Source organism: Thunnus albacares, chromosome 2 (assembly GCF_914725855.1).
Source record: "Thunnus albacares chromosome 2, fThuAlb1.1, whole genome shotgun sequence".
Lineage (NCBI taxonomy): Eukaryota > Metazoa > Chordata > Actinopteri > Scombriformes > Scombridae > Thunnus > Thunnus albacares.
In genome coordinates this window covers 18,449,502-18,593,680 of record NC_058107.1, presented here as the reverse complement: position 1 = coordinate 18,593,680, position 144,179 = coordinate 18,449,502, and the positions used below count along the sequence as shown (strand labels likewise).

Genomic DNA, 144,179 nt, shown 5'->3' with positions numbered 1-144,179 from the left:
ACCACGTTCCTACTCCCTCAGGCTCAGAAGACAGCCTGAGACTGCACTTTAGTGCCCGACGGCAGAGAACAGCTTTAAAAGGAAAGTCTCAGGTCTCTCCATCAGTTGTTCTGTTCTAGGCCAGGCAACAAGAGCTACAATAAAATCGCTTCAGTGACCAAAAATTACACACCTGATGTCAGCAAGCAGCATGATATATCCAACAGTCAGCTGCCTACATCTCCCAGAGTCCCACAGAGAACTCCTTGCAGCTTCACATTTGTCCTCTTTTGTGTTTCTGATTGATACTGCAGGTAGAGAGTGTTAACTATCTTCAGTTGGGACAGGTGTTGATGATGTCTCTAATTAGCTGCAGGAGATTAACAATGCAGATAAATTGGCTCTGTGTACTCCTCTGTGTCACGTTCATTTTATGGAAATAAGGGTGATTTGGTCAATCATTCTCCCACGTGTCCTGGATGTTTTAAATAGGTCCCACTATTAACTCTGTTAGTACTGAAAACTTTAAAGCCAGATAGATGATCAGGAACTAGGATAAACAGAACTTTTACTTTTATTATGAGGTATCAGTGTTTCCTTAGTAAGATCACTTCTCAGCCACCCAATTCCACAATTTCAATATAAAAGACTAATGACGAAAGTTGCATCAATAAGACACCATCAAGAAACTAAACCCAAACCTCTTTGGATAAGTGTAGATGTGAACTGATGATGACAGTGAGCTCTTAGCTAAAAAGTCATACACCATCTCTAATAGAGGATGAGAGGGGTTGAGTTAGTGTGTGAAGCCTGGCAGGGTGGAAATAGCTGACATGTGAAACCTATGAAGAAAGAGGCTTAGCTGAGACTCAGAAGAAGAACAGAGTACCAAAGAGAAAACCAGAGGGGGATGGGGGAGTAAGGAACACATGCGCACATACACACATACAAAACACAAGTGCTACTCCAGGCTGCCTTCGTGAGGTTTTACCTATAGAAGTTAGCAACTGCGCAGAGTGCCTCATAATTAGTCTTTCAACAGGCTGGACTTTGTTAATCTTAATCTGTCTCTTATCTCTGGTTCCAGACGAGGGGAATTAGTGGCCTTCACCCCACCACTTGGCTTCTCTTCGTGCCTCGGCCATTTCTCCTCATTACAGCATTACAGGACCATGTGGCCCGGCGCGATACCGCAGCAGGCCACTGCTAGCTCGTTAGCCCCATTCTCATTTTTCCTGATGAATGATATGTGACCTCTGTGGCATCGGCGACTCAGTGACATTGATTTTGCAACTCGAAAGGTTCTTTAATCATGTTAGAATTGTAACAGAGTGCTCATTGTACTCCTCAAGTGCACATGAGCTTGAATGTATTCTGGCATTAACATGGGGAAATAAATGCTGCATGCAAGGACTTTCTTACATACTAACAGTGAAACACACAAAGGGGGTGTTCACTTTCTTATTCTTTATCACACTCCTCAACACCAAGGTGCGCAATTGAAATTCCTCAGCCTTGTTTTCCCATAATCATCCCCTGGGTTTACCTTGGCACGGTTTAAAGAAATATGATCATTTCTAACTTATCATTTGCATCTGGCACCTTCCCCAACCATCCAGATAAAGCAAATTAATACATTGTATACTTCTACGGCCATAGGCTACACAGCCTGTTATATTTATCTTCCACTGAGAACCGTTTCCTGCCTGCCATGACTCACATGTTGACACTAGCCTATAGCATTTTGGTCAAATCAGATAGTTACATAGCAGCTCATAGTCATTCCATTCACAACACAGTAATCCCAGAACAGGGTATGCCAAAAACAAGAGATAAATAAGTAATGAAGAAGTGAGTGGAGAGGAAAAACAACAGCAAGAATGGAAGACAATATGAGAACAGTGAGTGAAAAAAGATGAAAGCGCTTGTGCATCTTATCTATGAAAGGTTTTATCCCCCTGTCTCTTTTCAATTAAAGATATAGCCCTGGTCTTGTCTCAGGAGGATGACACTTTCAGCATGGCCCTGCACCATCTGATTGCTATTTCACTAATGTTATTTTTATGCAAATGCATCTTTCCCTCATCCTCTTTTTTGTGTCCTAATGAAACGTCTGCTATGCTCGCAGCATTGCCCTCTCTGGCTACATGTGGGACAATCATCAGATACACGTCTCAACACTTCTGAGCATTGTCTTCCCATCCATGATACTGTAGGGGAGACGAGCTGGATGCGTTCAGGGTAAAGCGGTTGTGATGATACATGGAAAAGAGGTGATGCAGTTTTCCCATCTGAAGGCTCATAAATATTTAACATGTAAACATCATAACAAGGGAATTATAGAAAAATCCTACAAGTAGCAATATCTTGCCATCATAAAATGCCCTGGCTGTACTGATTCACTGACTCAGTTGAAAGGTTTACTGCATTTTAAGTTAATGAAGCCAAATGACTTGATCATGAAGGCGTACTTATTTTTTATATATAAAAACCAGAGAACAAACCATATCTGTACTATAACTGTTTATTAAACTGATGCATTGACACAAAAGACATGCAAAGCTAAAAGACAAGATAATTTTTATAAATATGAATTTACTTACGGTGAATCAGTATAATTCATTAGTTATATGATTGACAGTGAGTCCACAGAAAATAATATCAGTATTAACAAGTATCATCTTGTCTCTATACTCTCTCTCTCACACAGTTCTATACAGTCTTGTAAATTACCCAATTTGGCATTTTTAAGCAACAAAAGAGACTCACCCCTCTTAGTGTCAGTGTTAAAAAACAGGAGAGAATGAAAAACAGCAATGAACCACTTTACATCTGATACATCGGCCAAAGAGTCCATTTTGTGCTGGCACAGTTATTGCAAATGACATAATAGAGGTTGGAACTGAAAGGGACTTTTAAAATCCTTTATTACAAAATTGTATAGCTACATTAGGCAACACATGTATTGCCTAATGAAAATATTACATTATTTTGAACATCTTCCTTTCACACAGAGATGACACCTCAAGACAGGAATCACCACATTCACATCCTTCCTGGAAAAGAGAAGGAACACTTGTGGAAACAGCACATATTTCAATTAACACGCTGCTGTTTATATTTTTGATGAGCAACTGTGATACAAAGCCAATGAAGGTTGTAAGTTTAAAATTCAGACTTGTTAGCTGAAACAGGAAAGTTTTGCCAGACACAGTGTGATCGTGTGAAGTCGCATGAGGTGCGAAAGTGAAAGAATTTTGAAGTTTGAGATCATATCAAAAAAAGGAGATAATGAGGGATAACAGAGAGCTGACAATGAGGTCATTGTCACATATGGAAAGAATATTTATTGGATGACAAATAAGTATCCTGTTTTCAAACTTGTTTTTCATCTCCACAGTGATTTATACTAACATGACATGTTAACATTGCACCCAACATTGTTGTCTTTTATAGGACAGAGGGGCTGCAAAGATAGCATGGAGCACTGTAAGCATCCTAAAGGTTATTTTACTGTCCTCGTTGTAAAAAAAAAAAAAAAAAAAGGGAAAAAAAGGAGAGAATCCAAATGGCTCAGTAATTAAAATGTCATTAATTTGTGGTGTCTTATCAGACCTCACAGACAGCTCTTAATGAAGGCCTGCGAGGAAGATAGAGCTCGTGAGTTCCCGGACAGCACCACATGCTGCTACCACTCTCACATCAGCTATCTCAATAATGGGATATATGGGGCTGCAACAGACTGCATGGCATTTTGACAATTAGTCAATTACATTTCATCTGTGTAATACTGGGATTGGTTTGCAGCAATGGTCGCCTTGTGCAAATATCTCATTAAAAAAGTAAATTAGGTTTCATGATCACTAGCTTTGATGTTTCATAAGCTTTTCCCTTCACATCACAGACTCATGTTCACACATGAACACAGGTGTGAGGACAGTCATGTACGTATGCACATGCACATACATCTCCTATCAGATGCATATTAAGTGGGCTGGTACAGCATGCTAATACTATTCAATCAGACATTGTCATTTGGACAACATAAATATGACCGCAGCAGATTTGTTCAAACTGTTATTTTCTCTGAATAATTTTATACATGGTCATTTATAATGAAAATCCACTTCTACAGTATTTCTATTTTCTCAGGTTTCCATTCCACAAACTGGAAAAATCATTATGTGACTGAATAAAATGCAACACAGAGGAAAAAAGTGAGGAAAGAGCTATTCTACAGTATCCAAGCTGAACAGTGAATTCTCTAAAGTACCACTGCAACCGCTGTGTTGTTTCATGCTGCTATTATCCATTTAAACCCCAGATGATGACATGTTCTCATTTTCTACTTTCTGCCCTCAGTGACATGAAGATACCTGTGCACCTTTGTTGGCATGTAGCCTATAATATTGCTAATGCAGAGGACAAACAAAACAATAGTGTACTTTACAAAAACACTAACAGTCACTTAGCTGCCTGCATGTGTTTCTGTCAACCTGGAAAGAGAGAGAGATGAATACAAGCAGAGAAGACGATAGACACACATGCAATAAAGACATTTTTACATGAATAAATAAACTAACATGAATGTCTTGGATTCATTTCAAGACTAGAAAACTAAAATCAACATGCATGCAAGACACTGCAGTCAAGTTTCAGAATTTAAATATTTCATTTAGAAAATTTCGTACGTCACATTGAGTTGGTGAAATTAATTTCTTGCTTGGAAGTGTAAGCACATCTAGATATATGTAGACAATTTATTGTTCTCCCAAATGAAATATACCAGCCCCGCATCTTTAAGAATTATGTTCATATAGGACAACTCAGCAGGTCACGATTTCATTTCAGGCCAAATGGAATTACATTTTACATTTTGCCTTTTGTCATTTTGCAGACACTTTTATGTGTTAGAGGACAGTGACTCAGAAAGACCCATGGTACAAATTCTCAAGTGGCTGACCAGGTACAAGTGCAGTGAGAAAGAGCGCCAGACAGAATTATTATTATTATTATTATTTTTAATACATATATGGTGAGAAACAACTGTAAGTAGACAAATGCATAAGAAATACCATAAGCAACAAGAAAGAAGGACAACAATCAACACTAACACCAACACCAAGGGAGTTAGCAGACCATATGGAGTTGTGTAGCTCATTCCACCATAGTGGAACCACAAATGAAAAGAGTCTGGATTGTGATTTCATACTAGGCAGTGATAGTATTACCAGACGTTGTTCATTTGCAGACTCGAGTGGACAGGGAGGGGATATACGGCCTGGTGAGTGACTCAGTGTGGGAGGATGCCATTCCACTGGTCGCTTTAAAGGCAAGCATCAAAGCTTTGAACTTGATGAGAGCCACCACCTGGAACCAGTGGAGATGAACAGAGGTGAGACATGAACTTGTTTAGGTTGGTTGAACACCAGACATACCACTGCATTGTGAATGCTCTGCAGAAGTTTAATAGTGCATGCTGGTAGTCCAGCCAGGAGCCAGTTGCAGTAGTCCAGTTGTGAGATGACCAGCGCTCGGACTAGGAGTTGCGCTGCATGCTCAAACAAGTATGGCTGAATCCTCCTGATGTGATACAAAGTGAAGCTGCATGACCTTTATAGCAGAGCAAAAAGTTGGATTGTGGACGTCGGGATAGCACATTCAACTTTCATGCAGGAGACTTGAGTTTGTGTCCCATCACAATCCAACAGTTTATGTTTGCTTGTTTAACTGTAACCAGAATCACTCCCCAACCAAGTACCTAAGAGTTTTAGTTGTGTAAGCATAGTTTTTTCACCATAAACACAATAACTTTTACCATACTACAGTTACTGTGCCAAAATTTTGCAGAAAGAATTTTGAAAAAAATGGTATTTGATGTTTAAAAAAGTTTAACATCAAAGTTGTTTGCAGATTATTTGAATGTAAAATGTTCTTCATTGATGGCCTAACTGCCCAAAGATACATATCTTGGTTACTGCTAAGCAGAACTGGCTGAATATGCCATGTTACACATGGGGCTTATGATGTAGATCAGACAGGCTGATAAATGACTGGATGAAGCCAAGGCAATTCACTGGCAGCATCATTCCTGGTGATGTTTGAACCCAAAGACAGCCAAAAGAGGTCATGGTAGGTGGCCTGACCTGGGCAGATGAGAACACAAGCGAGGACAGCTGCCGGGTACAAATGCCGCCATTTGGAGAGCAATAGTGGATTTTAACCGTCCGTGTCATTAGGCTGGGTTGTGGCAGGAGCTCTCAGACTGGAGTCACTGTTCAGGCAGCTCCCATGCACTGTTTTCAAGCTTGAAGACAATGCAGACTGGCTTGTTCCACCCCAACAGACTGCTTTATTAAAACACTATCTATTCTAGTTTCTATGTGGAGGAAGAAGACAAATGTTGTGCTGGTCCTGTCAGTGTTGTTTTTTTTCCTTTTTCTTGTGCTTTTTCTTGTACTTTATTTTAAACACACAAGCACAATCACATGCACAAACATGGACAGACGTGGTCTCCATTAGGAACCCACATGCAAACAGATGCCACCATGCTTATATTACACACAAGGGTGGGTTATTATAGCCAGCAGCCCAGTTATTGATGTGCTCATCTGCATGTTTATGACACACTGTGATATAACTGGTTTAACAAAACCCCCTTGATTCCAAAATGATTACATAATAGGCTTGTATTGCATCACAACTTATCACTGATAATAATAATTATAATACATTAATTATACAGCACCTTTCAAGAGCAAACGTCTCAAAGTACTTCACAATAAAAACAAACAAAAGCAATTAAAAAAACAAATAAGAGGCATAGCAACAAACATTAAATGCAGATATCCAGCTAAAAAGACAAGGCAAAAACATAACTGAACAAAACTAATTAAAGAAAAGCAAGTCTAAACCAATGGATCTTGAGCTGCTTTTTAAAGTTGTCCACAGTGTCCACAGATCTTAAGTCCAATGAGAGAGAGTTCCAAAGTTTAGGAGCTACATCCTCAAAAGCACAGTCTCCTTTTGTCTTGAGCCTGGAGTGAGGGAAAACCAACAAACCCTGATCCGAGGACCTCAGATTCCTACTGGTATTATATGGCTGCAGTAACTCTTTATTGTGGGCAGGTGCCTGACCATGCAAGGCTCTGAATGTGATTACAAGGATCTTGAACTGGATTCTGAATTTGATGGGAAGCCAGTGTAAAGACATCAGGACTGGTGTTTTATGAATAATGATGATTTTTGGGGACTTGGTCAGGAGCTTGGCAGCAGCATTTTGGACCACTTGAAAGCGGATCAGGGATGTCTTACTTAGACTAGTGGAAAGGGAATTGCAATAATCAAGATAGGAGGAAATGAACACATGTATAATCATCTCCATCTCAGCTATAGACACAATGGACCTGAGTTTAGCAAGGTTTCTCAACTGGTAGAAAGAGGAGCAAACCAAACAATTTACATGTTGGTCAAGACTCAAAGCCTGGCTCATAAAAATGCCCAGATTACAGAGGGGTAGATTTAACAGAAGAAGAAAAAGAGCCAGAACTTTCCGTCACCTTTTGGACAATGTCATCAGGGGCAGAAATGAGAATTTCTGTTTTATCACTATTTAGAAGTAGAAAATTATCTGACATACAATCTTTTATAGAGTTGAGGCAGTTCAGCGGACAGTTTTGAAACATAATAATACAATGCAAACAACAACGAGCCTAGGACAGAACCTTGGGGAACACTACAAAACAAAGATTCAATTGATGACGCATAACTTTGAACTGCAACTGAGAAGGTCCTATCTGACAGGTACAAGGAGAACCAATCCAAAGCTGATCCAGAGATACCCACCCACTACCTGAGCCTGTCAATCAATATACAGTGGTCCACGGTATCAAAAGCAGCACTAAGATCCGACAGTACCGATACAGAACATTGTCCTGCATCAGCCTGTATTAACAGATTATTTGAGACTCTGAGGAGAGCTGTTTCTGTTGAATGCAACCGACAGAAACCAGACTGAAACTTGTCAAAAATGTTGTGCTTATCTAAGACAGCTGTAAGCTGCTTACCAACCACTTTTTCTAAGACCTTAGTTATGAAAGGTAACTTAGAAATAGGCCTGTAGTCCTGGGCCAAAGAAGTGTCCAGATTTGGTTTTTTTGTATTTTTTGAGAAGAAGTGGTTCAACAGCAGCTTGTTTGAAATAAGCTGGGACATGACCAGATGTCAAGAGTTATTGATTATAGAGAGCACACATGGACCAATTGAATCAATAATGTTTTTAACAAAGAAGTGGGTACAATGTCAAGGGGACTAGATTAGGTTTTTTGTAGTCTTAACCAGATTTGTGAGCTATTGTAGTGAGATTGGAGAAAAACTCCAGGATTGTTAGCGGGGAAGGGCAAGGTGTTCGGGGGATAAAAAGAGGGAATGATGTTTGCTCGTATGTCATTTATCTTATCAACAGAGAAGGAGAGAAAGTTGTTGCACTGATTGACTGGAGAAATTGGAACAGCAGGTGATGTTGGAGAGACAATGTTACTGATGGTGTCAAACAGGATTTTGGGAATATGTCAACTATTTGATATAATGTTAGAAACATATATAGCTCTGTCCTTAACCATGTTATTAAAATCCATTAAAAGTTCTTTTAAATACTGATAGTGAACTTGTAGACGGGTGGATTACTGGATACTGTCGTTCATCCAAGGGAAGGTATTAATCAGTGGAGCCAATCTAGTCTAAAAGACAGTGCTCATTAAAAGATTGTACTTGAGAATCGACATCACTATTGGACATAATAACAGGGCTGTTATAAAAGGCAGCAGAAAACTTTGCCGCAGAAAGATGGTTCAGGTGTGAAAGTTAATTTCAAAATTTTATTTAAATAAAACCCCAAACAGAATCAACATTTAAACCAAGGGTAAAAACAAGGCCAAGAGTCTGCCCTCTGAGGTGTGTAGGGCCTGTTACATGTTGAATGAGATTAAAAGACTCTATTAATATATATATTAATAAAACTAGAAGCAAATTTATCAGAAGCATCATCAATATGAATGTTAAAATCACCAAGAAGCACAAATCTATATAGCATAAGAACAGTCAATAAAGAAATCACAAAATTCATTTAAGAAGGAGCTATTTGGGCTGGGTGGACGGTAAATTAAAATACCATAAAAGAGATTAGTACATCCAATTTTAATCATTTGTAATACAAAAAAAGAGAAAGACCCAGTGTTCACCAACCGACAAGAAAAACGGCTTCTGAACGTGGCAGCGAGTCCTCCACCACGGTCTGAAATTCGAGGCAAGCTAATAAAAGTGTAATCCTTCGGGCACAGCTCAATGAGGGGGATATGTTCCATATTCCTCTATCAGGTTTCAGTCACAAACAAATGACTGATGATTTAAAAAGTCTACCCTGATTGATGAGACATACCGGAATATCGCTGTTAACAGACAGACAGAGTACTCACTGTGAGATGTGAGAGACTGAGTCTCTCACATCTCACAGTTTGTATGATGTACATTATTATCACATCTTCTGGGCTGCTTGACTGCTACTTCCTCTTATTCTGGTATCACACCTGTTGGAATGCAATATTTTCTTTTTCCCAAATAACCCTTCAAATCAGAGTGCTGCTCCGCTCACTCCATCAGAGCACTGCACAGGCTGTGTGAATGTTCATTTCGTAGTTGATTTAACTGTCATATCACATCTGCATCAGCAGCAGTGGTACTGAATCCTGTGTTGAAACCCCTCATTAGTGTTTCGTTGCACTCTGATTGCTGATTGACCAGATTGAGATTGCTGGCATCAAAGCTATTTCCTCTTCCCAGTCACATCCTGCCCTATATTCCCTTCCTTATCCTCTCCTGTCTCTCAAGCTTTAAGGGTTCTTTAGCTTTGGCTCAGGTCAGACCAGGTTGCTCTTTATTCAGGTCTGCTTTCTCTGTCCCCAAAATTGTATCTTTTATTGTGAAGTTTAAATAACAGATAGAGATAAATTTAAACCCTGAAACAGCCAAAAGGCCAAACTCTTCTTAAAATGTATTTATGATCGCAATGGGGTACTACAGCATGTAATATTTACACAGAGATTCAGCAAAAGTTAAACACAATACAGTGAAAAGAAGTATAGAAGATTAACCTTGTATTATACCTCCCACAACTCACAAAATATCAGCGATTATAACATATCGCTTTCTCTGAGGCTTGTGGCCTCTGACAATGTCTAAAATGAAAACAGACTTTTCTGATGTTATCAGAATCATATTTGCCACTCCTGTGAATATTACAACTTACCTGCTGTTTACAACCATTAACCAGCAATCAGCTTTACTTTCCCTCACAGGATGAGGATAATATTTCCTGCTTGCATATTGTAGCTCCATTTAGTTTCTCTGGACTCAATTTCAGTGCTGAATATAATTCATGCAATGAAACATGTATCACTGCAGAGATGAGATCACTGGTTATTCCTTTTCATTTCCTCTTCATGTCTTTTTCCTCCTTCCTGATGTGGATTTCAAGTCGCAATTTTTCACTCTTGATAAAACTACTGAGTCGCTTCCTGTGTTTTGGCATTAAGTTTTAATGACATGCAGCATTCATTGGCAGAGATGAGAGGGCGGTTGGTTTGAAAGGCTCTCTGAAGTGTAACGCTGCACCCAAATGGCTCATTGGGCTTTCATGCCAATTTGGTATGATCTCTGCCATCTCAAAATGTAAATAAAACAGCTTATGCAAATGGGAAGGATTTTATATTTCTGCAAGGATTTAAATGTTTGTTTACTCATATGACTCCCAGAGAGGATATGTGTTTTTATATGAAGCTGTTGGGAAAACATATGAATATGCAAATAGTGCTGGCTTATTTTTCCATATGATGACAGGTTTTGATTATCTTTTTGGACATAATATGTGTATAAGAAACATGAGGTAAAATGCTGTATAATTCAGCAAAAGAAACATATAAAATGCTTTTTTTGTCATTTAAAGATATAATGCAGTCACGATTGCAAATGAATCATTAAATGTAGGCCAGCACAACATCACAAGTGCAAGAAAATATTAATTAAACAGATCAGTTTGACTTCAAGGGCACTGTGTTCAAAAATTAACTTCAGAAGTTATCCAGAAGTTGTGAAGCCAATTATTACAGTTCAACTTAATTTTAGTTTAGTTTTCTCACAGAGAATCTCCCGTCTTTAGAGGTCAACATTTTAACGACATGTATATTAATAGAAAACTAAAACATATCCTGTCATCACTATGTTGTAAATTAATTAATTCAATTATTTTTTTATTTTAAATTCTCTTAATATCTAGCCAATCCAATTGCTTTAAAATATAACAGAAGACAAATACTGAAAACACATAAATGTCTTGCTGAATGAGGTCGTGTAAATTCACTGCAGGTGTACAACTCTTTGTTATCAGTAAAGCAGCCACTGCATCCATCACAGTGACCCGTGGATTCAATCTCTGTCTAGTTAAAATGTCCTTGAGGTTCTGATCATGAATGAGATAGTATGTTTACCCTCTAGATAACAACGTCACCCTTCAGATATCCTACCAAAGGGCATGCATTCAGTTCTGACGTTAGAGGACAGGCTCAACATGGCACATTTACAAGAAAGAGCTTCCTCAGTCAAATTTCAGTGCTCGCCTCCAGCAGTTTGTGCGACTGCCCAGCTATTCTAACGCTCAGTACACTGGCTCTAATCATTACACGCCCCAAATCGTCCCATTAAAACATTTTAATTACATCTGGCTACACTGGCAAAGTGGAGCAATATGTGGAATTAAACAATAATGTCAGTGGACACAAAAGCAAGTTTTGCTGGGTGGCAACAACTGATAGTCAACAGTAGTTTTTTTACAAATGGGGAAACAATAGTACAAAGCATTATCTCACTGGACATTTGCACTTATTTGTACAAAACAAATGACTATGATTCATATTTGTACAAAAATGGAATCCTGTGGACTCAACCAGGTCACTTTTCCACAATAAACCCATAAATTAACTTGACCATACCCTATTGTCACAAAAAACATGCCATACAATTCACCCTAAAATCAAAAGAAATATACCACTTGTATTAACGGGCCAGTTGAATAAAGTTTGTATAGAATCAGCTCCATCATAACTGTACATTGTATAATTGGTCTTATAATGATGGTATCTTACGGTTTCCGTACTTTTTAAAAAAATTATTACCTCATTACTGTGACTGATGTACTCAGACTTATGTACTGTGACTTTTAACCTAAATAATGTGTTTGGCATACTACACCTAATGTTGTTGATTTTGTTGTCTTACTAAGTCCTGAAAATGGTTTAAAAATAAACGAGATCAGTTCCAAATCTAAATGATACAAGGCCAAGGAATTGTTACAGTATGTATGCAGTGAAAATGCTTCAGGCTAAAGCACAGATACAAATATCCAGACCACACTATTACTACCATTAGGGATTTTGTTTGTATTATTTGATTCTAATTGGGTCCACAGAGGGTCTACAGAAGCATGCATATTTATACTACCAGTCAAAGAAGTAATTTAAACATGTTGGCTAGGTTTCACAAGCCCACAGGATCAGCAAAAGATAAGAGCTGTCATAATTTATTCCAAAACTAGTCACTAACACCATTCAAAAATCATTGATGGCAAAGCAATGGATCAGTGCGTGTGTGGCCTTGACAGTATTTTTCTCTTTAGAGTGACGAAAAGATGGAGAGGTGTGAGAAATGAATTAATTAGATTTTTCAGATATCACATCAAATCATTTCTCAATATCATGCCCTCAATGTTCCCTCTAATGAAATGTATTTTTATAAAAGCAGAACCAGTGGCCATGGAGAAAAAGAATAATACAGCGCAAAATCTCATACACTGTACCATTTCAATTAAATTAATTTGTTTTTTAATTGTTCTGGTGTATGTTTGCACAACTAAATCTTGTTGTTCTATACTTTTGTCCAGAGAAGCACCAATAAAGAGATTTGACTGTAAAAAGTGAAAGATATGTTGGCAAAGCAGTGTGAAATGCTAAACCTAAAGAAGTGCACTTTGCTAGAACCTCCAAGGACGATTTGCCCTGACTCTGAAGTTTTCCATATGTTCACAAAGCTTTCAGCCTACAGTACTGAGTAGTTTAGACCATATTTGTGCTCAGGTTTTGTGCAAGTGGTTAAAGAGATGACTCGCAGCCCCTGGACTCTCACATTCCTCTTGACATGGACTGCAGGTTCACCGGAGCCAAGCTCATGTATCTTTCATAGATTCTGCTGCAAAGTTCTTGTCACCTTCATCAGACAGTCACATCACTGAGGGACAAGGACCACATCTCCAGACATCTCTCATCTATCTCATTCTGTCATGAAAGAGAAACTGCTTCTCCCTCTTCCTTTTCTTCTTCTCTGTTTTTCTCCCCCGTCATGTCCCTCACAAACCTTTGATTGTCCCATTGGTTTCTGACCTTTAAAATCTCTTTTCCAATTTGTGGTAATTGTAATGCAATTAGCACCACAAAGGTTTGCCTAAATATAGAGTGTTAAACTCTACAAAGTAAAGTGAAGTGAACGTACTCAGAGGTATATGAAACTACCATAGTAGCAAAAGCTCAGGACATTGCAGTTTTTAAAGCCAATGCAATGCAATATTAAATTTTCCTTATCTTTGAAAGTCCTATTAAGAGAAAATGTAGGAGAATATGGAAGCTGCTGTTCAAGTTTAAACAGTTAAAAAGCAATTTCAGTCTCTTATTCAATTCTCTCATCTGCTTCCTTTCATTATATTCCTTTCCAATCACTGGGATCCTCTACTGTATTGTGTAATACATTTTCTCATTAACCTTCCACATTCTGTTGCCGCATAACAAGAGAGTCATAAGGCTCAGCATTTAAATACATACAGAAGAATCAAATATAACATTTAAATCATGGCAAAGCTAAGATTTATTAATAATAACTTCAACTGCCACTATATCCAAATCCAGAAACAGACACACCCTTCTTTGACTGCTGTGATGATGTAATTTCATCATGTGTCCATATCAATGTAAGTGGGTATTCATTCAAAATTTTAACTCCTGATATTAGCACTACTGCTGCTAATGCTAATACTTATAGCAGTATTACCACCACCACCACCACCACACCTACTACTAAAACTAATACGAAATAAAACAAGCTGATATGGCATTGGCTAACTTGTTAGCAAACAGTTGCTTATTTATGCATCCAGCTGACATGGAGGAACATTAGCATTCATTTGGAGTCGTGTTTCTGGCCACCTGATGAAGAGGGTCCAGTACCCACTCTTTTTTTAGCTCTGGTTTTGTCCCCATCAACACTTGAGGGAAATATCTGGCTTGGCTTAGTGGCTAAAAGCTCCACTATGTTCACCAGCTTGCCTGTTGCAACTGACAAAAATGTTGTTGAGAGCAGTGAGAGTTAACCAAGAGAGTAAATGCGTGGACCATGAAACCAAAACAATGAACTGAAAGACATTAAAACACTCTGAGGAGAATTACAGTCAGGTGAATTCTCCATAGGTTCATTACTTTGAATGACCCTTTTGATAATTCACTTGTTAACCATCCATTGTGATCTTCATTAGAACAGCTTTAACTTGAATCAGACAAGTCACTAATAATGTACTTGTTTGCTATGTACATGAAGTAATGTGAAAATATCAAGAATCTAGTTAAAAGCATGTGTTTTACTCAGACTGTGTTTTAATATAATTAGGTATGATTTGTTAAACTGTAGTTAAATAATGATAACCAATGCTAAACAGCTTGACTAATCAGTCCTTGCCCTTTCAGAATGCATTTCTTGGGAGCAGATACACATGCTGTCACACTGTGAAATAATGACTTATGTCCTTGTGATGTTTACTTTGACAGGACTAAGTTTTGTTCATGTTATCTGTTCTCATAGAAACTGGAGTTCTTCTGCCGCAGAATACATATGAAATAAGGCATTCAAGATGACCTCAATAATAAATGATGAGAGTTAGCTTTATGCTTTCTGAAGCTTTTTTAGTGGTAATTTCTGTCCCACTTGAATGTTCAACAGGTACAATAACTGAATCCAAAATAACATTTGCATCATTTTCATTAGAGAGGTGAACAGTGCACACAAGAATGGCCCAGTTCTGCCAAAAGCTCCCCAAAGACTAGACAAAGCAAGATAACAAGAGAGTTATGATGAGTGATGCTAAATATAGCTCAAACATTGGTTGGGGCTGTAATGTTCTAGATATAAAATGCTCACACTGAGGCATGATCGAATTTATAATCACTGTGTTTTTTCATATGGGGTGAAAACGTCAAAGCCATCTAAGATCTTTACTGAATGGACATTGTGGTTAGATTTGTCCCACAGAGAGGAAATCATTACTTTGCCATCTATAACAAGAGTGCTCATTTTGACTGGCAGAAAAGACACATCAAATCAAACAAATTAGATTGTCCTCTGTCTTCACGAAAGAGCACAGCAGTGGTTGTTTCTGCGAATAATAAATCATTAAAAAAGAGACAGAAACTGGAAAAAATGGATGGAAACGTGTGTAAAGCATCTGACTTCAGCACCAGTGTCAGTGTTGGTCTCTTTACCATGAAGACTGTTTTTAACCAAATTGATTCAGTTGGTTACATACCTCACGTCATAATTTATGAGGGTATCTCTCTTGAATTATCCCCCTTTATAAATGGTTTACAGGTAACTAATTGCTTTATTAATGGTTAACACATCACCTCTAATGCTCTATAAATCAGCAGTAAGATATTCACAAGAACAAGTTTTGAGTTGACAACTTAATTGTGAAAAATCCCTTGGCCTGGTTTACCATGACGCTTGCTTCATTTAATTAGTCAGGAAGCTCCCTATAGTGGACCATTTGACCACATACCCACTGGAAAAGGCCTGCAGAGCATGTGGACCAAAATCCAGAACTGATAATTAATAAGTTGCAGGATGATGTGACAACTCACCAGTTGCCTGAAAAACTGCCTCCCTTTCCATAAATGGATGTTGAATTTACAAAAATGTATCAAGCATCAGACATGAGCAATTAATTCAGCAAAAGAAGCTGTTGGTGAGACTTGCCTTATACATTAGCTCCACTGTATACCGTCCTGTCACTTTAATTTCATAATAGTGCATATCCCATTCCTCTAACCCTGGAGTCAGAGTGATACATGTACTTTAGTGCTGGAAATAATTTTATGTGTAACATTTGCTCTCTGTGTGAGGCGGGAATCTGCCAATTGTTTTTCTGCAGTTGAACTTTTTAAGACAGCTACCTTGACCATGTGAGCTGTACTGTATGTGAGACCGTATGGCACAAAATCCACCCCCCCTCCCCAGTACCGTATATTCATGTCAACAAACCACCAGACTAATCTATAATCAGCATAATGTTATCCATCATGCTTAAAGTATTGCAACATGTACTGTCACGGCTGACACAACAATTACAGGATTTTGTAATAACCCTTTCTTTTGCGGTTATGCATCATGCAGTACTAGTGTATGTGCAGTGAGTATTTACTTTGTAAATATACTGTATGACAAAAAGGAGGAAAGGGAAAAACTCCATCCAGCACATCAAACAAAAGATATATAACATAGGATATTTTTCATACTTGTAGACTAAAATGATTTAACACTTCATTTTATTGTACATTTATGTATTTACAATTATGAGCACAACAAAAGGATGAACAAAAATCAGTTGTTTCTCTTTACCAAAAAGACAAAACAAAATCACAGAATTCATAAAGACAGATAGTGGCAACTATGTCTTATCTAGTTGTTGAGATCATCTAATGTGTTTTTTATATTCATAAAACTAAACAGTGCTAAAATGTCACGCCTCATCACTAAATTTACAGTTAAGGTATGTGTTGCTTTCATGGTGTGCCAATTAACAAGGATTCATCTTCCCTCTGTTTAATTTAAAATGTGAATATTTTTCAAAAGAATTTCTACATTTGAGCTTTTTTTCTCTACTGTAGGAGGCAGCTCCTGCTACACTTCTCTTTTTTTGTCGGTCTCCTGTGCCAATCCTGTTACGGCCCTGTCAGTCAGTTACACATGGGAACAGCAGGAGAGCATTTAATGTGATCCAAGCCCTGTCATTTCTGCTCACTTGATAATGTAACGTTTTACAGCACAAGGGTGGACACGCTCCTGATGGGAACAAGACCTCTAATCTCTACACGTTTCCACAAATAGCTTTGCACATAGGCTACTATAGACTTACAGTCAGGGAGACTCCAGATTACATTCTTCTCTCTGTTAACATTTTATTCCTCTTACTTATTCGTTCACTCTGGCCTTTTAAAATAACCTTTCTGAACCATTATATGCTACTCTTAATATCTGTAGTCTGAGGAAATGTGAGGGCTCTTGGGTTATGCAGCATCACACTTGAAACTTTAAAAGATTCAGAGGGGAAAAAAAAAATTGAAATGGATTCTGGCAAGACCTTGTACATATTTTATGTTATTAAGTTTGATGATGCCACTGTTCACCATTTTAACACAGTTTCATTTTATGGAGTTTGGTGCAAGTCAAATTAGAACCACTACACTTTTAATAATGCTTATAATTTATTTCATTGATCTCCCTGGTCAGCAGAATCATGATTATGTATTCATCTGTGCTGAATTAGCACAAAAAACAGTTATTGAAACTGATAACCTCACTTAGGCTGAAAAGCATTTTCACACGCTTGCACATACTGTGTCTTAGTAACTTGTGAAGTTTTAAAGAAATAACTTACATTAATTAGTAAAAAAAAAAAAAATCATTTCTTAGAGGGCCTTTTGTAAATGACCGTGTCATAGCCTCATTTCACCTCAGGTTTACACAGTGCAGCGACGCTCTAATCTGGTGACTCATTGATTCAGTTTGGAAAGGTAAATTTAATCAGTGGATCACCAGAATAAATATGGCTTGCCTTTTGATTGTGGTAATAGAATTGGGCTCCTTGCATGAGAAAATACAGAAGAAGTGAAGTTGAACAGGGAATATAAAGGTCAAGGAAAATAGAAAAGTCTGAACACAAATGTCGAAGTAAAGATGGCAAACAATGTAATGCTGCTCTATTACACAGATCACTTCTCAAATGAAAACAGAAGCTTCTTGAATCCAGATAAATATGTAGATTAAATGTACTCATGAAATTTTGTTTTTATAATTGACAACATTGCAGTCGGTGGTAATGATGGCACCTTGCTTGTGAAATGCTGTCATAAAAAGTCCTAAACTTATTTCATCAGATAACATGAGTAGATCACGTTCATTCAAAAGTCCTTTGCTAGACAGGAAATCTATGCGGAAATGCTTTGTGTTCTGTATTGATTTGACGCTGGTAAAATACCACATAGGAGACATTCATTTAAAGTGGGAACAATCCTTCTCAAAGACCACCATAAAGTGGTCACGCTCTCTTTGAATGTAATCTTTACTGATCAAGCTTTAATGGAAAGGACAACCAGACTAAACTGATTGTTTTCTAATCAACTTTTAATTGCCAAGTAGTTTCACTCACCTGAGTTACGAGGCAATTACCTCTCCCTGCAGACACTTTGATAACAGAATCATTACTGGACATTTCAGGTGCCACTGCTGTGTCGGTCCTGCGACTCACACTTTGATCCCCTGCCACAACTGGGAAAACTCCCCTGAGAGACACAGAAACTGGCAATGGCAGGACAAAGAAAATCGATGAAAGCAACTTAATGTGGTAAAATCATGTTGACACTGAGCCAAGCTTGATGGAGTAGAAGGCCAAGCAGGACAAAGGCAGCAGACTACTTTACAAAGAGGGTTTGAATTGGAATTAAAATACAAAGCTACTGTATTTGTATGTAGAATAGTTATAGAATATATTATTTAAATTATGCTTATACTAAATTTGGTTATGTTTAGCTGAGTCAGCAATGACAAGCCCAGAACATGTAATGTTTATCTGTTGCAACATGTTAAATACTGTAGTGTTGTTTGGACATAGTGAACAATATAACTTGTGGTCACTGTCATCATCTGATGCTTCCTCAGATGGCATATAAACTCCAAGGGATCAAACTACCATAACCAGTATTCAATTTTCATGCATTTATTTATGATTTGATTGCTGTTGCATTACCACTCAATACTGACACTTAAAACAGTCCTGGTTACAACTGATAACAGTAGCTAGAGTAGGCTAACAGAACAGGAAGAGGACAGTGATCCAATATTTTTTATTTTGCCTTAATTCTGACTATTTTACACACAGAATTGCTTCCAATTTCACTTGTAATTTAAAGGAATAGTTTGACATTCTGGCAAAGTCTGTGCAGTAAATATGAAGCTACCGCCAGCTACAGGTTTGCTTATAGTGACCAGTTACTTCTTAGAGTTTCTACTGGTTGCCTGGCAACTGGTCCCAGCCAGTGCATAGTCCCCTGCAAAACCACAAATTTTCAATTTTACACTGTGGTTGCTGTATTTCATAAACAACTGAGATAAATGACGTGTTCACAGATTTTGTTACCTTTAGACAGAGCCAGGCTAGCTGTTTTACTCCTGTATAGGCTAGACATTGTATGCATTTTGCTGTCCATTGTTGTGTGTGTATGTATATATTTTTTAAAATTTTTATATATTTTTATACTTCTTTTTCCACCTACTTTCCTTCACATAATAGCTGTTTATGCCCACTTATCTCTCCTTGTACTTGTTTAGCTGAATGTATGTATGTGTCTCTTTCTGTACATTGAATATGAGTACATTGAGAGCTGCTGGAAATCGAGGTCAAATTCCTGGCAAATAAAGCTGATTCTGATTCTGGTTTCTATGCTGAGCTAAGCTAATCACCTGCTGGCTCCAGCTACATTTTGAGACAGATCTTAGTGGTATCAATCTTTTCATCTAACGCTCGGCAAGAAAGCGCATAAGCATATTTCCCAAAATGTTGATCTATTCCTTTAATGACTCATCTTTAGCTAATCTATAAAGATGATCAGCAAGTCAGAGAGGCCTGTTATTTTTTGAATGGTATAAGTATAGCAGGCAAAGAACTTGTCATAGCAACTATTGTAATTGCAACTTCATAACAAAAGTAGACAAATAAAGGTAAAAGAAAAACAGTGATGTTAAACAAGACAAGATAAAAACAAAGGTGAATATTGATAATTTCTTTCATTTGATGTTACCTTCTGCAACACATTCTATGAATGCCTGATACCTCAGCTTCAGGCTACAGTAGGTGGACTTCTCATCTCATCAAGATGAGATGAGTGAGGCTAGTAAAACAAACTTATCAAAAGGGATAGACAAAATATAATGAACTGTATAAAGATTAATCATTTGAAGGGATTAAGAGAATAAGTGATCAGACATTTAAAGAAAACACACCAACCACATCCTTTTCACAGATATGTTTTTATTTGTCAAACTGAAAGAGCTTTTGTTTGAAGCATCATCTTTTTTAACTGTACACAGTTTCTCGCTCTCCTCTGCCGGCTTGAACCTAACCAGCATTATAATAGGTACTTTTTCTAGATAGTGATTGACACTCAGACTGAGCAGGTAAAATGTGAACAGCTGACGCAGAAATACAAAGACAGGATGAGTTCCCACTTTGCTCCCCTTTTTAACCCGTGAGATGAAGTTTTACAATGCACAAGACAATCGACGGTGAGTACAAAGTAAAGGCTATTAGATCCTTATGATATGCAAGAACATAATGTGCCTGTGGACATCTCTGTTTTACTGTACAGTTCAAACTCACATCATGCAAACTTCTTCAAAGCTTTGTATCAGTGCTCACAGGCAGCTAACTACAAAGATCGCTCAGAGCAGATGCCGGCCAAGATGAAGGTATTTGGCAATAAACAATTGAAGTCAGAATGGAAAATGTCATCTGTGAGGAATAATTAGTTTATGCTTATCCTGTGTTTATGAACCTAAGGAATGACAGTCACTGATTCACACCAATAACAATTTTCACATATTGGTAATCTACAGCAAAGTCTTTCAGTGGAACTTACATTAAAGTACAGATTTGGAGTTTGGCAACATAACACAAGTAAACTTTCCAAGATCATCCTATGTTTAGACACATCAGGGCCATTATAGTATATTGAATTATATCATATTGTAGTTTGCCAAATCAGAATACATTTGGCTATTCAGTTCCAGTTATCCAGATAACAATCAAAGCTGTTTTGTTTTCAGACTTCATACAGTTACTTGTCAACTACAACAACATCCATGTTAAAGGTAGGACAGCTTAAAATGCCCTGGCATACAGCAATATAAAGTAAGCTCCAAAACATTTGGGTGGTGACAAATTTCTTGGTATTTTTTTTTTTTCTTTTCTGTGCTTTCTGTCATTTTGGGTGTAAAATTAAGTCCATAAAGTTTTGATTCCGAAGAACTTTTATTCATGAAATATAAAGTGAATAAAATAACAGTGGCACTCTTGTATTTTCTATCTATTCAGGGAACTAAAATTACTTGGAAAGGTTGAAGCATTAAATTACCTTTTTTTCCCTCTTTCAGGCTGTGCTGCAATCTCAGAAAAAATTTATTGTATTTCTACAATATGGAATGATTGGTTAGTTAAGTGACTGAAAGCTAACAAGTCTTGAGTCACACAGGGAGCAAAAAAGTAGACACGGCTCCCTTCAGCTCTCATTTTAGCATGAGAGCTTTGGGAAAATTAGTCAAGAGTGAAAACCACAAGAGTAATCCAAGCCTATTTTCAACCCATGTAGAACCGGCTGCAAGGTTTGATGCTGCTGCAATACCTAAGTTACTTGTTTACTTCCATTTATTCAACCAACCAAGCATTCATTTACTGCAGGATGCAGCCAACAGCAGAACCCATACAGTGAAAATTGCATAAACAAAGTGTTCTGACGTATACAGTATATTTATCCCTTGTAACATTAATGTGTCTAAATACTTTGAGCACCCTGAAACCACTTGAACATGCAGAGAGCTGCTGTCATGTCATGAGAAAACACCAACAAGTTACATTTTAAACGTTTCATTGCTATAATTTTTCATCCAGTATAATAATAAAGATCTCTCCCCCTGAAATAAAGACACTGTCCATGTTTAATTTGGAGCGCTGTACTATTACTGTGGTTCATCATCATCATTGCAGATTTGAGATAACATATATTAATATATAATTTATCTTGGACATTTACTCTCTTTTGAAAATAAAGAAATTAATTAGCGGTTATCATGTCATATCAAAGGGATTACAGAAAATAGAAAACTGCTTTTAATATTCAAATTATGCATGAATGTCAATGAATTAAATAATTGCTCTGACTCATTTGACATTTCTTTTAAATAATCATACACAGAAATCTTAAATAGGTGGCCAAAAATTATACATTTGTGGGTTGTTATCAATGAAATCTATCCTGAGCTTTTTAATTGATTCACCTTAGATCTCCAAGACAACACAAGGACATTAAACACAGATTTAATGAATCTGACAGCTGAGACAGATAAATCTAAATAAATACAAAAAAGGAACAAGCACAAACAATAATCCAAATATCTTAGAAAAAGTATACTGATAATCAAATAGACACAAAAATAAGAAAAAAAAAGGAAACTCCTTATGAGAGCATTAAGACATTTCAACTAGAGACAGCCTATATAAGCCTCAGTGTCTGAGCTACAGCATCACTTTTAACTGCAGCGTTTGTTTATTGTCTCACATATCAGTCATCTTCAGTAAGCTTTTGCAGTGTGTTGTAATGTTTCAGAACTATTTAAAAATGCACATAAAAATAGGTCCCTAAATCAAAGCCATTGCTCTCAGGGCAGCAGGTTTTAAATGATTTGTCATAATATACATTTATAATTCACGCACCATGCAATTTCTTAGTCTTTTACATATAATACAAGAGCATTAATAGTGTTTTGATTGATGTAGTAATGCCAGTGTCCATCAGGGTAAAAGCATGGCTTGAGGAAGTGTAGTTATCAAAGTAAAAATATATTTGATAATGTGATAACGTCTGATCTCTACATGGTATTTTAGACAGTTTAGTTATGGAATGAAGTTGGTTAATCATGTCCAATGAAGCACGGCAGACAGAATTCACATCTTTGTTAAAAAGTGACACTGTACAATAGCTTCCATGGCAACAAGTTAAAACCACAGTGACACCCCCCTTTCCAACCCCCTCCCACCCCCCCATTCCCCCCAACCCCATCTTTCCCATATATATTACAGAAGTTCATTCCAAACAGGATGGTAAATCTTGAGGAGAATAAAAAGACACGTATCACGCTTTAAAGAGGAAAAGAAAAGACAAAAGTGGAACAGGGGCAGGTTTAAATCATTGTACAAAAGAACAAACAGCAACCCACCAAAACCGAACACTTATTCTTGAAAAATCCATTGGAAATCAATTTCTTTTTACAGGTTGCACAGTTTATTTTTGAAATACTGGGTGAGATACTCCAGTATGCCAAGGAACGGGGGGGATGGCAGAAAGATGGAGGAAAGGGCTTCACTCTTCCTCTGTGCATCCAAGTATTTCTGCACGCAAAGTGATCCTGCCATACCATGACCAGGGAAGGATCCGGATGAGCCGAGCGTAGATGGGTGGATCTATCACGTTCTTTCTGTGTGTGTCGTTGTCAAAGTTCCCTTGGAAGACCTACAGAAACAGAACCAGAGAACATTATTATTCTTTATGATTAGGATTCTGCACAATAAAAACAGAAACTCTAGTCAAGATTTTGTCTGATTGATGGTGGTTTCTCTTCAGAAGCAAAGCACCAAATAAAAATTTTAAAAAAGTCTGTAAACTGAGTTTTATTGCTGCAGCACTATTAAATGGATTTTTTAGACTTAAATATGGAATCAAATAAAAGATCTCCAGACACCCCCACATGCTTTTGGAGTCAACGTTTTGCGGAAAAATATATTCAGTGAAAAATCACATGACCGAAGTCTCACGGCTCTCTCTATTAAAAACCTCACGGAGAACATTGTCTCACTTTTCCAGCCTGTTACATCGAAGGCCTCATGCCTGAGCAGGTACCGAATGAAGTGCAGCCAATCAGGATGTCAATTCAAACACTGCCAATACCATTCTCTCAACTCAAACCTATTCTTGTTACTTTCCTTTTATATTCCACACATGCAAGCACATCAACAGTTTCCCCCAGGGAAAATTGTGCATTGCTAGAGCAGCACAGCAGGAAATCCCACCTTCACAATTAGTGACATCTTCTGTTGCTTCTTACCGAGTGGCTTTATTAACTGGCAACTGCTTGTTGCTCTTGTTTTCCTTCAACTATGTTGAACATTTTTTGGTTTTTCACCTTGGCAATAAAGTGAAGGCTTTGGTGGCTGCCAGAAATGTTGCTATAAAATCTCTCTAGTATTGGCTCGTCATGTAGCCACTGGGATGTCCTACTGAAAACACAGTTTGTTTTACCTCAAGCTAAACATTATTCTTGTCAAGAGACACGTTTCATTGTGTTTGCACCCCTTTTGTACTAATTCAACTGAAGCTACAATATATTTAAAGTCTTTAAACAACAGTGCAAGGGTTAACTGACTACCACATAAAAACAAACAGAATTGTCATACTGGGATGTGAGCTCTACTGTTGATTATTACAAGCTTTGTGTTTGTGTGTGGTTAATAGACAGTAGAATGAAGTATATTAAGAAGAAATGTATCTACAGGGAATGCTCCATTGAAGGATATGATCATTTCAATTAAGCAGACATGATTGTGCCTGCGTAATTGGGATGTAATGGGATTCACTGTTGTGCGGAATGGAAAATCAGTGGGTCAAATCCAAACAGGTGCTGGAGACGGGGGCTGACCTTTTCTAGAGTAAACCTCCAACTGATTCTCTTTCAATTAATCATAGGCACTAGTTTGGATTTAGACAATCAAGACATGATCATAAAGGTTTCATTGTAACAAGTGCTGAAACAATGGCCATGCACCAAAACCACATAAAAGATCTTGTAGCAAAATAGTTGAGAATGTGCTTGATTGGACAAAACATTCACACAGTTATATACAGTATATATACGGTTTATATCCTATAATAGAAAGGGAGAAGAGCTTTTAAGATTTGAGTTTTAGTGCTTGATGAAGGGGAGAGAAATTTAGTCTTGCCATATTTTGAGCATACAGTGGGAGGTGTTTGATGCTTAGAAGAGATTTCAGGTTGAGTGCCTCTTCTAGGATATACTGCCAACTGGAAGAAATCATTCACATAAATAACCTAGTGGTAATTATAAACAGGATGATAGGGATTGACAATAGGAATTGGTCAGACAAATTGTGTTTAGTGTGTCAACACAATTGATTACACACAATACAAAAGATCACATAACATTTATAGGCACACTGATTTCTGAATGAAACATGTAATAAAATTGAATATATTTCAAACCTGTCCAGAGACAACAAGAATATCCCATAAATACCCTGTTTTTCAGACTGCTGAATCCTACTTTGAAATGGAACCAAGAACCAAAGTATAAGGCCTTCAGGATAATGTAAACAATTATTAACATAAGATAAATCAGTTTTCACAAATAATATTATGGCTTTTGTATTTAAAGAGTAAAGAGTCAGCTTGATGTTGCTGAAAATCTAAAATAACATGACTGGAACCTAATGCCACCTTCATTATTCTAAAACTAAATTGTTATAAAATGAATCTCAATAAAACACATAATACGTCTCAATAAGGATTTAGTATTGCTCAGAGTATACATGTAAGCTGTAATAAAAAACATATGGTTTACAGATGCAATAAAGACTCTCATGGGCCATTTGGCTATCCAGTGGCAGCTGGATATATAAGATGTAATTGTCCCTGATCAATATGCGAAGATGTGACAAGTTATCAAACCTCTACCTCCTCTTCCTAGTATGTGTGTGTTTGTTTCCATTAATATGACGTATAATTCTTTATTCAGTATGTTTGGTCCTGTTGTTCTCTGTCATTTTCAGTGTTTTTGTGACTTACTCTCACAGCGGGCTGAAGCTGAAATAATGTGACAGGTGCACTCTTTCATCACTTTCCTTATTTCACATGTCTAATACAAACGAGTGCAGGCCACCTTTTTATACTACATTCTTTTTCATCATTTTCCTCCTGCAGTGAAACCCATTCTCTCCCCTGTCTTTCTCATCTATATTGTAGCATGGAGCTTAGGCTGGAGTCAGACAAGGTCTCCATCTGCAGACAAGCAAACAACACAACATCACATGGTTCTCTGCCCTCTGTCATTTCAGCCCTTTTATCCCATTTCTCTATATATCCTGTTTTCTTCCAACGAAATTATAATCCCAATTAAAGTTCTTAAGAAACTAACGGTTCATCTCATTAATGTTTTAATGTTGATGAGTACATGAAAATGACTTCCCTGTATAGTGTGAAGAGGTAATTTTAACATGAATGTGTAATGAATAGACCATAATCAACTTTGATGAGTTTCAGTTGAATCTGAAGGTGATAATGTCATTATTACTGTCTGTATTATGAATTGTTGAATCAACAAGACTTAATATTGGTAAAACTTCAGTTTAGATTTTATGGTATCAGCCAGTCTCAGTTTTCTCTAGTTGTGTTGTGTGTTGTCTTATCTACTTACTGTTAAAAAAGACTTATCTCAACCCATTTCTAAATTACGATTTATGCAGAAGGTATAACAACAGTATGGCCTTAAGTAGCAGAGCACTGAAGTAGTGGTAACAGCTGATAACGAAGCAGCATGTGTGTTCGAAGTTTTTTTTTTTTTTTTTTCTAATTGCATGCTGCTTACATTATTTAACAACATAATATACCTTAAATGAAGGGAGTCAGTCAACACAGAACATAAAATTCTACCAGTTTCTGAAACTATTCTGTGTTGACCTCGTCTTTTCACTTGTTATTGTATTTTAGAAATGCAGCATTTGACATTGGGAAGTGAGAAATGTGTCACTTCCTGGAGTGTTGCAACAACTGAATTGTGACAAGAAGGGCACGTGATAGCACAATATAAAAGACAGGCCAGGAAGGCCATAAAAGAAGCAGCTGATTGAAATATGACAAGAATCTCTTCTAGACCGTCTGGGGACCTGCACAGAGTCAGAGGCAATGTCTCTAAAATAAACTGTCTGGAACAGGATATGTGAAAAATCACATTAAAAGGACAAACAATATTAGAAAGAAAAACCAGAAAAAGGATGAGCAATGTGATCAACGTATCCTCAAAAACAACATATTGGCAAACAACTTTATATGTATAAAATAATTCAGGCACATACACGCAGGAGTGAAAATAGTGAAGAATATGTCATTTTGACATGGAGTGGCAGGACCCCCTGTAAATAAATTTTATAGATTTTGAAAAAGCCTTTGACAGCTTAGATAGGGAAGTGCTCTGGAAGCTCTTAGGTCACTATGGCCTATCCTCTAAGATCATCAACCTAATAAAGAACATGTACCAGGATTTCAATGGCCGGGTGATCTGCAAGGGGAAATTGTCAGACACCTTTGCCATCACAACAGGGGTGAGGCAGGGTTGTCTTCTTTCTCCTCTGATTTTCCTCATCGCCATCGACTGGATCATGAGAAGAACAACTGAAAATCAACAGACAGGAATCCAGTGGACCTTGTTTACACAGCTCGAGGACCTTGATTTCGCAGACGACCTTGCACTCGTCTCTGAAAACCATACACACGTAACAGAAGACAGATAGGCTACAGACTAATAGTGACCAGCTTGGACTCAAGATCAATACCAGTAAAACCAAGACCATGAGGGTAAATCCGAAAACACATGATCCAATCAGCAAGGATGGAGGAGCAGACAGGGACATTGAGGCACGTATCAGCAAAGCACAGGTAGCATTCAAGATACTCAGGCCAATCTGGTTGTCCAAACAACTCTGCAACAACACCAAGCTACGGATCTTCACTACCAATGTAAAGACTGTCCTGCTCTATGGCTCTGAAACGTGGAAGACTACCGAGGGCCTCACAAGCAAGATCCAAGTATTTGTTAACAAATGCCTGCACTACATCCTCAAGCTGTGGTGGCCCACCAAAACCACAAATGAGGAGCTGTGGAGGATAACAAACCAGGAAAGCATAGCTACCACCATCAAAAGGAGAAAGTGGAACTGGATAGGGCATACCCTGAGGAAGGACTCAAACAACATCACTAGACAGGCCCTGGATTACAACCCACAGGGGAAGAGGAAAGCTGGTAGGCCGAGAAACACCTGGAGACATTCCACACTCCAAGACCTGAAGAACATCGGAGTAAGCTGGCAAGAAGCAAATGCCCGGGCCCAGAAGAGAGTGAGATGGAGAGCTCTGGTAGACGCCCTATGCCCCTCAATGGGATAAAGAGGATTAAGTCAAGTAAGTCAGATGCAGGACATTGCCTTCAAACTCAGTGAACAGTGTGTAACGTGCTTATGTATTATATGTACATATGTATATTATGTATTTGGCTGCTATAAATGATGGCCTCACTGCACTGGAACTGAATGTTTTATTGAGCAAAGAAAATGAGGAATATATTTCATGTGTGAAAATCCAAATACAACGATACTGAGAAAATAAAATTCAGATACAGCAGTGTATAAATGAGGCAGCTGCTGCAGCTAGAGTCCAACCTGCTGAGCCCAACCTGTGGCCAGCCGGCATGATAGCAGTAGCATTAGGACAATAACGGAGAAGGCACTGCAGTTGATAGTATTTGTGTTAATGAACAACCAGTGGCAACTGAAACTGTTAGTCTATGTTGAATTCTGTTGACAAAATCTGGCAGTACTGTTGATAGTGAAGAAAAGAGAGAAAAACAAAAAACATCCAGCCAAGCAGACTTGTAGCCAATCTGAGTGGCAGCAGCAGCATTGAGATAAATTCTTTGGCTACTTATAAACACACACCCTCTGTGTTTTTATTTCTTCTAGTTTTTAGTTTGTAGTCAAAAATGTGGGAGGTAGCGAAGGCTACATCTCAGTTAATCACCCCCAAGTACAATTATATCATCCAACGGTTGAAGCATAAGAACACATTTCTCTGTGTGTCTTTAGACTGACCCAGCAGCGACAACTCTGCTCCCAACTATTGATTTTGCAAGCTGGTAGAGTGACGGGTACACATTACTAGAGGAGGTGTTGCATGCCTCTGGAGATACAACACTGACCAAACTCCATTATTTAAACCTGCTGCACAGGTCAAGAGAGCGGGTCACTCAGATCTCTTTGCTCCTTGCCCTCATGTTGCCTGAGTCCGCCGTGGTGATACCAGGAAAACACAGCGACATCTTCACTGAAAGGTCAAGAGTGGCCTTCCGGCTAAGAAGTGGCAGTTACACTCACTCAAACTGAAATGCACAATGAACCTTTTCTTCTAAGAGGCTCTCAATATATTATCTAGGTAAGCCTTGAAAACAATATTTTCCAAAGCTGTCGAAAAAAGAAGATATGCTTTTGTTAGTGGCTAATCTTCAGATGATTGTATTCGCAACTATCTAATGTTCTGTTACCCTCTGATCTGGAGGGAATTGAAGGCTCTAATGGCTAATTAACCCTGTGTCACCTGAGAGAAACACTATTACACATAAATCAATTACTTTTGTGCTTGATTGCCCCCATCAACTGACTGTGTAAATATTGACACCCAAGAAAGTGCAGTGGTGCAGGACTAGGCAGAGTAGTGACCCGGGTGTGGAAATTGTATGTAAGTGGGAACGCAGCCGAGCCGATACATTTGATTATTGAATGTATCCTGGTTTAATTATATTTAAACAATAGACTATGTTGTTACTTGTCTCAGTTACAAGTGCGGTACACAGGTATTTGGGATTTGTGTGTGAAAGAAAAGGCAAACAAGGCACTCTATGGATTTTGTAGAGGGATACTGAGGTGTGTGCCACTGTGCCTTGGCTTGACAACATATGTATTCTGACAGAGCCTCCTCTCTCAATCTAGATCTAACTGCCTGCAGCCTCTGCCACACAGGAGCTGGAGGGGAGAGCTGAGAAGAATACTTACAAGTCTCCACCACTGTGCCCGAACCAAACACCCAGACATACCCACACATACACACACACACACACACACACACACACACACACACACACACACACACACACACACACACACACACACACACACACGTACACAGTATATCCCTGCCAAGTGAAGCATTGTGGTGTGGCAGAAGGAGCCTCGGGAGTCCAACAGCCAAATGTGTCCTCTAGCATTAATGGCTGCTTCAGCTGACTGAAGGGGGAAAACACCTTGAAGAATCATACATCTGAACAGCCCCTTGGCTCTGTCTAGGGACAAACTGATTGACATTCTCAGAAGCCTTGCTAAACACGCCTGCCCTCTAATACAGAGCACACACACACTCGGATTGACTTCCTATCCTTGGTTCTGCTCTGAATTATACAGCAATAACAACACAGGGAAGGCTATAGACGATGATAGAAAAAGCTTGCATCTAGTTTAAAGAGATTTTAAAATCCATGGGTAGCTGGACAGCAGTGCTGAGCTCCATTGAGTTGCCTCTGAAAATGAGATTTAAAAATAAACCATAATAATATTAGGTTCCTGAGATATCACTGGAACTCTTTGCTCCTTCCCTTTGCTATCTCTCTGGAAGTCATCCAGTGCTCAGTATTGAGATTGCTTGAGTGAAAATCATGCTGAGCATGCAGTGGCGCGTATCCAAAGATCATCATGGGTGTAAATTACTCAAGGAAGGAATTTGAACTGTAGATATGGGAAAATATTCCTGGGTATTGGCTAAGGATAAGGAGCACAAATTGATATCTGGCTATTGAAGGGTGTTATTTGGCTTAACATGGTACTGTCATATTTCAGCTTTAGAGCTATCACATTGAGCCAAACAAAAGAAAAGACCTTCTTTGTGAAAATCGTATTTTGAAATGGCAGTGGAAGTTACCACAAAACCCTCTACAAACTGGAGTCTGTTTTATGAGAACGCCAGACACCATAACGGATGCTTTTCTGCACACAGAAGAAGGCAGAGACTGCAGTTTAACCATGTAATCCAATATGTTGTCAAATTTAATACAAAATGTTTTAAGTTAATGGCAAAATATCATCAAATGCTTTCAAATTAGTTTATTAGTTTCAAATGTGAGGAAGAATTTTGAATAAATAAATTAATTTGTGCCAATATACTGTATATTGAAGATTTAATCTAGCAAAATCTATATCAATCCAACGTAACTGTTAATCACATGTTTTTCTAAACTTGTATTCACATCTCATACAGTAAGTTACATTTACAATTTTTATCTTTGTCTGCTTGTTTAATCTCTGAGTGGTTGCTCAGCCATGAAAAAGGATTGTACTCAAGCACAAAGACATTCTGTCTGCATCTGGATATCTTACATGTACTTAGATTTGAATTATCTGTGCAAACCTTTCCACTTGTTACTATAAATTATACACAACTAAATATCTTTCAGTCCAGAGGAGCAATTTTCACACATTCAAAGTGTTACATTTGTTTAATGGAATAAAATGATAATTCCAATTTAAAACATTCCTTATGGGACCTTAAAATACTTTTACACTTGATTAGCAGTTATATTCAAGCCGTAAATTAAGACTCTGCAACAGATTATACAGTAAATATTCTATTGTGGCACTGTAAGATACTGTAACATGGACTGATTTCAACAACTCACCACTATTTGCTTATTGTGTAATTTCTATGTAGAAATTTAACTAGATCTTGGCTTCTTGATTTTCCAAAGTCATAGGCATCACCAATATCCAAATAAGCAGATGAAGTAGTGCTTATCTTTCAATAACACAGCAAGAGAGAGAAGTAAACACCACCTCACTTGCCACCAGTATCTGAAAGACAAGGGGCTTCAGCTTCAGCTGTAACCCTGCGCCTGCAGCTCTCCTGATATCAGCAGAGAGGCTGCTGCAGCCCTGCACTGTCTCTGTTGTCGTGGGCGATTGGAATGGACATGTGTACTCCGTTGAAGGGCCGTAAACAAGATTTTCAGCATAGCACTGGCCAAGCCTGGTTGACAGCACAGACTTATCTGATCCCAAACCACAGAGAGGCAATAGGAAAGACCAGGCAAGCTCTGTTTGAGCCACAGATAAGGGGATGCTGAAGGGAAGTGGAAACAGACAGGGTCCAAAATGAACATTTTCACACTTAATACCTGTCTTTTTGACATTTGCTGCTTTCTATTTTTGTCTGCTTGACGATTCTGTTCTTCCTGTGCATTTCTCTGTCAATGTTACTTCTCTCTACCCAGAATGCTCCTTTCCTTTGTGGTGTGATATATAATTCAAAACGTAAGTACTAACAGTGTCCACAAGCATGCATTTATGATTCCACTGTACTTTTCAATATAATTGCTTTGTGTATATGACAATAGTGAGTTTTATCTGGATATGCATTCTTCTTAGTTTGAAAGTTTTGGTGGATATAGTTTGAACCTGTTCAACTTGTGTTTGTTCATAGATGTTAAGGGATGTGAAAGCTGCTTACCTTGTCCTTCCCCTGTTTCTCATCTTGATATACATTCCACCGCTCTCCGTCATTACTGTACGCCAGTTTGTATGAGCCAACAAATTGGACATGGCCAAAGTCTTTAGCTCCCTGAGTGATGATACCCGTGATCTTGGTTGGCACAAGCAAGTCGACCTAAGAGAGGAATGGGCCAAAAGAGAGAAAGGAAGAGAAAGAGAGTTTAATGAAAAATGTCATTGCTCTAAAAAGTTAGCTATTGAAAAACTGTCACAGTTGCTAAATATTCACAATCTAGTCAGCATTTTTTCTCCCCCTTTTGATATCATCAGAGAATTCACTGTATAAAGACACCAGGCACAAGAAGTCAGTTTCAATTATTCACAGAATATTGAACAACAAGGCTAAGTCCGCAACCTCGCCTCAGCAAAACAGAAATCGCATGCAGCAGCAGCAGCTTCTGAGACCCAGACTGCTCCATTTGGGTTAATTTTTAATAGGTTCGTCATTTGTCATTTGTTGCAAACAATTTACAGCGCAAGGGTGAGAAGCAGTAAACATACAAACCTTACCTTTATTGACATTTTATCATTCAATTATGCTTCATTATTTAGAAAAGCACACAGAGAGTAAAACAAAGTTAAGCTGAATCCCCAAATGCATGACAACAATTATATGTTAAATAGGACCACCACATTTACCTGACACACTCTGCTCTGAAGAGAACATAATCTGCAATTATGTCCAATACAGGTCAAGCTTTGTCTAAAAGAGATTATTTTTCCACTGCGTTAATTATGTCAAATGAATAATGTATGTGAATCATACAATTTAAATAGAAGTTAAGATGGAGACTTTCCCTACTAAGATGAGCAATCAAGTGCAGTGAAGAAAAAACTCCTTATGTTGTAATGAGAGATCGGGGGGAGAATTATAAAGCAATAAGTCACTCCTACTGATCTCTTAAGAATAAAGCAGAGGGTGTTGTAGAAATACTTTTTTTCTGTGGCACATTGAACAAAAAGTTTACTGTTGTTTTATGTACAATACACCTTTAATACTCCTAAATATCAAAGGATATGACAAAATAAGGATGTGAAATTTCAATCATTTCACACCTGTGTCACTTTCTTTAAAAGAGCATGCTGTTTAATACTAATATAAAAACACGTAAATGATTGATACGGCATTGTCTGGTGCATTTTCAATCCTTAAAATGCTAATAGCCTTAATGTCAGTGTAAAACTGCCTCACTTATCACTACTGTACATCTACATAACACCAATAAGCAGTCAATAAAGGATGAAAAACAGGGTGTGACTCTGCATTTTGCTGTCAAACGGGAAGATAGTGGCAAAATTTAGAAGCAAAGAGAGAGCAAGAGAGAGAGAGAGAGAGAGAGAGAGAGAGAAACGTACGCATGAAGATTTATTTCCACTGCTGAATATACACAACAATGAGGCAACATACATCACACTGATTGGCCAGGTCATAGTCAAGTTTATTTGTCACATGTAATCATATAAAGTACAATCACAGTGAAAAATAATTCTGCCAGTTCCTTCAATTTGTACATTAAAAAGTATATAATAAAATAGGAATAGTAATAAATATACGAGTATGAAAGGAGAGGGAGGGGGATATCTGGTACCTTCTTCCCGACTGCAGCAGGGAGAAAAGTCTGTCATCCCGGTGGTTGGGATCCTTAATGATTCTCCTAGCCTTATTCTTGCAATGCCTGGTGTAAATATACTGTGTCATACTGCTCTGACAAAACAAAATAGGGCCCTGCGTAGATTAAACAAACAAGCAAACAAGCTGATATAATGCATGAAGTATGGCTCAGTTTCATTCCACCTCCTCGTCTCAACATATTGCCGAACACCACAGCACATCACAGCACATCACGCCACACTTTTATTACCTGCAATATGTTACAAACCCTGAAACAACCATTTTTTTCCTCAGTAGTGATGTGAATGAGCTAACTCACATAGTTTTCATCTCTCATAAGGTTTCAACATTGCTCCCAAGCTCCTCTTTCCTCCCAGTTACTTTAAGATTGAGGATTGCTCCCTCGGTATTAGAGGGGCCTTCTTAAATGCAGACCCCCTGCTGTGTACACGAGCAGGCATAGACCTGGGTCCTGACATACATGTAGACAAAGCCATGCTTAGCGAGTACAAAGCAAACTCTTGGCGTTCTAAAAGGCATCTGAGTGGATAAACTCCCAGTTATCCATTTGTTAGATATTCAGCTAATGAAAGTAGGGCAAAAAACATTGAAGTTTGTGTGCTGCATGACGACAGACATAATGTAACTCTTAATAGTACTGTGGTTATAGGTATGCAATTATGCAGATGCTGCACAGTATGTATGCGTGCTTCATTTGTTGTGAATACACTATAGTATTCATGAAGTTTGTTCCTCAAATGTAAGCAGCCTTTGCTTCCCTTTTTTGTGTAAAGTGGTGCTCATTTCTGTTTCTGAAGGCAGCTGTACAGTGGCAGCAGTGTGGAATATTTCCCTCTGATGTATATGAATGCCTTTAAACAACAGCTCTTTTATACTGACAATAATGTCACAACAACCACCTGGATAAAGGGGGCAGAGAGAAACAATGGTAGGGGCTGCTCGGTTGATTTAGAGAGCCACGACACCTCGCATTGTGAGGCTTTGATTATGCTCCAGCTGCAGAACGTTGAGGTAATCTTGTTCTACCCAAACAGTCGAGTCTGCCACCAAAACAAAGGCACGCTTGAAAGGGGAACCTGTAATTGCTGTCACAGGTAGCGGTCAAAAAATACGACCGCCCCTAGCGACGCCGGCTCTCAACACTTTGATGGCCCAAACTAAATTAGGGAGTGAGATAAGCTTGTTAAAGCAAGGCTGCTCCTCAAACCTCCACCTTTTGTTCCTTCCTCCATCACACTCTCAACCCCATTTCCTCCCCCATGAGCTGTTAACCCAGACAGACTAGGAGTGTGTAAAGTCTTTGTAGCAATCCCTGAATGCTTGTGGCGAGAATCAATTTCAGGATTTTGCTTGCTGTGACTGAGATTAAAAAACAAGATTCATGTACATCTACTCTAATCTTCAAGTTTTCCCAAAAATACAGCTACATATTCATAAGGGGGACAGGGTCAATTACTTATTTGTACTTCTATTTGATGGCAGCATGCAAAGGGGCAACATTTGTGCACTTCTGCCAGACAAACACTCATCTCCCGGGCTCATTAAGACAAGTGTTGGTGTTTAAATCGCATGCCCCTATTTGAAGTGGCTTTTCCATTACAGGATAAAGAGATTAATGCAGTGAGAAGCGGCAATATAAGGAGCCGAATGAGGCCCAGTTTCCTATTTTATGAATACAGCACATGCATACATAGCATCCCACTGACATTCCTCCTCCAGCTGCACTAATTTATATGTATGTGTTGAAGACTTGTTTAATCTTCACAGCCTGTGGGAAATGTGTGTGTGCATGTGTATGAAGCATATTTTCTGTATATTCTTCTAGGTTACAGTGCAGAATTTTGAACTGTGTGCACAAAACTCAGAGATATGAGGAGGACATTGCTATGGCCCATCAACACCACAACAGGGCAGCTATCGTTAAAGCTTAAAACTGTAGCAGGAGCTTGAAAAACACCCTGTTCCACTGCATTTCTCTCCACAGGAAGTCTTTAAAAGCCTATACAGAGGGGCTATTTTTCATAATGTGCTGAAATGCACTACAACATGCAAAAAGCTTTACAATGTAAACAACATGTGATAATGCCATAACACACTCATTATCATGCTAAGTGTGACATTTTAAACAGCAAAAGGTCTGGTAAAGTCTTCTGAGAAGAACCATGTTACAACAGATGACTTGCTAATAAATGCTACACATGAAACTATTTGTATTTGTGAGACCTCAGTAACAAAAAATTCAATTTATAATTCAAAACCAAACTCTCATATTACAGTGCCTATTGTGTTTCACACAACATTGCGGCACATATATTCAACTACAACAACTGTAATGGGACCAGATCTATGTGACTCTGAAGTGACATGATTCAAAAATAGCCATGTTCTGTTCTGTCATTTTTTGTTGTGTATGTTTGTGAGTGAATGTTCATGTACTGTCAATCTTGTGATAGTGAAAAGTGCGAGCTGTTTCACAGGCCCTCTTTGAGAAGTGACCAGACTGATTCTGGGTCCTGTTTGCATGAACCTTTACATGAGATGTCAGATTTGCCTGATGTTTGAACATAATATTATATTACACATGCCAAAGCATCCTATCTTGTACTCCAGCAACCCTTACATCTTCAGAAAAGTCCCTGTAGGAGAACCCAGGAACAAAAGAAAAGTTGAATTCTTTCAGAAACAGGATTTCTTTTAGTCTCACAGTCTGTCTGTGTAGGTGCAGGAACATCACACACACAGACCCAATGACCTCTGACCTAAAGGCATAAGGATGTCAAGGAGACATGAACAGGACCTGTGCCTTCCTCCACCAATTACTTTGTTTTTCTTTTCAGATACTGCATCAACCTGAATGAACCATACTCCCTTCTGCTAGCTCACTATCTTTTAAGTCATAAATTTGAGGAGAAGCCACATTCCTCTGAGTTGCTCCCACTCCTCCTCTCTCTGTTTAAATGCACAATGAATGTCTGAATGGGTAAGAAAATGCTACTAAATGTATAAATATATATGTATCTTGACTTATCAAACATAGAATTCCTTCAATTATTTGAAGGTCAGTTTTCTTCTCACACAAAGAAATTAATTAGTAACCCAAGGCGTTCCCCCTAAAGAGTGCCAAGGGTCCTTTTTTCTTTCAAAACACATCTCCTAGACTATAAAAAAGTTTAGAACTCTTTGTCTGGGGCTCCTCTGCTTTTTGGCTTGGTCCCTGTCTTGCTGACCACTGCTGCGGTGTCTCCTGTGTTTTGTTTTTTTTTCTTGGCCTTGCTAGTCGTGATGGCCAATGTTGCGTTTCAGGTGTTGTCTTTTCATTTTTCCCGAGAGATACAATCTCCAGAAAGGAATTCTCAATTAAGAAGAAAGACTGCACAGATGCCTGCACCACTAGCCAAGCTACGCCGGTTGCTATTTGAATAATCCATTATTTTTGTAATGTCCTATTTTTATTGTGTAGTTACATTTTTAAAATACTTTTCCAAGTATTCTTCTGATTAGTTTAGATCTGCATGCATCCAACTCTGCAGCCTGCCATTGAATGCACAGAGACCAGGACACCTCTCTGCTGAGTGTGTCCACTACATAGCCTCAGCTAGTCTGAGACTAGATTCATCCTCCTGAGAAGCAGTGAACCAAAGCTGTTTCACTGAACCTACTGCAACGGTTCTCCTCTGGCTGTCACTCTGGCGACCCGAGGATAACCCAGTCTGCTTTGTCTTGCTTGGTGCTTTCCGGGAAGTTCGCCCATCAGCACTTGATCACCACGGAAACAGTAGGAGAATCATCTTCCATGCTTCTGTCTCAGAGTTGATGCAAGAGCTACTCAAAAATTAAATTGGTATTGACTGTAGTTAGAATCTTGGTCTTGGTTTCTGACTCATTCTTGATAACATTAATTCATTAAATCATTCATTCTGTCAGCAATAACTTGTTAATTTAATTTACTCATTCATTCATGCATCCATTCATTCATACTAGTTGTCTATATGTATATATATATATATGTGTTTTCCATTCATCCCTATCCCTTGGTAGTTAAATAAATATCTTGAGCCAAGTCGTTGTGCCTATGTATTCCTTTATATCAGAAAATGGGGGTCCCTGTATTGTATTGATGGAGGTCCCTCTATATGTAGAATTCACAACTTTCAGGTATAAGACTGATTGATTTGATTTAATTATTTTTTCATCCTAATTAATGAATCAATTAATTAGTTAACTGATTAATTAATCAAAGAATTAATTAACTGGGTAATTAATCAGTGGAGGTGGTTCCCTGGTGGCACAGTGGTGCAGTGGTTAACACTGTCACCTCACAGCAAGAGAGTTCTGGGTTTGAACCCACCAGCTGGCAGGAGCCCTTCTGAGTTTGCATGTACTCCCCGTGCCTGCATGGGTTCTCTCCAGGTACTATGGCTTCCTACCACAGACCAAAAACATGTGGATTAGGTTAGTAAGGTTAAGGTGAATGTGAGTGTGAATGGTTGTCTTGCTCTATACTATATGTTAGTCCTGTGATTGACTGGTGACCTGTCCAGGGTGTTCCCCGCCCCTCACCCAATATAAGCTGAGATTGGCTCCAGCTCTCACACTCTAGAGGATAAGTGGTAAAGAAAATGGATGGATGGATGGAGGGCAGTGCCCTATTAACTTTACTAGTGTTTATTATTAATTTCCAAGTGTAGTAATACTTGCTACAATTCCCCAATAAACCCTAAAATGACCAAAGAAAACTAGGACTGAGGCTGAAGGAAGACAAAGGGATGGCTGACTGAGTACAGCATATCTCCCCTGAGTGCAAAAAAAAAAAAAAAAAAACTGTGTCATAACACCTTTCTAGATTTAAAAATGTGCTTTTCCACACAAAGGTGAGCTGGCTTAACGGAGCCCTTAATGGAGGGCTGAAAGGTTGTTATGTGACATATATGACTTTTTCTGTGAAAGCACACCCCATCCCAACTTTCATAAAAGCAAAAATGAACAACCATACGGTAAAGATGCAGCAAACTTTAAGTCCTGCTCATTGCAATCACTGGAACTTGCATTCATTTATTTTGTTTGCATGGTTCCATCTGACAGAGGCTTCGCCTTCTACTGAACTCTATCGGTAATACTCTCCTCCAATCACATGCACGCAATCAGCTACTGAAATTTGCATGTAAGTAGCTGGCAAATCAGGACACATCTACCGATTACATGTGTCTCACACACTATAAAAGCAGCTTGTCTTCAGCGATGGCAAAATCAGCTCACTGATCTACCTCTCCGCGGATGGAGTTGCCGCTACAACCTCATTCCTGCCTGTCATGACCCTCATTGCCACCTTGTACAGGACTGCCTTAGACGGGACCAAACAGTTAGCAGCATGATGCAGCCACCGCCATGCGTGCACTGCCGGGCACTCCCTCCTGTTCAACGCCGGCAACAGTGGGACCAATTTACTGCTGTGTGACGTCTCACTCCACTGTGACGAGAGCGAATTGGAGCTTGAGATTGATCTCCACGGTGAAGATGACTTCACCAATTCATCCGGCCCCCTGCCGCTGCCGACGGACGTCTCGGCTGAGACTCTCCAAGTGGCTTCACCAATAGACGATGACAACGACATCTTGTCTGTGTCTGCAACATCGCTGACCTTCAGAAAACTGTCGCTGACTTCAGTTTGCCATGATTTCCCGAAGGTTATGGCCAAGGCGGTGGAGTGTGTTGGGCTCCCTTTTGCGCCCCCCCCCCAAATATTTTGACAAAATATTCCAGCTGTTCGCCTGCTATGGAGAGGGAGTGGCCAGTAAAACCCTATCCAAGAAGTGCCTAGCTAGTTGGCTTTGTGAGTGCATCTCCCAAGCTTACAGGCAGGTGGGTAAGGACCCCCTCACTGTGGTTTGAGTGCATTCCAGATGTGGTGTGGCATTGCCTATGGCCTTGTTCAGTGGGGTGAGTGTTGAGGACATATGCATGGCAACGTCCTGGTCTACGCCTTTTCCATTCATAAGTGTCTATCTCTTGGACATGATTGGCTCCTTTTCAAGGTCTGCGCTTGTAGGTGTGACTCAGGAATTGTGACAAGGGTGGTGTGAGTGTCAGAGGTGGTACACCAGACCCCCCCCCCTGGGAAATTACATGCGTGTAGTCTCCCATGATCCAAGATGACTCAGGGAATGAGGTGAGCAGGGTGTTTGGTGTACGACCTGTGACCCCTGCTAGGTTAGACCATTTTTTCACCCAGCTCAGGTCCATGTTAACTGGACTTGGTTGGGCCCCCAACAGCTCCATTTAAGTGACTGAGATTAGGTAGTAGGAGGGCCATGGCAACTAACCTATAGCTGGTCGGGCTCAGTGAGGCAGTCTGATGACATGTCGTGACAGGGCAAATATTTATCGGGCTCCGCCTACTGTAGCCATGGAGTCCAGAAGAGGGCGGAGCCCGTGTGAAATGGAACAAAGGTTACAATACTGTAACCGTTCTATAAGCACAGGTGAAGCCCTCTACCGATGGACCCTGCCGCTCCTTTGCCATCCACTGAAGTGGTATTGGATAGTGAGCACCAGTGAGACGCTGCTTATATAGTGTGTGAGACACAAGTAATCAGTAAGCGTATCCTAATTGGCTGGCTACATGCAAATTTCAGTGGGTGATTGCATGCATGTGATTGGAGGAGAGTATTACCCATGAAGTCCATTAGAGGGCTCCACCCGTTGCTTATAGAACTAGGGTTACAACATTGTAACCTTCGTTTATTACTGTGGCAAACCTGTACTCCTTCGTGGACAAAGATGCCTTAATGACTTATATAACTGTAAAATCTGGGGAGCTGATTAGAAATAGCTGCAGGTCAGAATGAAAAAAAAACTTTCTAAACAGGTAAAAGCCCGCTCATGGCCAAATCTAAATATTTTAAGAAAGTACATCCACCCCTTTCTCCCTTCAGGCATATGCACCCAAGAAACTGCAAGATGAAAATCCATAAATTACCCCACACTTTCCACTGATAAAGACTCTTCCTTCATAATGTTAAAAAAACAAACAAATATGAAGTTTTACAGCAAACAAAACATAGGTGTATGACTTCACACCATCCAGTCGGCGTCCGTCTGAACCTGCTAGAAGCTCTATCGGAAATAGATTTTTTTAATCCAGTTTTTATCCAGTTTTTAACTACAATTTTACAATTAAATCTGATCGTTTTAAAATTGATTGTTTTTAACTATATCTTTTTACCGGATGAAGGATTTTAGTGATCCGGCGTGGATTTTAAGTTGTTTTTAAGAACTGTTCTCTACTAACATGATGGCTGTATGTGAGTCTTGCCATCTTACCATATCTAAGTTGAAGAACAAAATCTCTCTTCTGGACGCTGAAATTGGCTGAAGAACAAGCTTGTCCTGGAGTTCTCGGCTGTTGCTAGCGCTCAGGCGAAAGAACTTGTTGTCCTGGGCTCCTCTGGCTGCAATGTTTGTGACAGGACCAGCCTGACCCGCTCCCCGACTCTTAAGCCTTGGCACTGGCGGACAACAATGTCACCATCCCATGGTCCTGCTACATCACCACCGCAGGATTTACCCCCTTTGGTCTGTCAGTCCCCTGCACCCAGGCAGATGCCAGCTGCGCATTGGCATCCCAGGCCAGTGATGGGTCACCTTCGCACCTGACACCAGACTGCTCTCAGGCCATCCACTGGGGGAGGGGTGTTGCTCCTCTGCCTGCTCTTCGCTGCCCTGGGCTGCAGACTAGTACAGCACATGCCATGCACGGTTCCAGGTCCAGCTCCGTTGGTGAAGCTCCCCTGGTGCAGTCAGGGAGAGCTCACCTGAAGCCAGCTCTTTCTGCTCTAAAGTCAACTACTTCTGGGTCTTCTTCACTCGTCACTTCAGAGGTTTTTAAGACTAGAAGTGGTTTGGTTTCTTAAATCTAAACATACTTAGTTTACTAAGTCATAACAAATACGATCACTTAAAGGTAAAGTCAGTGATTCTAATCCAATAAACTTTTTGACAAATTCAGCAAATATCTCCTCATGGTCCGCTAGCTATCTGTTCTCTGTGTGTGCTGAAAAAAAATTCTGTGTTCATACACAGCACTGGTTCTGTAAATGGGCATGTAAACACAGTGGCTCAGAGTGAGCCACACAACACTACTCTAGCCAATCAGCAGCAGGGGGCGTTAATGTTTGTGCACAGGACAGGGGGAAGTCATCAGAGCAGCTGTCTGTGTGAGGACATGACAGTCTCCCGTCTTCAGGAGCCATTGAATGGTAAGGGAAGGGGAGCTGGAGAGAGAGAGGCTGTGGTCAATTCACATAGAAAGTGTTTTCTCACGGAATAGATACACTTCCATTTTATTAAATGTATCAATCCACACTGAATCCGAAATAGTCTCACAGAGACCCCCTGCATTTTTTTACGCTCCAAGTCTGTTTCTGTCGCTTTTAGTGAGGCATAATCTGAGCAGGCATATGGGTGTTGAACTTAATAACCATATAAACGAATCAATAAATACAAACACTGTTGATTTCTTCCTATGTAGCCAACATGCAAACTATTTTGGTTCAGTAAATTTCTGCTGTCAGACAGCCCTGGTGAAGGTAGTTTGGTTGGACATGGTCCTCTTGGCTCCCCAGGAGCTGCTGCTGACAGACGGCTGCTTCTGTGGACAGAGACACTGAACGCAGGTCGAGTGAGAAGTGGGGAGGCTGCAGAGAGGCGGAGAGTGTGGATGGACTGTTGTGCTCACATGAGACGATTTCTTTCCACTCATGATAATGTGTGAGAGGAACAGACTCTACAGTTGATGCATTGCTCTGAATTCCGCCATATTTCTCTTCTGGTCATTGCCTTGGCAATGCGTGTCCATGAATTTGAGGGTCAGATATTCTGAAGGAGCATGAAAGGAGGAGTCTATTTGTTTGGGTGTTTAGTTCAAATATCAACAATCTTTCTCCAGAATGACTGACTCTACTTTTAAGTATCCTATTATCTCAAACTCATCCAGATGTCATGATTTTAATAGCTACTTGGTTGAAAAAAGAGATTGATAATCAAATTGTTTCTTATAGTGGTTTTAATATTTTCAGAGCAGACAGAGCTGGTAAAGGATGTGGTGTGGCAATATATATAATTTCCTGTCTCCAGTAGGATGGTAGTTGACGCCTTATGTTATACTGACAGACAAAAATCAACGTGTGATGACAAACTGGAACCATTTGCTTTTGAAATCTTCAGCACATCTAATTTCTGTATATATAACTCATATTTTCAATCTTAGCATTACCTCTGGCATCATTCCTACAGTTTGGAAGACTGTCTATGTTATTCCTTTCTGTAAAGGTGGTGGCAAATCTGAATTAAATAAATTTAAAAATCTTGTGTTGCAAAAATACTTGAGTTGTTTGTTAATGAACAATTTAAATCATTCCACACATTCCATACTAATTCCATTTCAATGTTTTTTGTTCTAGATAACAAAAAACACTGTGCTGCTCTTTTAATTGATTTAACGAAAGCTTTTGAGACAGTTGACCACTCTCTGCTTTTACAATGACTTTCTTCCTTTGGTTTTGACAATGCTAGCTGCCTGTGGTTTCAGAATTATCTTTCTGATAGGTCACAGTGTGTCAAGATAGATAATATTCAGTCCTCTTTTCTCCCCATTACAAAGGGAATTCCTCAAGGTTCTGTCCTTGGACCAGTTTTATTCACTATTTATATAAACAATATTACCTCTTCATCGTACAATTGTAACTTCCATCTGTACGCAGATGACATGGTCCTTTATTCCTGTGCAGATTCTATTCATGCTGCCACTCGAAATCTACAGCTATCATTTAACCTCCCTCAAAAACACCTTCGTAATTTGAAACTGGTCCTAAACTGTGCAAAGACAATATGGATGTTGTTTTCGAATGCAAGAAATATTGACTATGAGTATACTATATACTATAATAGAGAGAGTGCAATACTATAAATATCTCAGCATTTGGGTAGATGATAAAACTTAATTTTAAAGTCCATATTGATTTGTTGTTATCAAAGCTGAGATTGAATTTAGGCTTTCTTTTTAGAAGTAAATCTTGCTTTCATTTATTTATCAGAAAAAGAATTGTTGAAGCAGCTTTCATCCTTTGGACTACGGGGATGTTATTTATGGGTGGGGACCAGTTCCACTCTCAAACCTTTAGATGCAGTATATCACTTTGCATTAAGATTCATCACTGAAGGTAGTTATGGGACACACACACCACCAAAAAACTGGCCTGCATGCTCTGTCATCGAGGAGGGATCAGCATTTGATTTTATTTATTTATAAAGCTATTTTACAAAAGCTCCCCCCGTATCTCTCAGCCCTGCTTTCTTAGAATGTTGGTAGCAATTGTACCGGCTCACAGACATGGCTCACCCTGCAAGTACCAAAAATTCAAGATCTGCTTTCTGCTACTATGCCCCATATACTTGGAATATGCGTCAAACATTGACACTATTGAGTCAATTCTTAATTTTATTGAACGACATTGTAACTGTCATCGCTTTTAATTTTTTGAATTAAATTAAATTAATTAATTTAATTTAATCGTATTGTTCTTATTTATTTATTTGTCTCATTGTCAATTCCTACACTTTTACTTTTTAGCATTGTTAATTTTACCTTGATTTAATTGAGATAGCCATGTATTCTTCTTTTATTGTTATTTGATTTTTGCTATGTCTGCATTTATTGTATGTCTGTACCTCTGCACCACTGAAAATGAGGGTTCTCCAAGGTTTTATGTAAATAAAATGATGATCATGACAGTCAATGATGTGTAAGATTTTTGTGTGTGCCTCGGGTTACAAGTTAATTACATGGACTGATGAGATACCCTGTTTGGAAATGTATTTAATTTCAGGCTTGATGATAACTTGACTAAATATTACAGTCACTTATTGTAAATGTCACCACAGACAAAGGAATGAGAAAATATTAATATTTAAGAAGCTGGGACCAGAATATTTTGGCATTTTTTTCTTAAAATTACTCAAAAAATTAATCAATTATCAAAATGGTTGCAGATTAATATTCTGTTGATTAAATATTCAACTAATCGTTGCAGCTCAATAGTCACTTTACTTTACAATTTTACTAAACACGATGTAAACCTATGGGTTGATATGCACGTAGTAGTAGTTGCCCCTTCTAACCCATATCTATGAGGCCGACAACCACTGATAATTCCCTTTTAATAGAGGGATAATATCTAAAATGGGTGGTTGCCTTGGAGCATTGAGGATAGTAGAGGTAATGTCATAAAGACAAAGTCCTCTCGTGGCAGTATCATACTGACTCAGCCTGGTCAGCATGGCAACAACACATTCTCCTTGTTGAAATGTGACCCGTATACAGGGTTTTTAAAAGTGCTAAATGTGGAATGTGACTCAAAGAGGCATCTCAATATGGAATGAGCTGTCCTGACATGAGGATAGATGTATTCATTACGGAGCAAGATGACTTGTTTTGGCGGTACATTAAGGCAGAGTCAGAATGGTGGCAAGCACACAGATTTGTAAGCCAAACAGTTTTACATGGCATGGACATCACTATGCATTAAACATCCTCTCCCCTCCTTGTTCACTCCATCCCTACTACATTCATTCTCTCCTCATGCCAGCACACTCGCATGAAGCAATGTTGCATGTAATTGAATTTAAATTCTTTGTTATTCTGTCAAGAAATATCCTCAATTTTTCCATCTCTGAATGACACCTATATATAGATGACCCTACAGTAAGCAAAGACCAGAATAATCCTACTCAAAGGATGTTCACAGCTCAGTCAAACATTTTTAGCCACATTAGCAGCTGGGGATGGCAATGTCAGTCAGATAGTTAATTGATCTGCCCCCGGCTTTTGTCCAGACTGATATATCTCAACAACTATTGGGTGAAGTGCCAAAAAATTTTGTACAAACATTTGTGGTGCACAGAGGATGAGTAGTAATGACTTTAGAGATGCCCTGATGTTTCCTCTAGCTTCATCAGCAGGTCAAAATTTTTATATGTCCAGTGAAATAACATCTACTTGATGGGTTGGCATAAGACTTTGTGCAGACATTCATTGTTCACAGCAGATGTATCCAAGTGACTGGTGATCCCCTGACTTTTCCCCTAGCACCACCATTAAGTTCACATTTGTAGTTTTGAGTGAAATGTATAAATAACTATTGGATTGATAACCATTGAATTTGATACACACATTCATGTTCATAATTGTAATGATTTTTTATCTGGCGCCATCTTCAGGTCAAATTTTCCCAATGGGTTATGACCATATATCTGCAATATTACAGACATTCTCATCAGCTTCAGCTATTGTGTTTGTGTTTAGTAAAATCTTGCTGACACACCAAACAAAGATGGCGAGCATGCTAAACATTATACCTGCTTAACATCGGCATGTTAGCATTGTCATTGTGAGCATGTTTGGTTTGATGTTTGTTGCATGTATGTTTGTTTGAGCATGAGTTTTTATTAAGACTACAGATGTACATGATTCCAGATGCAGTTCATCTGTTTAAGTGCCACTAAATAAGATCAGATGCCTGGCTGTTTTGACTCACCTTGCAGCAAAGCACAAAAGAAAGTGTCCTCTGCTGTAGAATTTTGAATATTGGTTGAATAGAAGATGCTTTTGGAACAGAAAGTGTGTACTCATCAAGCAAGATAAAGGCTATATGTGAGAAAAATATTAAATAAAATAGTGCAAAACATTAGTGCAGTCCTTTAGTAAATAAGATAAAACTTAATCTGGCTGTTTAGTGCCCAAACATAGCTGCTAATCCTTAATAAATATTCCCCCTTAGTCTTGTTTATCAAAAAATATTTAACTATCCTGTGGGATTCTCAAAGTTTCTCAAAACTAAAAGTATTGATGAGGTTGCACTGTTATAAATGCTAACATTTTAATAAAGTCTGGACATAAAAGTGACCATCTTTTAACTGCTTGCAAAACCGCACGCCTGGTCAGCTTTTTGTTTTGTAGAACTCTTTTTCTCCATCTATAATTGAACACAAATAACTTCAGTGCTTTAAGATGGGAAGTGTACATTTAGACCATTAAACTAATATTAAATTCCTATTTTCCCCAAAAAACAAAGGCCGCCTTTCATCAAACCCAGTGCATTAAAGCATGAACATTACTACCTGAAATTCTAAGAGGCCACTCAGAGCACACAGCCATAAAAGAGATGGAGCCTCAGTTCAGCTTGTCAAGTTAACTCTAAATGGTTGCAGGAACAGATGAGGGGAATTGGCCATGGCAAAAGGAACAGGAAGGAAATCAACCATGGTGGTCTGGATCATTTAGAGCTATTACAGCAAGGAGAGCAGCATCTGTGGACCCAGAGAGTTTCATACCGTGTCAGTATGAGTGAAGTGAGTGACTCAGATCCATGTGCGTAAAAAATGGCCTTGATGCTAGACTAGTAGAGGACTTGGGGGATTTCACACTCTGTTTAATGTTCACTGTGACTAGACACGTGATGGACACTTTATTCACTGATAAAATCTGAAGTAGTCAGTCTCCCTGCATGATCTTGGTCTGGAATCAAATCTGTAATTTATGTGATAGGAAAAAAAAGCTTTCTGGTGGAATATTAAGCACGTGTAAAATGATTTAATGATTAAAAGTATGGAGTTACCATTCTAACAATGGTGATACAGGTTTTTCCTACAAAATAGGTGAGTTAAAAATAAAATTGTTTTTGACTTTGCCTGCTGCACTTACAGCTCATCATACCTCGCTCCTCTCTCCTCTCCTGCCTCTCACATGGTATATAAAATATTCATAACAAATTCTCACACACACACACACAGCACAATAAACATGGTGTGCTGTACAAGAAATAAAAAAGGCAACTGTGAAATTACAAAATACATAACATTTGTGGACATAAGTGTTCTCTGCAATATGACACTTACCATGAAATGAATCAATGCCCAGTTGCCCAGAGCCTTGGCTTAACTGTGGACTATTCTGAATTAATCATAATACTAGTCTGTAGCATGTAGCAGTGCTGCTTAAGTGCAGTCCATTCTCTCCTGGGTGCATAACATAAAGATGTCTGATTTAAATGTATGGAGGTGAGTGGGGGATACCATGCTTGTCAAGAGATGGCTTAGAGACACACTGAAACCACCAAGATACACATGCAAAACACACTGGACCCAATCTCTGCTGCACTGATTTAAGCTCTGGTACCTTCATTTCTGACAATTCCTGCAGATCGTACGATTACAGCTGGTGCTGCTGCAGACTCATGAATCAATCATCCCAAGATAAAACAGATAAATGCACCCTACACTAGTTAAGAGGGAGTGAGAGGGACAGAGTGAGCAAGAGGGAGATGAGGATCAGGATGTAGTGTTGAAGGATAAGATGGCTTCATTGGATAATGAAAACAAAAGAGTAACATTACAGAGGTTGCAAGCAGAACCTGTACATTTAAGAATATACGTAGTTGAAGGGAGGGAACACTAAAAACCACCCAATTGAATCAGGGAAGCAGATGGATTTACCATCCCTTCCGTAACTTCATTTGGAAGCTAATTGAATCAGCATACTAGCTGCAGGGAAATTGAATAAAATAGAGCAAAGAAAGAGCCATATTGGACAGGATTAAAATGAGGCTCTGACGATAATGCCTTAATGAAATTTGCATCAGACATGTTTTCAAATTAGTGTGGATTCTTTCTAAGATTCTTCTTGAATTCTTGGATAATGTTTTCAAGATGATTGAATTAGCAAAAGCTCCAGGCAACATCTCTGAACCAACATATTGTATTTATGTCTATTCAAATTGGAATACATTTTGTAATATAAAGGAGTCTCTAACTGGGTAGCCAGCAGTTAGAGAACTGATATCAGACGGGTCCCATCTGACATGGCTCTCCATAGAAGTCTGATAATGACCCACAACAATCCCCTTAATATGATCCTCCATATTCAAAAAGTCGCCATGTCTAATGATGCACACACTGTACACAGCAACATGGTGCAAATTTGATCTTGCCTTTCTGCAACTGAGCTGGCACATCTGCCAAAACAAGCGCTGGCTAGGCAATTTGCAGTCATGGTTACATCTGTTATCCTGGCTTCCAAGCTGTGTATCAATGGGCAGTGCCATAGCTCAGATCTTGTCAACAAATTGTGAAACAAACAAAAAAGGAAGAAGATGCAATGCAGTTAATATATTGGACACAGTTGTATATCTTATAATGGATGTAGGAATGCAACTTTGTGTTAAAACAAAAAGTTAACTGTTAACTGTTGTTTGTTGGCTCAGTTGGAAATGTGTATATTCCACAAAACTTGTGTTGAATAATTAATATTCTCATGTTAATTCCTGTGAAGGATGAATCAAGATGAAATTTACATGCACTGACATGTAGATGTAGCAAGACAGATTAGAATGTATGCTCAAGTGTTCATATATATTTCATACTTAACATTTTTTTTGTCCTCGCAGCTGTGGCTAAATGGTTTTGTGATTCTCACTGATTACGACAGAAACCACCTGGAGACAATGTCCTTCTAACATTCTCTTTCTTTAATTAGTTCAGCACCAAAACTTGGTTGCAGGTGCTGTTCCTATTGATTCATTTTTGTGTGCAGAGTAGTGGGACAAATAATGATAAAAAGCTGAGCAGCTGGTACAGTGAAGGATGTATTTAATGTGTTAAGAACTTTGAATAGTCAAATTAGAAGGGACAAGTGCCTTTATCTAGTTTCAGCCAGATCAATATATGACAGAAATAGAAATCCTGGATTTAATAGCTACAGTTTAACAATTGTAAGGACTGTGTTTTCCACTGGGGGCGATCAAGATTGAAGGACACAGAAGACAGCTCACTCTTGAAAGTTTCCTGTAAATTCTTACTGTCTATTTCCTGTGCAAGTAATTTCAACAAAGTTCTAGTCTTGTTCTTGAAATGAAGACATGATCATTGCTATTTCACATGATCAAAATCCCTCTTAAATCCTTTCATGCTACAATGCCTTCACTCTCTCGGAGGCAGCTTTTCTGTTTTTAGAAAGGACACGCTTCATCTTTGCTGCATAAACACTCAAGAAGAGATGAGAGTTTCAATGGGACAAATTAAAGCCATTCTCCACTGTGAATTGATGAAACAAACATCCAGCTAATTCTATTGATTAAAAGAAATAGAGTTTGTTGTCAGCAGTGCTTTATTTGAGGTAGCGATTTGATTAGGAAGCTGTGCTCGGCAAAATTGGTGTAATGATAATACCCGGTTTGATTACAACAAATGCACATTCACAGGCACTGAGCGTGAATCAATCTTGCATTATGTCTACTTATTGTTCCTTCTAGCCTCTAGTCTGCATGGGCCAATGCTCTGAGTGTCAATGTGCACTAATGTTTTAGAGGCCATTAGCAAACAGCTGGGGTATTTTAGTTTGATAGTATATTAATTCATGCACATTCTCAATTACACTTTTAAATAAAACATATTTCAAAATGCTTCCAGGTTGATAAACATATTTAATGCAATTAAAACCACTTAAGAAAAGAATTAAATTTCTTGAAAATGATTCACTGTTTGCTGTTAGTAATTATTTCTATTAGAAATTCACAATTTTTACTCCACAGCTCACATTACTGCCATGTAAGAATGCTTATTTTCAGTCAGAATTATTTAAATTACTACTATTTCTGAATAGAATTAACCACATTGTTGCAAGCTTGTACACTTGGCTACAAAACATTGAACTTATTTTGATTTAACTTATTGTTTAAAATCGTATTAAGTGTAAGCAAAATATAATAACTTTTTGAGAATTTCATTTAATATTTCGCTCTCTCCAAAATCCTTCTCCTGGGTCCTATGGCCCCTGTCTGGCCAACAGAGGGGCTCATAGATGTCCATACATGTCTTGGCTCTCAGTGCCACTGATTAACTTATCAGTGGTCATATGCTGGATTGTTATACATACTCTGTTCTGCTCTGGTAGTTACTTATACTTTCTTACTCAGCATTCACTCAAGTTCCTCAGTTAAGCAGAATTTACCATTCATGAGTTACCATCTGTAATTAATGAGATTAATGAGACAAAAAGGGGTTGTCACTTTCAAGATAAGGAGGGTTTGAGAGGAAGAAGGTGACCCAATGCAGCTGGGCAGTACAAGATTGATCATTCCAGATGAAGTATTGGGTTGCTTCCAGCTAAAGTGCTACCTATACTGTGCCCAGCCTGAACATGACAAGACTACACTCTATCAGCAAGTTGGTGATCTCCACTAGTGCAACCAGTGCCAACCCCCTTGGTGCAGGGAGACTTTAGATCCAAGGAGTGCTTCATTTAGGGATTTTGAACCATGAATTAAGCCTCTCTACTTGACTCATGGAAATCCATGTGGAATCCAATGCCAATGTTTAGGGACTGGCACACTTCTCTCTGGTCCATGAAACCTATACTGGTGGATGCCATTACTACTGTGACCACCATCTCCAGTCCACTAAGGTAGTATCTTCTCTATTTTACATAATCTTGAAAGACCTTGCAAACCTGTCTAGTATTCATCTTGACTATTCCAATCTTAAACAGGCATTAAATAAACATTGAGTGACCACTTTAGCCCATGACAGAGCATAAATGGTAAATGGACTGTACTTGTATAGCATCTTTGTAGTCTTCCAACCACTCAAAACGCTTTTTACACTACGGGTCCCATTCATCTATTCACACACATTCATATGCTGATGGCATGGGCCACCATGCAAAGTCCCAACCTGCCCATCAGAGGGAATCTAATCATTCACACACTGATGGCACAGCAATCAGGAGCAATTTGTTCATTATCTTACTCAAGGACATTTTGACATGCAGACTGGAGGAACCTGGACTCAAACCACCGATCTTCTGATTAGTGGACAACCTGCTCATCCTCCTGAGCTATAGCCGCATATCATTCTGCAAGGCATTATCTCTCCTAGACTGCACTCTTCTACAAGGCCCAAAATGATAATTGTGGAAAAATACTTCTTTGTATCTGCCTGCTGGCACTGCATTGATTATAAACGTACTCTAACACTATAACAACCATGGACCTCTATCCTCTTCTTGAGATCGTGCAGGAAGCCACCATCTTCGCAAAGTTTGTCCTGAGCACACTTGTCATCTCGTATTCATTCATAATGGGAATGAGTGGAAGACAGCCACACAGATGTCATCATACTTTGTGATACCATTTAGGCCCTCTTGCTGTGTTCAAAGCACTCGTCAACAACGTTCTACATGAGAAGCTCAAATACTTTGTCTTTGTGTTTATGGATGTCATTTTCTGCTGGTCTCTTCAGACCATATTCAATGAGTCTGCAAGGTCTTTCGGGGTGGGGAAGTGTTTTTTTGTCTTAGCCAACAAGTGTGAATGTGTCTCGACTACCTCCTTGCTGGGGTTAATCATCTCTGCTGGCCATGCACAAATTTGTTGAGGTAAAAGTTGGGAAACAAATGGCTGAAACCCAATTCTCTCATACAGTTGTAATGTTTTCTAAGGATAGCCAACTTCTTACACAGTTTCATCAAAAACTGAACATTTGTGACAATGCCATTCACTGTTCTTACAACCTATTTACCTGGACTACAATATTGTGTACCCGTGCTCCACCCTAATTGTCACTTAAGTCATCAAGAGTGAGGGTATGATCATTTCCTCAATGATCAGAAATTGCCTCCTTGAGCATGCTTTCACTATCGACTGACACCAGTTAAAAGAAAGTGTGATACTGGCAATCAGCAAATGTATGCAGCTTAACTAGCAGTAGAGTAATACCAGCTGTGACTGTGACTGATAATTTCACTTACGTCTCTCTACTTGTCTTTGTCTTGCTTGTCTTGGTTTATAGTCTCCCACTGTGCTTTCTCCTTGGTCCTGTGTGTTCCAGCAGAGAAACCCATGTGCATGCAATGCTTTACCTGCTAAACTGCCACTATTTACCTCAGCAGCTGCCTATGCAAACCTCTACTCTCACAGATGTAATTTGCGTAATTGTGTGTGCTCTGTTTTGCATATGTTAGCCTACATTTACTCAAGTTCCTGCAGCTGAGTGTTTGTTTTTGGGTCCAACCGTGGGTAAATCTTCAGTAAAACAAGAAAATTATATTTTGTGTCTCAGAAGTTTGAGTCATCTGTAACTATACTGGCTTTCTATCTATAGATGTTGATAACACAAGTAAAGTTGTATGTAAAAATTTGGTGTACTTATCTATGATGACTTACATAACCTCGTCAGTCACATTAATGACTTGTCAGGAAAAGGATGTCATGTTACTGCTCGTACTACATTACTGCATTAGCTGATGTGTGACTGCATGCTGAATTTAACATGAACACCAATGTACCATTAGCACAAGGGCTAATGTAGCTCTTTCAAAGTTTTCACACACAAGTTTGAGCTCACTCTGCATCATCAGAGGCAGAAGTGATTATCAGGTTGCCACAGCCGCACACCACACATATTTATCACTTCAAGGAGACAATTGGGTGTGAAAACCTTTGAGACAGGGGATAACAAATGAACCACCAGAACAGATTTACTTTCATAGCATGTTTTGTCACCTTTGCAAGGTACAAATAAATTTAACAAGTTGCAAAAATGAAGTGCTTCATTCAGCACTATCGATGTCAAGGCCATGTTTACACAAGACATACAATTGTACAGTACATCTTGGAATTAAAAAATAAAGAGATAAAAAAAATGTACACCTTGTCTTTATTTACTGTACAGATGTACATAAAATGCATTGTAAGGATGTAGAATGCAAGAAGGCTTTTTTTATTGTGCTGAATTATATCTCACAGGTGCAGTTGCAGTTTATCATGAACTGAGCTTGTGAGAGACAAAAGAAGAGGGGGCTAAAAATAATGTGAAACACAGACATGAGATGCAGCTACAGTATGTGGCACATGTCCAATAATATTAAGAACGTTTCTTTTTGTTTCACTTGTGAACCATTCTACCGCTAATGCCAGTATATGCTCCCTATACTGTACGTCACCTAAACTGTTATGTTTAAATGCTATGTGACAGAAGAGGAGAATTCCCTGATATGAGAGAAAACAATATTTAAGTGAATATACTATAAAGTGTTAAGCGATGGAGTATATATATCTTCTGTAGTTAGAGTGTGCACAGCTGTAGTTTACGAGGCACTGGAAACTCCACTGTAGCTAACTAAAGGGTTAGATACAGTTATATACAAAGCTAAGAGATGGCACCCAACCAAAGCAAACTAAAGGACCATATCTTATTTCCTGTGTTTACCACAGGGATTTGAAAGCTTACTGTGTAAAAGAGTGGGAAAACATGCTTAACATTTATTCAAGTGAATACAATTTGATCTTTGATCTATGATCTTTTTCAACCTATTTTAAATAATACACTGTCAACCAGCCGACATCTAGCACTGTATTAAAATGATACCTTTATATGTGAAAGAGTTACAAGTATGTCAGTGTTAAGTGGATGAATAAAGTTGAACACATGCATGTTAAGCTGCAAGTAGACTGAGACTGACTATATAACTTGCTCTACTAATATTTTTTATAATTTGCTTATTTATTGCTTATTTCAAGTTTGTCTTTGTAGAAGCATAAATATTGTAAACATTCTTTTAAAATCAATTAGGCATTCATTCTCTACACCAAACATCTCTGCAGTCTCTTAAGTGTGAACAGTCTCTAAATATTCACAGTGCAGCTTAAACTCAGAGCATCAGCTAATAATTTATGTTCTCAAACCGCATTTTTGGACTGAGATTGATGTCAGAATTTCATTACAAACTGGACCACTGTTAAACTTATTCAAACATAAGTTTCATATAATAATTTCAAGTTTTATGTTATATATTAAAATGAAATGGCCTCATGCAAATCATGTACCATCTTTCCAGTTTCTCATGTTAACATTCTGGCCTGCCGATGATGCTATTATGTATACTAAAGCATACCAAAGCAGAGACAGAAGATGTGAATGAGTCCAGGTGTGTTTGAATGGAGTGGAGATACTTATTTCAAGTTTTCTATTCTTCACTTCCTCTTAATGGAGACATCACCTGGAACCTGTCCAGTGCCACCCACAACATGTGATTGTGATTCAGAATCCTGCATTATGAGTCAATCTTTTGAGTGAATCTTTTGGAGTCTGCAGTACAATTAAGATGTGAAATGTCCTGTTCATTGGATGGTATGTGCAGCAGTTATGTTTCCTGTGCTGCGCTGTGTGCTCCATATCAGGACTACACCAGCACAATGAGCAAAGTGATTTCATCAACCATTTTACAGAAAACATGTTAACGTTAATAATAACAACAACAGGGGTTGGAAGAAAGAAACAAGCTGATATTTTCTTTTAGCCCATTTTCTTTACAATTAGGCTGAGAAAAAAAATGAATGCATTGCTTTATCAGGAGGGAAGCAATGTGGCTATAAAATAGCTGGTAAGAATACCACAAATCTGAAGAGACACATTAAGGGTCACCACAAAGAAATTGAGGTAGGTTAATGTTTTGGTGATAACCAAAATGACAAAAAAGTATTGGTTTTGACTGAAATTTTCAATATAATATGATGGCTTAAAAAAGACTAAAATGTCAACAGTTTTCATTGACTAAAACTATACTAAAATAGTTATGGTTTTCTTTGTCTAAGATAATACTAAAATGCCCAGACCTTTAGTCAAGTAAAACTTGACTTAAAAAAACACAAAAAACAACCAAACAAACATACAAAAAACAGGATGTAAATAAATATGATGAAAACTAACAAGGACATTTGACGAGGACCAAGACAAAATAAAAAAAATATCTGACAAAATAAAGACTAGTCTGAGGAATGTTTACCAAAATCCACTCAAAAACTTTCCACAGTCCTGGGACTGTTCTTTTGCAGTGCATGAGTTACATTAACAGGGACACTGAAAAGTAGCTACTGTTTCTCTGGCAACTTTGCTATGTGGTCATGTTAATGCGCATAATCAACTAATCAGCCTATGTCAGCTGGAACACTTGGCAGCTCAGCCTGACAGCTTCAGCTCCTCTCATGAAAACATTTTGAAAGATTCTGGTTCTGTCTCCCTCTGTGTAATTTTATCTCCTGCCAGGCCAGAATAACTTTAGCTTGGATGGTCCCTGAATAGGTCCAGTTCTTGGTGTTTGCTTAAGATTTTATAGCATTTTGCCAGCAAAACATTTCAAATCTGATGGAATGGTCTCAGCTTGTTAAATCCAATCATTACATTCAAATGATTCATCAAATATTTGAGCTATCCATTGCTATGATGGACATAACTCATTGGAGCAATGTGCTAATTAAATCCATAATCTCAAATGATGAAAAATAATTAATTGTCAATGTCTTGTCAAACAGACATGGCTGGTGAGAAGCATGTAATGTGATCAGAGATACAGAACTCTTCAGAAATTACAAAATGACATAATAATAATATATGTATTGAAGCAAACAACTATAACAAAGACAACAACAAATAAGTATTCAGAGCAGGCTATAAGTCAAAATCTGTTTCAGCCGATGACTCCACTGCTTTCTATTTAAGTAGATCTCATGCATCAAGAAATCCAGTTTGATATTCGGTGTCTGTAAAGAGTTTCCTACTGCTTCCACTGCCCAGCAGAGCAGCTGTCTTGATTAATAGGAATACTTAATTTGTCATTAAGGCTGATTAATTCCATTAATCTGTAAGGTTTAAAGTCATTCAGTAATGTCACTGAGAATCAATTGTTTGCCATGGCAACAAGCAAAAAGAAGACACTGATTGTGGAAGTTTAAAAAATGCATATGAGGAGACCACTACAAGATTGGTCAGTTCCAACAGCTGTATCAGTGCAAATGCGAGCAAGCACGATGCAGTATATAAGTCTTAATGTTTACTTTTCAGAAGCTGGATATTGTATATGCCTGTGTGCGCAGAAATGGTCCTTGGCAGTGGAAGCCATTGATTTTCTCACTGCGTCTGCATAGCATCTCCCCTTTTCTGCCGGCACAGCATGTAATATGAGACCACAAGTTTTCCTTTACCCACAGCAATCAATTTTGCTTAGCCGAGCTCCCTGGCCTGGATGGGGCCTGCCTAAGTACCTGTCTCCTACAACGCATAGACATGCATACCCTCAACCTCGGCAAAAAAAAAAAAGCTTTCAGTGTAATAAAAAACATATCTGACTCAAGACCAATCTAATAATGGCCAGACAAGTCAGTGTGACTACTGTGTCACTGCTTGGGAGGTGGTATGCGTGGAGCGAGTGTGGCAGAAAGGCCAAGAAATCAAAGAAATCACTCTGATCTTCAATTCCCTGAGAAGATGATCCACATCACAATTCCTTCTATGCTATCTGTTTTACAGCTTGAAGTAAGATGTGGTTTCTCGCTCTAAAAGCAGTGAGCATTTACTGCCCTTTATCTTAAAAAAACACACCAAAAAATCCAATATATGAGGCCATATATGAGGGCATATTGGGCATGACTGAGCCTGGTTGATATGTATCTTAAACTCCCTGGGCCTCCATCAATCTCATATATTGTTAAGCAGAAAAACTGAGGTGTAAATGTTCACTTAGAGACGTGTCTTGTCCCTTTCAGGAGACATTTTCAGCCATCAGTTACTGTAATGAAAACAAATGGATTGGCTGGTTTCAAAAGAGATAGAAATTCTGGGCCAAAGCCAAAGATAACAGGGCTAAAACTCATCCAACAGGGGCAGTGTGGGTGTTGGATTAGACTTGCATGAAAAAAAAGAATAAAAAAAAAAGAAATGACTACAGATTACTTACTGTTTCTAAGAATAATACTGAGAGCAAGGTAATAGAGGTAGGATTTGGAGATACAATTTCATTCACAACTGACACTGTACACATAAATGAAGTCTTTCCGTATGAAATATAATTGAATCCATTGGCATGCATTACCATTTACACACCATCAATTCCTATGCCAGGAAGGTAAGAGCTAATCCTTTAGCAGAATGAAAGCCAGCTATCTGCTAGAAACCTGCAGTCTGTTATTCATTTCCCTGCTAATATACTGATCTAATCATTACAGCAGTTACAATAGATAACAGATTTAGCTCAGATAATTTCTTACCTGTAGCCACTGTGACTGGTCACTGTGTCCAGCTGTCCAAGCATTGACCTTGCCCTGCTTGTCCAAACGGGCCTTTCCTGGCTCCCAAGTGAACATGTCCATGTTGAGTGTCCTGAAGATGCTGGAAGCTGTTACCTGATAGTCCTGGACATGACCTGACTTCATTCCTAGTGGTTCAGAGCAGCCTGGCAACAACAAAAACAAACAGATTTGTTCTTGTTTTTCTGACTGTACAATCCCAACAAAATAAGTATATTTCTCAGTGTTGTTACCACATACAGTAGCTAACAGAACATAAAACAACTGTGCAGGAGGCATTCTGCAACAGCTTTTCACATCATTTTATGATTAATTTGTGTGTACAGCTGGATGACGAGCTCAGCTCACTCACCTGTTAGCTCACATCCAAGCAGCTCCATGCGTAAGGTACAGTGCCTCCTGCAGACTTGGGGATAAATGCGCACATACTGGGCTTCAATGGGAGGGGTGAAGGAGTTGGCTGATGGAGCGTTGTTATCGACATTTCCTCTGAAAATCTGTTGCAAGGGATGAAATAACAGCAGATGGGGGTGTGGAGGATGGAGAAGCAGATCAGTTTTACCATAATGTGGCAGTCTATCCGGCGCTGTCTCTGGTGTCTACTCCACACTCAACAAATTGCTGTCATTCAAGGTCAATGAGCTAGAATTACAGGGAAAAATAGACAATTTCCCGCACCATTTGAGCCCGTAATTTATAAGCACAGTGGTGTGTTTTAAATTAGTGGTCCAATTGTATTGCTATACCTTCTGGAGTGTTTTATCCAAATGACCTGAGATAGTCTGATGGAGACTCTCTGATTTGAGTGACCAATGTACTGTATGTGTGAGGTACAGAGAGAAGGCAACAGAGAAGGAGAAAACAAGTGAGAGATAGAGCTATGTGTTTTCATGCGATACATGAAATAGACTCTGTCACTGGATGGCAACAGGTCAATGATAAAAATAACAGACAACTTATATTAACTACCTCAAATACACTGACAGGACTTACAGGTTATTTGCTCCATACTGCTCATACAGTTACAACCTCCACCTCCATAAATACAAATGCACACTCAAACATACAAATTTTTTCAAAATTTTGAAACATGCCAAAAAAGAAAAAGAAAAAGAAAAATACAAGACAGACAAGAAAACAAAATTGAGATTACAGAATATTCAAGTCCAGGCTCATTGTTCTACGTAATAAATTTGAGAAGTTTGGAGGTCGGGGTCATTTGGAGCTGGGCCAAATAGAGGACAGCCGCGGTTTGCTGTCAGGCATGATAGAACACCGTGTGGCCTATTTGGTGGCTCTTCATCCCCAAATAGTATAAAAATTCAATCTAGAAGTCATAAAAGTGGAGGGGGGTAAGGGGCAGTAAGATGGGCCCGGTGTGTGCTAGCTAATTAAAAAGCCATCTCATCATGTCCTCCACCCTGCCCTTGACTGAGTGCACAGCCTCTAGTTGCTGTGTGTGCACATGTGTGTGTGTATGTGTGTGTGTGTGTGTGTGCGTGTGTGCATGTGTGTAGCTTTGTCTGTTTATTACAGACTGAGAGGGTAAAGGAAAAAGAATGGAAAAATGACATGGGGCATCTACACTTGTGTTTGTGTGCTGACGCGTGTGTCTCACCATATCCTCATCTTTGCTCTTGACTTTGTATGTCCTCCAGGTCTTCCCGTCATCACTGTAGGCTACTTTGTAAGACTTGACGTACTCTGGGCTGCCAATACGCTTTGCACCCTGGGTAATTAGGCCTGTGACCCTCATTCTCCTCTGCAGGTTAATCTGTGGAAAAAAAAAAAAATCAAGAAATTACAGGCTTCTCAGAGACTATGAATGTGTAGGAGTGAATGGGCAGTATGGGCATGGGAATCAATTCACCCCCTTGTATCTTTTTTGTCAGGCCCATCCATCTTATTCAGAAAGTCTGTGATCAAATGGAACATTTAATCAATCCTCACGCTCCAGATCCAGTCTGTCAACCCTGCGCAGACTGTCAATATAGTGCCAATGTAAAGCGGCTTGGAGAGCCACGAGGCAAAGCGAGAGCTCAGAAAGAGGAAAGTGATGAATGCTTCCATAGATCCTGCTTAGCGCCCACAAAGCAAGATCATTATTATCTAAGCACGGCGGACGTGTTTCACACTACTTTAAGATTCGCTTTGGCATGCTTTTCACTGACAGACAACTTTAATAGAGTATTTATCAATTTCAGCAAACAATGCGCATTTTATACAAATGTTTATCTTACAAATTAGCAGAAATATGTTTGGCAGAGTTACAGATATAGTGATCAGTGGATGGGTTTAGATTTTTAATTTATGTTTTTGTGTTTACATGCCAGCATTCTAAATTACTACAAATCCATAATGCTTATTTTACAACAGAAAAGTTGATCATTTATTTATCTGGTCCTTAAAAATGCAAAGTGCGGGTTTAATTGTACAAGTTTCCTTTCATTTCTTTTCTGTATATCTTAAAAAAAAAAGCGGGCAACATATTGTATGGCCAAAACTTCACCAATGTCCACTACATGATGGCTCCTAAGAGATCCAAAAAATTTCAGCTTCTCTCACTAAGGTCTCGGTGACTGGTCAAAATGGTTTCCATAATCAATTTCACATCTTATATCGTACATCTTGGTGGTAATAAAAAAAATGGTTAAAGGTTAAAGAGCGATACATTTCAATACATTTCGCAGCATTCTTGTTTGATTGACAGCCTCAAGTAGTGGTCGTTGGTGCTTTAGCTCAACACAGGCTGGCACATCTGCCAAAATTTGTACCACCTGCTTCAAATTACTGTCAGGCTGGCAGGGAGCTTCAGAGACCTATGAGTAATGTCTGGAAACAGTCTATGTTTTAAAACTATTATTGCTGGTTGACTATAAAAGTGCCTTGGTCACCCTGTAATTCTGGTGAACTTGTTTAAAAAATGAGAAAAGTCTTACGAGTTATTTGTTATTTTTTGGTAACAGCTGATGACAGCTGATGACAGTTTACTTCACTGTGACAACATGAGGAAGCCTGTGGTGACTAAGTGGTGGCTGTGATGGGTTACTCAAACATACACGCATGTACAGTACTCACACACACACACACACACACACACACACACACACACACACACACACACACACACACACATCCTATTTCTACAGTGAATATTAATATTGACACAAAAAGTAGGGCAGGATAACACAAGGCAATTTCAACATTATAATATTGTAACACACGTGTGATATTCCATGACAAATAAGATAAAGCAAATAAATGGTGATGAGAATTATTCATTAATCCTTCTGGCACAATGTTCACACCAAGCCACTATCTTTTTGGGGAAAAAAAGGCAATTTCCCTAATGTATCTCACCCTCTTACAAAATGTAAAAACACAGCTAACTAGCCTTTCTAGTCTTTCATTAACCTGGAATGGCCAAACCTAAAAAAGAAAGGCAGATTACAATAAAAGAGAATTTGTATTACTCCTATGAAATAGACTAGCTTTGCTCAAGGTAAAATTTATTCTCACGATCTTATTTATAAGATCATGTGGTCTAGACAAAAAAATCAATGACTGATTGATTGCAAACAAACAAGTCTGAATTTCAGTGCATATTTGTGAAGCTGGAAAGGTTTCCTATTTAAAAACATGAACAGTTTTAAAGCTCAGCGAAAAGAAATAGAGGTCTGTCTTCACCGACAATGTGACCGTTTTCAGGATGGTATTCTGGGGGCTTGAGCTCATTTTCCGGTGCAGAAATGTTAGCATTACTATGAAATAAGGCAATTTACAAGTAAAATTTTTAAGTGCAAAAGCTCAAACAGATAGTCTGAGCCCGCTAAGTTGTACTCTCCTTTTCTGTTAATGAAAAAAAGAACTAAAAACTGTGTCTCCTGAGGACTTTACAGATTAGAGTATTGGCTCTTACGGATACAGCACAAGAAAAGAACTGTTTATGTCACCAGCCTTGTCTGCACTGTCAAAAACCAATGGAGTAATGTATAATAATTGTACTGGAGTGTGGATTTTCTTGCTAATTTCCATTTGTAGAGACAAGACTCAATTACACATATTTTTTCTACATACTTAAACCAATGTATCAAGTTAATTATACATAAGGACCCCTCTTAGAGGCTCAGAGCTGCAATGACCCACTCTTTCTCATTCATAGCGTTTCTTCGTTCTTCTCAGTTTTCTCCATGGAGACAGACACTTCTCTGACTAATTAGCAGCCCTGTCACTAAAAGGCCACTGCTGGGGTAATTGGGGTGATCTTTCACATTTTTAATGACGCCTCAGAAACACACCTCTGTCACTTCAGCGATAATAGTGATGCATTTATTTGTTTGAGTAAGGCATCGTTAGGAAACATCCTCCATGTGCAGACCTTTGTCTACAGACTTATATGTGTCAATTATAAGGAAATTGGCTCAGTGTGAGAGACAATTAACCTAAAATGCATAAAATGCACACAGGGACGTGTAAAAGTGACACCCCTGAGAAACACAGCCACAATTTCCATGTACAAAGACATGATATTACCATGATTCAGATGTTTTTCAAAAATCAGCACAAGTATCTATCACTGTGTGTGTTTTGGTGAGGTTCTAGATCCAGATGCAGATTATAAAACATCTAAAGTGTTTCTATCCTTATTAGAAGTATGCATTCTCAAAGTTTGGTTATATAGACTTTGTGCAAGAGCAAGAAGAAAAATTGCAAAACATAAAGTTTAGAATGAACTCTTACCCTTTCACCATTTCCTTTTTCCTGAAACACACAGTATTTTGTATATGAAATGCTCTTGGTGAAATGCATGAGCCTCTGAAGGAAAGAAAAACTTCTACATCAAGTTGTTTCTGTTCTCTTTCTCTATTTGCAACACAAAGGATATACCAATTGTTTGCATGGTTTGATTTAACCTGTTTTCTCCCTGAAAAACATTCACTACTGCGAGAAAATGTTCAGCATGTTACCATCAGCAACATGCTGGAACTGACTATGTCCTGTAGCTGTATTTCACCACTGATCACTGATTTGTTCTGCCCTGGTTTCTACAGTAATCTTACTTTAAGTCATGGTCCTATTGTCAGGGGAGTAGCAAGAGATAGACCAAAATGCAGGACAAAACAGCCAGAACTGAACAATGTCTCTTTAATAAAGAACCAGGCATGCAGGCACAGCAAAACGGAACAAAACAAAACCAGATGGAACAGAGGAGAGCGAAACTGAACAATACAGAACAAGGATCCAACAAGACTGAACTGAAACACAGCACTTAAATACTAACAGAACTAACGAGGAGATGAGGTGCAGTGGGAAGATGGGTGGAGAAATTCAAGTGAGGGGAATGAGTAGGTGAACCAGGAGAACAGAAAATACCACTGACAACCTTAGGGTCTTTAAAAAACTCAAACATACATTGCTGTTGACATAATCATGAAACAGTAAGTTTGTCAAGTGGATTGGCCTGCATGTAACAACAAAAATAGGACTGACAGATAACTGTTGTTCTGAGTTTCAGTTCATTTTTGAGTTTCTACAAGGGTCAGTGCGTAGCAAGCAACAGTCCTCAGTCACATTTCCTTAAGAAAACAAGTGTGAAAGCAAACTTCAACTTCAAGAGCCTACTGCCACTCCAGTCTTGTCTTCAAACATGTCTTTGACTTGCAATTGGTCTTTTGAAACAACAGGGGCCCAGTTATATTATGAGCAAAGACGCTGGCTATATACGTTAACATGCACAGGGAATTCTGGTCTTAACAATGATTTTGTTATTTAGATTGTTTGAATTTAGATTTAGAGCCCAGTATCACAACACAGGTTCATGCAAGAAATTAATTTTAATTATGAATCATTAGTAAAAATGTCATGTGTCATCTCAAATGCTTATTGTTCTTGTCATGCTGCTGCAAGAGATTCAGTAATAATTACATCAGAACCTGAAAGCCTTCTGCTTAACAATTAAAGGCACAGTGTGTAGAATTTAGTTGCATCTAGCAGAACAGATTCGGCAGAAATTGAATAAAATATTCATAAGTAGGTTTTAATTAGCGTATAATCCCATGAAAATAATAATCATTGTGTTTTCATTACCTTAGAATGAGTCCTTTATATCTACAGAGGGAGCAGATCCTCTTCCACAGAGCCCGCCATGTTGCATCGCCATGTTTCTATAGTAGCCCAGAATGGACAAACACAACCCTGGCTCTAGAGTGGGCCTTTCGCGTTTTTCGCAAGTTTCGCAGGCACTGTAGGTTCTCCCACATGCTTGGAAGGGGAGGAGGAGGGGGAGGGGTATTCAGTTGGTTGCAATCTGCAACCTCACCACTAGATGCCACTAAATCCTACACACTAGTCCTTTACAGTAGAAGAGCAAGAAATGACTACATAAATGTTCTCTGGAGCTCTTTAATCCTTATTTAAACAAGCGTGAACACATTAATTTACAATGAGAGCCTAGTCACTGGCCAGTAGTCATTTCTATTGATGTTCACTATTAATATCAACGAGCAAGAAATGTGGCATCAACAAAATGAGCCTCAAGAGAGCTTTGAGGACAAATGACACACACACACACACACATACACACACACACACACACACACACGAAGGTCAAGCACATCTAAAGTGAAAAGATCCCACGTGTTGATTACATATTAATAATAATAATAATAATAATAATAATAATAATAATAATAATAATAATAACACTATTTATATAGCACTTTTCAAAACACAGTAACAAAGTGCTTTACAATAAAAACAGAACACATTTAAAATTCAAAAACAAACTAAAAGCCATAAAAACTAAGCACATTATGAAAAACACAAATAGAGTAAAATGAACTAAAATGCCATAAAATATAATAAACAAGTGGGTTTTTTAACAGTGAAAAGACGAGACAGAGTTGGCAGCCCTGATCTCCTCAGGCAAGTTGTTCCAAAGTCGAGGAGTCCTGTCTGCAAAGGCTCTATCACCTTTATGTATCAATCTGGACTTTGGAACAACAAGAAGTGACACATCTGATGATCTCAGGGAGCAGGAAGGGACAGAGGGCAATAAGAATCTGATAGACAGCCTGGGGCAAGGCCTCTCAGGGCTTTGTAAGTAATCAATAAAATCTTAAAATCTATTCTAAAAGCAACAGGTAGCCAGTGTAGGGAAGCCAGGATCGGTGAAATGTGATCATGTTTCCTACACCGAGTTAAAATCCTGGCAGCAGAGTTTTGGATGAGCTGGAGGCTGGAGAGGGATTTTTTGCTGATGCCAGAAAAAAGGGAATTATAGTAGTCCAATGACTGGTTATAAAAGCGTGAATGACAGTTTCCAGATTTTTGGCAGAAAGAAATGGTCTAATCCTTGAAATTTTTCTGTGATAATAAAAACAGGATTGAATCATTGAATTAATATATTTATCTAGGGTGAGGTTTTGATCAAAAATGACACCAAGATTTCTGCAAAGAGTTATTGAATGAGACAGTGAACCAAGACTGTTCGAAATTTGGTTGTTTACACTACCTTAACCTATGATTAATATCTCTGTCTGAAATTTTGCAACATCCATGTGTGGATGTCATGCAGACAGTTTAGCAGGTTGGCATTGTTTTGATAGTTGTTTTCAGGGTAACAGTTTAGACAGATCTGAGTATTGTGTGCATAAAAATGGAAACTGATATTATGTCTGCGTATGAGGTAGCCTAGAGGGACCATGTAAATGGATAAAAGGATTGGACCCAGCACCAAGCCTTGGGGCACCCCGCAGGGAAAACACAACGTAGCTGACTTAGAATTAGCGATACCAATTCAGAAATGTCTGTCTTTTAGGTAGGACCTGAACCATTTCAGAGCAGCACCACTGATAGCAATCCAGTTTTCAAGACAATCCAAGAGAAAATCATGGCCAATGGTATTGAATGCTGTGCTTCGGTTCAGAAGAACAAGAATGGATTTATGGCCAGTATCAGCTGACAGCAATAAGTCATTAATGACTTTGAGAAGAACAGTTTCACTACTATGGTTTTTTCTAAAACCGGATTGGATTTCCTCACAAATATTATTTTCATTAATAAAAGCAAGCAGTTGATCTGTTACAATCTTTTCTAAAACCAAAATTCAGGAACAGGACCTGTCAACAGAGAGCAGTTTAAAAAATGCAGAATAGAGGGGGAAACTGTAGTAAAAATGTCCTTTAAAAATTATATAGGAAGAATGTCTAAAGGACAAGTTGAGGGTTTCATTTTCTTTACCATTATCAGTCAGTGAAAGATGGAGAGATTGGATTGAAAGAGCAGTGGGAAATTGCACAGGGCTTCTCAACTGTAATTGGAGTATCGGGGAGAAATGCAACTTCTAATAATTGAGACCTTCTGGGTAGAGAGGGAAAGGAATTTGTTGCATTTCTCAGGGGTGGCATCTAGTATCTTGCCCGGGGGAGGATCAATGACACTGCTCACAATGCTGAACAATATTCTTGGGTTGGACTGATTGTTTTCAATTAGAGTAGCATAGTAAGCAGATGTAGAATTTTTAACCTCTGCATCAAAAGAAGAGACCTAAGATGTTCCAGGTGAACTGTGAGTTTAGATGATTTCCACAAACGCTCCACCTTGGGGCATTTTAGTGTCAGCTCCCAAATATTTTCATTTATCTAGGGCATCAAGAGGCGACTAGATTTTCTGTTCTTGAAAGGAGCGACTGCATTTAAGATGTACACTGAGATCAAAACTGTTGAGGGACTTGCAGGAGTATTGTAACAGTTACACTGTCCTGTGTCCTTGAAACAAAGAACCCTGTGGCACTGTTGTCACACATTATCATACACACATTTGAAATAACCTTACCTCTCTCTTTGAACTGTCGTGCTATCACACACACATGCAGACAGACAGCACAACTTCAAATTACAACAGCCTTTTGTGTTTTTCTTCCTTTTAGCTGATTTATACAATGTTACATGCTGTCCATCTACAATATGTTCCAAAAACATATTGTCTACATGCCTCTTCACTTCTTCCACTTCCACTTCTTTTTAAAGAGAGGCCACCCAGCCAATATTTCTCCAAGTTCTAAGTGTAAAAATAATCCTGACAGTGTCACAACCTCACAGTAATAGCCAGTGAAATGCAAGCATGTTATGATTGTATTTGGCCATAGGGATCAGCATGCTCCTCAGATGGTTAAGACACAACAGCTTAAAGGATGTGAAATGGTATGAACAAAAATTTAAGATGTAAACACCACATAGATGTTGTGGCAGGACCAGAAATAGGCAGCCTGTCACTGATTTGTAACAGTTCTGCCTGGAAAGAGATGGCCACCACAGTACTGTTAAGGCTTTTCATCCGCCTGCATTTTAATCAATACAGGTGTTCACGCAGGCTGCATGACAGCTCACGTTTCACTCATGCTATACGCGTCTAACCACGGCCTGAAGCATATTTTCATGCTTCTGTTGCATGTAACTACATTGATTGTGTGTTGGGCTCTGAGTCCTGCCAAAACACGGCTGACCTACACTTAATACTGTGCCAGAACACATCCTGTGTAGACACTGACATAGGACTGAAGCTGCTGCTGCTCTGCTAACGTGCTGCTTTCACTATGCAGCTTGTGTAAGAGACTGATGAATTACTTACAGCTGACATGGTCATAAGTCTCACTGCTAAAGGTGCTCAATTAGGTTTAGACCTAATTGAGCATATTTTTCATCTAAGAATAGGTTTAGGTAGAAAATATGATAACATTCAGTCTAAAAATGCAGAAAACACATTTTGTTCTGTGGCGCTTTATTTAATTATTGCATATTGCAGTCATGCTGGGATTCTAAAATAAACTGTGATGAAAAAGCATTTCTCAGGGTCATACTGTATCTGAACTACATAACAGACTGTAGAGTTGAATTTTTTATTATCTCATGTTATTCTGGAATGAAAAGGGAAAATCTCCCAAGACAGACACTGAATTACATTCTAGGCAGGTTTTATTTATACAGTACCAATCAAAAGTTTGGACACACTTTCTCATTCAAGGCAATGGCAAGCGGTGTCCAAACTTTTGACTGGTACTGTATGTATCAGCACACGCAAGCCAATGTGATGAAGATCTGCATCTGAAAATGATGTCATTAACTGTTTAACTCCCATTAAACTTGGTATAGATCCTCTCAGCCTTCACAAGTGATTTGGATTGTTTCATTCCTCCAACACAGCTGGCTGGAGCTATATTTTTGCTGATATTGGTCAGACCTGCGGTATATTTCCCTGGAGTGTTCAAATGCAATTTTATGTGTGAGCCCATCATGGCGAGGCTGTGAAAAAAATTATATTATTGCGCAACATAGATGTGTGTACAGTGGCACGCTCACGCGTGCACAATTCACAAACACACAAACCGACATAAACACAAACAAACACATATACAGTGAATGCATGCCTGTCTGTGACTCTGTGATCTATTATTCAAAGTATGTTGCTATATGTTTGATTCATTTGTTGTGGTTCAGGGGGAAAAAACGCTAAAACTGGCTGACATTCAAAGATGCATACTGCACCAGAGAAAACCTTACATATAGCCAGACAAATCTGATCTCTTTGCTGATAGGGCTGTCATCTGTGAGTACAGTATAACCCGCTTCACACGCCAGACATGCAAACACAGTCCCACCGCATCACTCTACACTACAAAAACATACCACAGACTCCTTAGCATAATCCCAAAACACTGACATGACTGTGCACCTCTGTACTCACATCCCAATTATCCAGGCCCTCCGCAGAAACACACAATGCCTAAAGCATCCCGCGCAACATCCCACGTGGCATCATTAAAGTCAAACAAACCGCCTGAATGTTTTATGTCCCGTTCTCCTCACCCTCTGCATGTGCCAGGCTCCTTTTCCCACTCACTCATGTTGACTGTTGCTTTGACTCTGTCTCTCTCACTTTCGCTCGCCTTTTTACAAATCAATTTTTTTTTCATTTTTGCCCTGTCTTACTATTCTCTTGTTGTTAGGTACAGTTTCTGTTTCTCCATCACGCTGTCACGGTGTGGCATGTTTTTTCTATTATATTTTGTTCACGGTTCAGTGTCTGTGTATCATTTATCTGATAACAGCCCACTTCAAAGGTTGCTGTCAACATTTCTGTCATAAAAGAAGGGACTCAAGAGTAAGAGAAATGTAAAAAAAAAAAAAAAGAAAGCCGAGAAACCATTATTTTTTATAATATTTGATGTTCTGATAATTCCATGTTTAACGAAATAGTTAAATAATTAATTTGTATGACACCATCTGTATATCTGTCTATTACATATGAGGAAAAATGTACAGTATATATCATAGCTATACATCATCTGACATTTGTTGGCAATGTATGACTATTTGCTCAATGTAAATCCAGAAAATGATTTCGACACATAGTACCAGTCACCTTCTCATTCCCTTGATTGAGAAAGCGTGTCCAAACCTTTGACTGGTACTGTAGGTCTGGGGTTCATAAATTGCAGGTGAGTGAGATGCAGAAGACTCAACAGAATCACTTTAATCATTGCCAAATGCAATGAGACCTCACTGCATATACGTTCTTTGGTTTACAATGATGTAACTCTCAACATGTGGGATGACTATTCAGGATTGAAACAGTCTCAAAAGAATAAAATTAATGGGATCAGGGCAGGATGGGACTGGCAAACAGATGCTCGGGATGTGACGTGCAGAAATAATTCAGGACCACCAGGCAATCTATTCTATCAATTCGCCTATGGTTCTTTGACAATAAGCACGGACTAATGACACAGCATGAAGGTTAACTTTTACAAAGCTGGAGTAAAAGGAGGGTTGCATTTATCAACGCTTTTCTCTTGTAAGCATCTAGTTTCTTTTCATTTCATTTAGATGACAGCCTTCGAAACACTCTGGGGTATTTATAAGGACAAAAAGAGAAGCTGAATTCATTCTTTTTTACAGATAAGAGGAAAATTACTGCTAATGTTACTGTTGAATGCTGTGTAAAATTCAATCAAATCAAATCTCTCTTGACAGCACAGTGATTTGTAGATCACATTTCATTTGAGGCATGACAAAGAGAAAGCATCAATGCATGAAATAATCACATTCATCATAGTTGATTTTGCTAGGGAACCTCTAACGCCAAACTGAAATTATGACACAAAATACAGCTCAAGTGTCAATGCAGTTACAATATAAGCATGTCACAATTAACCTAAAGTAACTAAAGTCAAAATTAGGGATGGCACAGCTGAGTAACTGTTAGCAAATCATTGTGAGAAGCAAAAACTACTGGCTGAAAATAGTTATGCCCTTTTACATTGTTCCTCACACTTGACTACACCTGCATCTGTTCTACCCCCAGCTCACATTTTTAATTGCTCTTTATTACCAGTGAGTGAGCCATCAATTTTACAGTACCTGTAATTAACTCTGAAGTTTATACTGTTGCATTTTCACAGTCAACAATTTATACTAACCATAAACTACAACTCAGTCATAGTCTACAGTAGAGAACATACTGTTATATAGACCAAACCAAACAATTTAAAGCCACAAAAACAAGAGAAAAAGGTCTGTCTGTAATTAAGATTGTCCCTGGCCTGGCTTTGTGTGTTGCCTGTCCTGTGACCGCACTTTACCTGTATCCACGGCCATCTGTCATTTTCGGCAGCGGTCCAGGCATTGACCAGACCCTTCTTGTTGAGGCGTGCAAAGTATGGGTACCACTTCTGCAAGCCGAACAGAGCACGGTGGGTGGAAGAGGCTGTTATCTGTTGGTTGGAGATTATGCCGCCCTCCATGCCCAATGGTCCAGAGCATTCTGAGTGAAGAGAGGGAGAAAAAGACAAATGAGCCTTCATGTATTTCCAGCACTCAAAAATATGTGCAACTCAGTCTTCGGAATGCATATAGATTTTCAAAAATACCACATGTCAATGCTTTTGTCCTCCATATCTTGAAACATAGTGTTGTTATGTTTATCTCAGTCCCAGATATAAAAACCTCAGTTTCTTCTATTTGTACTGTATTAGATCAGACATGGTCAATAAAACTGCAACTTCTTCAGTCTCTGCTGTTGTATCCTGTTACAACCTCCTATGGAGACCTTCTGTTTTAGATCATTATAGATTTGTTCACCCTGACTCCTGTTTTTATCACTATCAATGTTACTTCGATTCATCGCAAGATATTTTCTAATGTTTCCATTACGGCAAAATCCTTTTGAGTCACAGCAGTCGGTGAGAGGACTCTTGCGTGCCTTCATGCTGCCCACACCTAATGGATTAACAAGTTGCTCCTTCATCTCTTCCATCTGTAACAGAGCCCTCAGGCTTGCTTCCAAGGAGCTGAAGCCACTTCTAGACAGCATCGTCCTCAAGTCAACAAGCTTTGTAGCATCTTTAAATATCCCATAGGCTGCAACATTAAAGTGGAGAAGCATGACAGAAATATCTTTTCAGGCCAAAGTACTGTCCTTTCTTCTTTAAGCAGCTTGCATCCCTCTCTTAATCCTAATTGCAATGTCCAGGCACATCAAAAGCATTTTAATAGACATACCTGTGGTGAAAGGGATTCTGGCAATGTTTATCCTGTAGAGAATTTATTGTGCTGGAAAACAAGCATGTCTCTGTATTTCCATGTTTAAAAAAGGCTTATTGGAAAATCAAATAATAATAATAGAAAACACATGAGAAATAAAACAATGCAGAAACAGATGGAAAGTGGGAATGTATAATACAGAATGTTAATCGCAGTACATACCACAATATGCAGTTTTATTATAGGTCTATACGTAGGTCTAAAAACATAAAATTGAAAGTTGGCCCTCCTCTCCAGAGGTGATTTTTATAATTGCTCATTTATACATAAAACATCTGGTTTTCTATCAAAACCTCTCAGATTTTGTGAGATTCCATCAGCTCAGGACAGATTCAATTAGGATGTGATATGCATGCAAATTGTATAGTTTGTGTCTACAATTATAAGATAACTCAGTCTGTGGAAAGGCATTATAATTGAGGAAAACAACCTAAATAGTTCAACTGAAGTTGAATTGTTGATCCAAACACTGTGGCATATCGCCATCACACATGAATCGGATGGGACTGCAGGTCTACAGAATCCTTCAGCCTGAATAAATTGTATTAAAGAGTTGTGAAACTGAACTGAAATAGTCTCTCCAATGGATATTATTCAAACCTAAAGTTGTAATGTGCAACGTATTCACTTAAAAATACTTAAAAAAAACAAAACAGCTGAGAAGTGACAGAAAGTTGGTTTGAATACTGTTAATCAGTCTGGAGGCAAATATCCCTGCATCATTACGTTTCTACAAGCCCACATTGTCTCCTAAACATAAACGGCATCACAGCTGTATTGAAGATGTGCCGCAATAGTTGTGACAGATGCTCACGTTTTAATTAGTCTTTAAGCCAAGCGTATAGTTGACATAAATGGAAGGAATTATAGCCTAGCATTTTTTTTTGTTTTAAAACATCTTTCCTAATGAGCATGATTTGCAGTTATATAAATGCTGCATAGCTCTGCAGCTACCATCTTCTAGATTATAGCATCTTTTTCACTGAACGCAGAAAAGTGGCTTGACAGAATTTCAGTTATTTATGATCTGACCAAAAAAGATAAACATCCATCACAAAATATGGTGAAGAACAGCTGGCTAAATAGTCCCATGAGTCTAGAGGAAAACATTATGAGGAGTTTACTGAAGGTTGATGGCAAGACCGCCTGCATATAAACATAAAAACTACCTGAAAACAGTCTGAGCAATTTAATTCTCTATCAAAGTTGGAAGTCATGAAGTTGAATCTCAAGTGTGTAGCAAAATGGCATTTATACCCCACTGCCTTTTCTTACTTTGTAACAGCAACAAATTGATGTGACAGTCAGAGGAAGTGGAGTGCACATTTTTTACTTTAAATAAGTTTAACCTAATTTATGATGTAAATGATATGGGAGGGAATTCTTTAAATGTATTCTTGTGCTGTTTATTTCAAATGACAACAGTTAGGCTATAAAAGAATACCAGTAAGATGACATAATTTATTACACCCATATGATTTTTCTTATTAGTTTGGTCACAGATGATTAAACAGCTATGTTTAAAAGCCTTAAAACCACAAGTGTTGGGCAAGCTGAGGGAACTTGGAAGTGTCCCAAAAGAATGAGGACATATCAAGCCAGGAGTTCAGCCAGAGGCACTGCTTACTCATGCTGGCTGAACTATAAGTGTCTGTGTAAACCAGCCTTCAGGGTAGGCCTGGAGCAATGGTCACCAGAAGGCTGTGATGCCTTCTACACCATTTAAGTAAAACACCTAAGTATTTCAAATCCAGCACTGACACACAGATAGACAAAGCACACACACACATACTGTACCAGCAGACAATATAACTGGCAGCGCTGAGAGCTGTGTGAAGACTTTCACCACCGAAGAAAGCAAAGAGTCAGAAAAGAATGGAACAGTGAAAACAACCCTAGCACGACTTATCCAGCTGCTAAAACAGCGGGGTTCTAGGCAACGGGGAGCCAGGGAGACAGTGAGTAATGTCTGAGGACCGTCCAGGGGGATCGACTGGAGGCTGGAAGAGAGCAAAGATTATCTGTGTGCATGTGTGTGTGTGTGTTCACTGAAAGAGATGTGTTTATGAATTCCACTATGGTAAATCACTCTCGCTTCACTAGTTCTTTCTTGTGTGTGACTCACCGTTTCCAGACTGATGAGAGGATGGTGTAGGTGGATGTGGTATTCTACTGCTGAAGCTCAGAGAAGAATCTGATTTTCTGATATCTGAGGGATGAACTTCATTCTATCCTCTTAATAAGTTTTACAGAAGATAAACAGTTTGGACAGTTTTGAGACACGGTAAACCAGTTTGAACCCTTAGGCTTGGAAAGATGGCAGCTGCTCTTAGCAGAGTAGGACTTTCCAAAACCAGTATTTTGTTATAAATATATGGGTGCAGTAATCCAAGTTCCATTTGCAGCTTCAAATTATAGGATTAATATTTGATTGTTCATCGACTTGTTTCATTCTCTGACTTGTTTAAAACACGTGACACCACCTCCCTCATCCAAGGACATACAGTATGTGTTCATGCCTCTAACTATTTTTCCTTTTTAGGTCTGTCAGCAAGATGTCTCAAAGCTCAAATTTCCACTAAATGGACATACACATGCATGCCTTGTACCAAGGAACAATTGATTAAGTTTTAAAATATTTTTTTAGCCATAACTGTAAAATTAAATGAGCAATATTTATTTAAAATCCTAGGAGTATGTTTGCAGGCTCAGCAATAAATTACACTTTAAAATAAAGTGATATGAACAAGTCTCTTTATGCAACAGTAAGTTGAAGGAGTGCCATTCTCAAGTGATAAGAAAAAAGCATTCAATATGGTTTTTTTTTCAACCTGACCATCACATTTCTCTGATGAAAAGAATTTGTATTGTGTATGCAGGCATGCCTTCACATGTCGATCTAAGGAGGGTTAATTCAGCTGAGATTGATATTCTCCTGGCCAAATGTAAGAATGTAAAGAGTGCAAATCAATAAATAAAAAGTGAACTAACAGCAATACAACATTCTTGATTCCTGATTCAGGGACTCAGTGGACCTACAGATGCTATTCTGGCACAAGCACCAAATGGAATGTCACTGATTTAACTCCTGAAAGTGAAATGGACTATATGACATTAAGGCTGTGGTGCAATGTCGAATCAACACAGTATCATATTCCCCTCTGTGTTGTACCTCTTAGGCAGCTCTCTAGATATTCTATGTGGATGTTGTGGCAAGACACTGTTGCAACGCCGCAGTCCTTCTCACCTTGCGGCAATGATGGGCCACTCTTAACGAGCTGCCTGTCAGTCGTCCGTTAGAGCAGCAGAGGCAGCCAGCCCCTGGGCCTTGGCCTGCTGGCCTCTGAGCATACATCAGCCCTGCGACAGCACACATCAGTAACACCACCACTACCATGATGTGACAGCTGAATCCATCTCCCACAAGCCCTACCTACAGCCTAAACAAATTAGAGCCCCACTGAAATTAATGCCAGCACACCAATACTAATGAGTATGCAGCGGATGAGGAAAAGAATAATACACACACTAGTCAGACATCAGCCATATGATCGAGATTCAACAGGTGACCAATGAGACTAAATGAAATGCACCTGTACATATTACTGTATGTATGAGTGTGTCAGCGTACATGTGTGTTCGCATGTCCATTTGCGGTCATGCATTTAAAAATGTGCAATCTGCAAGACAGCAATACATATTTTAATAAAAACATAACTAAGGGTGTGTGATATGATGATATTAGATCATTAATGATTAAAATGTCTGTATGATCTGTCTTTATGCAGACTGTTAGTATCGTGCTACAGTGTACATTTTATCAGTTCAGCTCTGTGACAGAGTGCTGACAGCAGAGCAAACTATCTGCACAGTACACATCAGGAGCCCTGGTTAGCCTGCTACCAGTCCAAGCATCGTCACGTCGCCAGCTCACGAGTTAGCTCACAGATTTGATGCTTTGTAGCATGTGAAATTTACAGCAGTTTTAATGTCCTGCTAGGAAGCTTATCCGCTGCATATCATGTTAAACTGACAGCTGGGCTACAGGTAAATGCCACCGTTTAGCAGTTAGCTCGCCTGCTAACTGGTAGCACTCACTTCTGTCATGCTGCAAGCTAGCATGATGTTATCTCGGGTTTACTGTGTTGGTGCCTTTTTTTTTACAGTGCACATCCTGCTAGTTATTCACACAACATCAACTGTTTGCTTTCAGCCGTAAAATAAGTTTAGTTGTACTGTTAGTTTGGTTTCCCATTGCAATATCCATTTTAAACAAGGCCAAATAGACTGTCACTACTTTTTAATGCAACTTTTCACACCTGCCCTTATTTATTTATGGAACTGTTTGTGTTTTAATGTAATTTTGTGAGTCTTTCATGGGTATATGTTTTAATGTTGTTTGTGAGCCCCTAACCTAAGACAAATTTCTATCATGTGATAGACAAAGTTTTTTAACCTTGAATCTTTAGTACTGTTCAGTAACTTGCAAGATACATGAAACAGAATCCTGATAAGATCATGGATTATGATCCTGCCAGAAAAAAATTGTTATGATTTTTTTGCCATATCGCCCACCCCTAAGCTAACTATACTATACTCAACTGCATCATGAAAATGTAGGTTAATTTTCATGAGAGAGAGCCTTTGTTTTTTGGGTTTTTTTTTCATTTTTGTTTGATCCACAGTCACAGGGTTTTATCTGATGTTACAGGGTAGAAGTAAGTTTAAGGTAAACTTGGAGTACTGAATCGATTTTGCTTCTGCTCAAGGCAGATGTTCTACAATGAACTTGAGCTTTAAGATACTTTTGGGAAACAGGGCACTGAACAACCATCACCTTTCCTCAATATCGGATCTTTAAACTACCATTTAACCCGTATTAGTGTCTGAAAATGTGAATTTCTCTGGACGATTACAGCTCTGATTCTGGTAAGTGACACATATGATTCTTCTTTTTCACTTCTCGCTTTCCATTGGATGAAGGGAACCAATACTGAAGCCAATGTAATTATTTCAGTAAAACAGTAGAATCACTGAACAGACAGGAAATAGCAAAAAGCTCACTGCTGCTTTCACATAATATTCTCACAATGATTTCTGGTATAGTACGGCCAGAGGATGTACAGCTGCATAATGTGCAGCAGCCAGTGTGTGTACAAGACTAGCCCACACAGAACGTGGGTTGAAGGAACACGTCAGAGGAGATGATGAGTCCTTGCATAAAAGTGCATTCTACTTTTTCCAGTGAATTCTATATTCATTGGGGACCTGACTGCACTTAAGTCTGCAAAATAATCAACAAATAACACATTTAAACTGATTTTGATTTTAAGCATTCAAGATCAACACTTCCAATAAATTGTCACTGGGAAGCCTGGTGACAGTAACCAAATAATAATAATAATCCTGTCAGGTATCAGGCAGATTGAGCTGTGGGTTTGGGAATTTTAAAGGTCAATGATACCACTTGCAGGAACAACTACAATTTTGTCACTTAAAGGGGACGCATCATGCACATTTCCAGGTGTATATTTATATTCTGGGGCTCTACTGGAATTTCTTCGCATGATTTACAGTTCAAAAACTCAAAATATTGGTCCTTTATGCAGCCCCTCAGTTCAGCCTCTGTGAGAAACAGGCCGTTTTAGCTCCTGTCTCTTTAAGGCCCCCCTCCTGATGAGCCCACTCTGTTCTGATTGGCCAGTTTCTGGAAGCTACCTCTCCGCAGACTTGCGATGGCTCGGAAGGCTACGTCAACAAACAGGAGTAGTAGGATTTCACTTCTTTTTCGTCATTCTTTACTCAAAATTGAAACTCAAATATTTGAGTGACATGATATCAGTAAAAAATAAGCAAAAATCACAAAAAGCATATGTCCCCTTTCATACGTAACTAAATATATTATAGTCATTGTGATGTTTTCATTGTTGTTTTGAAATGGATTATGACAATTTTTATAACAGTTATTCATTTGTTGTTTTTCTGTGCTTGTTCCTTCTGCTATGGTAATTCAGTCTCTCATTTCACAAAGCTTTCTTTTTTGACATTGTACAGCCTTGTCAGGAATCATACAGTGCCATCCAAAAGTATTACGGCAGAAGTTTGGCTCTACTCCAGCACACTAGATTTCCAATTAAACAAGCTTTGGGGGTGTCTGGGGTTGTTTACATCCATAATGGGCTAACAGTGTAGGACTTATGGCCCTTTTTACCTTCAGGGGATGCGTATAAATAGGGCTAAAAAAATCTTCAGCACAAAATCAGCACTTTAACCTTGTGGTCAATGTTTCATTTCAAATCTAATGTGTTGGAGCACAGAGCCAATACAAACCATTCTAATACTTGTAGACTGCACTGCAACTTTGATAATGATGAGCTGAATTAATGGTTGTGTAACCTGCTGTACAAATATTGAATTTATATGGGAAAATGGAAATGAGCATCATTAAACAAATAATGGAGCTTAGCATATGTTCAATCAGCAAGCCTACTTCATTTCTAAATCATTCTCCTCCAAGTTTTTCCATCAGGCGGCTGAACCTCTTGACTCGTCACTATTCAGAAATGTCTCTCTACCCTCTTTTATCTTTCCAGTTTACAAAAGCAACTATAGCACCTGTTTTTGGTTCACTTCAACAAAGCTCTAACTCTTCCAAATTTTCTCTCTTTCTAGACTTGTTCAAACTGCCAAACTGCAGTAGACTTGTCTGTTTCTGAACAATTGCTACACCTAAATTAGAAAATCTGATGGATTAATTTGTGAGTAGAAGTGCAGGGGTGGCTCAGGGCTCTGAGTCCACTGATACTGTACATTAATCCTAATATGTTCCTAGACTGAGTAGACAAAAAAGCATAATAAACACATGAAGCCCCTTTGAGCGCTCTAGCATTTTGCAAAAAAGAAAGCCTCTTCTGATAAGATGGAAGCTCTCTCTCTTTCTGTACAGCCACTAGGCAAAAAGAAAAAAGAAGAAAAAAAAGAGGTCTAGCAAGCACAAAGTGGCTGTGACTCCTCAGCATTCAAATGTTTCGATATTTTTTCTTTGTTCTTATGCTTTAGGGTCTATTGTGTTTGTATAAATATGCAACATTTGAGCATGTTTTCTATTAAAATAGTGCAAGGAGAAAATTGGATTTATTTTTATGATGTTAATGAAATTTAAATAAATGAAACACAAATCACATATTCAGGTTGTAGCTACAGGATTTGAACATCAATTATTCAAAGTTGCAACAGATCTCAATGGATGTATTTCAGGATAGAGGATGTCTTTAAATTCAGAAAACATTAATGCCGTGTGGAGTATGAGGTTCACTTATGGGTGGCTTTGGACTCCAGTCCTATGAAAAATAAATTATGGCGCCATATATTTAAAAATACATAGGAAGAATGTTGGTGTATGTGTGCACTTTCACTGGAATCCGTCCTGTTCAGTATACCCTGTATGTATTTTAAGGTATAATCAGAGGTGGATTATTTAAAGGGGACGTATCATGCAATGTACAGGTCTATGTTTATATTCCACAGCTCTACTGGAATATGTTTACATGATTTGCAGTTCAAAAAAACTCCTTATTTATCTTATACTGGTCCTTTCTGTAGCCCCTCACTTCAGCCTCTGTCTGAAAGAGGCTGTTTCACCTCCTGTCTCTAACATTAATCCTATCAACTGGGGTACCCACAGAACTCAAAGGTGTACTTTTTCATATCTTACAGGTGCTTAATCCTACCATTCTGATTTTTCATGACTTTGTCAATCAATTTGTTCCTAATGACTTCATATCATTGTTTTATCATTAGTCATTTTGAAGGCTTTGTGGAAAGATTGTACTTTGGATAAAAGCTGCAATTTGTATAAAAGAAAAGTATATATTTTCATTTTACATGGTATGCAAATTAACTGTAACTTTCCTAAAATAATAATAATGATCAGTTTTTTTTTCAGATGACATTGATTACATAACTATTAATGTTTTGAGAAGAAATAAATTAACATTTTGCTATGATGGTTGTTTCTTACAGTAGTTTATTCTTGTGATCTCCAGGGACCCCAGTTGGTTGTCCTTGTATATTAAATATGTTGGTAGGATGAAGGTTAAGGTCCCCCTCCCCATGAGCCCACTCTGTTCTGATTGGTTGGCTTCCACAGGCTGCATCTTGGCTGATTTCTGGCAGTTCTGGAGACTACACACAGTAGTAGGATTTCACTTCTTTTTCTCCTTCTGTACTCAAAATATAAACTTCTCAAATACATTTGTACATGTTTGAGCCAAAATCCGATCCGAAATATAAAAGTGGACAACACAAACAACCTGTCGAACCACCTTAGCAACAAAAGCTACGTAACAGACGGCCGTTTGTAAGCATGTACGAACAATCTGATGTCTTCATGAGGAGGAATTAGAGGTAACATTGCAAACAAAGTGTTCAGAGCAGGCTTAAGTCCTGGCTTTTGACTTAAAGGGAACATTTTTACATACATTCACCTCATGTTTTGGACCTTTGACCAAGTTGGTCATGGACATTTGACATTAAAACATTATAACAATAACAGAAAATCCCAAAAAGCATAAACACAACACACTTTTGTGCATTTATATAAAAAAAAACTAACACAAGTTGTGTCAGACACAGTATTAAATAAAAGCGTTAAGAGTTTTCAATGACAATTTAGTTTTGATGTCTACTTCACTGAAAGATTTAGTCCTCTACCTGCAATAGTGAACACTGAGCACATGGTGGCTCCTACACATATCCATCGTCAACTAATGTAATTAATTAGACTGCTCACCCTCCCATCTAACATCTGACTCCTTCAGTAACAATGAGAAAACAGGCTATGATGTACAATTTTCTGAGGGACTTGTTGAGAAAGAAATTACGTAAATTATGATCAAAATCACTGCTGATAACAGCAAAAAAATGTCTTCAAGATTTAATAAAATGATTACAATAATGTGTAACTTCTGAAACATTATCATCAAAGCATAGTATATTATCCAATGATGCATGGTTAGATGTTCTTCGTGGGAATTAGCAACAAACTGTCTGTGATCGATCGGTTCGCTCGGCTAATACTACCCGCTGTGCAATTACCTGCAGCATCAGGTGTGCTGTAAAAAATCAATGGATAGTTGTAAAAGAGTTAAAAGACAAACATAAAAAAGAAGTATGAGCACTTACTGTATTGACAGTTCCTCCCCATGTACTCCCCCGGGCATTCGCAGGAGTAGTTGGCAACCAGATCTGTGCAAATGCCCCCATTCTTGCATGGGTCTCTTTCGCATTCATTAATATCTGGAAGAGCCAAGAAACAAAAAAAGGTGCATTCATTTATTAGAAGGAGACATGTAGGCAATTAGGAAGACCTCATTCTCATTAGAATGCATTGGAAGGGAGCATGTATTGAATGTGTGTGTTACTTGATTCTTTCTGCCCATAGAAACTCTCAAAAAGACACTTGTTTCTTGAAACTAATAAATCAAATAGTTCCTCAGGAGACCAGTAATGCTAGAACACAGGCCAAAGTTTTGAAATGTTAAGAATAATGAACAAAGTGTACTTTTTTTGTTTATATATATATGCTTAGTAAGTTCTACAAAGCTGAGTGAGGAAAGTAATTATCCATATACAGACATACAGCTGTTTTTAGATGCTTAACACCACGATTCCATTGGTCCACATTTCAAGTGCCACACTAAGGTTGTGCGTGAGGCTTTCTGTTTTTTTTTTAACTTTAATTTTTTTTTTTTTTTACAGCAATAATGTAGTCAAATCACTTTAAAAAGTATAGGGACTACAGTACCAACAATCTTCTACATTCATTATTCAGAAATTTGACAGGCCTCTTTACATGAATCGCTGATCTTTTTGTTGAACATTAGGGTATTTAAATAATATTTCCTGACATTTTTACTTGTGTGTGAATAATGGATGGTTGAAACTCCAAAAGCATCCTCTCTACAATCATTTTTCAAGTTCAGAAGCAGATGAGACTTTTTTTTTTTTAGCAATATGCAATAACACAAAATTTTGCACCACTGATGATAATCTGTATTAGGCTGTATTATTAGTCTCCTCATTCCAGTATTATAGAAACACAAACATAAGAGTCAAATAGGGTAACAACCAACATGATTAATTGTCACAGAATGATCATCTGCTGTACAGTCACTTTTTTATGTAATTATTCTCTGAAACAGCTCTTCTCTGATTTATTCAGCGAACCAATTACAGAAGGTGAAAGACCCCTACCCCAACCCATCACACCAATTTGCACTCTGTTCCATTTTAAGTACAGTTAAAGCAAAGGAGATTATTGGGGTCGTTTAGAAGGGGAGGGAGGAAAGGGATTGAACTGTTGAACAATTTTGAACAGATTTCTAATGATTTCCAAACTTGCCTATGGCAGCTACACAAATTTTAATCCTCTAAAACATACCCTGAGTCGTCAGTGACTCATAGGTACATTTTGGCTCCATGAATATGTAACTAGGCTTGAGATTTGGAAAGCTTAAGAAAGTGAAACATGATTAAAGTAAAGTCTGTTACGGTGCTTCATTGCTCTGAGATTTTATCTATAATATCTATATTAGTCACTTGGGCACATTTGCAATATCTATAAATATATCTTTTTTCCTGTGGATGTCTTATATTCCAGATAAATACAGTCATGGTCTTCACAACATAATGGTCACTGAGGTACAGTGGTGCTATCTTTAATCTGAAGCAGAGCAGAATACTAAAAAAACAGACAAATAAATAAATAAATAAAGTGAAATAAAAGAAAGGGAGAGAGGTGAGAAATGTTTTGTGATTCACCCAAAAATCCATGGGTTACCTGCAAGACAACTATATTTAGTTCAGAAGATGTTTGATGAAATTGGGCTGTAAAACCTCTTCCCTCAATACAATAAAAAAATCATACAAGTTGAACTTGAAACACACATTTATTTTGTTTTTGTTTATGTTATGCACAAGGAGATAAGTTGCTTGTTTGTCATCCTGGGGGGGTGTTCCATCAAACTGGCTAACGGGATAGCTTGGCTTATTTCGATAAGCCTCGTTAATTTAAGTGAGAGTTCCGTTCCATCACTGTGGCTTATATGAGTCCCAGCTCAGTAACCATGGTAACTTAGTCAGCAGAACTAGCCTGCTCTGTGGCAGGCTTACGGTCAAGCTTAACTCAGCTGCATGTCAAAGAATGTCCGACAGACAGAGACAGACTCTCAAAAGATGGTTCCATCAAGTGTCTTTTCGCACTTGCAACCCTTTTATTTAAAAGCTTAGCATTTATAATTTAGGAAATAAAAGTGTGCCAGCGTTATTTTGAAGTTATTTATTTATTCATTCACTGATTTTGTGCAAGCTGTGAAGACAAAAAGAAAAATAAATAAAGTCCAAACTATGACCTTCTGCTGTGTTTAAATGTATACAGTGGTAACTGTTATAGTGATCACTGTTACAGTGATCAGCTGCTTATATGGATCAAAAAGCTCTGGGACAGAATCATTCCAATATAACATTTATGCTGTTTAAATATGACTATCACTTGTAGAAATCAAGCAGTCTGCCTACAGTATTCATTTTGGGTCTCTTCATACATGACAACATATGGAAAAACATTTTAAACTACGTAAATCTATTTTTGTCCTTTACTCCCATGATAAGCGGCTGCTGCTACATGCACACTGAAATCATGACAGAGACAGAAGGTCATTTTCTCTCCCTGAAACATATGACTATGGGGGGATTTTAGTAAATTTCACCGCTTTCACCGCTTCAAAAATGTGCACACTGCGTTTGAAACAGCTGTACTGTGTTTTGAAACAGTCATTAAAATCCGTATCTTTATATTCATGTAGGCTAATAAATATACAAATGTCAGTTAGATGGTATTCTGCATGACAAATAAAGAAAAAGAAAAGGTTATAATAATCATCTGCTTATAGTGATATTTGATCCGGACAGACGTGATCATTATAAGTGGCTTCCACTGTACTTATATCCTTCTTCAGGTTCCAGTTAATTTTTAACTTTCAGTGATGCTTGTAAATGGACATCCTGTGAAAAAGAAAATGTGTCAAAGAGTATGATAATGTTGGAAAGTTCTCTTAAATTGCATACATATATCTGATATTATCTAGCCTATTGATAATATAACTACAGCAACTGATTTGAATTCTCATTTATTAACAAATAAAGATAAAACCATGAGCGAGAAAAAGCACTGCTCTTCACTATCACCATGAAGACTCATCAAGCCGAATGCAGGGATTGAACCATCATCCTTCTAGTAATAAGTTCACTCCTCTAACCTTTAGGCTATCACTGCCCACCTACAGGTAGACATTTAATCTTTCATCGGTTTTGTGGCAAGTCATCTCCTTCACCTTGTTAATTGCAGCAGTTTTGCCCTTTTTGGTGAAAACTCCTTTATATTCTTCATATAGTGCCATCAGCAGGGTTACTCTGCTGCTGAGAAGAACACTGCTCTAGTTTTCTCTTCTTTATGTGACATAGTATCGTCTTTTCGACAATCGACTATTCTGGGCTGCTTATGTACTCCATGCACGTGCACACTTCAAGCTTATTCCAGTCTGGCTAGACTTAGCGTTGACTAGACGCAGCTAAGCTGCGTTAGTGGAACAGCTTGAGTCTCAAGTGAAAGTTGACATTAATTCTAGCCAGGCTTTTTCAAGTAAGCGCAGCTTTCTTTAGCTGCGTTGATGGAACACACCTCAGGATGCGCATGTGTGTGTTTATCATATATGTATATTGTATACAATCTTCTTTTTTTTCCATTAGGACCACACAGCTGGCACGTTACAAGACAAGGTTTGCTGTGTCTTACTATACAGCCACTTTAGTGAAATACAGTCGTCAATAAATACTGTGCATAAAGTAAACAGCAAAACACTGATGCTCCAAATGTGAAGGGACACAACTTGTATATTTTAGCACTGGCAAAGTTGTTCGGAAGATTGAAGAAAATAGTTTAACTAGCCAGCATGTCATCTTGTGGCTTACAGAGCACAACAAAAGTGCTGATTTTCACAGCCGGCACTAAAAACACTAGACATGAAAGACAGACTGCTTCAACATACAGCTGTGCTGGACACAAAGATGATCAGACACAAACTGCAGGTTCCACTCATCTTTAGATAATTATTGTACATGTAGTTTATAACAGAGAGAAGTGAAACATATTTGCCCACTTATTTTGCCTGTCAAGCTGTGAATATAGATATCACATTCATATGAGGGGTGGTTTGTGACTGTCTGTTTTTTTGATTGTGCATGTCTACATGTGGCTGTTTTTCAGTCTGTGTTCCCTGAGACATTTTTGAAGCAATTTATTACTAACAGTCCCCATTGCCCTAAAATTACATCATGGCTGGATCAAAATTGTCTAACATCCAGTGTAGTTGAGTTTACGTGCTGCATGGTGGCGACTAAACCATGATGAGATGACTGGAGAGATGCACTGTATACTAAATATAGATTGCGGCTTTAAACTAAAGCTTAAAAAAAAGATTTAATGATCTTACCCAAAGAATAATTATTACAAAACTTTAATATGAGAGTAGGAGCTTGAACTGTTTTATTCCATGAAATTTGGATGAAAAATGGCCCAAGGTCAGGTATTTGTCTTGATCTAAATCATGGGTGATTGGTACACACAAAAGAGACAATCACACACAGTACTAAAAGTCTGTCATTAATGGGGTGGATTTGGCTATTTTGAGGTATATTGCAACCTTGTGACTGCTTTCTATAATCAGAATCAAAGCGTAGAGTAATCAGTTGTTATTGTACTTCTCCATAGCTGATTCCAGCAATGTTTCAAATGTGATTCAGAATCATACTTTATCCAGTCGTTTCCGCATATTTACCTGTGTACTCTCTCATGCTCCAGCCTTGCCTGTAACTGTGCTTTAATGAGCTAGTACAGGACAATCTGATGTAATTACAAACCCAAAAACAACCAGCATGACTAATACAACAATCTTGCCTCCTACTGACAGCGCATTATCCATACAGAGATGAACAAACGAGTACTTGTCAGAAGGAAACATCTTGATTATGGGAGGTTACTGAAATCAAGGGGGATTATGTGTTTAATTAATTCCAGTTTCAGGGGGCTTGCGATCCTGTTAAGAACGATTAACCTGAAGAAATGTCAAATAGTGCCTGCCTTACAACAATGGCCACTCCTCATTAAACAATTTGAGTTTTTTTAATCCTCAAGAACCAAGAATTGTTAGCAAGTATGACAACAACAATAAAAAAATGAATACAGCTATTAATTAAGGGTACAGCACACCCATATGAAACATCATTCATGCATTTCACAGCAGTGTAATTTGTACAGGGAATATTTGGTCTTTACTAATTGCCTTAGTGGAACACTCAAATGGAGATGTGATTTTATAGCCACTTGTAAGCACTGAGATATAATGAATTCAATGCATTAACTGAATGTAAGTCCATCTGTTTATAAATGCTGCAGCATTAATGTGAATATCTTAACATAAATGACACAAATGTTGCTTTAGATTTTAACTTGGCAGCTCTTGAGTGCAATACATTGGAAGTGAACAGTACACCCTCTAAAATATGTATAGAAAAGAGCATGTAGCTGGAACAAAAAAACGTAAACAAGCCTCAGCTCATTCTGCACACAGCACAATCCGCTGTTATTTCACCACTGCAATCATGCCACTTATATAAGTGATGTTGTTGTTACACTTTAAGTTCATATCCTGCTTTGTTGCCATCAGTGGGTTCAAATACAAAGGTGAGCCAAATGGGCAAGCCACTCAAATAGCCTAGAGCACAACACACAACAGAGAGGGGAAAACACAGTTCGCCCATCTTATGATTTGCTTCCCTTTTATGAGAGGCCATCAGCCCCTGGGAGATCAGCGCCAGGAAAGTGAGACTTAAAAGCTGTGTATTGCCGGTAAATCAGGTGGGAGAAAAGGGATTACCTCAGGGAATGCAGTTAATCCACCCAGTAAAAAAACTAGAGGAGAGACAAGAAGCGTGGAGAGGACGGGGGAGAGATGGAAACAGTGAAGGAAAGAGAGGAGAGAGTGAAAGAGTGAGAGCATGAAAGAGAGAGAGAGAAAAATAATTTACACAGGTAGAGAGGGAAGGAGAAGAGCTAGCCCAGTGGTCAGGTAAATAAACTCTGTGTACATGACTTCTTCAACACAGCCACACTTACAGGCACTCATCCAAAGATTTCCCCTCGCTAACAGTAGTCCAGGTCCACCATTCTGCATTAAAACATACCATTAAACATGATAAAACAACATTTTGTAACTGATGCCTTCAGTAAGCTTTAACAGGGCCAGTGCTATCTTGGTGTTAATGGTTTAACAAGCCAATTTGAGTAAAGATTTCTACAGTGGATTGAGACAATAAAACCACTAGCTGTACAATATAATGCAATCAACCACACTGGCTCTCCAACAGCAGCACTTTAGTGAAGCTTATAATGTCCAGCTCAGTTGTTGAGACCGTGCCAAAACAATGCTGATTCACCCAAGGCTGTATTTTGTGGTGTAGTGTTGGATGGCATTTTTTGCAAGGTGTTCTCCTACTGTACATTGAGTGATGGATTAAATGCAATCCAATATATAGATTAACAAGTAAGAGTTAGACTGAAGGGCTAGTTCGACACTTTGGGAAATGCACTTATTGGCTTTCTGGCAGAGAAATGCCACTGTCATATCTGTCTGTTAAATATAAAGCACCCAGCAGCCAGTTAACTTAGCTTAGCACAAAGACTGGAAATATATGTATAAACAACAGTTTGCTGTTTTACAGGGGGTTACGTTCTGGACTATTTCTTGGCAGGGCCAATAACTTCCTTGAGAACCAAGAAGTAATTTGTAAAACAGCAAATGGATGCTAAATAAATTAACCAGATATAACATGTTAATTAGTGAGCTTTTTACAGTCTAAGCTAACCAGCTGATGACTTTAGCCTTACATGTAACGGAAAAATATGAGAGTGGTACTGATTTCCTAAAATGTTGAACTATTCCTTTACATCTGATACAGTCTCATCAGATATTAAAAATAATCATTACTACTACAGTATTTTTTTTAAGGTCAAATACAATGATTAGCATTATATTGTACAGTATTTATTTATTTATACATTAATAAAACATGCTGTACATCAATGTAAAATTTTAGGAATTAATTTGTTGTTTCTGTGAAACATACTTAGACTCCTAATGAAATACCATAGACTAATTATTTTGTCATCATCAATAACATCATCATCATCATATTTATCCCTTGCACAAAGCTTCCTTACACTAAGACTCTCCCCCTCAAAATACATTTCGGAGTCTCAGGTCTCATCAGTTCACTGGAACGTCTCACTCCCTGGCTTTGCTCCTCTATTGCTCTCTGAAAAGTGTCTCAGTTGAACAATAATGAGAGCAATGAATAGTGCTATGTGTCAGGAGCTAACACTGGCTGTGAGTGCTACATTGGCTATGGTGTGTCTTGGGAGCAGGAACAGCCCTGCAGTGGGCTGCACTGACCTCTACAGCGCCTGCACCTGCTACAGCCACACAAACACACAGCCCAAGAAAGTCAGATTTCCATTTGACTGTAGAGCTATTGTGTCTTACACAAAGATGAGTCACTGACGATGAGAGAACTGACACCAACCAAAGTCAGAAAGCGAATAATTGCACAGTTAGAAAACATGTTGAAGGACATTTTTTGTTAATATTATATTAGCAAGACAGAAACAATGTCTTTGAAGACTCAAAAATGCCCATTTAGCCTCCAAGCACCTAAGTAGTGTTTGACTGACAATTAATCCAGCAGGGGCAAGGAGAGACACAGTCACCAGACTTGTTCTGATAACTGGGCTATCAAACCAAGGACATGAAAATTTTTAGCAATGATACTAGAGAAAGGGGGTGTTACAGTATAATTTAGCATCTAAAATGGCAAATGTTTACATTTGTAAGTTTTACACAGTTCAAACTGCTACAGTTGACGAGCACTTATCTAGCCTGCAAAATGGCATTTGCAAGTGCATGTGTCCCCAGTGGATGTTTGTTTGCTAGCTTGTTAAACGACATAAGGTGTGAGATGAGACATTGCTTGTAGAAATTACATTGCGGCTCGAAAGCTAATGTTTGCTGTGGTCCACAGCTCATAGCTCTTTTTTGTCTGTATGACAGACCTCTGTTTGGCTGCCAGTCAGTGACACCATCATACCAATTATCTGAATGTGATGAATATAGCTTTAGGCAGATAAAAATATAAAGAACTAATAAATGACAAGCTTTTGAATCGTACATGCTATAAAGTGACTATTTTCCTATGAGGCAGACATGTAATCTAGAGCTGATTTACTGTACTGTTCACAAGAATATTATAATAAAAGCATTTTGCATTCAGTTAGACTTATATATACAGTATGTATATATTCAGTAGCATCAAAAAGCCTCTACTGGTCCCAAACAACAAAATAAATCACACAAATGATTGAAATGAATGCCTGCTAATAGCTTGTAATCCTCTCACACTTGTTAAAGCCCCCAAACTTAATTACCAGAATGAAAGGTGATGTCCCAGCAGTATTGGCCCTACATCACACCCACTTCCTTCATTAAATTACAGTCAGATGTTGGGTAAAAATGGGTAAAGCCTTCATTTTCCTCTGCCAGTACAGCGTAAGCCACACAATTGGAGGCTAGTCAAGACTTCTCTTCATTGGGAGATGTCTCATCGTGTTACATCTTCACATCTGGACTCAGTTTAACCCAAAGGAACAGTTTCCCCTCGGGAGGCTTATCTGTTTTTCTGTCACAGAGCCAGCAGATCCAGGAAGTGAGCTGATCCTCTTGACCTCTCTATCTGGGCAAAAAAAAAGCGGTTTGACCTCTTTGCTCAGTGATCGACAGCAATGAAGCAGGCAAACGGTTGTTTATGTCTGCCACATAATTAACCTCTGACCTGAACACTCGTACTTCCTTGGAAGTAATCATCCTATTTTTTATAGCAGTTAGGGTTTCCCCTGGGACTGGCTGTTGCCGCAATGCCCTGTGATTCATGGTGGTCCTGCAGATGTTGGATTTGATACTAAAAAAAGATAGCAATCCCTGGGAGCATAGAATGAATTCATCAGGGGAAAAAATGAAAAACACACAGCCAATGATTAACATTACTTGGACGCAAGGCTGAGTAGGAAGAGTGTATATCATTAGCTTATAAGATCTTCAATAGAGCATTTTATTAAAGAAGTTATGAGAACAAAAATTCATGGGAATTTCATTTCTGAGGATGGTATATTTATATTGGGTCCACCTATAGGACATAATATGCTACACTAGTTGTATTGTAGGCTTATACATACTATATATACTCAACAGCACATGCTATCATTCAGTGACCACCCAGATACAATGAAGGGAGCAGAGCATTACATATGATTGAAAATTGCATGAAAATGGCACCGCACATGATGTTCCTGCTGCACATTCCCTGTTATACACATGTGAATGTATAACACCATGGGAACAGTACAGTATAAACATATTTTCAGCCAATGATCGTGTTGCAGTTTTGATAACAACGTCATTTCTCGTGCCGTCCTGTTTTCCATTCCCTCTATGATTAGTGTGCTCATCTATCATATGATGCAATGCCCACTCTTATTTATTTCTTTTGTGGATATTACTTTTTCCACACTCATTTTTGGCAGTTTTGATGTAACCCAGCACCCATTCCAAAGAGGCGGAGATAAAAGGGCCATCTGCTCACGTCTCAGCGGAAAAGGCAGGACACCTCAGTAGGTTGTATGTTCAGAGCGAAGGCTTTATTACCACTAAAAGTCAGATACACGCAATGTTTTTCCACCTTCATTTCATCACGTCATCTTATCTCATCTTCCTGTGTGTCATTTCTTCATGATTGAATGCTCTCACAAGATTCACCTTGTAGTGTAGAAGCAATACAGATTCATACACACATATTGTATATATATGATATCTACTGTATGTGTATATGTTGAATTGATTATTGTTTGCTTATATGAATTCAAGCGTAGGTAGCTCTATAATGCCACAGTACTTCAAGAAGTGCTGACATGTCCTCAAAGCTACATCTTCGTATACGGGCGATCAGCCTTGGATGTTGTGTTTGACAGGTCCTGGTGCAGTGAAATGTGTCTAGTCCGCACTACACAAGGCCAAGACAAGCCCTGTCTCCCCAAGTTCAGTCAGCAATAGAAGATGGAACAAGGAAGTGCCTGTCTCCACTGTCAATCTATCCTGTCAATCGATCCTCGCCTTACCCATGCCACTGAAGTGACTATCACCACATAAGACAGGACTCCTTTCCAGGGTCTGATGAAGTTACAAAACCAGTTGAAAGAGAGCTTTAACATCAAGCGGTGTATCCTCCAAATGTGTTTTCACAGTGATAGGTGTCAGCCTTGGTCATACGCTTCTAGGCTTAACATGAGTATTGATTTTATTGATCTCCTCTACAGAAATTCTAAAATATCCTTCCATATGCAGGTTAGTTTCACCACGGTACTTGCTGTATGTTTCTGGGGATACGATGATGCATGAAGCTGTGAATGCAGGATTAAGAATAGTGTATTCCAAGGACACGCTTTTTGAAGTCGGATTAGCCCACTGAGAAGTTATTCACAGCAGCACTCCAGCAGCCCTTAAAAAGGTATCTTAGGATGCAATGCAGAGAGGTTTGAGTATCTCAGAAGCAAAACACTCATCATTTCCAAGACATGCAGAACAGGGGGCTCCACCGAAGCTGGGATGTGCGGAATGTGAAGAGCCCTCAGCTCGGAGACAGAATGACTCAGGGAGGAAAGCCTTAAGTGTCATTTTAAGCTTACAGATGGAGCCTCCACAGCAGGTGTGTGAGTGGAATACTGATCTACCTCAGAACAACAGAGTGTGATCCATAAGCTCTTTAACATTACCAAGGTACACTGACTAGAACATTTAGGAGACACTCAGCAGGTATAAGATGAAGATAGGAAGTGGAGGGAGGTGATGAGGATAGAGCAAGTAAGGGCTTAATTTGGGAGGAAATAAGGATAACAAGAGACATATGTTCTTAATTATTCGAATAAACAGGTATAGCATAAAACACATGCAATAACTGACAACCTTAGCTGCATTTATGTGACAAATGTCAACAGGGTTGTACAAACATTTAAGCATGACAACCAAACTTATAAGTGAAGCACAGACACTTAAATCTGTATTGAATCTAATTCTCGAGAAAGCAGGTGACAACATTGGCCTGCAATTTTAGTTTTAGTTTAACTCAACATCAGTAGCTACTCTTTCTGTGATGTCTTCACAATCAAACAAAAGGCTGTAAAAATATAGTTGCATTAAATATGAGAAGACTCTAAGACATTATGTGAAAACAAGTAGAAATAATGGGTTTTAATACATTAAGTTTAAAACATTACATCTGAAGAAAAAGTTATGTCCGCTAAAGGAAAATGGTTTTGATAAGGGTCAGATTCTGAATGACTTACGCAGAGTTTAATATTGATAGTGCTGCCAAATTAAGATGCTGCAGCGGTTTCAACAGAGAAATTTAATACTGATTTTATTAATTCATTTCCTTGCTGACTCTCTCTCTCTCTGAACTATCCTTTTCTATGTCTAATGAACACAAGAGGAAATTCCATGAATGCTTTAGTGAAAAAGTAATATCATCCCCATAACACCTATTCACATTATCTATATCATTTCTTCCACGCTGAGTCATATTTATTATTAAATCAGAGGCGCAACAATAGTATAAGAACTCCCTGGTATGCTAGAGAAAACTACACATTCTCATTTTCAACCTCGATCCCTTTTTTCAGTCACAGAATGAACTCGGATCTGTGGCAAAAAAACAAAACAAAACACTGATACTAATTTGGCCACACGCTGACCATCCTGAATTAATGCACCTCTGTGTAGTCAAGCTAAACATTTATCAGTGTTCTGTTTTGGCTGCTAGTGCCAGCCAAAAGCCCTGGGCAGGACTGAGTGTAACTCTTTTGCGCCACATGGGATTTGGAAATGCATCTCTATTTATGCTTTAGCCATCTGCCAACAGGTCCTTCCGTACTGCAGAGGCCAGGAGGTGACAGTGCAGCTCAAGAGACCGAGGGGGCCTTACACAATTAGGCCCTGATAACAGCTCGTTCCTTACATCTCGTCCACAAGAAAGATAGAGCAGGTGAATTTGTGCTCAGGAACTAGGAACAAGGGAGGGGAAAAAACACTAAATTGAACAAATACATCCAGGCTCCTTTTTTGGCAATTCTCATCTCATTATTTTCTTGCTGTTGTTCTTCGTCACAAAGTACACATTTCCAAAGCTCTTGTTTCTTGTCATCTTTTCTTTTAATCTCAACAAACATAATTAAAGAAAACTAGGCTTAACAAAACCCTCTTGAAGCTGTTCCACACATTCTACATTCTTTCAAAAGTGCTTGCCTTTCTCTAGTAGAATATGTTTTGCTAACAAGACTGCACTTCCAGCCCCCAGTCTGACCATTTTACACAGTTTCAACTTCCTGAAGACATTTTGTGCTCTTATATTTGGTTTTAACAGCAACGTTGTATTGTGGGGTAAAAAAAAAAAAAAAAAAAAACTGTCTCGCCTGTAAATTTGCTAGCAAAGCACCACCTTGCCATAGAAGAAAGGTCATCTTACTCAAAGTATGTTTTTACAGCAATTTTTATTTAGCAGGATTTGCAGAACCAAGTGCTTACTGAAGGCATATGGAAAAGGTGACAAATCACTTTAGATTATCATAGGCCAGAGCACTGACAGAAGAGAAGCAGTGACTAGACGACGGCCAAGCACAGATGGACCGTGGTATAATAAATTACGTCTGGTGCCATACTTTGTATTCAATAAGCCTTGTGTACAAATTCACATTGGACCAAAGCAAAAAAGGAATGTTTTCATCTGTAAAGGAAAAGGCTCAGTCTAAAAGGCTAAGTAAAATATCAATGTCAGCAGCACAGGAAGAAGTGGCCCTAAACACCTTGATTCTAGTTTGTTTCCTCAGCCTGTTATCCAAAATGCCCTCTGACAGAGATGAGATAGGGTCAGCTTCTCCTGGGATGGAGAAAGAGGGAGCAGGATACCCGAGAAAATAGACATTTGAAGTACAACATTGATCTTTGACCGGGTCTCTTTCACTTTGTGGATGCATGTATACACACACAGTCGCACACACAATGAGGCACACATACACACTAATACCCTACAAAAGCAAACAAAAAACATATATAGCTGAAAAAACACATTACTCATATTGAGATCTACTTTATAATAATCTATACTGTATTATAGGCAGGCTTTGTTCTAAGTAGGCTTGTTGTTTCAATAGCTTGTGTCCAATAACTGTCCTTATGCTGTCTTTATTCTGATTTAAATAAGACAAATGCTTATGGCAGATTCAGTCTAATAATGACTGACGGTTAACATCCAAGAGTATCACTATCACTGCTTCTTTTTAAGATGAAATATAAACAATATAAAGGGAAAAATTGGTTGAAGGCCGATTTCTTCCCCATGTACCTGGTACAGGGTCACATCCAAGTCCCTGAGAATCACTGCTCTATTGTATCGAGGCGATCTTTCCTCCCACCTACATATTCCATATATACAGTGGTCCTTTGAGACACACTGCAAGTAGACAGAAGCAGTGCTGACCTTCAACAATTTATACTGAGAGAAGAAAGATTTTCAAATAAGATGGTGCTTCCGTGGTCAGTGTAGCAGGTTCAGCTGATTATAATGGACACGCTCTGCTGCCATGCTGCGGCAGACATGTCGTGCCGCGCCCGTGCCTGGTGTATTTCGGCAGTTAGACTCCGTGGGTCTAAAGACTCAGTAAAAACAGAAAAACAGAGTACTGCAGTCACACACATACAGTACATGTACATACGTCAACTTGCATAAGTTCCTTTCCTGCGTTTGCGTCCACTTTACAAGCGGTTTGTCTTTAATTAATTATCACATGACTCAGACTTTCTATAGTTTTCTCAACACCATAAACTAACAAAAGAAAAGAATGAATGAATCTCTGGCAAAATATAATCCATTTGGTTTATATTTTAAATAAGAAGTCAAACTATTCACTTAGGGTATGATAACAAAAACAACTAATTTCCTTTTTTTCATTCTTTCTTTTCCTTGTTTTCATTTCATTATTTAGTCTTTTTCCACCTAAATAAGAGATAGAAACTGAAATGAAACCTAAAACAACTGCTAAGAGTAATGTGATGAAAATAAATGTGGAGGCTGATGCTTTGTTTTTGAAAAATGCCATGAGTAGTTTTAAAACTGTTTTAGACACCAATCTCTATTTCTGCACACAAGTACAAAAGGGGAAAAAAGAAATCATCTGAACACTGTACTGCCTGACCAGATTATGTCTGAACCGGCATGTAAAGAGGTGCTCTGCAGTGACTGTGTGGTGCTTTGAAGGAAGAAAAGCAAACTGTGCAGTGAGCTAAAACAACAGGACTGCTGGCCCACAAGCATATCCATCTTTCCATTTTGATCTGCAGAGACTCCTGTGAGACAGAAAGAGAGCACGCAGACACACTCGCTGCCTCTCCATGAGTTGTTGATCAATGGCGTCTGTCGGTTTGGCTGCGTGATTGTGGTCGCTTCTTTATATGATTGGTGAACTATGGACCCTTCCCACAGGATTCTCTACACTCATCTCTTCATGTAAATGCAGCTCTCTGGCCACAGAGTCAAAGCAATGGGTGGGCTGTGGGATTGTGAATGTGATGTTGAGAGGTTGTCTGGTAATGGTCATGTCTTCAACACAGCTCTACATCACAGTAATGGAACAGCGGGGAGAGCCTTGAGGCTGCCTGCGTTCACAATAGTTCTGAGGGTACTTCAGGAAGTCGGGTTCATTTTTAGCTCTGTGATACAATGATGACCTTGGGAAACTAGCATCTCGCTCACAAGATAAACATTTTTGAAGAATTTCACAAAATAAGACACCGAAGTAAAATACATATGGGAGTCTTGAGTGAATGACCTGAATAAAAACTATGAAATGTTGTTGTGTTGACATGCTGTTACAACAGGCAGTGAATTTGAAATAAAGCTACACACTCACCAGTTATGTGCGTAAGTTTCTTACTCACAAAGAAAGGCTTAAGTCCCACATTTTGAAATAAGTATAAGTTATTCTGAGAAAATTAACTGGTGCTAAAAGTTATTCATGCTAATTTATGCATATAAAAATAAAACTGGTGTGCAGATTAGCATAATTTCAGTAATACTTCCCAACTCTTGTAACCCACAGGCTCTTAAGAAGAGACAGATTTATACCTACAAGAACAGACCTCAGGCACTGTGACTAAACCTATGCCTCTGTTTATTTTGAAAATTGGTTAACTTTCGAACAAAGTACTCCTTCCGCCTGTTTACCATGGAAAAGTTTTTCTCTAACAAACTTTTCCACTAACTTTTAGTTGTACTTAAATCAATCTTAATCCATTTAGCTAAGCCTGCCCCCAAAACTTCATTTTTGAAACTCAAAGTGGAAATCCGCCCTAAAACAAAATTCAGCTATATACTACTCATACGATCGAGACAGTTAGTCGATTTCTGTACATGAACAACTTTCCCCCGGAGCTATAAATAAAACAGCAACAGCACTTTGTGGAGCTGCTCCACTGAGATGAATAGGAAGCTGATTTTGTGGACACAGTGGCAATTTGCAAGATCATTTGCTGGAATTATGGGCCTATTTTCTGCTACAAAATAACATTCACTATGAACAGAAGAGCAAACAAACACTCATTTAGTTCACATGTCCGACATTCTGTATACTGTCTCCACGACTGATGGTGCTAAAATTGTTGATAAGGTTTAAATTCCACAGTATGTATTAATTTAACTTTAATTAAAGCTTTCCTGCTATGGAATCTATATACAATATCAGTGTTTAAAGCATATAAATGTACTGTTCTGTTTATTAAAAGAGGGACATTTCTTGAAGGATTTATGATTTTTTTAAAGCCAGGGTAGACAATGTATTTTAGAAGCATTTTTTGTTATATTTGTTGAAATTCTCTTTACATCCCAACAGCAATCAATAAATCAAATGCTCTAAGAATAAAGAGAAAAAAATCCGGTATCTGCGGCTGTCATAGGCCTCTAATAGGTCCGTCCAATCATTTCATGTGAGCAGTAGGATACTGATGGGTAGGAAGTGACTTGCATGAGTTGCAGAAAAAAAGATGGGGATATCAACAGAAAGCAGAATGAAAAGCAACATGCATTCATCAGACTATCGCCTGTAGTGCGGGGGAAACTGAACTGCACATAACCTAATAAACAACGCCAGAGTGAGAGACTTTCAATGGAAGTGAACTCGGCTCCCAGCAGTGAAAAGCAGTGATGGATTTTTATGCATCGCTGTGGCTTCAGGTCAGATACTGAGTCATCTCTGTGTCCTGGTGCTGCTTGTCGCTCTGGGACTCGGTTCGGAGCTGCAGGTCTGGGTCTGGCTCTCTGACGGACTGGTGACTGAGGAGGTTTTGTAGGCAGACAATGAAAGAGACATTATATCACTTGAATTCAAGCAGGGAGATGGGACACTCATTACTTTTGTGGCGGACTTCAAACAGCCGAGAGGTGGTCCTGTTAACTGTTTACTAAGGTTGTTATGCCTTATACACTGTTGTGTTACATGTGCATATGAAGTGTGCATATGCCCATGCTCATCTGGTGGGAGGGGCTTAGGACAGAGAGGAGAGGGGGGGGAGCTGCAGGAGGAGGGCTGTTTTTTTTTTTCCAAAAAACTGCCTACCCCAGTTTTCAGGCCTGGTGAGATGCAATTAACATTTAAGCACAACTGCAAAAAAAGAAGGAAATCTTCATTCTTCACTGTGATCTTTGCCAGAGTGACTTCCACTGTGGAGCCTCACAGTCAGAAGGAGATTAACAACTGCCACAATCATGGTGAGAGGGAGCAGAAAACCACAAGCCTACCACTCTTTCCTTACCTCACCCACTGTCCTCCCTCACTGGCCTGCATGTTAGGAGTGGAAGATAAGCTGACAAACAAGAGCTCCCTCCCTCTTCCATCACAAGTGTAGATCCGCTGCTACAAAGTCACCTCTGGTGGCAAGTTTGAGAAGGGCAAGTCATTTTTCGCTTGAAGAGTTGCAGGTAAACACTTGGAGAAGTGCTGGTAAAGTGAGGTGGTGGGCGTTAAAGGGGTAGGAAATGGGTGCTGGGAGAAACTGTCGGACCTGTGCCACCGCTTTCTGCCTGACTAATAGAGTTTATTATTGTAGTCAAATGTAAAGATGTACATAACTGTTGTTTTGATACACATTCCTGCTGCCTCGAGCTGTAGTGCTATGCTATTATCACACTCTAAAGCAGTAAATTGAGCTCAACAGAAAATAAGTCACACTCTCCATAAAAATCCATGTCAAGGTGAGTAGTCAGACGAGAAATAAACAGGAAGAGGAAATGTCACAACTGGACACCGCCTTACCAGCTGCAAAATACAGTGAACAGGTCACAAATGCAGTCTTAAATGTGCTACCAAAGAGTAAGCACAAACTGAGTCATCATGGAGTCTCTCTTATCCTAGAGTTTCTCTCTCTTGTGCTGATGACAGGCAGTCTGTGATCTGCCCCAGGTGAATTGACTAACAGTAATGGCTCCTTGCGGCTTTACATTCGGCCAAAGCCATAAACACTGGCTGATTATCCTGTGGCAAGAGGCTGCGGAGGCAGCAGGGCTAATACAGCATGATAGCAACTGTCAATACATGATCAAATACAGGGCCATTCTTAAAAAAAATCCTCACACATCCTACATTTAACCTCAATCAATTCCGCCCTGCTGGTGTGTTTCAGAAAGGCAAAGACACGTATTGATCAAAGAGCAAGATGGAATCTGCTCAAAGGACTTCCACACCATGGAAAGAGAGTGAATCAGAGAGTTAACACCAGTCATCTGATAGGCAATTTGACCAAATTAACTTGTTCATTCATTCTTTTTTACAGTGCCTATATATGTGCATGAATAACCAGCCTTACCACATTGGATCACACTATCTGGAAACAGTTTCACAATGAGCTTTGAATTTCAATGTGATTTTCAGTGAGCTCCACATTCAGTATCACTGAGTAAGAGCTAAAAGGAACCAGAGAAAACCGACATCTTTGAAAAAGAGTAAATAAGCAACCAGACAAACTTTTGATCAAGCTTTGATAGGCAAAGAGAGAACAGGGTGACATATCTTCATCTGATCTGCCAACTTTCCAAGATAGGATTTAGCATCACTGCATCAAATTCAGCTGTGCTGTTCATGTCAGCCTGGTTACACAAGACTGTATGTGGTGAGAGATTAATGCAAATTTCTGTGTAGGGAAATAAGAAAACTTCCCCAATAAAAATCCTAATAGTTTATACTCCATATGTCTTTGATAAACTGAGAACATGTGCCCTAAAAATGATCTAGAACCTCAAGATTACTGCGGCAATCAGTCCCTATCTTCACACTGTGATAGTTCATTACATTGTTTGGCTCCTTTCCTGATAATGTGGCACTTGTTCTGTTTTCACCACAGGGATGTGATGCTGCACTATTCGAAAGAAGAATGACTTTGCAATAATAAAGGCTCTAATAATAAAAGCAGTGACATTAAACCAAAGTTAACCCTGGATTTCTCTAATGGTGTTGAGAATTGGACCTTGTAAAACTGATTTAAAACTGGTATAAAACAGTATAACTAAGTAAAAAACTTAGTTTAGCACAAGCACATTTTTAACAGAAATGTAAAAGACAAGAATTTAATATTATCTGTGATATTTTATAAACTTGAGTTAAATGGAATTGCAGATAATGTTGCATATAAATATAAAACTGCATATAAAGTTCTCAGTGAAATCAAACATATAAACTGTTGAATTTAATGGCGCCTGCTGTGACTACACATTGCCTTCACCTTCAACTGTGATTGTCTGACATATTCCCTGAATGTTGAAATCTCAACATCTTTTGTGAGGTAAAGGCAGCTATGTTCAGTAAGTACTATACACAATTGCTCCCCGTCAAAGAAGTCTGAAATAGCTTGTACTTATCCTACTTGTCCATATGCAACACCAATCCTGGCAAAGCTTCATAAAACAGCTCTAACATGCAGGATATGTAGTGCATGTATTTAGGATAACGTTACAAGGTGTGAAATTGGATTTGGCTCTGACAGAGCAAGGAGACAGTAAGAGCAACAGTATAAAAGCCTGAGCTGGCCTACACATACTGTATGTTATGTCTGTATAGGACAGAGTAAACAAAAGACCAAACATCTGGGTTAAAACACTGAATTAGATATTGCATGAGGAGAAGGTGGCGGAACGGCGCCTGGTGCTGCCACCACAGACACTTCTTGTCTGTAGTTCCCTGGTGGTGGAACGAGTTACGAAAGTCCATTCGATCCACAGAGTCCCTCCCTAACTTTAAGAAAAAGCTAAAGAACCAGCTCTTTCGTGAACACCTCTGCACCTGATGGACTGAAAAAAAAAATCTGCTTCTATGCACTCTATGCATTGCCTCTGTACACTACCTGCTGGCACCTACGTCCTATTGGACTTGAACTTAGCTTTATGGCATGGCTTTCTCATGTTGTTCTCTCCTGACTAGATCCTTGCTTGTGTTGTATTAATTCTCAGATGTAATTGTAACATTGTAACATTGTAAGAAGGTGAATCCAACTTCAAAAACATGCAGAGTGAAGGGTTTGTTTTCTAAGTGTTGGTTTAATATTTTACAATAAACAGAAACTATTCCAAGCAGCAGTGGTCCTTTCTGTATCGTATGTAACAGCTGGGAGCTTATTAAAAAAAGACTAATGAATGTACTGATTAGTGCATCATATCGACAGATGAAGTATTTAAAAGTTATGTAGTAGATGTTATGAAGTTAGTGAAGAATTGTCATCAGCAGTGAAAATTGACATATCATTATCTAGCCATTATAATTGGAGATATTCATTCAAATAACACTGATTCACCAGAACTGAAACAACCATTGTTTTTGTCTTGTTTCTTGTCAGCTTGTATCTAACCAATATCTTTTTCACATTTTTATCCTTTCCATTAAGCGTGTCATCAGTTAAAAGCCAACACCATACCATGACAAAGTCAGTTAAACTGTCATTCTAAAAAGGAAGGATTATTTATGTGTCTTTATCATTTAATTGCAGTAATTATCCAGGCGATAGATTTGATTATTAATGCCTTCAGATACAGAATTCTCCCTCTCCCTTTTCTCTCTCTCTCTCACCCACTCTCTTGCATTCAACTGTAATGGCCGTGAGGAAAATTGGCAGACATTAATGCATTCAGCCCATATCAAATCAGTTTCTCCACCACCCTAAGGGCTTAATAGGAAACAATAACTGAATTATGACATGAATGCTAGCCAATCGCTCACATTTCTGGCTGGAGACAAATACAATGACATACAGTTGATATAGTTACTTGCTCCATTTCCTTTTGTGCTTTTTATTTGAATAAAATGGAAAAAAACAATGACATGTAAACAAGTAAACAAGCAAATATAACCCCTAAACTGCTGTCTTATTTAACCTTGGTGTACTGTAAGTGTTGCAGAACTGTTTAACATATCTATTTCTCTCTCTCTCATATGTCTATCACTCTCTCTCTGTTTCAAACCAATACGTATCCATCTAACCACACAGTTTGCACCATAATACATTTTCCATTACTTACAAGCAAACCCACAATGAAGGACAACTGTGTTGTGCAGGCTAATGCAATGCTCAGCCAAGCATATACAGGCAGGGCAGCCACAGGACTTGGCCTATATATCATACTGCAGGATTTAGAAAGATTTAGCACTTAAAGACAAAGCTACAAGCTATTTCCAAATCCTGGGATCTTTTACAAATGCACAAGACAAGATACGAATGTATACATTTGATGCTTTACTTGAGTATTTGTACTCCTGGCTAACTGCTGATGATTCTACCTGTTATATGACATCCTTTCTTTTTCAGATAAATTGAGTCATTATCTAAATTTCTCTTCCTGACAGTAAATAACAGACTCTTCGGTAAGCAGCACTGCAAGTACTATTGACACAAGCAAGCCTTGACACCATCTAATGTTTGCTGTGAAATTGATTTCAAAACTGCTGAGCCAGTAACTACTGCTGAGAATACTTAAAAGTGACTGCTTCAGAAAAAAAGTAACTTGATTTTTTGAAATTTCAAAAGAAAAAACACACTCCGCTGCTCCTTGTTGTTTCCATCAACAATCATCAACAACAGTATTCTGCAATACCATCAAATGTGTTTCTTAAAGTTTTCTTTGTCTTTTAACATCTTGGGACCATGTTGGAAATAAATGTTTTCACTTTAACATGTTATACCTTCGATTTTTGTTTTTGTGTCTGTAATCCATAGATAAATCATATCATATATCATAAATACACTACTAAGGCCTCTCATTTTATAATTTTGCAAAGTCAGCAGTTGCCACTTTTGTCAGGTATGTGTCCACTTTTTTTACAGTTGCTCCTGGCTCCAAGTACACCGACAGCAGAAGAGCAGTGGCTCATTTTCTTAATTTCAGTTTTAACTGAAAAACTATATCGTGATATATATAATTGAAATCAAGAAAATGGTCACTGATGACTGATGGCAGGTTTTCCTGCGTGAATCAGCCTTGGAGGAGGCAGAGATGAGCCACTGCTCTCCCCGCTATCTGAGACACTAAATGTGGCTCAGCTCGGCCAGACAGCCACTGGACAGCTTTGACTTTCTGTGTCAGTGTTTACATATGTGCACATATCAGAGAACAGTCTGTCATCCTATTGGTCAACGTCAAGAAACATGTCATTGGAGATGTCAAACTAGTCAGGAAAACACAAAAGATTCTGACATGCTAGACTCTTCCTCAGGGTGACGTGGGGTATCCCAGATGCCATACAACTGTTCTTCATTATGTCACACTACAAGGCATAATCAGGCCCAGTGCTGGGAATTTCTCAGCAACAACAAAATGTGTAGCGTAGTGTGATCGCAGCATAATGCAAACACAAGTGGAAATAGCAATATTTGTATTAGTCAGAGGTACATATATACTCTCTTCAAAATCACTAGAAACCCTTTCATCTTGATATACCTGCCCGTTTGTTGCATCCAAAATACATTTAAATACATATTAAAATGATTCCCAATGATAATGTAAACTACTTCTGCTTCTATGATAACCAAATGCAAAAACGTTGGGCAAACCCACATGTGCTTGTAGCCTACATTTGTGCTAGTGATTACCCTTGTGCTCAGTTTTAGAACATTAGAGGCTTCAGAGTTCAGAGAGTCAGTTTAAAGATAGAGCATAAATTGTGGTGAGGCTGAGAACAATGCTCCTGGCCTAACCTAAAGTATTATCTCATAGGCAGCAAAAACCTTCTGACACTAACCTTTATTAAGAGCATGTTCAACAAAAGAAAGCAAGTTCAGCAATTCTTTTCACCACCAAACCCACGACCATTTTGCTGAACTCGTCCTTTCAAAATGATTTACTTCCTGTCAGCTGTTCAACATTTATTCACTGTTCAAGGTCTTTTTTTTGTGTTGGAAAACCTTCAGTATCAAATGTACAAATCATACTTCATGGAAATGTGTAAAAGGAGAAATATTATGATCTCTTTAATTTAATATTCACTTCTGGGAGAATTTATTTCAATGTTTCAAGGTTTCAAGAAACAACAAAAAGGGTGGTCTAACTTACTGTGTTGGCAGTGAACTCCACTGAAGCCTGGTGGACACTTGCAGACGTAACCAATGAAGGTGTCGCCCCGGTAGGTCTCACTGATCTCGCATGTCCCTCTGTTGTGGCAAGGGTTTGGATGGCACGGTCCTGCAACGAAAAGGAAAAAAGAAAAACAGTGTTTCTTACCACTTATGAGATATTAAAATATGAGACACTGGTAATGGGCTACAACTCTTACTTTCTCATTTACTTTGCATAAAAGTACACAATGTTCCAGGTAATAAATTCACTTTCATGTAGCACACTGTTTTTCAGTGTGCACATGAATAAAATACTCTCATGCCAACAGTTACAAACAGTGCTACCACAGCCATTGGTTTAAAAAAACTAAACAAAACAAAGGTGTACATTGGCTGTGTATTTGAAAAAAAAAGTCTGAATGAATAAATTACATTGAGTTAGACCTTGTGAGACAGTGTGTAAGTAAAACTGTTTGACAGGTAAAACTGAAGATGACAGGAGAGCGAGGAGTGGCTGGCTTTCAGTGACTGCTGAGGGTCTCTTTGGTCTGGAGGGCTGCCCAAGGCACCATCTAAAAATCATTGAATATGTCCCCTACAGGAAGGCAAGACTTCATTCTTACAGCGCTAAGTGGACTGGCTGCAAGGTAGAGCAGTATCAGCTATATATGCAAAGAAAGTATGCACGCCAACACACATACACACACACACACAAGAGCAGAGATTGCAGAGGAGATTTTGGTGGCTGAATACTAAGTGGAATACCCTGAATATGAGACAGAAAAATTGATGATATCAATGAATCCAAAACACAGTAGGCAATTAAGTAAGTAATTTGTTACAACAGAGACAAGTGTTTAATTTGAAATAAATAGAAATGAGAAGTGGACACTATAATGCACAATTTAGTTTTTTTTTCTTTTTTGTTTGTTTAGAAGGCCAATTATAAATAGTGTACTGTATTTTTATTCTACAGTGCAAAACATTTTTTTTTCTGAAGAGCTTTTGCTTGAGTGATTGCATAGACGCCTGCTCCACTGGGTATGAGGCACAGGCTCGCTGGATAATTAATAACTGACCTTTTGCCATTGGTGCTACTACTTCTTCTTTGAATAACAGAAGGTTCAGTATGCAGTAAGGACAGTACAAGACAGTTTTACAAAAGGCCCTGGATGCTATTGACAGCTGTTGCATCAATCTTTGATCCTTTTTGGTTGATAACTTTACATCAGTCTACATCAATAAATATTCAAAAATAATGTTTGTTTCTAAATTTAAAAATATATGTAAGCTTCAATACAGTGACATTAATTCTAACTCTCAAGGTGCCACTGTGTGTACAGTGTAAGACACATTTTGAGACTATGATTTTTGGTTGCTCCCTAGTGTGTAATGGAAAATAAACTATACCATGCAGAGAAAAGTGTGAGAAGTTGGAGTATACAATTCAGGATGAATTGTTTAAAAAAAAAAAAAAAAGACTGTCCTCTCTCAGTGCTCTTAGTACACATTGTGACCTCAACAAGAGTTAATGGTATAGTAAGTTCCCAAGTTCCCGTTACATTTAGCCATTTAATTGGAAACTTGATAAAATGGCAAAGTATAGAGAATATGACTGCTGCAGCCAGGCTTACTTTACTAACAGAACTTGCCTTTAAATAGTACCCTTTAAATAATATAGAGAGATTTTTTTTTTGCATAGTTTGAAACTTTTTGCTTTTATTTGTATTCAGAGCCTCCAGTCATTTTGAATGCTGGCCCACTTTGTAAAAGTTTCCACATGTTGCTGTTCCACATCAAATAGATTACAATAGTTAAGCATTCCTACTGAAAATCAAAGGGTGCTCACTGTATGCTATACTCTGTCTGGGGGTCAGTACAGTTCAGTACAGAAAGGCCCTTATGCGCCAAACACTAATTTGCAAGAGGATTCATATTCATAGGCACTAAGCACATGCATTCTTGCTGTGTATGCAGCACCCCATTCATCTTTGCCATTGTTTTCTCTTCAATGTTTGGGTGTGGAGAACACTGGGAAGCTTTGTAGCCGCTAGTGAATTCATGCTTTGGGGATTTAGAAAACAAAAGAAAAAAATTCAATCAAAAAAAGAAAAAAAAAGAAAAAGTAGTGTTGGTAATGATTAATAACCCAGTTGGAGCATTTTCTATGTGTGTGTGTGTGTGTGTGTGTGTGTGTGTTTTGTTTTTTTTTTAATAATTCTCCTCTTAATGTTATCTCTTTGGGACCAATGATGATACCCAGTGCTTTGAATCAAAGTTATTACTACCAAATGAATATGACACAGCAATATATTATAAAGAGAGAAAATGCCTGGCTGAGGAGTGCTACTTCAAGAATTCAGGTATCAAAAAACAGGTTCTCTTTAGATCCAAAGACATATCATGAGACCAAAGAGAGAGGTTAGACTTGTACTTTGCTTTGTGATCAATAAGTCATAAGGTCAAAACCTAGTTAATGGCAGGACAAGTTACGGTCAATATGCAAAATTTTGGTGGTAGTGTCTATAATGTGAATTCCTGGATATTAAATGTTCATCTGCAATTTTCTGTAGAGGTCCCAGTAATATTTGTTGTTAAAGTGAACTGAAGTAGCATATCACTAAGTGATGTTTGAGTAAAAACAAACAAAAAAAAAGGGTATAAATGCATTTGCAAGAAAAATACTTTCCACTCATATCTTGGGATGTTGGACTTGAAAGAAAACTTGTATTAATTTTAATTATGACTATTCTAATTATCTGTTAACTCCCCCTGCTCTTTCATCTGTTTCTATCTGCAGATGTCTGTAAACATATGGTCTCCATATGTTTACATAGGAGTAGCATGCTAGGCTAATAGTCCGTCAGCTCTGTGACTTTATATCCGTGCCGTGACGTCTTTCAGAGCAAACAAACACTGTAAACACACCTGTCACCTGCCCAGCATGGTGCAGTTAAACCAGACACACTGCGGCTGCACCTTATTTTTATACAGTCTATGGGCTACACACAGTATGGCACGGCTATGCTAACAATTCCAGCCATGCTAATTAGCTGCTACCTGCCATGCAGACTGGTCAAATGGATCCGGCGCATCTTTGTATCTGCAAATTGGTGCTCCTGTCAGGATCGGAGCCTCAATATCAGATGCTTTGGTCGGTAAATGTGTGTTTTTAAAACTTACTTTGGCACTGTGCTCACTATCAGTCCCACTGAGAGTAAGCTGCGCTTGGGACTCCTCTGTAAACGCCCCCTCAGGACTTAATAGAAATTTCCGCTGATTCATCTTGAAAGGGCAACAGTCAATGGGGAAATTCCAAAACTGGGCTGGCCAACCAATGGTGTAACTTCATCACTCAGTCAGTGAGTCAGTGACGGACAGACATTCAAGGTTATAGAGCTTTTCCATGGCTGGTCCAGCCAAAAATACAGGACCCTGAAGAAGACTGTGAGTTGAAACCAAGCCCTTAGGAACAGCGCTGGGCTTTGAAGCCAACTTGACATAGTGGCCAGACTGTGTAATTACAATGTCATGTGATGCTATTGGGACCAAAAAGACTTTTTCCCATAGACTTACATTGTGAAAGACACGTATTTAAATCAGCGGATATATTTTTTTGAATGACACTCAAAAAAACGATTGAATGGTTTTATCCCCATTCAATTTAGCCAGAGGGTAAACCATAAGTTAGTCGTCTAGGCCAGCAGAAGTCTTTAGTGAGCCTCCAACACTATATACAGTTTTAGTTTTTAATTTTCGCAAAGCAGTGTGCCTTTGTATTTTTTGTTTATGATTTATTAATTACAAAGTAAAGTACAAGTCTAAGCTCTCTCTCTTTTTTTGGTCTCACAGCAATATATTACTTCGCTGGCAGTGCCCACAGCTTGATGCCATATTACTGCCAAAACCTCCCTCTAGGGCTAACCTGCAGCATGAGGCCAAATGTAAATGATGAGGCCTTGACGCAGAGTTATTGGTTTCATAACTCAAGGACCTGCCTAGCTGTCTCATCTTTTAAACATCAAGTTGTACAACTGCGCATAGGCTGTCAAAACTTTGTAGATTGAGATTAGATGGAAAAAGTTTGGAAGTCTCCCCCGTTGGATATTAATGCAAACATGGCTAAAGCTAAGGGCATGTTGAACAAACAAGTGAAAGTCTAGTGGTCTATGTAATTTCTAATGTGATAATGTCAGTCCTAAGCTTTTAAAAGTCTGTTGACAAAAGAACCAAAAGAAGCAAAACTAATTTGCTTTTCCGCGAGTCTCTGAAATATCCTAATGTCTCTTGATAGAATTTCTATTCCAGTCTTTTTACAGTCATATCTTATAGTTGACAGGTTAACTGTGCTTTGAAAGGTCTCTTATTTCATTTTAAGTGATAAGCAACAAGAAGAAGTCTCAAGGGTGAGACTATCATGCCCTCTTAAGTCAATCTGACAAATGAACAGCCATGAGCAAAATATTTGACAATGTCAAGTAAATGGGTGCGGCCTTGACTTGTACACTACATCATCTGCTAGATCATTTAAGACTAGCCGAACCTGTATAGGCTTAAAAAATAAAGTCAGGAAAGAAAATAAATAAATAAACACCACAAGCAAGCTTATTATTGTTCTCTCATTGGAATTAGTATGCCTCTGGACATGAATTACAAACAAGGTAATCCTATCGAAGTCATGCCATTTCAAAGCCAGGACCTGTATCAGTAATAATGAGAGCAGTGGCTAATCAGTTGAACAGAGGAACGTATAATAGCTTCACAGAGGCCTTGCTCTCCGAGGGAGTGGGGGTGACAGGTTTCAGGGTTGTTTTGACGTGACAATCTATAGTCGAACCAAGGCGTACTGACAGCCTCCCTAATGGAGAGTGCATAAAGCAGAAAAAAAGCAGGGAAGCAGGCAGAGGGAGAGAGGGAGAGAGAGAGAGAGTCAAAATGAATGAGTGAGAGAGATACTGAAAGAGTGCGCTCTGTGTGATGGCTACATTTAAGTCAGAAATCTGTTATTTTTTAGATATAAATGGCTCCAAAATGCTTAAGAGCAATACTTCAAAAAGTGTGATTTGCTGATTCTGTGATTTATGGAGCTGGGTGACAATTCAGAACTAAGGATACTTCAAGGTGAGGGAAATACGGCACATTTTTAAATTCAGTTTGTTGAAAAAAGCCAAAAGAAAAAAAACCCTGATCGGTGGTAGCAATACTGCAAGTGATCATGTGCCATATGATTGGATCCCACAGGGACATGTGGCACTCAGCATATTATATCACAAAATCAATCCATAGGGAGATGATGCGAACTTGCCAATAGAAAAAAACCATGGGTGATATTACAAGTTTCAGAAAGGTAAAATTGTGTGAAACACAGCAGGTTGCTGTATTGCTGTTCTTTTTTATTTGTTTCTTTTTCCCTCTTTGTCTGTCTCTCTCACTGTTTCAGCATGACTAGTCGTCTCTCACCCTCTGAAGATATTTGTATACATTTGCATTCGCTCCTCCCATGTTTTGAATTTCTGAACATAAGCCTTTAAATGCAAATCGCATGAGACCGAACATGCAATTTTCAGCTGTGCCTCTTTTCATTTGACCAGCGCAAAACCCCAGATGCAATTTTGATTGTTTAGTGCCTAACAAAGGGCCACCAATTCTTAGTCTAATAGCTATGGTTGCTATCATGTCCTCAGTGGGTTGAGATTTACAAGACCCTTTAAAAACCTACAAACAACAACAACAACAAAAAAAAGAATGTAAATCTGTGGTTGCTGAACTGAAAAGTCAGTTTCTTACTGCCTCAAGTTGACATTAACAAACACAGATATATTTAGAGATACAAGGCTTTCAACTAACAGCAGCACAATACTTCCCATTAATGGGTTTCCATTTTGGGAAATAAATTGTTCTATTATGCTGTCATAAATTCACTAATTCACTGCAACAACTGACCATTTTCAGTAAAGCATGGAATGACAGGCATGATGGAAGCAGCAGGGGTGAATGGACACAGTGCTGCAGATCACAACACTTCATGGAGAAAACAAGCAACTTTTTCCCAGAAAAAGGACATTGTATGTCATCTGAGAGGACCTCGTTGGTCTGTCGGTGAATGCTCTCTTCACTCTGCATTTAAGTTGTGTGATGCGTGTCTGCGTGATGTATGTCTGGAGGAAACATTGGCAGCTTTCTTGTGTGAATGTCAGCTGCTGCTCCGCTGTACAAGCCAACGCTCCCTCTGTGATTGATGTGAGGCTGTGCTGTGTCCGGCGCAAGCACTGTGATTTCTTTTCTCGCTGCAAAGAGAGACCAATCAATCAGTTGTGAAAACCTGACCAATGGTTAAACACAGGAAAGCATCCTTTGTTTCCTTGCAGATCAATCACGAAACGCCTGACATTTTCAGGGTTAAAGCCACATACAGTATGTGCTCCTACATCATAGCCGACAGCTGTCACAAACATTATCTTGTTCCAAATGTATGAGCAATACTAATTTTATTATACTGCACTTTATAACTTAGCCCCTTATAAATGATATAGTGTACAGAACAACATTTTACAATGCACCATTGAAGCTGGGAAGCTTGAGGTATTAAGACTCACTTGACTTCATAAGAGGGATATAATTAAGTATCGAGCCTCTTGTTCACTCAGTTTTTCTATTAGAGTCTCAGAGAAAACATTCCTCTGTAAAAACAATGTGAACAATATATAACAGCTACTTCACTGACAATTAATAGAAAGAAAAAAGAATTAAGTCTTGCTACTACTACCCCCAGTGTTTACTTGCTCTCAATATCCTTTACATCATTGGGTGGGGTCATGAGGAGGTCAGACAAAGCATTACTGACTGACTGGATGTCTGTCTAAAGATTTCTGCTTATCCCAGTGAAGTGGGTCAGCTTGTGAAGCCAGATGATCATATACAGAGTGCCTTTAATTTAATACTCTTTACTAACAACAAACAAGGATCTGCTCACAACTTGATCCTCGGCGGTTGCACTGAGTAACACTATCCCCTGCCCCAGCAGGAAAAACTGCTATAGCTGAATTTCACTTCCAATTTCGGCCTCTTACACAGAACTGAGTTAAAATTGAGAAGCCAGCCTGTCAACCACCTTGTTACACCTTTACAAAATTCTAAAAGAACATATTTCATGTGCCCGAAGAGTGTGAAATTTACATTGAAGCTCCTCAAGCTCTGAATGTGCACCCAGCCACATCACAGAGAAATCTGACATGGCCTAATTGTGTCAAATCTATTTTAACACAGCCCCTTTTTATGTGATGGCTTCAGTGGTTCACAGGCTCATGGTCACTGCACCCAACCTTCACCTCGACTGATGAAAGTTGGCACCGTACCACCAATATTACATCAGTGCTCTCAGCATGAGGCGCCGTATGTTCGAGCTTTTAGTGAGCTTTTGGCCTCCTATTCTCCTGTGCCCTTGCCACTCTGCCATTTCAGTCCATCAGCATTTGACAATATCAGACACATGCACTTCAGAGTTGAAATTAATAAGAATCATGCAGAAACAAAATGGTTTGGAATGTGTCAAATAAATATCCACATGGAGAGGTCACGCTCCATATCAGCATCATTCTTGGAGGATCCAGAGAGAGGCAGAAATGGAGGTTGTCTTGTCAGAGACTAAATGTCATGGAAATGTCACAGTGGTGTCCCTGTCTCCGAAAGGTCTCTAAAGAAGGAATTTTCCTGATTCTAATGTTGGTGACCAATGCCATATTGTATACGCTAAAAGCAATTAGCTTGTAAACATAATAAGATTTCAAATAATCAGACACAGACCGGCTCCAACCTGTTCAATGGAGGTCTATTGTTCTGTGTTCTGCTTAGAGACTGCATGTTAGTTATCCACTTAACCTTAAGGCTCAATTATGCTGCTGCTTGCGGTCTCAGTGGCATCCGCCAGTATTTTGAGACCATGGGGCTTGTGCTTTTATAGGATTTATTTTGTTGGGGCACCTGCAGCATTGTGGTGAAGTTCATCTCAGAGAGTTTTTTTTTCCCCCCCAGGTTACCCTATCCCTAACCTTTTGCATTAAAAGTGCCCCTCATAGAGCCTCTTCAAGCTGCACTTTGCATCAAGTGAGGCAACTCTAAGCATAAAATAAGATTTGCTTTATCGATACCAGGAACACTGTGAATCTGAAAGGCTGATGTTAGGTCAAACATTCGTACAAGACTCTTTAGCCTATGAAACATTTAACTCACACAAAAACGCCACAACAAAGTAATTCTTAATTTCATGCTACTTCAAGCAGACAATTAAGCAGTTGAGATTTAATTCAATGTAAACTTAGAACGTTGACAGAAACAAGAAATTAAGTCTAACAGCAAATTAGTATATGTGATATGTGCATGAAGCATAAAATATGGTGTATTGGTAGACAATCATGATATATCAAAACACATCAAGCTTATAAATATCTGTAAAATGGACCATGACAAGTAGATGATAGCAAAACTATTATAGCACTCTCTCTTTTTCTCTTTAAAGTGAATTTTCTACTTAAGACACTTGTATGCAGATGTTGAGCACATCCACTGCCGCTGACAACAAATGCCTCACAGAGTTGATTTTGAAGGGGAACATTTTCTTCTTAATGTGGAAATTTGAGCATTAGAGGCTCTTGATGCTTAATGAAGGACTACCGCCCGTTAAAATCACTTCCTGTTTATATGAGGCTGAAAATTGATTTAAATTTACTTTTACTGAGCAGATGTTTTTTGTGAGTGATCAGAGAACATTCAAGATCACATTTAATTAAAAAAAAAATCATCAAAATAATCGAAGTTGTAATAATGTAATATGCGACATTAAAGACTCACACTACTTCATTCAATGCAACATTAAAGGTGAGGCATTTAGGCCTGGTGTATGCTCACTATATGAATTATTGTTCGTCAGTGTCATTCTCAGCTCAGCCGTTACTATTTCTTTATGGGAGTAAAAGTGTAAAGTTACAGTAAGTCACCCATGTCATTTGTGTCTTACTGAAATCAGGAATTTTCCATTTCTTACAATGTGAATAGATTTTCCTAGATGTAAAGAAAGGATCTCATCTTAGCTCAAGTAGATAAAATGTAGCCAATTTCTTCAGTTATTAGTCAATTGTGACAGACGGCAAAATGAAATCCAATATTCTGTCATGTTTAGCAAACTAAGCAGATTTTCCTCCCTCAACCTGCTTGAGATTTAGATGGTGGGCCAATTTTCATAGAATATACTAGAATACAATCATAGACAGAGAATAATTTTATGTACATGGAGATACACACAGTACCTAAAGAAATGCATGACAAATGTGCTGAAGAATAGTCCACTCTACAATGAGCCGAGACAAAGGGTGTGGATATGTAGATTAAATATGTGAAGACTGTGAAAAAAACAGCTGATACGCTAAATTCTTCAAACCTGTCAAGAGTAATTTGGCCTTCCACATCAGCCTGTCCTATTTTCTCTCTGAGTCCAGTTCCAGGTCAGTGGTCACAAGTCACACCTAATTCGGGTCGTTATCCGATAATTATTTCTTGCGCCGTTTACTCTCATTCTCCCTGTTATCTGAAATGTATAAAGCTTTGGAAATAATTTGGAAAAAGGATTTATTGCTATCATTCTTGCAAATAGAAAACATATTATTTATGCCAATTATATTTATGCTGAATTATTACAGTGTATACATTATAAACAGTTGGCAACCACATTACTTCAGATATATAATGAGAGCAGATATTACATACTTTGCAATGATCACTGGACTCCGTATGTTGTTGTGAGAATTTCATCTCTATAGTATGTCTATTGTGTGACATTTATGCCACCAGATAATCAAATTTGAATCTTTATTTTGGAGAAAAAGTTGACATTTGAATGTTGACATTTAAAATTTGCTTTTTCAGTCGTTACTTATTGTGTGAAATTAAACTTTAATTTGAAAAAGTTAGCATCGGTGTTCTGTTTGAACAAATGAGTGAGTTCATGTGTGCACGCACGTGTATACATGCCTTTCTATTTTTTCATAAGACTTTGAAATTACATGACAGTTAGCACTGCAACAACAAACTGCTTTTATTTCTAGGTTATTATATCTTATCTAAATAAATCATTCTTGTTTTTAACCCATTGATCTCAAACAAACCAGCAGAGATTAATATTAATGAAAGAGACACGGACAAAGACAATTATATGCTGAGGATGCACTAGAAAGTCAGTTGCGGTACTTCCCCAGGATGTGAAGTGACATTTTAATTGCATCACTGATGAAGATAAATCAGGTTCTTGTTTACTGTTGTCCTCTGTGGTCTTGCCTTTGTAATAAAACTCTTGTTACATGAGTTCTTTCAATAATGAGAAGCAGTACTTCTGAATACCAAATATGGTCTCTAAGGAACATCATTTTAAAAGGCAGTTTCTGTATGATAATCACAGATCTTTACTTAAACCTGCAGGCGGAACTTTTATCTCCCCCGATAGTGAGAATAATTACAAAAACACTGTTAATGTGTGCTTTATGACGTATGCCGACCAGCTGGTCTCACCCAGCCAGCGGCTCCTCACAGCTCTGAACACATCAGAGCAAATTTCCAAATAGGAAATACTGTTAAAACTTAATAAAGTGACATATTAACAGTCCTACAGCAAAAATTACAACAGCTTTTAGCCGTACATATCCAGTATAACTTGTGGCAAAGATACCCAAGGGCCAAGCACCTATCAAGATGGGTCAGGATGCCAAACATAATTTCCCCGGCAAATCTGAAACTTATCATTGCTGGTTGACGTAAAACGCATCACTACTGATGCACCAGAGTGGGAATGTCATACCAGCCACAAGTTTTAAAAAGTCTGCATACTATGAAATAGAGAGATTTATCTGGCGGTGATAGGCTTAATCAGCATTGTATGAACTCGTTTGGCAATGCTTGAATATAACAGACGTGCATTTATATGTAAAAGCACTGCAGGTTTAACTACAGTAGCTATTACTCGCCATCACTAAAAGCAGCAAGAAAAACACTTAATACACTCCTTAGGGGGTGGATACACTGTACATTCAGACTGATGCTAATGGGTTGCATTTAAGGATGCAATGCATTGTGCTCTTGTTAAATGACAGTAAGGTTTTGAGATATTGAAACTGCTATACTCTCAAGTTAATGGATTATAAAGTTAACATAAGAGCACAGAATCATTTTCACAAACAGCCCTTCGAAAATGAAGCTAAATACTCAGGTATTCAGAACATTTCACTCACGTTGAAAAGTAATGAAGCAAAGCAATCACTGGACTGAATTGGACTCAAAATTCTGCCAGACAAAGAGGAGATATTTCTCATGAGTCACACTATTAGAGGAGGTTTAAATAGGACTTTCTTATGAACGGTATACTACAAAATGAAATAATCATGAGCACTGCTGACCAGGCATGATCAGTGAGTCGATACAGGAATTAGAGTCACTGGTAATAAAGGAAGGAAGGGGCTTGGCCAAGATTTCGCTCTCTCTCTCTCTCTCTATCACACATACACACACAATCATGCACACACACGCACAAATGAATGGAAATCACGTTACCAAGCATAAAAATTTCCCACCTGCTGAAGTTGGTTCCTCACCATCTGCCGCTGTTGAGACACAGAAGAGAAAAAGAGGGAGGAGGGGAAGAAAGGAAATTCATATTAGCTTTATCACAACTATGTCACAGTATTCAGTGCTGCAGCTGCATGTAATACACCTGATTCAACAAAATTATTAATCGCAACGCGCACTACCATATGGGTAGTAACATTTGGCTTGAAATCCAAGGGAACATAAAGGCAGACACACCTGCTACCTGTAGGGTACAAAACTCTACCACACACTGCTGCCCTGAAACGTAACCTGGCACTGTGTCAGAGCCCATCCTCCATTCATACACAGAAACTATGCTATGTCCTGGTCGGTGGCCTTTGACTAATACGTGTTCATCATTCTGGACCAGTGTAGGATTAGCCCCCGTGGCATACATAGTTGCTTGCTGCATCCCTGGCTCCTAAACTCCAGTCTAGCTCCGTGGCTGAGATTTGGCCTGTCTACCATCATTACCACAACCCTCTATCTCCATCATCACTTGTAAAATTGCTCCAAAAAAATGTGCCAGAAATCTGGACACAGTTGCAGAGGCAGAGGACCAAGGGTATCAGATGCATGAGATGACAAATTAGATTGCTATTGCTGTTGGGGGATGATCAGAAATGTTTACAGGATGAACCAATTCCCTCATGAAATCTAAAAAATCTCAAATAAATAATCTTACTCTGTCTAATATTAGTGAAAGCCTATGTATGTATGTACTGATGGGTGTATGTACTGATGGATGGATGGATAGATGGATGGATGGATGGATGGATGGATGGATGGATGGATGGATGGATGGATGGATGGACAAACAAGGCATTGGTGCACTCAAATATGGTGCTCTAAAGACCAGATTAAATATGCATGTCTGTTATTTCTCAATAGCTAATGATACTGCCTACCAATGAGCATGCCAGCTTAATTAAAGTATGATTCAATGTCATGTCCATGTTTTCCATCCACAGCTTTGAATACTAATTAGGTATTAACATATGGAGAGGGTTAAGGCCACACAGCTCATGAGACAGACAGAGAGACAGTTATGGATGCCAGCATTCCATGCAGCTGCAAATGCATGCAAATCCATTTAAAAAAACTAATCAAATCTCATTTCCAATCATAACACAGAAAAAGAAAAACAACAGAGTAGACTTTTCTCCTCTTTACAAATCAAACATTAGTGTTCTGTCTGCCTGCATTCCCATGTAGTGTTTCGAGATGTGAAAATAAAAGTACTTCACAAAGTGCTCTCAGTGGGTTTTAAAAACTTAATCTAATTTGATGTGGTACCTTATTTCTAGGGGGTCTGTATTCAGTGTATCTGGTAAATGTCTAGCAAGACAAGCTGAGCTGACTGTTTTGACAAACTTAGGACACCCCTGGAACGAATGATTTCATCTCAGACGGCAGCCGCAAATCTCAGCAGCTGAAAACTGAAGGGGGGGAAATGATTCACTTAGACATCATCTTGAATAACAGACAGAATTAAAGAGTGAACCGCAGAATCTAACACTGCTTTAAATGTGAGAGAAAGCTTGCATTGAAGTCACAAGAAGCCAAAGCCAAGCACTTTCCCAACCTCTCATCTGTCTGGCTGCAGACGCTCCCCTTTGTATTTTCCCATGCACATAGGCCAATGTAATCCCAAAACCAAGCACATTCCACGCTTCGCTTAGTGCGGTTTTCTCTCTGCCGTTTCCTCTCCTCTCTTACCATAGGGGTCAAGACACACACAAAAGCCTACAGACACATACTGTACATACTGTAGTGAATACACACTGACAAAGAAGAAAAAAACAACATATGCCTCCAAGTACAAACAACTATTCACACCCACACATAAATACACAAACTGCGAAGATAGAGATAAAAGGGATGTTTTCTTTTGTTTATCCAAGTGTTGAAGTGGTGAATCATAACAGCGCATAAAATACACTGTACAATACACTGGGCCACCAAAATGTATGTCTTCAATTGCAGATATTCCCTAGATGAGTCGAAACAATCCATGCAAGTTGCATCACATGACTTATTTCCCATCGAAGTGAACATCAGTATTAGCTATCATCGTCTAAAAATAGTCAAATGTATTTCCCATTTGCAACAGGAAACTTGTAACTCCTCAATTACCACACTTTATCTCACATATGAGCGCAACATGTAGTCTGCAAGTCAGAGGTGCTAGTATGCCTTCACAAGACTTTACTCATAAAAACAACAGATATGGCAGTTTGTTCAAAAAACTTGAAATCACCTATACTTTCCTAATAAGTGACCTTTTCTGGTTGTGAGTGTACTTACTGTCCTCCCAGAGGTAGTTTGATGTTGTTAAACTATTACAAAACCTCTTACGGAGGAAGTTGGGATGAAGGGTTGAGTCAACAAAGCATGTGGCTGTGACACCGGAGAAAACGGTTAAACATCCCATCTCATACTAACAGTAAACATTGGCTTTTTTTTAACTATGACAACAATCTATCCCTAAATTTAACAAGTAGTTTTAGTTGCCTAATCTTAACCAGACCTTAGCAACAAACAGAGGAGGCAAGTAAAGTTTTTGAAGTTGTCATACTGTATGGGCATTTTTGGAAGACAGTGATAAATGACCAATTTTGTTGTTACAATTTTAGTTGCAGTAAAAGTTGTGTTCCACAGCGGGTCCGCAGGTGTTCTGTTTTTATGTTGCAAGGTCCAGTTTTATATCTAATTACTTTATTAAGTTAATTAGTTATTTTCTATTAACATCCATGCCTGGTAGAGAGGTTGCAAAAAGGGTGCTAATTAGTATATCAGTAAATGGCTTCAAAGAATGACTTTAAACATTAGCTCTCGCCCTGTTGTTAAAGCCACTGCTAAAAATATTCTGGTGGATATACTTCAAATATTGGGTTACAAAGCCAGCATTTTTTATTTTTTAAATAAAAAATGCTTGAAGACTGGGAAAGTAGGAAAGTGGCACTATGCCGGTAATTGTACATTTTTTTTATCAGATCCTGGCAACATTATTTACAACATGTGTGTCCTTTTTCTTTGAGCATTAAAATGTTTATATTCATAAAATCCTGCAAATCTAACAGATCTTTCAATTTCCATCCCCATAAAAGTTGTCATCAAAGCCAAATCCCACTGTATCTCCTTCAGCAGTGGGGCTATAAACAGATCTATAATGAATCTTAAAACAAACATGATTTACCACTCAAGTGTGCTTGCTTTATATTGTATCTCATGCAATGCTGTGATAAAAAACACGAACAGTAAGTATTGAGTCATGTCCCATGTATTTCATCAAAAAGTGGTGCAAGCCAAACCCCCATGTACATATTTGTGTAGCATGCACTGGCCTTCGTCATAATCCCTGGGCTGTAAATAAACATAACATCAAACAATTTAAGTTAATCTCCTTCATTACTTAGCGACACAACTATTCTGCTGTCTAACCAGCAAGCTACAAATTAGTCTGGAAGCCATTAAATGTGTTATGGGAGGACTATTAGAGGCACGAGTGCATGTTTTCTTGTGCTTTTCTTACAGTATTTAACACCAGGTGCAGGGAGTGTACGCCAAAGTAATTCTTATGGTCCTAATGTTATTAAGATGGATACTTAGATACAGTGGATCAAGAGACAGACAGATAAGGACATTACCTAACATATTGTTCCGTTTTGCACAATAAATATTTGACACGTGGGTACATCTTGAGACTGCACTAATAAATTTGTAAAACATGGAAGGTTCTGGAGATGACTTATTTAAATGGCCCCTCCTCCTTCCCAGGAGAAGGTCCTCTCTGTAGCAAGATAAGCCTCCATCCTGGGACATATTGGTTTAATCTGACTGACAGCCAGGAGGCAGTAATAACCATCCATAATCTAAATGGGAACCAGCCAGCCTGTCCAGCACAGGGCTGATATGACCTCAAGGTGTTTGGTGGAGATAGAGGGGCCGGTGCACAGGACGTTCAAGTACAAAACACACCCACAGTGCACACACACAGTGAGGAAGGAGGATACACATGCATATATTAAAACACATGTATTAAGGTGTTCACAAATGTAGACATACTGTAGGTGTTGTGACAGGTTTGGGTTGGGGCTGTGTTAAAGGGGTTCATGTAAACTCTTCTTTCATTCATACAGAAAAGTTTTGCCCACAAACTGTACAACATTTAGTACCAACGCATTTTTATTTTTGTTTATATAACTTTTACAGGGTAACGTTGCACTTAAACAGCAATCACCCCATTTACATGCACACAGTAACATCCAGCCACACAGTATATAAAATCAATAACACAACATGGATCTATAGCACATTTTAAAAACAGATATACTGATCAATAGGGTTGAATAATTTGCTTTGAGAGAGTGACCTCAGGCCTCATTTACAAAATACATTTCTCAATATTTCTTAAAAAAACAATCAAATCTCTAATTAGTCAAAGCAGGCTTGGAATGGTGCACAACCCTCTCCATAAAATATCCGTAAATGACACATTAATACATGTATATCTATATATGTATCATTTTTTCTTGTGTCTAAAACACAGGAATCATCTAGTTCCAATTTATAGCAACAGCAACTATCTTACGGTGAAGATTAGGTGCACCAAGGAAGCAAACAAGTCATCAATAGCTGAGACTGGCCTCAAAATCAAGCCATCATCTTATAGTTACTTTTAAAAGCAGTAAGGGCCAGAATGCAGTTTCCCCAGACAATGTTTTATTCTTGAGAGAAATAGTAAGAAAAAGAGGAAAGTTTGTACTAAAAAGACTTTAAATTGGGACATCCTCTCAATTTGACTCATTTGGATGGCTGAAGCCTCATATTATCTTCAGATAAACTTAAATTTTTGCACAAAAGGAGGACTGAATCACTTAAATTGAATTAAAGTGCATTAGAAGGGGATCTTCTAACAGCCAGTATGAACTGGAAGAGTGATTACAGCAAGCTAAACCTGTTTCAATGATCATATGGGCACCTGACTGTTGTTTTAAGCTAGACTTTAAGCTAGACTAATTGTGAACCCGTCCTTAAAGGTCGATCAGCAGGGCACAGCTCATAGCCAGTACTGTGGTAATGTAATGTGTGTATGTGGCACATGGTTTTACTGGTGGTAAAACCAAAAACATAAATAAAAGAACACATTTTTTTTTATTCATGAAAGAAGTTGTGAGAAAGATTTTCAAACCAAAGTGTTTAATCTGGTCTGTGGTTATGTTCGGTTTCTTCTCTTTAATTGGCCAACAATTTAAACAAGCACTATCTAAATGTTTCACAGCTGTGTCTTAGCAAATAATATAAGTGCAATACAGACAACATGTCTACTTTTCTCTCAACATCACTTGTTGAGATGACAAAGATTTTAGATGATATCATAATAGAAGATATATAATAGAAACATACCAATAATTTTAAGACATTATTGTCCATTAGGTGTAATATGATGAGGTAAATACATTTGGATAGTTCTGAGTGGGCGTTTGCATGAAATATTTTTTGTACCTTTTCAGTGTTGTTTCCTTTTCATTAGTATTTAATCCTACAACCCTGTAAGGCTTTCATAATCAAGATGAAAGTGTTGTTTTGCTGTATCAACATTTGTCTGGGTCAGGGGTGACAACAATGATTGCAGTAATTGTAATTATGATAGCAGTCTATTACACAGTCATGGGAGCCAATGTCTGTCTGTTTCATAACAGTGTGTGATGACATTGACCTGGTGGATGGTTTTATACTGGGAGGTTTGAGGAGAAAACTAATTTTAATGTTTAGTAAAGAACAAGCTTTTTGATGACCAGTAGGTCATTTTAGACAAATAGATAATAGATAATTGTAGATTGTTAGGATAATTATATTTTTTATACAAAACATCAGATAAAACATCAATTTAAAGTCCCCTCCATTCAAAATGTGTTTTTCTTATCATTACTTCAGTTAAATGTTTGAGCTTCACTGTGCAGAGTGATGTATGTGCAGAATTTGACACTACAAGGCTGTTTTCACATTCATCTGCATGTGGGGAAAGTTTCTCTGTGCTCACCAAAAAAGACGAGTTTAAGGCGTGTACCTACAAGCATGATTTGTGACATCACAACTAGTTTGGAGCCAATCACGGTCCAGTATGCAACTTACAAAAGTGTGATGTGGAAACTTGAAGCTGGAAGCTGGAAGGGATCTTATATTTATTATATATATTGACCATATATTATGACCAAGAATTGCCAGTGTTAGTTGCAGGAAACTTCTTGGTATTGACTATATTCCCAAACTTAAGTGATTATTTGAGATAAAACAACTGACAACTCTGGACAGCATTAAAATATCTGACATGAAGGCTCTATAAAGCTCATCACTCTTACCTTCATGGTCAGTCGGCCTATGACAAAGTCAAAAACAATCCTGGTAATGGATTGTATTCCCGTTTAGTGGTGTAACATTGAGAGTGACAGTCGGCTGTCACTGCTAATGCTGGCAGCCCAGACACCACTCGCTGGGGCTGACAAATCCTGTTTGTGTCTGTCAAGTGTCTCTTGTTGTGAATCGTAAGCAGTAAAACTTTTTGTTGCAGTTTTCATGTTTCTTCCCAGCATTTGGCGGTGAGTAGGAGATTAGAGCAAGATGGCTGTTTTTAATCAGGGGACAGTAGTTTGAAAAAGACAGAATCCATAAAATGAACGCAGAAACCAGTTTAATTTGCCACAGGACTGCATTTAATTACTGCACGAATCGAGCTGCAATTTAAAATGTTCCATGTGTTTTCAGCCATAATCAAGCAGTATAAATTATCATGACCAACTTGTCAAGCAGCGACAGAGTGCGAATGACAAAAATTGTTACACAAGCTGGAATGGTAAATCTAGGTAAGAGCTATCATTAATAGTTGTGACAGTTTACCAAATCAGCATTTTACAATATTTATATTTTAATGTCACTCACATATTACATGATCCGAATATTTGGAAGAGTAGACTGCATGTCTGAACACTTTTTTACATTTATTTCACAACTCAGTCCAGCTGGCAATAAACACTGTCAGAATTCATATCATCTCATTTCGCTTTTTCTGAGAGAAATTAAAAAAAGCAAATGAGGATTTAGTCAGCCGCACTATGGCACATATGGCAATCTGTGTACATGTGCTACATTACCACGACAGATATCACCTTTCCTTCTACCCCCCCACCCCCATCCCAACACACACACACACACACACACACACAATACGCTCACTTTCTAACCCCCAGCAGATGCTCATTGCACATCTATCTCCCACATAACATCACCCTTAGAAGTGTTTGTTCCATCACAGTGGTGTTTATTAACATTAAATCATCTACAGAGTGGGTGGATAACTGTGAAATGACTCACAGATAGACACACACACACACACACACACAATACCAACAATAATTAGGGAGGCTTTGTTGATGTTCTTTCAACTAATGACAAGGAAGTGCAGTAGCATACTTCTTTGTATCAAGTGGAGTGGTAAACACTATCTTTTTCTAAGTAAATACCCCATCCATCCTCATTTTACCTATTTTGTCAGCAGAGCAGCAGGACTGTAGGGTTAAGTCCTCCATTAACGAGTGGCTCTTTGACATGTGGTGTGGAAAAAATACACCACGCTCCAGACTGAGATCAGGGATTTTTTCCTTGCAACTCATCTGGCTTCTGGGGATACTTTACATGCCATTTCAACTTTGTTTAAGTAAGTAATAATACATGAAAGTAGATATATTGTGAAAAAACATGGCTGCACATTATGGAAAAAAAGTAATGAAAAAAAAATCTTATTGCATATTTTCTGACAGATACTGCAACTGGTTTACAATGCATAACATTTTTGCTTTAGAGCTGCATTTCCTAATGCAGTTGTGAAAGCAGTGCCAAAACAGTTTATTATGGGGATATATGCACTTCTCTATAAAACAGTAATGGATGATATGTGTTTCATAATTCTAATATTACTTTATTAAATTTTAAAACTGGCTGTAGCAGAATCAGCCTAATAAAGTGCACCCTATACTGAAGGAAATGGTAAATAATCCCAAATCATTGTAGTTTATGTAATGCTATGAACAGCAAAGACATTTATTTTCTCCTAAGCATGTGGTAAATAATGCAAACATGAAAAATGAGTCCCCTCTTTTCTGCAAATTGCTTTTGCCAACTGTAACATCTGAAACTATATAAATATAACAGCTATCTCTACTGTTAACAGGCTTTCCACTAGTTTCACAAATGGGATATTTTGCCAGGTGCTAATGTTTTAAACTAACTATTGTCTCCTTTTTAATGTACATATTGTTCTGAAACCAAGCAGCGATCTTAGAGTTATTTACTTTTGACAAGTGCGCCTGAGCAAAACGAAAGCGACCATAAAACTGTTTAAAATCCATAATATCAGAGACTGTATACTGTATGCGAGTGCTTGCGGAGGGGATGTTCAGTCAAACAGAACATTATATTGCTATTCCAAGCATAACATAAAGAAAAACTCATTGGCTCAGACTGTCTTGAGGAAAGTGTTTTTGTAATGTGGTCAATACATACTGCAGACATATCCGAGGCCTGATTCACACTGTGTTTTCGACACACAATCGATATGTTTTTAGAGTCTGCTCTTAAGTGTCAATGTGCAAAACCAAGTGTCAGTAAATAATATATGTTCTCAATAGTGCTATGGTCAGTATTGATCATATGTACCCTATAAGATGCTACCTCAAGAATACAGAAGTAGACAAGCTTGACAATTGTTCTGACAATTGTCAATAAAATGCATTCCCTGATGCTAATAATTGGAGATCTAGATTGCTCAGGCAACTCAAGCATGTTGCATGCAATACAGGCTGATAACAAAACTATTCATTTACAGATTAATTATTGCTATTCTTCCAGAAATAATTCCAAACTGAATAACAGTTGTTGCACTGTTAAATGAGCGACGGCCAGATGCCGACATGCATGGCAGTTCAGCAAGTGTTTCTTTTCAGCAGGGAGATGTTGTTTCCAATGGGTTTTTTTTCTACATCTTGTTTGTTTGTGTCCTACTGTGCAGCAAAAATAATCTTATTACCCCGACAACTATGGTTTATAATAGATGTCATATAAATGTCTTAAGCCTGACACTTAACTCACATGGGTAGGGTGGTGAAGGTTTGAATCTGTCAAGTTACAGATCATCTCTTAATGGTTTAGGGGGACATAGAAGTTGCTACAACTTCCTGCTGTGAATGTATTGTGTTTCCTTGCGTACATAAATAGTATAAAGACCATTATTGTGTCTATTGTGCAAAAGATTATTGTAAAAAGCTGTTACAATATAGAAATGTAGCAATACATTGGAAATGAGCATGTGGAGTGATCAGAACCCTAGCTTCTCTAGTTTCACTTTTTGTGGCCTTTAAAAATTAAAAAAATGCAGATATCATAACCACAGCAATGCCAATAAAAAGAATAATGGTGGATGGAGGGAGGGAAGAAGAAGGACTACACCTGTATCTTCTACTGTATCTCTCTAAGAGACATAACAGCACCATCTCAAAGGAACAGTTGATACCAAAATGAAAAGGATTTCATCATTACTCTCACCCTCATGTAGGTTAAGTACGCAAGTCAAATTGTACTGAAATGTGTATCACCAATAAACAAAAGCAAATAAGCTCCCCGAGTGCTCCAGCAAGCTGTTTCCAGAAATGTCTGGTAATTTTCTGTCCCTTTTGGATTACAAAACTCTGTTTACTTCAGTTTTCTAAGATTGAGCTCTCGAGGTTAACTCCTATTGTCTTTGAGAAGAGAGCTCTGTACAGTTTGAGCTGACAATAGTGAGGATTTTCATTTTATGTCTTTACTTCTTGTTCTTTTAAGATAAAAAAAAAAAACAGGGACACTTTATCACCAGTAAACACATATGATATTACAAGAATACCAAACAGTCAAACGTGCCTCGGCTGCATAAATTGTGGCACAGAAAGCTGCTGTCATGGGCTATGGATACACTTAACGCAAACACATACCAGAGCTGCCATCTGTTTTAGAGGATTTAGTTCTCACTTCACCACTTGACACCTACAGTATGATGCACAATACTAGGGGTGAAATGATTGTTATATTCAATTCCATTTCATCAATACTGTCTGTAAAAAACAGTGCTGATATAGGTCAGGTAGCTTTTATGCACTTCTCAAATGCTCTTGAAATTGTTTTGCAGATATAACACAGGATGTTGAGGTATTTTGTAGTCCATATATTCTGCAAAAGAAAGATGTGTTTAAAGGTCATCTTAAATGCTCTCTGCATATGCAACCCTGCTTTATATTCAACCGAAGAGCCTCTGAAGGGTGCAGAGATTTGGCTCATACATATGTTCTGCAGAGAGAAGACAAAGCAAAGGGAACCACAGCACTGTAAATCAGCATAACTGACTTAAATACTACCAGAACAGCTGATTGTCTATGGGAAAGCTGGAAAACCATGTGCTTCCGAGATACAGCTTAGCATTTATGTCGATTATAGTGTTATTATAATGCCCTTATACATGTATATTTATACTGTCATTATTCAAATCCAAACTTAAGAAAGTAGTTTTTTTTTAACTTGAGAGAGAATTGCTTAAATGAAAGAAGACATCGATGCACACTACACAAGTGATCCCTTTTTCCATTGTGTATCTTGTTGTCCACCAAATGACAAAGAATCAAAACTTGAAAGTGTAATCTGGATCTTTGTTTCCTTGCCAAGTGTATATCTGAAGTGTAATTTGTCCACATCAAAGAATAGAAAAGAAAACCCTGACTTGTTCCACTGTATTCCACATTGTTAGTGTAGAAAGGGAGGAGGGGTGAAACTCTCACTCTTCCTAATTGGATGTAATAGCTAGAGGGAATAAGCTTGCTTTGGCCTCGGGTGGGAGGAGGGGGAGGGTGGGGAGAGAAGAGAGAGAAATGTTTAGAGAGGGCTAAAAATGCTAAACACCCATGGAAGAGTAGAAAGAGAGACAGTGCAGTCCTAGTAAGCCGAACACGTACACAGGCTACTGTACAGAATCAGCTCTATAAAGATGTGCACAAAAGAGAAAAACAAAATGAACACACGGGAATGTAGACCGGAATTAAAAGGCGCCAGAGAGGAAAGAGACAGAAGAGAGAGATTTGAAAAGCAGCACATCAAACAGATGAAGAGGTTATTGATAACAGAGAGCATGCTGGCCGCTAAGTCTGTGAAAGCTTTTGGTAGGACGCTGTCCAGAGAAAAGAGATCTAGGTCTTTATTGCAGGGACATTTGAAGATTAGAGGAACCTTATATGCTCGTGAAGCCTGTCAATTGCTGAGGGCAGTCCTTTAATCGTTCACCCTCATTGAGTTAAACAGATTTGTACAGATAGTGGAAGTGAGGCTGAATGGGCTGATATAACTATTTAAAGAGGGCCTACCAGTGATTTCCCGATTTTAACAAAGTCTAAGGGCTGGCCCAGACCAGCATTTACAGTATCATAGCAAAATTTCAGATTGAAGTCAGTTAAGTCAATTTGCATGGAGTTTTTGTGTTGAGATCAACTTTGGAGAACTTTGGCATGTGAATTTGAGTCATTTATCAATAGCAAACCATATCTGTAGTGCTGACCTTTGAGGGAACAGAAATCCGGAGAGTCTAAAATGAACGGATGCTATCATATTAGCTGTATAACATTGTCCAGTTGTATATAACCTGGTCTGTGGGAGAATATACTGCTCTATAAATGAGATGTGGCACAGTTTGAAGTTTCCTTGAATTTGCTCTTTTGCCAGGACACAAAAATTTCTCTCTCTACCATTTTCTGGTGTCTCATTCTGACTAACACAGACTGAGATGACAAGTAAATAAAACATATTTTTTTTAAAAATTAAATAACAAATTGTTTTTTAAAACTTCATCTGTTTTTGGGCATGAATCAAACTTCTGTTTCAACTCCCATTAGCTCTTCCGCCACCAAACAATATGATGTAAGCTCTGGGCAAGCCAAACCTACAGCATTCTTGGCACAGAATCAACACCCATAATCAATGCGGTGTGGTTGGTCACTACGGGTTTAGAGACTTCACTTGATGTATTCATCTCCTCAAAGACTTGCATGCACAAAGTCCTCTCTTTGGAGGCCTTGTCATAAAAACAACTTCTGTTGCCATAAAAACCACCAACCATAGCACTCAAAGGACTGGGGATCTTTCTTCCCAGCTAGAGGTATCCTACCCTCTTAGGTCTGGATAAGCTCAAACCACTTTCTCTTGAGAAACACTTTAATCGTTTAAGACCACCTCCACTTCTTCTCTGACTTCAAACTGAGAGTAAACCAAATTTACTTTTCAGAAAGTCTGTGCTAAGATACAGTATATTCCTAAAGGAGTCCTAAATTCCAGACCATTAAGGCTACAGTGCATGGTGTGAGGTGTGAAGACCTCAACTGTGCTCAGAGAAAGAAAGAACAGATCAGCTTGAAGTGAGGGGTTAAATAAAAACAAAACAAATAAAAAAACAGCTAGCTTCTTTCTTTTCTTTAGTGTAAAGGTCTCCATCCTTGTTAGGAATAAGCTGGTACCCAATTCTGCCTTCTATTGCTCTCATTACTGTACATCCTGCCTCAGCCAACTCTAAGCCCTGCAGAGGTGCACAGAGGGCTTTCGTCTCAGGATAAGATCGATACCTCTCCTCATCATGGGCCAGGGGCAGCGATAATGCACTCAGCCCAGGGCCTGAAGGGTTGACAGGCTTCTACGGCAACTTGGGTACCAAGGACTCACGTTTTCCTGAAGAAAAACCATCACTATGGAATCAAAATGTTCCAAAACTATGATGACATTTCAAATAGTCAAATTTAAAGATATTAAAACCTACATCAAGAATTAGATTGAATCACAAAAGGTGATAAAAAGGATATTAAGCCATGCCATTATAGGCCATTATAAATCTAACACTATCAGATGCACTAATATAAATATTACAGGGTTGATTATTCACTGCCTGTATCAAACTCCTTCAATGAATGCCGAATAAATGTAAAAAATTGATTTGGCAACCTTTGAGACCCAACCTCAAAGGGGCAAAGCCCAGGTGCTCCAACTCTACGGCTCCAGCTCAGTACACTAAGCATCTTGCTTACAAAGCATCCTCCCATGACACTGCAGGCTCCATAAAACATGCTATCTAAGTCTCTGAGCATAACATCAACTTGAGCTATAAGTTAGCTAACCTCTGACTGCCCTTACCTGGTCTTACATTGTAAAGTGATTTATTTTATGTGATGGCCTTGGCAGGTAACTGATAAAACTGCTCAGAGGCAAGTTAACTGCTGGGGCAGTATCTATTTTAGGTTTGCTATAACTACAGGCCTATGTAGAGAGTGATTAATGATGATTGTGGAACTGCTTAAATTCCTGAATTGTTCTGTATGTGTTGCACACTTAAACAGTGTGACTGGAATACTGAATTGACAAATGTGTGTCCTCTACAGCCTAATGAAGAAATAAAATATAGACATACAGTGTATCCCAAACTAGGAAATCAAAAGTAGTTATGAACCTGAAATGGATCATGTTAATTAATATAATTCATATCCACTCTATTTCAGGTTCTTGCTAACTAAGCTCACATACAGTTTAGCAAACATTTCATTGGATTCACAGTATAATTTCAGTTTGGCAGCAGATTGACATTCAGTTGCAAATGATTGCAGTTATCAGATTATGGCAGACGAAATCAATTCATATATTGTCTATGTATCATTATTATTATTATTATTATTATTATTATTATTATTATTAGTAGTAGTAGTAGTAGTAATAGTAGTAGTAGTAGTAGTAGTAGTAGTAGTAATAGTAGTAGTAGTATAGTCCAAACAATACAGGATTTTTGAGGCCAATATCGATATTGATGTTTGAGAGTAAAAAAAAAATCAGATAATTATATATCGGCTGATATTCATTTTCTTTACACAACCAATAAAATATATAAACATTTTTCATAGAGTTGCCTTAAATTTCTTTGTTTTTTTATAATCATGACCAAGAAATATGCTGGTCAAAACTTGTCCCGACTCTCTGGTGTACAAACTGTCTCATAACTTATCTTTGGAATTTCTGTAATTCAATTGCTTGTCATTAATTGGCTAACATATACAGTGATATTGATATATCTGCAAAAAGCTGAATATCAGTTAATATATCAGCCGGGCTGATTTATGCGTCAGGGTCTGATTGTTATTATTGTATTTTTTTACATGTACATGTACACATTTAGCCGTAACTATAACATGTGACTCTCATGACCTACTGTATGTATGTACATGCCATTATAAAAATGCCATTAACAAATCTCTGATTTTAAAAGGCTCCTAAATAAAGGGTTTCTGCTCAAATTTTGACCAAATGTTTCTTTTAACCAGTTTATAATAACATCTGTGCTTTGTTCCACTGAGAAGCACTGTGCTTGCACCATCCATCTAAGAATCTTTATGCCCTGTTAAAAATAAAGCTAGCTGATTTTCTAGGAGAACATGCTGCTTAGGACTGAGGAGAGTGGTAATTATCAGATTCATTCAGTATCTCCTGTTGAGTGGGAGCTATGACTGACAGTTCCTTCCTCCTCCGTCCACTGGACAGCTGATGTTACAGCTTGTGGCTCATTTCAGGTTCGCAACATGCCTCTCTCCCTTTTCTCTGCCCCCACCCCCTCGTCTCTCTCTGCACGCTCATTACAGATGCCCTAGTTTGCTCGTGAGCCAGGAGAGCCTTGCTAGCCTCATTACAAACTTGGACACCTCCCATCTTTTGTACCTTTTTTCCAGACAAGATCTCCCACATTCATGCTTGTATCCCAGAAGTAGCATAAAAAGACTCATCAAACATGCATAAAGAAGTGGAGCTCACATTTGATCTGAATTTTCACAGTAACCGCTGAAGAGGAAGGTGTCTGTGATGGGAAGTGCCACTGCAGATTAACAGGCGTGGAAAGACAAATGGGCATGGGGAAAATGCATTTCGCTTGAAAACTGTGTCACTAATTCACAGGATTTATGCATATTCAACAGCACATGAAGGCATTTCTGTGACCCTGTTCGTTAAATGTTTACCTCATTAGCTCTCTTGTCATGATGTTTTCCATGTGGCATTTTGGATGAAAGGGAAATTATGCCACACAAATGCACTCTGTGACTGAGCAACGCTCTGATTAAAAATTCACAAAGAATGCACAAGTACAGCAGACTCAAATGTTTAGTCATTTTGCTGTATTTTGTGTGAGAAACAGTGAGACATAGAGATAGCTTCAAAGAACCAATTTGATAAATCCAGGAAAGGGATTTAATTGAATATCTCCCGTTTTTTTATTTCTTGATCATTACATTAAAGCAGGAGAGTGTCAGTGTTCCAGGGATATAATAATCATGTTGATGGGACATTGTGAGCCTTAGTAATGTCAACTTAATACTAATGGGCTTTGTCACTCCTACTATTATTTTTTGTTGTATTTTTATTCAGGGGGCAATCATGCTATGCAGTAAATTTGGAACTATAGTTCCCATGATACTTTGGCAGATGTAAACATGAAGTATAATGTTGCCATAGATTCAGTGAGTTGTCTATTGGCTACAACTTGAACAACTTTTTTTGTTTGTTTGTTTTTTGCTTACATGTATTTACATTTTGGCAAGTTGGCACCATTTAAACGTTAAATTTATTCCAAATTGGCAACTAGCAGTTCCTTCTTCCAATTTTCTTGGATTTATGAGCGGACTTAATAATACTTATTCATGATGAATGGACATCAGAGACAATAATATCCTCATGTAAGTCACACTGAGGACTAGCTCAAATTGTGGGTTTGAAGTGTTTTAATGTACCTTCACTGTCTCTGTGAGCTGTGTGTCACAGCCACAGCTGTTGATGCAACTGTTGACCGTGTTGCTGCACCGGCCAGATCAGCAGGCCAAAATACAATAACTGAAAACACTGGCATGTACCTATCCCTTTAACCTCTTGCAGTATCTTTGCTTCAGGGAGAGTGAAGCAGTTTCTTTGCTTCACTCTCCCTGTAAAAATGGCAAATTGTCATTTTATCATTTCGTTTTTTGCTCAGATTAAACAAACATGTTAATTTTGTTCCCTTCAGATAGAAAGGAACAGCTGTTTCCCATTGTTTCCAAGGGAAAACAGGGGAAAACACTAAACTAACCGCTGTAGCTAATATTGAATGGACAGATATGAAAGAGGCATAGATCTTTTTTCACATGTTACTATTGCTTATCTGGTTAAGGCCATACAGGCAAATAAAACTGAAAAAATGTTACAGGGAAGCTGCTCACAATGTTGCTCCTCTACACTATAGTACAAGAAGAAGTAGCTACAAAATATCTTCTGATCCTTGTTCCACTCATCCTTCACACCCGCTGGCCTAAGCTGTGCATTGTGTGCATTGAAAAGGGCAGGCCCTGACAAATTGAATTTTTTCATCCTGTTTACCCCTTGGTCAGTGAATTTCATGTAGCAAGCGTTGCTTATTCAAAGAGCCTCAGTGTTGAGCAAGACAAGGCTCAGTGTGCAGTAACTTTATCAATGATGTTGCACAGTCACAGGTGATTACTGCACATCAAAATATTATACTGTAGCTATTTTTTTGTGTCACTTTAAAGAAGTTCAAATGTAGAAGCAAAACCGAGCAGGATAATGTGAACACTTCATGACAGACTTAGTGTCATAGAGTATACATGTTGGAAATTAATACTCTTCATCTTCTACATACTGCAGCACATGTTCCACAATCAAACACACGTGTCCAATACACAGTGCAGGCAAAACCTATCCAATAGATGTGTTCATAACATCAAACTTAATTGTCGACCAGCTGCAGCAGCCATCTAAAAATCCTGGTTTGATGTGTTATAATTATATCTTCTGGAGTATGCTGGTGTGTGAAGGAGGGAGAAAGAAAGAGACAGGGTGAGATATCCCACTTCAGTGCACCGAACCTGGTTAAAAATACACTCTATGATTTAAACTTCTGAACTTCTTCAGCTGCTAATTTAACTTGTCAGAAACTTCACAGCCACTCGACAGTAGAAACAAGATTTACCGGTATAGTGTGTGCTGTGTGCTTCGATGAGATTTTTGCCTGTGTCTGCAGGGGAGCACCCCTACCTCGAATGGCTGAGGTGGGTTAGAAAGATCACATCGGTAAATATTTCATACACCTCAAACAGTGGTGAATAATAGACCATACTGTCAAACTACCTGGAGTAGAAACAAAGAAAAAGAGGTAAGACTTCTCACATGTTGCTATTGTCTTTCTTTATGCTTTACTCTCATTCTTCTCATTGTTTATATTAAATGTGAGAATAATAGAAGCCATAGCAATATTAATTGATTATTTAATTATGTAATCATTTATAATTCATCAGTATCTAATTGTCAGAAGGTGAGAATTTCTATCTGACCCTGTGAAAGACAACATCTCCTGGATGTGTCCTGACTACTGTGACCTTGAATGGGATAAGCTGGAGGAAACAGGAAATTGGTGGATGGACGCATGGATCCTCCACTTCAGGCAGATGTTAGGACGAACGGGGTGATGACTTTAAAGACGTAAACAAACAAAGACTGGTTTTTAGGAGTGCACAGTGTGTTCACCTCAGCAAAACCCCAGAGTAGCTGTATCTTATCACCAGTGTGTCTGCTGTACCCTGTGGGCTTTGCTGTCCATACTGAGAAATCTTTCAGAAGAAAATTCAGCAGAAAATTCTCAAACCAAACTGACTGTAATGGTGTTAAATTGTTTTTTTTTTATGTGTAATCATCTTTTCTTATTTTTTCTTATTGAATTTAAGTCATAAGAAGCTTTTTAGCAGGAAAAAAACACAAGCTGCACCAATGATTGTACTGATAACTTGTCTCTCATCATCTGGAATTAGTGAATTGTTGTCACTGCTTCAGACTCTAGGAAATGGATTGCACATGTGTTTCATTTTATTCGTGCTAGAGTTGGCGTATGATTGCCCCTTTACCCCTATAAAAGATGGATTTTTATACCTGCACCGAACAATTACCAAAATGGTGCAACTTGTTGAAACCATTTGCCCTTTTTATAAGTGACAATAGACTATGATTACACAGTGGACAAGATGATCCTTTTTCAGTTTACTAATGGGCTTTTCTTTGAAGTTTGAAGGTGAGTGGCTGCTGTTCATTGAACTTCACATTAAAGGGAATTTTCATCCTGGCTCTCATCTCTCCCTCCCTCTCTCTCTCCCTCTCTGCTACTACATACCCCAAGGGTAATCTAAAACATCTGGACTGGAGATATTCCCACTTATAAAAATTGCACAATAGAATACTTTATGCCATTACCTCAAATTGCCCTTCTGAAAAGTACTTGGCAATAGTCCATTGGTTGTTCATATTGTAGTAGAAGAGCAGGCTTTCAGTTGAAATTTGGCATGTCCAGATTGATGATATCAAAGAACATATCACAAACATTTTTTAGCATTTCCTTTAATGGATACACTCCTTCATGTTCTCAATCAATCACTCACCGAAACACCCCCTTGTTGGCATTCAGCACAATTTAGTGTAAGAGCAGGCGGGCTGACATGATAAATAAAGGGATGTTGTTTTGTTTTTTGGCAAATGAGTAAAGTATGGATGCACAGCCACACAGTGCAAAAAAGCCAGAATTGCTGCCTAGAATTTGTGTGCTGACATTTCTGGGTTACCTCTCCCAGTTTCGAGCACACAAACTCACAGAACTGTGCACACACACATACTGCACACAACATCCTCAGTACAGGTACCGACATATGGTAATCAAATATACGTTAAAATGCTGTAAACTACAGAGCTAATGAGATAAAATGCACAAACAAACCCTCAAACAAGCCCTGTACCTAATATACAAGAAAGCAATAGAGGGAAAAGAAAGTGATCAAGAGAAACACAGATGGATGGAGAGACAATAGGATAGATGGCACCTGGCTCAAGTTTAAGTTTAAGATTTAACTATTAATTATTAACAAATTATCAATACAGACGAAATTTTGTTGTTTGTTTTTGCTTTTTTTGTTTGTTTAGCTAAAGAAAAGTTTAATGTTACAGTGTCCTGTTTAACCCTGGTGTGCTAAATGTTACATGAGGGGATTTAAGTTCATCTGTAAAATAGGAATGAGTGGCCCACATCTCCTTAGAGCTTGTTGGAAGTAAGAACTTAAGCCACCTGCACCCATCTGATCTCAAATAAGTAGATTGGCTTTATTGAAAATGCAGTAGTGTTCCAGAGCCTGATGGAGAGACTTTATCTAACCAAGGCAAAGCTCATTGCTTTAACTCCTCAATTTTATTCTGATGAAAGTAGGCTTAACTACAGTCTGCAACAACTAAAGTATACTTGTCCAATAAATACAAGCATTAAAACTTCAAGCTTTGGAGTTTATTTGAAAAATTACCCAAAAATCTCCTATTACAAACTTAATATGAGACTGAATGCCCACACACCTGAGAATGCTAAAAACTGAAGGTGTTACGCAATATTGTTAGGTAAGAGTCTTTGAGATGTGGAAAAAACGATATAAATTACAAGCACACACTCACACACTAAACATAAAGGAGATTTTATATCCTCATAAAGAACAGAGACATCACAAATTTCTTTTTGTGTGAAGATAAAACATTCAAACATTCAAAGGTCTATGTGTCATTTATGTGTCCATGTGTTAACTTTTAACTCTGACAAAATGACATTTCAGTTTTAATCTCAGTGTATTGAGGCTTTGGTCTCACAATAAAGCTGAAACAAGCTGAAACTCCTCACACCTCCTCAGATTTACAGGCTGCCGCAGTTAATCCAAAATAATTTATTCTGCTTATTGATCTGCTGTGTAAAGGTGGACTTATAATGAATGATCGATGCTGTTCTGAAAAATGAGTGGGTCCAGCACGCTCTGTAGCCACACCCACTACAATACAAAAATTGTTTTTGGCTTATGTAAGGAATGCAATGAAAATCCATCCTGATGCTTGTCCGTGAGTTTTGCATTCCTGCCTTCCAACTCCCTTCTCCACAGTACACACACCAACACACACATGCACAAACAAACATGTACTACACATCTAGTAATATCAGGCTGACTCCCTTTTCGTCTATGGCCAGGAACTGCTGTTGGTGCCGACTTTAACTAAATGTGTCTTTTTTAGTTTGCAATGAACATAGCTATTTAGCTACTACTCAGCCTATCTAAGTTGTATCCTTGCTTGTTAAATTACATTGAAAATACAGTCAAATTGGCACGCACACAGCAGACACTTGGCCTTTCAAAGAATTGACAGGCAGACAAATAGATAGATAGCACACATCTTTTTTCTTTGCTCTCTCATGCAAATGTCAGACTTTTCTCCATCAAATTGCACTATTTTACTTTGATTCCCAAAAGGAACAATTGGGCTTGTGCAATGCAATTATGCAGTATAAGTTAACAAGAACCAAAAATGATGAAATGTGTGCTTTCCCATTTTCATGTGCAAGCAAAAGAAGCAGAGTGAGGATAAGGAATGCAGCATTAGAAACAAGGCCAATCTAAAATGCTGTGGACTCTTCTTCTCAGATTGAGAGCTCTAAATGTGATTTAAAACATGTGCACCGTGTTTGATGATGCCAGGATACAGTCGGGATGGTAGATAAGTCGGTACTAAAGTGTTCTAGCACCATGCACGCACATCATGGTTACTTATTGTATTGGATAATACAATAACTATTATGAGGGTACTGCTTTATTGAAGCTGAACCTGAATGTAAAGCCATGTTTGTGTTTGTATGTAAACTCTGAATCTATTTACATTGGTCTTTATTTGAAGCCATAGCACAGACTGTTTTAAATGTATATCATAATATACAACAATATTTTTTTTAAAAGTAAGGAGGAGTTTAGAATAACTTTGGCCATATTATCCAGGTGCATGCACAAGCAGATGGAGGCTCATGTGAGAAAATAGAAATGTGCTATTCATCATCTATCAGCTGCACACAGCAATAAGTCCAACCTGTTGAGAAACAGGATCATGTTTGGCTTTGACTTTGACTCTCTGGTACCAGGATGAATTTCAAAGAGTTCTTTACAACTTTTCCATGTATCACAGCCACAGTTTGTCTGGTTTAACAGCTGCACATTTCATTTTGTGTTATTGATTTTTATGTAACACATCTAAATGGGAATTGCTTTTCTTTAATGCAGTTATCCTGAGACACCTGCTGAATATTACATGTTCAATATTATTTGTCTAAAAAACAATTAAATGAAATTGCAACCATAAAATTGCATTATTTACTTTCATGTGCTTTGTCTGGATTGCTTACGTCATGATATAATTTTTGTTAAAAGACCTGAGTCAAGAAACTACTAAACCTGAAAACACATTAGCAATCCCAAACAATATGTTACAGCTGTAACAGTACATGTATTTGAAACAAGACATGATATATTTTCATTATGTTTTTTGCCAAACACACACACACACACACACACACACACACACAAACACAAACTGTGGGCCTGCACTGCAAGTCTGCTTGTGCCTCCAAAAGTTGAGTCATTAATTGTGACCCAGTGGGATTACTTAAAACCAGCATGTGGTCTTATGGATGCTCAAACTATGAAAAGGACGGGCTGCTGCATGTTCTTTACTGAAAAAGTGAAGTATACTCAACATGAACTGACGCTACAAATGAAACACTCATATAATCTTTTTTACTGTTTCAGAGAGCTCTTTGTGCTTTTTTCCTGGCACAGACATGGTCTGAATTTTGACACTGGCATTAATAGGATGCTAAGAAGATCGTTGCTTAAGCCAGCTGCCATAATGTTATATGCTGCTTTTAGAAAACAATGGACCTTTAACATGTCTGGGAAAATTCAGAATCAATGTTTCCAGAGTTTTATGAATAGGAACATCTGACATTGATTTAAGGATTAGAGAAAAACAAGGCTTGTCTTGTGTGAAAACAGGCATTTTTTTATTGCTGATCAGTCTTAGTGTTAGTCTTTTGTTTGTGTGATACTTTAGTTGAGTGAGAAACTTAAGTCTGGTCAGGCTAAAGCGTCAGAATCTGATACAAAGACATGACAAAACAACAGTGAGACAGTCAGTCATTCTGTTTCTGTCTGGAAGCTTATGTATGTATGTATGTATGTATGTATGTATGTATGTATGTATGTATGTATGTATATTTGCGTATATGTATGGATGTATGGATGTATGGATGGACGGATGGATGGATGCTACCCCAGCAGACTATATCGAAGTACAGTGAACTGGCCACAAGAGACTGGTAGAAGATTTCCACCCATCTTGCTGCACATCTTGAAGCATCTCAGCTTCCTCAGGAAATACAGTCTGCTCCTCCCCTTCTTATAAGCTTTGGTGTTGGTCTTCCAGTTCAAGTCTGTTGTAGATGTGGACACCCAAGTACTTGTAATCCACCACGCCAACATCTTCTCCCAGAATACACAGGGGTTGTGTAGCTGTCCTCTTCCTTCTGAAATCAATCGCCATCTCTCTTGTCTTGGCCACATTCAGCAGCAAATGAGTGTGCATATGGGAGTATATGTATATGAGTGCATGTTTGATGAAACAACTTATTTTACCACTGCGCTGCTCATCCTGATCTCAGGGCCATACTGAAGTTCTTTAGTAAGCACTCAATCAGCATGTGTCCTTGCAACTGCTATAACTGTCCCTCTAGTGCCCTCCTGATAAGTCAAGTTTGAATTGTGGACAGGACAACAGAGGCCCAACTAGAGCAAAGACAAATAGCACTATATCCATTAACCTGTCAGCACAGGAGACAAATGAACTCTCCTTCAAATATTAATGGGTTTAAGGAACATCTCCAATGACAATGAATAGCCCAATCAAATTCCGCAAACAGGAAAAAAAAACTAAAGACAGTGACAGTAACTGTTGCTACAACAACAGGAGAAGGCTTTGATTCATATGATCTGATATATCACATTCCATTTCCCTACGCGTGGGTTGTTGTCCAATGAGCTCCTTTGATTTCTTTGGTTATCATGGTTGCTGATCTAACAGAGGTCTGACCTCTTTCCACTGATTGAACAATGTGCCATTTAAAACCAGAATGAAGGGCACTGTAGAGGTAGGTTGCAAGTCATTGTTATTATAAGTCACCTGTACATCAACCATAACCTTCAGCAGCCAGTAAATGTAATGAGCTTTTAGATCGCTATCATCTGCATCCATTTAAGCAGCCCATCTTCCATTAATATGCACCCAACTGTTTGCAAACACAAGCTGCAGCACAGCGGCAACCAGTTGACTTCAAATAATGTAATTCAAAGTAAACCAAGGATAACTGAGCAATTAACTTAGTCGTGTATTTTCTCCAAGGGTAAGGAAGCAAATTATAAAAGGTTTTTTTATACTGTACTACTGCAGTAATTTGTTTACAGAAATTATTTTTCATATGTCTGCACTCATCAACATCTAATAATGTTTGACAATTCCAGCCCGCTGTCCATATACTATAGTAAAATGATGCTACAAATGACACAGTCACTGGCTTGACATAAAACTCGAGAGGAAAAATGTAAGTGAATTCATCTGTCTTGGGTGGATCCATGATATTCCAAGCACTATTAAGTTACATTCAGCAGACATTTCCTTCCCTCTCATTCCCAGCCAGGTCTATTGTTTATCCAAATGTACCAGATGTCATTCCTGCTAGCAAAGAAGTGGCCGTCTGTCAGTCTTTCCCCTCAAGTTTTAAACCCACAAATCTGCAGTCTGTGAGCATGATGAGCAACTGCTGAAGCCAACCTAAAACCACAATCATTCTAGAAATCACAGCATGGATTGTGTTTAACAAGCGTCTTCATAATGCAAGTTAAAAGTTTGAGCGAAATGAGCAGTGGCCAACAGTATTAAAACTAATCATGATTCACCAAAAGCAGACAATCACATCGCCTCTCCAGATGGCTGTCCATTTGCCTAAAAGGCTCCAATTTCGTAGCTATTATAGCAAGCCAGAGAGTAAAATTAAGATGCATAAAATTCATTAAAACTGACTCTCTAAACAAGCACAAAAGCATCTTGCATTTCCATACAGAGGGACCCACGGGTGTAGTCATGTGCTTTGTCCAGCCGGACAGGCATCATCCCAAACAATGTGTGAGAGTCAGCACCAGTAACCAACCAAAGGAAGTGATGTATTGCACACTCACTTGGAACAATGCAGTCTGTTTTACCTGAAGGCGAATGTTTCTACCACGTCAATTTGTTTCAGTGGACAGAGGCACCCTGTGACATCCTCAATAGAGTGTTTGTTAGCAGCTGTCTCTGAAGACATCTGCTATATTGAGCAACGAATAAAGGTACTAAAAACATTAGCAGTATGCCAAAAGAAAATAACTCCCAATGATAGCAGCAAAGTCTCTTTTTCTTTAGGACATGGAGCTTGAATACTGTTGGATCTTTAGTGTTGTTTCCACTCTGAGTCTGATGAAGTTCTTATGTTACTAAAATAACAGCCAGAGTGATCATTACAATTAAAAAGATGCTCATACTCAGATCAGTGTTTACACCCTCCATCCACCTCAAACCTGTTCCTGACTGTGCGTGAGATTACAGCTGTACTCAAAACAGATGTACAAAAATCCCCTTATAATGCCACAAAATTAACTGGGATATGATTAATTGAGGGACTAGTTTAGGGTGTATTTTTAACTTGCTGAGCTTGAAACAAGTCAACCCACAGCACCACGGCTCCCCGCTTTCCTCTGCATTCATTATACCGGCCTACCAGGGAGTATTATGTCTTGTAACGGCTGACTCTGAGTTGACACGGCAAGGCTTAGGGAGCCTTATAAACTCTGCTTAAGGCACACTCCTGGTGTAGAGACTGCGGTCTGTCTGACATGTGTGACTCCTGAGGCGAGCGTGTTGCTAAATGAGTAGAAACAGAGAGGATGGCATGACCCACTTTCATAAAGACTACACTGTCTCTTTATACAAATCCCACAGGTACTGTTCTGCACTGTACATGGACACTATACAGAGGTCAAACACTTAAATATTCCTATCACCAGGAAACAACTGGAGGGTCAAAGAGGGAGAGGGTGTGTGAAATGATCTGAATGCTGATCCAGTGAGTCAGGTGAAAAAGCTTTCTATTATCTCTACATGAGGACTCTGACAATTTTGTGTTTGTTTTTGTGTTTACTTGCAATGCGCAATAGACCTTCTTGTGATGTCATCCTAGTCAATAATTGTACCGTGCTGCAACTAATACAGGAGGCTCTCTATCATATCTCCTCTCTGTGATAGCATCTGAGTCTGACTAAAGCCCACATACGTGCAATCTTTCCATTTATCTCCCCCCTCCCTTTTTTCTGTAATTCAGTTTCTTAAAGAAAGAAAAGTAGCATCTCTCTGCTCTGTCTGATCGACAGGGGCCATGCCTGCACGCTTCTTTTTATCCTGTGGAAACATCAAAGACAAGCCAATAAAAATCAGCTTGCAAGGGCGCACAAGATACTGGAGCAGTGCACATTTCTACCTTAAATGTGCGTGCCTGATGCACGGACTGATACCACAAAGAGATTACGCACAGACGAAAATCGAATAATCTGTTTGCTGCACTCAAACAAGTGTCTTTTAATCACAACTAAACCAATCAACTAACGAGTCGTGCGTAGAGCCAGATCACAAGGGGTAGTTTTCTACTGCCAAACCGTGCAGTCCGTATTCCGCAAACAACACAGTCTAAACGCACGTTACATTTGTACTCAGCTATTCGTGTGGGCTTCCTCCTTTTAATTAACCAATGTACTTAGTCATCTTCAGTGTGGGAAAATGTCTCGCTATTGATCAGTCTGTGGTACTCTCACGCACAGAGGCCATCCGTGCGGAATGTTTTGACAACGGTAATGACAGACAGTCACTTTTGCGCTCACCTTTCACATGCTGCGGGACAGCGGCGCTCAAACACAGGGCGATAGAAAGGAGTAGCGGTCCCATCCTTTCTCTCTCACTCTCTCTCTCTCGGAATAAACAGCTCTGACTTCCAAGGTTATTACTATGGAGATGTGGTAAAATCAAGGAGCAATAGCCAAAAGTTCTCCCTCCGTACGCTCTCGCTGGGCTGTGCAGGCTTGCCCGGGCAGCTGTATATGTCCTCTCAGGTAAAGTCCTCCTCTGTGATAAAGTCAGCAGACACAGTCGCCACCTGGATTTATTTATTTATTTAATTCTTTTTTTTCGTTCAGGAACAAGTGGACTGTGCCTGCCGGGTCCCCCCTCTGCTGTTGCTGTTGCTGCTGCTGCTGCCTTCCCCTCTCCTACCGCAGTGGTGCGATGTAGTGGAGGGACCGACGTGTGCGCTCACTGCTCTCGGACAACTGACGTCAAGCCTTCCCGGGTGAAGACAACCAACACTTCCGCTATGACCTCCAAAATAAAATGCGTTAATGTATTGCTTTTTATTTTAAAAATGACACATTTCATTCTTATTAATACACAAAAAGAGGAATTTAAGGTTAATTGTGTTTTCATGGATACATTTTATTTTATTTTCCTTTTCTATTGTCTTTTTCAGTGTGCAATGCTATGTGTGCAAAGCCTATCGAGTAAAATGGTGTTTCATGCCATTTCTTTTTCATTTACTAACATTTGTAAAGCAATGGAGCCTGCACCCTAGCTATACTTCTGTTGTTTTCAAAATCAAAAATGAAAGGTCCAAAAACACTTACTTCCGGGCCGGTTGGTGTGACTTGACGCAGCTTCCAGCTCGGTTCATCGGAGGATGTGCGCCTCACGGTCTGTCACAGTAAAGCCGACTGGGGCGCTGTCTCGCCCATGGAGACAAGTCTTCCTCCTCCCCCCTCCTCCCTTCACAGCAACCCCCAAAAGCCTGCCGGGTTACGACTTGAAAATTGTGTATAATCAGCCTCTTCAGCCTTCCCCTAACCTCTTTTTCACTCCGCATGGTTCCCCTTTCAAGCCCCAGGAAGTTGGATTGCTCGCTGATGAATTTAGCTGTTTCAAGTACCCTTTTCTCTAGAAAGCCTCTGTCTTGTAGAGTGCTCAAGTCATGCCTAGAACAGCCATTCTCATCCTCAAAGATGACAAAATTTGGCGTTTCTGACAATTATCTGTCAATAAAATTTGCTGCTAGGTTAAAAGGCTACAATGCGCTGCTTAACATAAATTACTTAAAAGTAATATTCATAACTACATTTTCTTGTGAACTGTGGGACATTATTCCATTTTAACATTCAGTTTGCCTTCTGTTTGTATCGTGAGTCTGTCTGTTGTTACTGGAAAATAGAGATGCATGAGTTGTGGTGCAAGTAACAACATGCAAGTAACTTTGATTTCTGGGATGTGAAAGGTTGGCTCCCATGCTGCAGTGTGCTTTGTATGACTCCAGAATGGATGACAGTAGCACCCATGGCACTTTCATGGCCTTGCTTTTCCAGCTGAAAAGTCACTTTTCTCACCCAATTTCATCCACCTATCCATTCAGATGCCAGCGACAGGACTTCGATGAAACTGCAACCTACTAAACTGCTGCAGGTATTTCACTGAGCTGTGGCATTCATTGATTATTTTGTACAAAGGTGGCTCCACACTGTTTCATCATGTGTGATATTTAAGCCTCCACTGATTGGATTTTGATGATACTTGGGGTTAAATTAATCTGACAATTTCACTTTGGCTGTTTGAAATTTGCGCCCACAGTGGGCACTATAATTGTGAGTCAAATCAAGCTTTATTTTATACAGTGATATTTTGCATATTTATTGTCCTTATTAACCTGTTTAAAATGACATTTAATGATCGTCCTCTTGCAAGGAAACACAATTTTGGATTTGATGTTCTTGTCGGATGACATTTACTGTAGGTCAATAATTGGTCATTAGGGCGAATGCATCAGTTTTAGGGGACACCATGCATCCTGCTGATTTATATGTCTTACACTGGGTTTTTTTTACAAGCTGTAGTGAGAGTTTTCCATAACTGACGAAAGAACCGAGTAAGACTGAGACTTTTAAGTTGACATCATCATCCAACATCCCATAGTTATCAGTCTGACCTTGAGGTTTTTCCATAATCCTCATCATGAATCATGAAGGGTATCAAGTGTCCTATGGTTTAATGTAGATAGAGACCTATAACTCTATGCACTTGGTCAAGACTAATAAATCATCCCCAGTAGCCACAGTAAAGTCTGCTATCATCTTAATGAGATGCTGCCCTCTATTCCTACAATCACTGCACCTCTCATTGTTTCAGGTGTCCAGGCTCTGCCTTTATAGCAGATCAGTCTTAGTGGGGAATGTATTTCTCTAAATATTATTCTCACTAAGGAGGATAATTAATGACAAGAAAACAATAACTGTGCCTGAAAACTCAACGTATGAATCTACTGATGACATCTTATGCTAATCCTGTATATCAAGACACACATCGTTTCAGTGGTATTACCTTTCAATTGCACTTGGATTAAGAATTCAGTCTTTAAATTAAATATACTGTATATAGTGGGCTTTTTTTATTTGACACAGTCAGAAAACTGAAACAAAACTGCTCATTAGGCTTCTGTTTCTATGTGAGTCAAAGGGAAAAAAAGAGAAA

The 144,179-nt window shown here is 38.6% G+C and overlaps 1 protein-coding gene across 2 annotated transcripts; it reads right to left on the bottom strand.

The window, feature by feature from the left end:
- Positions 1 to 23,231: 23,231 nt before the first annotated feature.
- Positions 23,232 to 141,881, bottom strand: LOC122994929 (EGF-like repeat and discoidin I-like domain-containing protein 3). Of its 2 annotated transcripts, XM_044369731.1 has the most exons (10): positions 141,497 to 141,881; positions 115,490 to 115,519; positions 103,876 to 104,004; positions 81,205 to 81,318; positions 71,061 to 71,242; positions 60,039 to 60,194; positions 58,773 to 58,917; positions 58,382 to 58,566; positions 32,559 to 32,714; positions 23,232 to 23,681 (listed from the first exon to the last, which is right to left on the bottom strand). In XM_044369731.1, exons 1-10 carry the CDS (start codon positions 141,558 to 141,560, stop codon positions 23,532 to 23,534), a joined length of 1,311 nt encoding a protein of 436 aa, XP_044225666.1. In that variant the 5' UTR covers positions 141,561 to 141,881; the 3' UTR covers positions 23,232 to 23,531. The 2 variants fall into 2 exon arrangements, with proteins under 2 accessions (XP_044225666.1, XP_044225676.1); XM_044369741.1 differs by lacking the exons at positions 115,490 to 115,519; positions 141,497 to 141,881 and adding an exon at positions 106,938 to 107,025.
- Positions 141,882 to 144,179: the final 2,298 nt, after the last annotated feature.

What these genes read in the sequence shown, in the direction of transcription:
- LOC122994929 (XM_044369731.1), bottom strand. Translation starts at nt 141,560, where the DNA reads ATGGGACCGCTACTCCTTTCTATCGCCCTGTGTTTGAGCGCCGCTGTC. An exon ending in GCTTGGATGTGAGCTAACAG is followed by an intron (nt 58,567 to 58,772) that starts GTGAGTGAGCTG and finishes TGTTGTTGCCAG; the next exon opens with GCTGCTCTGAACCACTAGGA. An exon ending in AGAAACAGGGGAAGGACAAG is followed by an intron (nt 23,682 to 32,558) that starts GTAAGCAGCTTT and finishes CTGTTTCTGTAG; the next exon opens with GTCTTCCAAGGGAACTTTGA.